This window comes from Euprymna scolopes, chromosome 30 (assembly GCF_053919585.1).
Source record: "Euprymna scolopes isolate OS-2025 chromosome 30, ASM5391958v1, whole genome shotgun sequence".
NCBI lineage: Eukaryota > Metazoa > Mollusca > Cephalopoda > Sepiida > Sepiolidae > Euprymna > Euprymna scolopes.
Genome location: NC_136511.1, coordinates 95,677,107 through 95,821,285, shown reverse-complemented (window position 1 = coordinate 95,821,285; position 144,179 = coordinate 95,677,107).

Below are 144,179 nucleotides of genomic sequence, written 5' to 3'. Positions count from 1 at the left end.
TGAAATTATTTAGGATGATATGTGTTGACAAAATAAGCTGATAACGTGACAAACATTCAATTATTTAGGATGATATGTGTTGACAGAATCAGCTGATAACGTTACAAACATGCAATGATTTAGGATGATATATATTGACAAAATCAGCTGATAACGTTACAAACATGCAATTATTTAGGATTATCTGTGTTGACAAAATAAGCTGATAACGTTAAAAACATGCAATTATTTAGGATGATATGTGTTGACAAAATCAGCTGACACCGTGACAAACATACAATTATTTAGGATGATATATGTTTAGAAATTCATCTGATAACGTGACAAACATGCAATTATTTAGGATGATATGTGTGGACAAAATAAGCTGATAACGTTAAAAACAGGCAATTATTTAGGATGATATGTGTTGACAAAAAAAAGCTGATAACATGTCAAACATGCTATTTTTTAGGATTATCTGTGTTGACAAAATCAGCTGATAACGTTACAAACATGCAATTATTTAGGATGATATATGTGGACGAAATCAGCTGATAACGTTACAAACATGCAATTATTTAGGATTAAATGTTTTGATAAAATCAGCTGATTACGTTACAAACATGCAATTATTTAGGATTATATATGTTGAATCAATCAGCCGATAACGTTACAAACATGCAATTATTTAGGATTATATGTTTTGACAAAATCAGCTGATAACGTTACAAAAATGAAATTATTTAGGATGATATGTGTTGACAAAATAAGCTGATAACGTGACAAACATTCAATTATTTAGGATGATATGTGTTGACAGAATCAGCTGATAACGTTACAAACATGCAATGATTTAGGATGATATATATTGACAAAATCAGCTGATAACGTTACAAACATGCAATTATTTAGGATTATCTGTGTTGACAAAATAAGCTGATAACGTTAAAAACATGCAATTATTTAGGATGATATGTGTTGACAAAATCAGCTGACACCGTGACAAACATACAATTATTTAGGATGATATATGTTTAGAAATTCATCTGATAACGTGACAAACATGCAATTATTTAGGATGATATGTGTGGACAAAATAAGCTGATAACGTTAAAAACAGGCAATTATTTAGGATGATATGTGTTGACAAAAAAAAGCTGATAACATGTCAAACATGCTATTTTTTAGGATTATCTGTGTTGACAAAATCAGCTGATAACGTTACAAACATGCAATTATTTAGGATGATATATGTGGACGAAATCAGCTGATAACGTTACAAACATGCAATTATTTAGGATTAAATGTTTTGATAAAATCAGCTGATTACGTTACAAACATGCAATTATTTAGGATTATATATGTTGAATCAATCAGCCGATAATGTTACAAACATGCAATTATTTAGGATTATATGTTTTGACAAAATCAGCTGATAACGTTACAAAAATGAAATTATTTAGGATGATATGTGTTGACAAAATAAGCTGATAACGTGCCAAACATTCAATTATTTAGGATGATATGTGTTGACAGAATCAGCTGATAACGTTAAAAACATGCAATGATTTAGGATGATATATATTGACAAAATCAGCTGATAACGTTACAAACATGCAATTATTTAGGATTATCTGTGTTGACAAAATAAGCTGATAACGTTAAAAACATGCAATTATTTAGGATGATATGTGTTGACAAAATCAGCTGATAACGTTAAAAACATGCAATTATTTAGGATGACATGTGTTGACAAAATAAGTTGATAACGTGACAAACATGCAATTATTTAGGATGATATGTGTTGACAAAATCAGCTGATACCGTGACAAACATACAATTGTTTAGGATGATATATGTTTAGAAATTCATCTGATAACGTGACAAACATGCAATTATTTAGGATGATATGTGTGGACAAAATAAGCTGATAACGTTAAAAACATGCAATTATTTAGGATGACATGTGTTGACAAAAAAAAGCTGATAACGTGTCAAACATGACATTTTTTAGGATTATCTGTGTTGACAAAATCAGCTGATAACGTTACAAACATGCAATTGTTATGGATTATATGTGATGACAATATCAGCTGATAACGTTACAAACATACAATTATTTAGGATGATATGTGTTGACAAAATCAGCTGATAACGTGACAAACACTCAATTGTTTAGGATGATATGTGTTGATAAATTCAGCTGATAACGTTACAAACATGCAATTATTTAGGATGATATGTGTTGACAAAATCAGCTGATAACGTTACAAACATGCAATTATTTAGGATGACATGTGTTGACATAATCAGCTGATAACGTGACAAACATGCAATTATGTAGGATCATCTGTGTTGACAAAATCAGCTGATAACGTTACAAACATGCAATTATGTAGGATGATCTGTGTTGACAAAATCAGCTGATAACGTTACAAACATGCAATTGTTTAGGATTATATGTGTTGACAAAATCAGCTGATAACGTGACAAACATGGAATTAGGTAGGATGATATGTGTTGACAAAATAAGCTGATAACGTTACAAACATGCACTTATTTAGGATGATATGTTTTAAAACATCAGCTGATAACGTTACAAACATGCAATTGTTTAGGATGATATGTGTTGACAAAATCAGCTGATAACGTTACAAACATGCAATTATTTAGGATGATATGTGGTGACAGAATCAGCTGATAACGTTACAAACATGCAATGATTTAGGATGATATATATTGAAGAAATCAGCTGATAACGTTACACACATGCAATTATTTAGGATGATATGTGTTGGCAGAATCAGCTGATGACATTAAAAACATGCAATTATTTACGATGATATGAGTTGACAAAATCAGCTGATAACGTTACAAACATGCAATTATTTAGGATGATATGTGTTGACAAAATAAGCTGATAACGTGACAAACATGCAATTATTTAGGATGATATGTGTTGACAAAATCAGCTGATAACGTGACAAACATGCAATTATTTAGGATGACATGTGTTGACAAAATCAGCTGATAACGTGACAAACATGCAATTATTTAGGATGATATGTGTTTACAAAATCAGCTGATAACGTGACAAACATGCAATTATTTAGGATGATCTGTGTTGACAAAATCAGCTGATAACGTTACAAACATGCAATTATTTAGGATGATATGTGTAGGCAGAATCAGCCGATAACGTTACAAAAATGCAATTATTTAGGATTATATGTGTTAACAAAATAAGCTGATAACGTCACAAACATGCAATTATTTAGGATTATATGTTTTGACAAAATCAGCTGATAACGTTAAAAACATGCAATTATTTAGGATGACATGTGTTGACAAAATCAGCTAATAACGTGAAAAACATGCAATTATTTAGGATGATATGTTTTGGCAAAATTTGCGAATAACGTTACAAACATGCAATTATTTAGGATGATATATGTTGACGAAATCAGCTGATAACGTTACAAACATGCAATTATTTAGGATGATGCATGTTTAGAAAATCAGCTGATAACGTTACGAACATGCACTTATTTAGGATGATATGTGTTGACAAAATCAGCTTATAACGTGACAAACATGCAATTATTTAGGATGATATGTGTTGACAAAATCAGCTGATTACGTTAAAAACATGCAATTATTTAGGATTATATGTGTTGAAAAAATCAGCTGATAACGTTACAAACATGCAATTATTTAGGATGACATGTTGACAAAATTAGCTGAAAACGTGACAAACATGCAATGATTTAGGATGATATGTTTCGGCAAAATTAGCTAATAACGTGACAAACATGCAATTATTTAGGATGATATGTGTTGACAAAATCAGCTAATAACGTTACAAACATGCAATTTTTTAGGATTATCTGTGTTGACAAAATCAGCTGATAACGTTACAAACATGCAATTATTTAGGATGACATGCTGACAAAATCAGCTGATAACGTGACAAACATGCAATTATTTAGGATGATATGTTTTGGCAAAATTAGCTAATTACGTTACAAACATGCAATTATTTAGGATGATATATGTTGACAAAATCAGCTGATAACGTTACAAAAATGCAATTATTTAGGATTATATACGTTGAGAAAATCAGCTGATAACATTACAAACATGCAATTATTTAGGATGATATGTGTTGACAAAATCAGCTGATAACGCTACAAACATGCAATTATTAAGGATGATATGTGTTGACAAAATCAGCTGATAACGTTTAAAACATGCAATTATTTAGGATGACATGTGTTGACAAAATCAGCTGATAACGTGACAAACATGCATTTATTTAGGATGATATGTGTTGACAAAATCAGCTAATAACGTTACAAACATGCAATTATTTAGGATTACATGTTTTGATAAAATCAACTGATAATGTTACAAACATGCAATTATTTAGGATGATATATATTGAATCAATAAGCCGATAACGTTACAAACATGCAATGTTTTAGGATGACATGTGTTGACAAAATCAGCTTGTAACGTGACAAACATGCAATTATTTAGGTTTATATGTGTTGACAAAATCAGCTGATAACGTGACAAACATGCAATTATTTAGGATGATCTGTGTTGACAAAATCAGCTGATAACGTTACAAACATGCAATTATTTAGGATGATATGTGTTGACAAAATCAGCTGGTAACGTTACAAAAATGCAATTATTTAGGATAATATGTGTTGAAAAATCAGCTGATTACGTTACAAACATTCAATTATTTAGGATGACATTTGTTGAAAAAATCAGCTGATAATGTGACAAACATGCAATTATTTAGGATGATATATGTTTAGAAATTCATCTGATAACGTTACAAACATGCAATTATTTAGGATGATTTGTGTTGACAAAATCAGCTGATAACGTCACAAAGATGCAATTATTAAGGATGACATATGTTGACAAAATAAGCTGATAACGTGACAAACATGCAATTATTTAGGATGATATATGTTGAGATATTCAGCTGAAAACGTTACAAACATGCAATTATTTAGGATGATATGTGTTGACAAAATCAGCTGATAACGTTACAAACATGAAATTATTTAGGATGACATGTGTTGACAAAATCAGCTGATAACGTTACAAACATGCAATTATTTAGGATGATATATGTTGAGAAATTCAGCTGATAACGTTACAAACATGCTATTATTGAGGATGATATGTGTTGACAAAATCAGCTGATAACGTTACAAACATGCAATTATGTAGGATGACATGTGTTGCAAAAATCAGCTGATAACGTGACAAACATGCAATTATTAAGGATGATATATGTTGAGAAATTCAGCTTATTACGTTATAAACATGCAATTATTTAGGATGATATGTGTTGACAAAATCAGCTGATAACGTTACAAACATGCAATGTTTTAGGATGGCATGTGTTGACAAAATCAGCTGATAACGTGACAAACATGCAATTACTTAGGATGATATATGTTGAGAAATTCAGCTAATAACGTGAAAAACATGCAATTATTTAGGATGACCTGTGTTGACAAAATCAGCTGATAACGTGAAAAACATGCAATTATGTAGGATTATCTGTGTTGAAAAAATCAGCTGATAACGTTACAAACATGCACTTATTTAGGATGATATGTTTTGAGAACATCAGCTGATAACGTTACAAACATTCAATTATTTAGGATGATATGTGTTGACAAAATAAGCTGATAACGTTACAAGCATGCAATTATTTAGTATGATATGTGTTGACAAAATCAGCTGATAACGTGACAAACATGCAATTATTTAGGATGATATGTGTTGACAAAATCAGCTGATAACGTTACAAACATGCAATTATGTAGGATTATATATGTTGACGAAATCAGCTGACAACGTTACAAACATGCAATTATGTAGGATGATATATGTTGACGAAATCAGCTGATAACGTTACAAACATGCAATTTTGTAGGATGATATGTGTTGATAAAATCAGCTGATAACGGGTCAAAAATGAAATTATTTAGGATGATATGTGTTGGCAAAATAAGCTGATAAAGTTACAAACATGCAATTATTTAGGATTATATGTGTTGGCCAAATCAGCTGATAACGTTACAAAAATGCAATTATTTAGGATGATATGTGTTGACAAAATCAGCTGATAACGTTACAAACATGCAATTTTTAAGGATTATATGTTTTGGCAAAATCAGCTGATTAAGTTACAAACATTAAATTATTTAGGATGATATGTGTTGACAAAATAAGCTGATAACGTTACAAACATGCAATTATTTAGGATGATATATGTTGACGAACTCAGCTGATAACGTTATAAACATGCAATTATTTAGGATTACATTTGTTGACAAAATAAGCTGATAATGTTACAAAAATAGAATTATTTAGGATGATATGTGTTGACAAAATCAGCTGATAACGTTACAAAAATGCAATTATTTAGGATGATATGTGTTGACAAACTCAGCTGATAACGTTACAAGCATGCAATTATTTAGGAGGATATATGTTGACGAAATCAGCTGATAACGTTACAAACATGCAATTATTTAGGATGATATATGTTGACGAAATCAGCTGATAACGTTACAAACATGCAATTATTTAGGATGATATGTGTTGACAAAATCAGCTGATAACGTTACAAAAATAAAATTATTTAGTATGATATGTGTTGGCAAAATCAGCTGAAAACGTTACAAAAATGCAATTATTTAGGATGATATGTGTTAACAAAATCAGCTGATAACGTTACAAACATACAATTATATAGGATTCTATGTTTTGATAAAATCAGCTTATAACGTTTAAAACATGCAATTATTTAGGATGATATGTGTTGACAAAATCAGCTGATAACGTTACAAACATTCAATTATTTACGATGACATGTGTTTGCAAAATAATCTGATAACGTGACAAACATGCAATTATTTAGGATGATATATGTTGACGAAATCAGCTGATAACGTTACAAAAATGCAATTGTTTAGGATGACATGTGTTGAGAAAATCAGCTGATAACGTGACAAACATGCAATTATTTAGGATGACATAAGTTGAGAAATAAGGCTGATAACGTTACAAACATGCAATTATTTAGGATGATATTAGTTGAAAAATCAGCTGATAACGTTACAAACATGCAATTATAAGGGATGACATGTGTTGACAAAATCAGCTGATAACGTGACAAACATGCAATTATTTAGGATGATATATGTTGGCAAAATCAGCTGGTAACCTTACAAAAATGCAATTATTTAGGATGATATGTGTTTACAAAATAAGCTGATAACGTTACAAACATGCAATTATTTAGGATGACATGTGTTGACAAAATCAGCTGATAACGTTAAAAACATGCAATTATATAGGATGATCTGTGTTGACAAAATCAACTGATAACGTGATTAACATGCAATTATTTAGGATGATATGTGTTGGCAAAATCAGCTGATAACTTTACAAACATTCAATTATTAAGGATGATATGTGGTGACAAAATCAGCTGATAACGTTACAAACATGCACTTATTTAGGATGATATGTTTTGAACACATAAGCTGATAACGTTACAAACATGCTATTATTTAGGATGATATGTGTTGACAAAATCAGCTGATTACGTTACAAACATGCAATTATTTAGGATGACATGTGTTGACAAAATCAGCTGATAACGTGACAAACATGTCATTATTAAGGATGATATGTGTTGACAAAATCAGCTGATAACGTTACAAACATGCAATTATGTACGATGATATCTTGACGAAATCAGCTGACAACGTTACAAACATGCAATTGTGTAGGATGATATATGGTGACGAAATGAGGTTACAACGTTACAAACATGCAATTATTTAGGATGATATGTGTTGACAAAATCAGCTGATAACGTTAAAAACATGCAATTATTAAGGATGACATGTGTTGACAAAATAAGCTGATAACGTGACAAACATGCAATTATTTAGGATTATATGTGTTGACAAAATCAGCTGATAACGTTACAAAAATGAAATTATTTAGGATGATATGTGTTGCCAAATCAGCTGATAACGTTACAAAAACGCAATTTTTTAGGATGATATGTGTTGACAAAATCAGTTGATAACGTGAACAATATGAAATTGTTTAGGACGATGTGTTCGAAAATAAGCTGATGACGTTATAAATATGCAATTATTTAGGATATATGTTGAGAAAATTAGCCGATAACGTGACAAACATGCAATTATTTAGGATTATATGTTTTTACAAAATCAGCTGATAACGTTACAAACATGCAATAATTAAGGATATATGTTGAGAAAATCAGCTGATAACGTTACAAACATGCAATTATTTAGGATGACCTGTCTTGAGAAAATCAGCTGATAACGTTACAAACATGCAATGATTTAGAATGATATATGTTGACGAAATCAGCTGATAACGTTACAAACATTCAATTATTTAGAAATATATGTGTTAACAAAATAAGCTGATAACGTTACAAACATGTAATTATTTAGGATGATATGTGTTGACAAAATCAGCTGATAACGTTACAAACAAGCAATCATGTAGGATGATATATGTTGACGAAATAAGCTGATAACGTTACAAACATGCATTATGGAGGATTATATTTGTCGAGACAATAAGCCGATTACGTTACAAAAATGCAATTATTTAGGATGATATGTCTTGACAAAATCAGCTGATAACGTTGCAAAAATGCAATTATTTAGGATGATATGTGTTGGCAAAATCAGCTGGTAACGTTATAAAAATGCAATTGTTTAGGATGATATGTGTTGAGAAAATCAGCTGATAACGTTACAAACATGCAATTATTTAGGATTATATGTGTTGACAAAATCAGCTGATAATGTGACAACATGCCATTATTTAGGATGATATTTGTTGACAAAATAAGCTGATAACGTTACAAACATACAATTATGTAGGATAATATGTTTTAGCAAAATAAGCTGATAACGTTACAAACATGCAATTATTTAGGACGATGTGTTGAGAAAATCAGGTGATAACGTTACAAACATGCAATTATTTAGGATATATGTTGAGAAAATCAGCTGATAACGTTACAAACATGCAATTATTTCGGATGATATGTGTTGACAAAATCAGCTGATAACATTACAAACCAGCAATCATGTAGCATGATATATGTTGACAAACTAAGCTGATAACTTTAAAACATGCAATTATTTAGGATGATATATGTTGAGACAATCAGCTGATTACGTTACAAACTTGCTATTATTTAGGATGATATGTGTTGACAAAATCAGCTGATAACGTTACAAAAATGAAATTATTTAGGATGATATGTGTTCACAAAATCAGCTGATTACGTTACAAACATGCAATTATTTAGGAGGATATATGTTGACGTAATCAGCTGATAACGTTACAAACATGCAATTATTTTGGATTACACATGTTGACAAAATCAGCTGATAACGTTACAAAAATGCAATGATTTAGGATGATATGTGTGGGCAAAATCCGCTGATAACGTGAAAAAATGCAATTATTTAGGATGATATGTGTTGACAAAATAAGCTTATAACGTTACAAAAATGCAATTATTTAGGATGATATGTGTGGGCAAAATCCGCTGATAACGTGAAAAAATGCAATTATTTAGGATTATATGTGTTGAAAAAATCAGCTGATAACGTGACAAATATGCAATTATTTAGGACGATGTGTTGACAAAATCAGCTGATAACGTTACAAATATGCAATTATTTAGGACGATGTGTTGACAAAATCAGTTGATAACGTTACAAAAATCAAATTATTTCGGATTATATGTTTTGACAAAATTAGCTGATAATTTTACAAACATGCAATTATTAAGGATTATTTGTTGACAAAAACAGCTGATAACGTTACAAACATGCAATTATTTAGGAGGATATAGGTTGACAAAATCAGCTGATAACGTTACAAACATGCAATTTTTTAGGATGATATGTGTTGACAAAATCAGCTGATAACGTTGCAAAAATGCAATTATTTAGGATGATATATGTTGACAAAATCAGCTGATAACGTTACAAAAATGCAATTATTTAGGATGATATGTGTTGACAAAATCAGCTGATAACGTTACAAATCTGCAATTATTTAGGATGATATGTGTTGACAAAATCAGCTGATAACGTTACAAAAATGCAATTATTTAAGATGATATGTGTTGACAAAATCAGCTGATAACGTTGCAAAAATGCAATTTTTTAGGATGATATGTGTTGACAAAATCAGCTGATAACGTTACAAATCTGCAATTATTTAGGATGATATGTGTTGACAAAATCAGCTGATAACGTTACAAAAATGCAATTATTTAGGATATATGTTTACAAAATAAGCAGATAACGTTACTAGCATGCAATTATTTAGGATGATATGTTTTTACAAAATCAGCTGATTACGTTACAAACATGCAATTATTTAGGATATGTGTTGAGAAAATAAGCTGATGACGTTACAAACATGCTATTATTAAGGATGATATGTGTTGACAAAATCAGCTGATAACGTTACAAACATGCAATTATTTAGGATGATATGTGTTGGCAAGATCAGCTGATAACGTTACAAACATGCAATGTTTTAGGATATGTGTTGGCAAAATCAGCTGATAAGGTTACAAACATGCAATTATTTAGGATGATATATGTTGACAAAATCAGCTGATAGCGTTACTAATATGCAATTATTTAGGATGATATGTGTTGAAAAATTAGCTGATGACGTTACAAATATGCAATTATTTAGGACGATATGTGATGACGATATCAGCTTATAACGTTACAAAAATGCAATTATTAAGGATGATATTTGTTGGCAAAATCAGCTTATAACGTCAAAAAAATGCAATTATTGAGGATGATATGTGTTGACAAAATCAGCTGACAACGTTACAAACGTGCAATTATTTAGGATTATATGTTTTGACAAAATCAGCTGATTACGTTACAAACATGCAATTATTTAGGATGATATGTGTTGACAAAATAAGCTGATAACGTTACAAACATGCAATGATTTAGGATGATATATGTTGACGAATCAGCTGATAACGTTACAAACATGCAATTACTTAGGATTACATGTGTTGACAAAATCAGCTGATAACGTTACAAAAATGCAATTATTTAGGATGATATGTGTTGGCAAAATCCGCTGATAACATGAAAAAATGCAATTATTTAGGATGATATGTGTTGACAAAATCAGCTTATAACGTTACAATAATGCAATTATTTAGGATGATACGTTTTGACAAAATCAGCTGATAACGTTACAAACATGCAATTATTTAGGTGAATATGGGCTGACAAAATCAGCTGATAACGTTACAAACATGCAATTATTTGGGATGATATGTGTTGACAAAATCAGGTAATGACGTGACAAATATGCAATTATTCAGGACGATGTGTTGACAAAATCAGCTGATAACGTTACAAATATGCAATTATTTAGGACTATGTGAAGACAAAATCAGCTGATAACGTTAAAAAAATCAAATAGTTTCGGATGATATGTGTTGACAAAATTAGCTGATAATTCTACAAACATGCAATTATTTAGGATTATGTTTTGACAAAAACAGCTGATAACGTTACAACCATGCAATTATTTAGGAGGATATGTGTTGACAAAATCAGCTGATAACGTTACAAACATGCAATTGTTTAGGATTATATGTTTTGACAAAATCAGCTGATTACGTTACAAACATGCGATTATTTAGAATGATATGTGTTGGCAAAATCAGCTGATAACGTTACAAATATGCAATTATGTAGGACGTTGTATTGACAAAATCAGGTGATAACGTTACAAACATGCCATTATTTAGGAGTATGTGTTGAGAAAATCAGCTGATGACGTTACAAACATGCAATTTTTTAGGATTATATGTGTTGACAACATCAGCTGATAATGTGACAAACATGCAATGATTTAGGATGATATGTGTTGACAAAATAAGCTGATAACGTTACAAACATACAATTATTTAGGATAATATGTTTTAGCAAAATCAGCTGATAACGTTACAAACATACAATTATTTAGGATTATATGTGTTGACAAAATCAGCTGATAACGTTACAAACATGCAATTAATTAGGATGATATGTGTTGACAAAATCAGCTGATAACGTTACAAACATGCAATGATTTAGGATGATACGTGTTGACAAAATCAGCTGATAACGTTACAAATATGCAATTATGTAGGATGATATGTGTTGGCAAAATTAGCTGATAACGTTACAAACATGCAATTATTTAGGATGATATGTGTTGACAAAATCAGCTGATAACGTTACCAACATGCAATTATTTAGGATGATATATGTTGACGAAATCAGCTTATAACGTTAAAACAGGAAATTATTTAGGATGATATGTGTTAACAAAATCAGCTGATAACGTTACAAACATAAAGTTTTGGAGGATGATATGTGTTGACAAAATCAGCTGATAACATTACAAACATGCAAATATGTAGGATGATATGTGTTGACGAAATCAGCTGATAACGTTACAAACATGCAATTATTTAGAATGACATGTGTTGGCAAAATCAGCTTATGACGTTACAAAAATGCTATTATTTAGGATGATATGTGTTGACAAAATCAGCTGATTACGTTACAAAAATGCAATTATTTAGGACGATGTGTTGACAGAATCAGCTGATAACGTTACAAAAATCAAATTATTTAGGATGATATGTGTTGACAAAATCAGCTGATGACGTTACGAAAATGCAATTATGAAGGATATGTGTTGAGAAAATCAGCTGATCACGTTACAAACATGAAATTATTTAGGATGAAATGTTTTGACAAAATCAGCTGATTACGTGACAAATATGAAATTATGTAGGATTATATGTGTTGACAAAATCAGCTGATAACGTTACAACATGCAATTATTTAGGATGATATATGTTGACGAAATCAGCTGATAACGTTAAAACAGGCAATTATTTAGGATGATATGTGTTAACAAAATCAGCTGATAACGTTACAAAAATGCAATTATTTAGGACGATGTGTTGACAGACTCAGCTGATAACGTTACAAACATGCAATTATTTAGGATGATATGTGTTGACAAAATCAGCTGATAACGTTACAAATATGCAATTATTTAGGATTATATGTGTTGACAAAATCAGCTGATAACGTTACAAATATGCAATTATTTAGGACGGGTTTATGACTAAATCTGGTGATAACGTTACAAACATGCAATTATTTAGGATGATATATGTTGATGAAATTAGCTGATAACGTTACAAACATGCAATGATTTAGGATTATATATTTTGAGAAAATCAGCTGATAACGTTACAAACAGGCAATTATTTAGGATGATACATGTTGACGCATCAGCTGATAACATTACAAACAGGCGATTATTTAGGATGACATGTGTTGACAAAATCAGCTGATAACGTTACAAACACCCAATTATTAAGGATGATATGTGTTGACAAAATCAGCTGATAACGTTACAAACATGCAATTGTTTAGGATTATATGTTTTGACAAAATCAGCTGATAACGTTACAAACATGCAATTATTTCGGATGATATGTGTTGACAAAATCAGCTGATAACGTTACAAACATGCAATTATTTAGGATGATACATTTTTACGAATCAGCTGATAACATTACAAACAGGCGATTTTTTAGGATGACATGTGTTGACAAAATCAGCTGATAACGTTACAAAAATGCAAATTTTTAGGATGATATGTGTTTGCAAAATCAGCTGATAACGTTACAAAAATGCATTTATTTGGGATGATATCTGTTGACAAAATCAGCTGATAACGTTACAAACATGCAATTATTAAGGATGATATGGGTTGAACACAATCAACTGATAACGTGATAAATATGCAATTATTTAGGACGATGTGTTGACAAAATCAGCCGAAAACGTTACAAATATGCAATTATTTAGGACGATTCGTTGACAAAATCAGCTGATAACGTTACGAAAATACGATTATTTCGGAAATCTTTTGAGAAAATCAGCTGATAACGTAACAAATATGCAATTATTTAGGATGATATATGTTGACAAAATCAGCTGATAACGTTACAAACATGGAATTATTTAGGATGATATGTGTTAACAAAATCAGCTGATAACGTTACAAACATAAAGTTTTGGAGGATGATATGTGTTGACAAAATCAGCTGATAACGTTACAAACATGCAAATATGTAGGATGATATGTGTTGACGAAATCAGCTGATAACGTTACAAACATGCAATTATTTAGAATGACATGTGTTGGCAAAATCAGCTTATGACGTTACAAAAATGCTATTATTTAGGATGATATGTGTTGACAAAATCAGCTGATAACGTTACAAACATGCAATTATTTAGGACGATGTGTTGACAGAATCAGCTGATAACGTTACAAAAATCAAATTATTTAGGATGATATGTGTTGACAAAATCAGCTGATAACGTTACAAATATGCAATTATTTAGGATTATATGTGTTGACAAAATCAGCTGATTACGTTACAAATATGCAATTATTAAGGACGGGTTTCTTACTAAATCTGGTGATAACGTTACAAACATGCAATTATTATGGATGATATATGTTGATGAAATCAGCTGATAACGTTACAAACATGCAATTATTTAGGATTATATATGTTGAGAAAATCAGCTGATAACGTTACAAACATGCAATTATTTAGGATATGTGTGGACAAAATCAGCTGATAACGTTACAAAAATGAAATTGTTTAGGATTATATGTGTTGGCAAAATCAGCTGATAACGTTACAAATATCCAATTATTAAGGATGATATGTGTTACAAAATCAGCTGATAACGTTACAAACATGCAATTATTTCGGATGATATGTGTTGACAAAATCAGCTGATAACGTTACAAACATGCAATTATTTAGGATGATATATGTTGACGAATCAGCTGATAACATTACAAACATGCAATTACTTAGGATGACATGTGTTGACAAAATCAGCTGATAACGTTACAAAAATGCAATTATTTAGGATGATATGTGTTTGATAAATCAGCTTATAACGTTACAAAAATGCAATTATTTAGGATGATATGTGTTGACAAAATCAGCTGATAACGTTACAAACATGCAATTATTAAGGAGTATATGGGTTAAACAAAATCAGCTGATAACGTGAAAAATATGCAATTATGTAGGACGATGTGTTGACAAAATCAGCCGAAAACGTTACAAATATGCAATTATTTAGGACGATGTGTTGACAAAATCAGCTGATAACGTTACCAAAATGCAATTATTTCGGAAATATGTTGAGAAAATCAGCTGATAACCTTACAAACATGGAATTATTTAGGATTATATGTGTTGGCAAAATCAGCTTATAACGTTACAAATATGCAATTATTTAGGACGATGTGTTGACATAATCAGGTGATAACGTTACAAACATGCTATTATTTAGGACGATGTGTTGAGAAAATAAGCTGATTACGTTACAAACATGCAATTATTTAGGATTATATGTGTTGACAAAATCAGCTGATAACGTGACAAACATGCAATTATGTAGGATGATATGTGTTGACAAAATCAGATGATGACGTTACGAAAATGCAATTTTGAAGGATATGTGTTGAGAAAATCAGCTGATTACGTTACAAACATGCAATTATTTAGGATATGTGTTGAGAAAATCAGCTGATTACGTTACAAACATACCATCATTTAGGATTACATGTGTTGACAACATCAGCTGATAACGTTACAAACATGCAATTATTTAGGATGATATGTGTTGACATAATCAGGTGATAACGTTACAAACATGCTGTTATTTAGGATGATATGTGTTGACAAAATCAGCTGATAACGTTACAAACATGCAATTATTTAGGATGACATGTGTTGAAAAAACCAGCTGATAACGTGACAAACATGCAATTATGAAGGATGATTTGTATTGGTAAAACAAACTGATAACGTTACAAACATACAATTATTTAGGATAATATGATTTAGCAAAATCAGCTGATAACGTTACAAACATACAATTATTTAGGATGATATATGTTGACAATATCAGATGAGAACGTTACAAATATGCAATTATTTAGGATAATAGGTGTTGACAAAATCAGCTCATAACTTTTCAAAAATGCAATTATTTATTATATGTGTTGAGAAAATCAGCTGATCACGTTACAAACATGAAATTATTTAGGATGACATGTTTTGACAAAATCAGCTGATAACGTGACAAATATGAAATTATTTAGGATTATATGTGTTGACAAAATCAGCTGATAACGTTACAACATGCAATTATTTAGGATGATATATGTTGACGAAATCAGCTGATAACGTTAAAACAGGCAATTATTTAGGATGATATGTGTTAACAAAATCAGCTGATAACGTTACAAACATACAATTTTGGAGGATGATATGTGTTGACAAAATCAGCTGATAACATTACAAACATGCAAGTATGTAGGATTATATGTGTTGACAAAATCAACTGATAACGTTACAAACATGCAATTATTTAGGATGATATGTGTTGACAAAATCAGCTGATATTGTGAAAAAATGCAATTATTTAGGATGATATGTGTTGACAAAATCAGCTGATAACGTTACAAAAATGCAATTATTTAGGACGATGTTTTGACAGAATCAGCTGATAACGTTACAAAAGTCAAATTATTTAGGATTATATGTGTTGACAAAATCAGCTGATAACGTTACAAATATGCAATTATTTAGGATTATATGTGTTGACAAACTCAGCTGATAATGTTACAAATATGCAATTATTTAGGACGGGTTTATGACTAAATCTGCTGATAACGTTACAAACATGCAATTATTTAGGATTATATATTTTGAGAAAATCAGCTGATAACGTTACAAACAGGCAATTATTTAGGATGATACATGTTGACGAATCAGCTGATAACATTACAAACAGGCGATTTTTTAGGATGACATGTGTTGACAAAATCAGCTGATAACGTTACAAACACCCAATTATTAAGGATGATATGTGTTGACAAAATCAGCTGATAACGTTACAAACATGCAATTGTTTAGGATTATATGTTTTGACAAAATCAGCTGATAACGTTACAACCATGCAATTATTTCGGATGATATGTGTTGACAAAATCAGCTGATAACGTTACAAACATGCAATTATTTAGGATGATACATTTTGACGAATCAGCTGATAACATTACAAACAGGCGATTTTTAAGGATGACATGTGTTGACAAAATCAGCTGATAACGTTACAAAAATGCAATTATTTAGGATGATATGTGTTTGCAAAATCAGCTGATAACGTTACAAAAATGCATTTATTTAGGATGATATCTGTTGACAAAATCAGCTGATAACGTTACAAACATGCAATTATTAAGGATGATATGGGTTGAACAAAATCAACTGATAACGTGATAAATATGCAATTATTTAGGACGATGTGTTGACAAAGTCAGCCGAAAACGTTACAAATATGCAATTATTTAGGACGATTCGTTGACAAAATCAGCTGATAACGTTACGAAAATACAATTATTTCGGAAATCTTTTGAGAAAATCAGCTGATAACGTAACAAATATGCAATTATTTAGGATGATATATGTTGACAAAATCAGCTGATAACGTTACAAACATGGAATTATTTAGGATTATATGTGTTGGCAAAATAAGCTTATAACGTTACAAATATGCAATTATTTAGGACGATGTGTTGACAAAATCAGGTGATAACGTTACAAACATGCAATTATTTAGGACGATGTGTTGAGAAAATCAGCTGATGACGTTACAAACATGCAATTATTTAGGATTATATGTGTTGACAAAATCAGCTGATAACGTGACAAACATGCAATTATTTAGGATGATATGTGTTGACAAAATCAGCTGATAACTTTACAAATAGGCAATTTTTTAGGATGATATGTGTTGACAAAATAAGCTGATGACGTTACGAAAATGCAATTATTAAGGATATGTGTTGAGAAAATCAGCTGATTACGTTACAAACATGCAATTATTTAGGATATGTGTTGACAAAATCAGCTGATAACCTTACAAACATGCAATTATTTAGGATGATATGTGTTGAAAAAATCAGCTAATAACGTGACAAATATGCAATTATTCAGGACGATGTGTTGACAAAATCAGCTTATAACGTTACAAATATGCAATCATTTAGGACTATGTGTTGACAAAATCAGCTGATAACGTTAAAAAAATCAAATTGTTTCGGATGATATGTGTTGACAAAATTAGCTGATAATTCTACAAACATGCAATTATTTAGGATTATGTTTTGAGAAAAACAGCTGATAACGTTACAAATATGCCATTATTTAGGAGGATATGTGTTGACAAAATCAGCTGATAACGTTACAAACATGGAATTGTTTAGGATTATGAGTTTTGACAAAATCAGCTTATAACGTTACAAATATGCAATTATGTAGGACGTTGTGGTGACAAAATCAGGTGATAACGTTACAAACATGCCATTATTTAGGAGTATGTGTTGAGAAAATCAGCTGATGACGTAACAAACATGCCATTATTTAGGATGAGATTTGTTGACAAAATCAGCTGATAACGTTACAAACGTGCAATTATTTAGGATGATATTTTTTTGAAAAATCAGCTGATAACGTTACAAAATGCAATTACTTAGGACGATGTGTTGAGAAAATCAGGTGATAACGTTACAAACATGCAATTATTTAGGATATATGTTGAGAAAATCAGCTGATAACGTTACAAACATGCAATTATTTCGGATGATATGTGTTGATAAAATCAGCTGATTACGTTACAAACATGCAATTATTGAGGATGATATATGTTGACGAAATCAGCTGATAACGTTACAAACATGCAATTATTTTGGATTACACATGTTTACAAAATCAGCTGATAACGTTACAAAAATGCAATTATTTAGGATGATATGTGTGGGCAAAATCCGCTGATAACGTGAAAAAATGAAATTATTTAGGATGATATGTGTGACAAAATCAGCTGATAACGTTACAAAAATGCAATTATTTAGGATGATATGTTTGGGCAAAATCCGCTGATAACGTTACAAAAATGCAATTATTTAGGATTATATGTGTTGAAAAAATCAGCTGATAACGTGACAAATATGCAATTATGTAGGACGATGTGTTGACAAAATCAGCTGATAACGTTACAAATATTCAATTATTTAGGACGATGAGTTGACAAAATCAGTTGATTACATTACAAAAATCAAATGATTTCGGATGATATGTGTTGACAAAATTAGCTGATAATTTTACAAACATGCAATTATTAAGGATTATGTGTTGACAAAAACAGCTGATAACGTTACAAACATGCAATTATTTAGGAGGATATATGTTGACAAAATTATCTGATAACGTTACAAACATGCAATTTTTTAGGATGATATGTGTTGACAAAATCAGCTGATAACGTTGCAAAAATGCAATTATTTAGGATGATATGTGTTGACAAAATCAGCTGATAACGTTACAAAAATGCAATTATTTAGGATATATGTTTACAAAATCAGCAGATAACGTTACTAGCATGCAATTATTTAGGATGATATGTTTTTACAAAATCAGCTGATTACGTTACAAACATGCAATTATTTAGGATATGTGTTTAGAAAATAAGCTGATGACGTTACAAAGATGCTATTATTTAGGATGATATGTGTTGACAAAATCAGCTTATAACGTTACAAACATGCAATTATTAAGGATGATATGTGTTGGCAAAATCAGCTGATAACGTTACAAACATGCAATGTTTTAGGATATGTGTTGGCAAAATCAGCTGATAAGGTTACAAACATGCAATTATTTAGGATGATATATGTTGACAAAATCAGCTGATAGCGTTACAAATATGCAATTATTTAGGATGATATGTGTTGAAAAATCAGCTGATGACGTTACAAATATGCAATTATTTAGGACGATATGTGATGACGATATCAGCTTTTAACGTTACAAAAATGCAATTATTTAGGATGATATTTGTTGGCAAAATCAGCTGATAACGTTACATATATGCAATTATTTAGGATTATATGTGTTGACAAAATCAGCTGATTACGTTACAAATATGCAATTATGTAGGATGATATGTGTTGACAAAATCAGCTGATAACGTTACAACCATGCAATTATTTAGGATTATATGTTTTGACAAAATCAGCTGATAATGTTACAAATATGCAATTATTTAGGATGATATGTGTTGACAAAATCAGCTGATAACGTTACAAACATGCAATTGTTTAGGATTATATGTTTTGACAAAATCAGCTGATAAAGTTACAAACATGCAATTATATCGGATGATATGTTTTGACAAAATCAGCTGATAACGTTACAAACATGCAATTGTTTAGGATTATATGTTTTGACAAAATCAGCTGATTACGTTACAAATATGCAATTATTTAGGATGATATGTGTTGACAAAATCAGCTGATAACGTTACAAACATGCAATTGTTTAGGATTATATGTTTTGACAAAATCAGCTGATAACGTTACAAACATGCAATTATATTGGATGATATGTTTTGACAAAATCAGCTGATAACGTTACAAACAGGCAATTATTTCGGATATGTGTTGACAAAATCAGCTGATAACGTTACAAAAATGAAATTATTTAGGATTATATGTTTTGACAAAATCAGCTGATAACGTTACAAAAATGCAATTATTTAGGATGATATGTGTTTGCAAAATCAGCTGATAACGTTACAAACATGCAATTATTAAGGATGATATGGGTTGAACAAAATCAGCTGATAACGTGATGAATATGCAATTATTTAGGACGATGTGTTGACAAAATCAGCCGAAAACGTTACAAATATGCAATTATTTAGGACGATTTGTTGACAAAATCAGCTGATAACGTTATCAAAATTCAATTATTTCGGAAATATGTTGAGAAAATCAGCTGATAACCTTACAAATATGCAATTATTTAGGATGATATATGTTGACAAAATCAGCTGATAACGTTTCAAACATGGAATTGTTTAGGATTATATGTGTTGGCAAAATCAGCTTATAACGTTACAAATATGCAATTATTTAGGACGATGTGTTGACAAAATCATGTTATAACGTTACAAACATGCAATTATTTAGGACGATGTGTTGAGAAAATCAGCTGATGACGTTACAAACATGCAATTGTTTAGGATTATATGTGTTGACAAAATCAGCTGATAACGTGACAAACATGCAATTATTTAGGATGATATGTGTTGACAAAATCAGCTGATAACTTTACAAATATGTAATTATTTAGGATGATATGTGTTGACAAAATCAGCTGATGACGTTACGAAAATGCAATTATTAAGGATATGTGTTGAGAAAATCAGCTTATTACGTTACAAACATGCAATTATTTAGGATTACATGTGTTGACGAAATCAGCTGATAACGTTACAAACATGCTATTATTTAGGATATGTGTTGACAAAATCAGCTGATAACGTTACAAACATGCAATTATTTAGGATGATATGTGTTGACAAAATCAGCTAATAACGTTACAAACATGCAATTATGTAAGATGATATGAGTTGACAAAATCAGCTGATAACGTTACCAATATGCAATTATTTAGGATGATATATGTTGACAAAATCAGCGGATAACGTTACAAATATGCAATTATTTAGGATGATATGTGGTGATAAAATCAGCTGATAACGTTACAAAAATGCAATTATTTAGGATATGTGTTGAGAAAATCAGCTGATTACGTTACAAACATACAATCATTTAGGATTACATGTGTTGACAAAATCAGCTGATAACGTTACAAACATGCAATTATTAGGGATGATATGTGTTGACAAAATCAGCTGATTACGTTACAAAAATGCTGGTATTTAGGATGATATGTGTTGACAAAATCAGCTGATGACGTTACAAACATGCAATTATTTAGGATGATATGTGTTGGCAAAATCAGCTGATAACGTGACAAACATGCAATTATTAAGGATGATATGTGTTGACAAAATCAGCTGATAACGTTACAAAAATGCAATTATTTAGGATGATATGTGTTGAGAAAATCAGCTGATAACGTTACAAAAATGCAATTATTTAGGATAATATGTTTTTGCAAAATCAGCTGATAACGTTACAAACATGCAATTATGTAGGATGATTTGTGTTTGCAAAATCAGCTGATAACGTTACAAAGATGCAATTTTTTAGGATGATATATTTTGGCAAAATCAGCTGATTACGTTACAAACATGCAATTATTTAGGATGATATGTTTTGGCAAAATCAGCTGATAACTTTACAAAAATGAAATTATTTAGGATGATATGTTTTGGCAAAATCAGCTGATAACGTTACAAACATACAATTATTTCGGATTATATATGTTGACAAAATCATCTGATAACGTTACAAATATGCAATTATTGAGGATTGTATGTTTTTACAAAATTAGCTGATAACGTTACAAACTTGCAATTATTTAGGATGGTATGTTTTGACAAAATCAGCTGATAACGTTACAAACATGCAATTATTTAGGATGACATGTGTTGACAAAATCAGCTGATAAGGTTACAAATATGCAATTATTTCGGATAATATGTGTTGACAAAATCAGCTCATAACTTTTAAAAAATGCAATTATTTTTTATATGTGTTGAGAAAATCAGCTGATCACGTTACAAACATGCAATTATTTAGGATGACATGTGTTGACAAAATAAGCTGATAACGTGACAAATATGCAATTATTTAGGATGATATGTGTTGACAAAATCAGCTGATAACGTGACAAACATGCAATTATGTAGGATTATATGTGTTGACAAAATCAGCTTATAACGGTACAAAAATGCAATGATTTAGGATGATATGTGTTGACAAAATCAGCTGATAACGTGACAAACATGCAATTATTAAGGATGATATGTGTTGACAAAATCAGCTGATAACGTTACAAACATGCAATTATTTAGGATGATATGTGTTGAGAAAATCAGCTGATAACGTTACAAAAATGCAATTATTTAGGATAATATGTTTTTGCAAAATCAGCTGATAACGTTACAAACATGCAATTATGTAGGATGATTTGTGTTTGCAAAATCAGCTGATAACGTTACAAAGATGCAATTTTTTAGGATGATATATTTTGGCAAAATCAGCTGATAACGTTACAAAAATGAAATTATTTAGGATGATATGTTTTGGCAAAATCAGCTGATAACGTTACAAACATACAATTATTTCGGATTATATATGTTGACAAAATCATCTGATAACGTTACAAATATGCAATTATTGAGGATTGTATGTTTTTACAAAATTAGCTGATAACGTTACAAACTTGCAATTATTTAGGATGGTATGTTTTGACAAAATCAGCTGATAACGTTACAAACATGCAATTATTTAGGATGACATGTGTTGACAAAATCAGCTGATAAGGTTACAAATATGCAATTATTTCGGATAATATGTGTTGACAAAATCAGCTCATAACTTTTAAAAAATGCAATTTTTTTTTATATGTGTTGAGAAAATCAGCTGATCACGTTACAAACATGCAATTATTTAGGATGATATGTGTTGACAAAATCAGCTGATAACGTGACAAACATGCAATTATGTAGGATTATATGTGTTGACAAAATCAGCTGATAACGGTACAAAAATGCAATGATTTAGGATGATATGTGTTGACAAAATCAGCTGATAACCTTACAAATATGCAATTATTTAGGATGATATATGTTGACAAAATCAGCTGATAACGTTTCAAACATGGAATTGTTTAGGATTATATGTGTTGGCAAAATCAGCTTATAACGTTACAAATATGCAATTATTTAGGACGATGTGTTGACAAAATCATGTTATAACGTTACAAACATGCAATTATTTAGGACGATGTGTTGAGAAAATCAGCTGATGACGTTACAAACATGCAATTGTTTAGGATTATATGTGTTGACAAAATCAGCTGATAACGTGACAAACATGCAATTATTTAGGATGATATGTGTTGACAAAATCAGCTGATAACTTTACAAATATGTAATTATTTAGGATGATATGTGTTGACAAAATCAGCTGATGACGTTACGAAAATGCAATTATTAAGGATATGTGTTGAGAAAATCAGCTTATTACGTTACAAACATGCAATTATTTAGGATTACATGTGTTGACGAAATCAGCTGATAACGTTACAAACATGCTATTATTTAGGATATGTGTTGACAAAATCAGCTGATAACGTTACAAACATGCAATTATTTAGGATGATATGTGTTGACAAAATCAGCTAATAACGTTACAAACATGCAATTATGTAAGATGATATGAGTTGACAAAATCAGCTGATAACGTTACCAATATGCAATTATTTAGGATGATATATGTTGACAAAATCAGCGGATAACGTTACAAATATGCGATTATTTAGGATGATATGTGGTGATAAAATCAGCTGATAACGTTACAAAAATGCAATTATTTAGGATATGTGTTGAGAAAATCAGCTGATTACGTTACAAACATACAATCATTTAGGATTACATGTGTTGACAAAATCAGCTGATAACGTTACAAACATGCAATTATTAGGGATGATATGTGTTGACAAAATCAGCTGATTACGTTACAAAAATGCTGGTATTTAGGATGATATGTGTTGACAAAATCAGCTGATGACGTTACAAACATGCAATTATTTAGGATGATATGTGTTGAGAAAATCAGCTGATAACGTTACAAAAATGCAATTATTTAGGATAATATGTTTTTGCAAAATCAGCTGATAACGTTACAAACATGCAATTATGTAGGATGATTTGTGTTTGCAAAATCAGCTGATAACGTTACAAAGATGCAATTTTTTAGGATGATATATTTTGGCAAAATCAGCTGATTACGTTACAAACATGCAATTATTTAGGATGATATGTTTTGGCAAAATCAGCTGATAACGTTACAAAAATGAAATTATTTAGGATGATATGTTTTGGCAAAATCAGCTGATAACGTTACAAACATACAATTATTTCGGATTATATATGTTGACAAAATCATCTGATAACGTTACAAATATGCAATTATTGAGGATTGTATGTTTTTACAAAATTAGCTGATAACGTTACAAACTTGCAATTATTTAGGATGGTATGTTTTGACAAAATCAGCTGATAACGTTACAAACATGCAATTATTTAGGATGACATGTGTTGACAAAATCAGCTGATAAGGTTACAAATATGCAATTATTTCGGATAATATGTGTTGACAAAATCAGCTCATAACTTTTAAAAAATGCAATTATTTTTTATATGTGTTGAGAAAATCAGCTGATCACGTTACAAACATGCAATTATTTAGGATGACATGTGTTGACAAAATAAGCTGATAACGTGACAAATATGCAATTATTTAGGATGATATGTGTTGACAAAATCAGCTGATAACGTGACAAACATGCAATTATGTAGGATTATATGTGTTGACAAAATCAGCTTATAACGGTACAAAAATGCAATGATTTAGGATGATATGTGTTGACAAAATCAGCTGATAACGTGACAAACATGCAATTATTAAGGATGATATGTGTTGACAAAATCAGCTGATAACGTTACAAACATGCAATTATTTAGGATGATATGTGTTGAGAAAATCAGCTGATAACGTTACAAAAATGCAATTATTTAGGATAATATGTTTTTGCAAAATCAGCTGATAACGTTACAAACATGCAATTATGTAGGATGATTTGTGTTTGCAAAATCAGCTGATAACGTTACAAAGATGCAATTTTTTAGGATGATATATTTTGGCAAAATCAGCTGATAACGTTACAAAAATGAAATTATTTAGGATGATATGTTTTGGCAAAATCAGCTGATAACGTTACAAACATACAATTATTTGGGATTATATATGTTGACAAAATCATCTGATAACGTTACAAATATGCAATTATTGAGGATTGTATGTTTTTACAAAATTAGCTGATAACGTTACAAACTTGCAATTATTTAGGATGGTATGTTTTGACAAAATCAGCTGATAACGTTACAAACATGCAATTATTTAGGATGACATGTGTTGACAAAATCAGCTGATAAGGTTACAAATATGCAATTATTTCGGATAATATGTGTTGACAAAATCAGCTCATAACTTTTAAAAAATGCAATTATTTTTTATATGTGTTGAGAAAATCAGCTGATCACGTTACAAACATGCAATTATTTAGGATGATATGTGTTGACAAAATCAGCTGATAACGTGACAAACATGCAATTATGTAGGATTATATGTGTTGACAAAATCAGCTGATAACGGTACAAAAATGCAATGATTTAGGATGATATGTGTTGACAAAATCAGCTGATAACGTGACAAACATGCAATTATTTAGGATGATATGTGTTGACGAAATTAGCTTATAACGTTACAAACATGCAATTATTTAGGATTATATATTTTGGCAAAATCAGCTGATAACGTTACAAATATTCAATTATTTAGGACGATGTGTTGACAAAATCAGCTGATAACGTTACAAACATGCAATTATTTAGTATGACATGTGTTGACAAAATCAGCTGATAACGTTACAAACATGCAATTATTTAGGATGATATGTGTTGACAAAATCAGCTGATAACGTTACGAACATGCAATTATTTCGGGGTATATGTGTTGACAAAATCAGTTGATAATGTTACAAACATACAATTATTTAGGATGATATGTGTTGACAAAATCAGCTGATAACGTTACAAACATCCAATTATTTAGGATGATATGTGTTGGCAAAATCAGCTGATAACGTTACAAAAATGCAATTATTTAGGACGATGTGTTGACAAAAGCAGCTGATAACGTTACAAAAATGCAATTATTTAGGATGATATGTATTAACAAAATTAGCTGATAACGTTACAAACATGCAATTATTTAGGATGATATGTGTTGACGAAATCAGCTGATTACGTTACAAACATACATTTTTTTAGGATGATATGTGTTGACAAAATCAGCTGATAACGTTACAAACATACAATTTTGTAGGATTATATGTGTTGACAAAATCAGCTGATAACGTTACAAACATGCAATTATGTAGGATGATATGTGTTGACAAAATCAGATGACAACGTTACAAACATGCAATTATTTAGGATGACATGTGTTGGCAAAATCAGCTTGTAACGTTACAAAAATGCAATTATTTAGGATGATATGTGTTGACGAAATCAGCTGATAACGTTACAAAAATGCAATTATTTAGAATGATATATGTTGACAAAATCAGCTGATAACGTTACAAACATGCAATTATTTAGGATTATATGTGTTGGCAAAATCAGCTGATAACGTTACAAATATGCAATTATTTAGGACGATGTGTTGACAAAATCAGCTGATAACGTTACAATATGCAATTATTTAGGACGATGTAAGTTTTGATTTAAGCACAGATAGGGAGTGGGGAAAATTATTGACGGTGGCTTCAGCTAGTCGGGTGTTTTTTGAGAAAGATTGGCGAGGGCGGACCAGGGAATGGAGTGCAGACGAGCACCTGCCATGGAAATAACGATAGAACAATGACAGGCTCGCTACGTCTCTTCTGTGGGAAAGAGGTTGCAGGGTAGAGAAAAGGGCATCCCCCACCAAGCCACGATCAGGAAGAGAGTTGGGCCCAGTATGGACCCCTGAGGAACTCCAGCATTAATACTGTGGGCCTCTTATTTTTGCATATCAACAACTACTCTTATGAGCCTATCTGAGAGAAATGACTTAATGATAGAGAAAACATTTCCAGTTATACCATAGCTGGAAATCTTGTGTAGTAGGCCTTTATGCCAAATCTTTTCGAAGGCCTTTGATATGTCGAGAGCAATTGCCCTAGAAATGAAGCCTTTGTCGAGAGATTCGCTAATCCTATGAGATATAACCGTTAGCACATCTGCTGTAGATCTAGCTGAGCGGAAACCATATTGCATGTCGCTAAGAATGTTATTTCTGCTGAGGTGGTTGACTACTTCTCTATTTATTGTGGATTCCAGCAACTTACTCATGACACACAGGAGACTTATTGGTCTGTACTGAGAGGGAGATGACTTATCACCTGAATTCTTAAATACAGGACATACTGATGAGGTTTTCCAGGATGTTGGAAAGCACTTGTCCTTAAGGCAACGCTTAAACAGTTTGGAAAGTATGGGGGCAAGTTCTGGTTGTAATTTTTTTAACACTATAATTGGAATACCGTCGGGACCAGTTGCTTTATTGGAGTCAAGGTTCTTGATTAGCTTGGCGACCTCACGCACAGATATTTGTATATTGCATAGCGTGTTGTCTGTTATAGGAGGGAATACAGGGAGTTGATGGCCTTCGTCACACAGGGTAGAATTTGCCGCAAAGTTTTCGCAAATAGTCTTACATGAATATTAAGCATTTAACATTATCCGCGCTAAGTTAAGAAAAGTTAAAATTGTCAGTGTCACGACTGGTGCAAACGTTATCTTTTCTTGTCTTCATACATTTCCACCAATTGTGGAACAGGTCAGTTTTCGGGCTAAATAGTTCTACTAGAAGTTTCAGCAAAACGGTGAGTCGGTAGAATATAATCTCCATGAACTTGTAATCTGCGATTTTCCATAATTTTCAAATGTTTTAGAGTTTTTTTACAATCTGAGTCATATAGACCTTTAAATCTTCTGAAATACGAAGCGAAGGTTTATCCTCACCTGGGAAATAAGTGAAATTATCCATTGTACACCAAAGAGCGTGTTATGTAAAAGCATTTTTAATCTCAGTATTTTCACCATTTTTTGACACCGTTTGTAATAAATATTCTTCAAACTTTTGCTGTTTTTATTCGTTATTTTGTTGTTGTTGTTGTTGTTGTTGTTGTTGTTGTTTCTTTCTTCTGTGTTTTGTTGTCGTACTTCGTTCTATTGCTGATGTTGCAGTAGTCTTTCTTCGTTTTTTTTTTTTTGTTATTGGTCCAATACCTTAAGGAATTTTTCATCATTTCTTTGCTGTTGTTCCATTTGAAGTTCCTGTAATCCTTCTCCATTTTTTTAGTTGTCTCTCTTCGTTTCTTTGTTGCAAATCCATTTGGTATGTAACCAATTCAAGCATACTAAACTTGAAATCTTCTATGTTTTAAAAGTGTCTATATAAATACGGCTTTATGATTTTCAATCTTACGTTGTTAACATAAGAAAATAAGCAAAGTAGAAAACCTTTTCTTTATTTCTTCAAGAAAGTATTTCGCATAAAAAGTTTTTATGGTTGGACTTTAGTCAGCAGTAAAATAAAGTAAATAATTTTGACGCTGATACTTTTCCTTCTATGAGAGAATAAATATGCATTCCTTCCTTGATAAACGTGAACAAACTGTGAGAATAAAATGAAATCACTGATGTTTTCTTTAAGAGAAAAGAGAAATCTAACTTACAGATATTTTTCAAGTCCATCAATAAAGCCAGTTCTTTTTTTTTTTTAATTTTAGCATTTAAGAAATTTTACCATTGTTTGTTCATGCATGCTCTTTTTAAGATCCTCGAATAAATGCTCTTAAATCCTTGTTGCTCATGTTGTGGCGTCCTTGTTAAGGTCTTTGAGTAAAAGGTTCCTTAAGAATTTTTCGTCGCTAGTGTTGTGGGTGACATAAGTTCCGAGTTTCTTAATAATCGCTTGTCACCACTGTTGTTGGTGATAAAGATTCGAGTTCCTTAATTTTCCTTGTTTACAGAATTGTGGTCCTGTAAGGGTCCAAAAAAAAAAAATAAAATAAATAAAATAAAGACACAATTCGTCATTTATATCGGAAAAATATATTGAATACAAAAGCGAATACAACAAATGATGGTCATCATTTCTGACGTTTCTTTTCTGAATAGAGTGGGGCGAAGAGGCTTTTAAGAGATTTTATTACTTTTACTCATTAAATATTTTTCAACCTCCACGCACACACACATATAGGTTTTATTTATGTTTGCATAAACAATTCAATATCGCTACACAATCATGACAATGTTTCGGTCAATTAGTTATGAATAACTAAAGACCTCGTCATACAATGCTTCTTTTAAGATAGTTAAGCCCTTAATGTAATGAAAAGAAAAAGTCATGAAACTTGCAATCTGAAAAAGTCACGTGCTATCGTAATAAGGGAAAAGTAAAATATAAAACAATATAAAAATGAATGAAAGGATGAGAGTTAAAATAAAATATAATATAAAATTAAATTAAAACTTAAACAAAGAAACAAAACACAAGCAATTTCAAAAGACAAAAATAAAAAGGAGAGACAAGGAAATTAAAAGGTGGATGAAGACGGAGAGAGAAGGGAAAAGGGAAATGGATTTTATATGCGGCCACACAAAAGGTTGGTATTAAATTTCCGTTGGTATTGAAACAGAAATCTGGTTAACTCAAAACCGTTCAAGGCTAATGTGACGTTTGACATTCATATTAGTTTTAAGGGAAAGAGGGCAGTACTTAATTTAGACCAATATATTTGCTTTTTAACTTATGAAATGAAGGTAGATCAGAAATAAAATTAATTTAAAATTTAAAATTAATTTAAATTTATATTGAAGAGTAATAAATGTCAAAATTTAATAATTGATATTAATTTTAATTTAACATAATCATCACGAATCTGTATCTCTAAGCATTCTCCATTAATTGAGAGTCCCATACAATATATTAGAAATAATACCATATATTAGAAAAGGTGGTTTGTGCATTTTGCTGATCTAAGACACACAATGAAGATCACGCAATGTACTATCGTTTTCGTCGTAGAATCCTAATCATAAAAAGAGGCACCAAGTATCTATCATAAAAAAACAACTGATTCTCGATAAAAAATTTTAATATAATTTATATCGATTGGTTTTCTTGTTAAAAAAATCCCAGTAAATTTAACATTAAATATCGGCCATCTTTTTGCCTTTTCTTTTCTTTATATGATTCACCATTTTGTATTCTCCGGCGCCAGAAATTTTTGGAAGGAAAAACAGAGGAAATGAATATTTAAGAAAAGGAAAAAGAAACATTATTTGGAGTGATTACTTTTTGTTTTTCAATAAAAAATCACACAGAAAAAAATATTAATCATAAATAAGCTAAAGAAAATCATTTTCATTAACACACACACACACACACACACACACACACACACACACACACACACACACACAATATACAATATAAAAATGAATAAGATAAAAAGTATATATATATATATATATATATATATATATATATATATATATATATATATATATATTCACACACTAGAAGATGTACCCGGCGTTGCTCCGTATTTAACGCAACGTTAAATTCCTTAAAAAAATGAAGTAAAAAAAAAAAACGGAAGGAAACTGAACTAAATAGTTCATTTCTTGTAAATAAAAAAGAAAATACTCGAGCTGCGATCGAAACCCAAACCTATAGACAACGAGTCAACTATGATAACCATAAGGCCGGCTTGATACTATGCTTAAAAAGTGTGTTCAAACATATTTATTCTTAACATAGGTAATCTGTAAAATGAAGGATTCACGCATGCGCTTTCGTGAAACAGTTGACAGATAAAAATTCGAAGACCCCCCCCCCCCGCCACGTTCCAATTTTTTAATGTTGTCAGCTTAGCAGCTCTTTTTTTCGGATAAAACCGATTAAAAACTTTTCCACGTGTTTAAAAACCCTATATACCAAATTTCACGTCTGCATATCAAACATTCGATGAGTATATATCACTAAGAAATGAGAAATAAAAAATCCTCGTCGAAACAACTAAGAAACAGATGCGCGCTCATTGGTTACAATAAATGGGTGTGTGAGTAACTAAGGATCTGATTGTCTGACTAGTAAACCCAGTACCACGGGGATATATAAAACACGAAGCAACTCAATTCAATGCAATTCGGACAAAGATCACAATGTTCTGATGTTACAAAAGTTAATTTACCCTTCGTCAGAGTAGGGAAAACCTTTCTATAATAAAGCAGTTTTTAGTTTTGCCTATTTCCTGAGTGACCTTTTTGGGGAGATGGGTTTCCCCACATTAAAAACGATATTATGTTACATTTTAGTTTCGTGCAGATGCAAATAAATACCAATAGCCTGACTAATCCTCACGTGAATGAAACGCGGAAAATTCTGCATAGCTTAATTACCATATATACTTTCAAAACTTACTACTTAGCTCTACTTACGTTTTGAGCACTGTTGAAGTAAATACCGAAAATATTTACATAAAATGTTATGTTAATAAATATAATAATAATAATAATAATAATAATAATAAAATATACGCACACACACACACACACACACACACACACATATATATATGTATATATATATATATATACGCTATTTCAAATTTAAGCGAGGCAATAGGCATATAGACAGCCGAAAATATATGGCGGTTACCATAGATTTTAACGACGTTTGAAAAAGGGCCACCATTTCGGTCAGTCCCCTTTTTGGGGCACCTCCAAAATTAGAGAGAGAACAACAGTGCTGAAAAAGAACGGTTGTGCAAAAGAAAACATCGGTTATAATTAAGTGCGACGAGACTTTAGGATTGATGATGGTTTCCAAGATATAGGGGTAACAAAGAGGATGGTACATTTCTTTGATGACAGTTTTTACCCAGGGAAACTGGTCCGTCGCGTGTTGATGCTTCTATCGTTTCCGCATGTCTGAGAGAGATTTCTTCTTTGTATCTCCCTCCAGGACAGTCCTCTATTCCAATTGGCTGAAACCTCTGGTGACGTTGAGAGAAGAAAGGAAAGGAAAAGTAGAAGAGTAGAGAGAAAGAGAGAAATAAGGGAAGCATACCATAACAGCATCATAGTAGTAGTTCACTACACGAGTCCCCCTCCAAATTACGGAGTTAAAGCCGTTTCACAAGTAAGTCGGATTCTACCTTTTTAGGCGACTACGTGTGAAAAAATCACACACACACTAAAGTACTCTTAAAGCTGCAGCAGTTCACCGATATGATCACACTGACGTCGATCCTAAAAAAAGACACCCCCATGTTCCAAACACACTCCCTTTATCCTTCCGGCGTTTGTTCTCGGCCAATCAGCAGCCAAAGAACGGTCACGTGGGGCCCAGTGATGATCGCACAATCTACAAGATGAGGACGGCGCCATTTTGGAATTTCTTTCATGTTTTGGCCATGCACGTACGCACACCGTAGGAGCGTTCCAAGGTAAGGCATGACGCCGCGCTGACACGTGGGCGCTTCCTCCCTTCATTTTCTTCGACTCTACACCCCCCCTGGTCTCAAGATCACACATGCGGCATTGCGGCATTGCGGCCGCGGTCGTTTGATGCGGGCGCTCCTACGGAGGGGGATTAGCTGGGCTTTTTCATCTCCACCAGTGCCACCCGGGTCAGTATCCACAGTCCTACCATCCGGTTGCACTTCATCTTCCTCCGAGCTACCTGGGTCAGTGTCCACAGTCCTACCATCCGGCTGCGCTTCATCTTCATCTTCATCCGAGCTCTCAGAAGTGGTGCTGGAGCTATCGCCATCCGTGCTGAGGTTCTCAGCCATAGGCCGGATCCACATTTCATCACTGGATGATTCATTACTTTCACTGTTCACCATTTGGTTTATATCAAGGGCGGGCCGGACATCCCTTACATGGCGTGGGACACCATCAACCAGCACAGCCTGCTCACCGATTATGCCGGTGATCCGTCCCTGTCTGAACCTGGTCGAGCATCGGTTATTGGGAGGCCTTACCCAGACGGTGTCCCCTGACTTGTACCTATATACCGCCTCTGCAATCGTGCATTGCTTCCTTGCTGCTATCCGTTTCACACTTCGGTGGCACTGTTCTGCTATACCGTTGCCACTCGGCACATATGCACACCTGTGTCTAAGCCGGGTCCCCCACTCATCCATGAAACGCCTGTATTCCCCGCTGCAAAAGGCTGTGTCGTTGTCCGTGAGAATCTCTTCGGGTGGCCCCCGCTCGTAAAATATAGACTCTAATTGGCGGATGACACTAGCCGAGTCCTGTCTTGTTAACAGTCGCCAGATCGCAAACCTCGTCGGTCCGCAATCGATTAGTGTGAGGAAGTGCTGACCACCATAGTGGGTTATGTCCATGCCCAGCCGGCTCCAAGTCCCGTCAACTTCCAGCCGACCTTTCTGCCATTTGGTGGGAGCCGGGTCGATTGACTGACATATTTGGCATTCCTTGACCACTGATTCTACTCTGTTTTTGGACACTGACGGGTTGGTTAAGTGTGCGAAATAATATGTCCGTCTCACTCCGGGGTGTCCAGTGTCGTGGTGTACCCTCTTGATTTCATCCGTCTCCTCAATAGAGGCAGCACATAACGATCCTGGTTCGGCTTCTTTCTTCATTGCGTCGAACCACCTCTGGGGCACACGGGTGAGTTTATCTGCAAGATTGCGGGTGGAAGCGACAAGCACCGCGTTCACCGATAGGTTGTACTCTTCCACCAACTTCCTTAGTGTCTCCAACCTTCGTCTGATTAGCATTTCGGTAGCCGCCTTGGTGCGCACTCTCGCTTTGCCTGTTAGTGTGTCAACTATCCAGTGGTACACGCACAGCGAATCTGTGTGTAAGCACAATTCTTTAACCTTCCACTGGAGTGCCATATTTACTCCCTTTATCGCCGCATCCAACTCCGCTAGGTTGATGTGAGCGGCATCATCCAGTGGTCGTAACCAGCAGGCGTCTTCAATCACAGACCCGTTCATCTCCAATAGTGCCCCGATCGCGAGGGAGCTCGCATCCACCCACACATTTAGTCTGTCTCCCTGGACGCACCAATCTCCTTTAGTGGGGTTCTCCTGCTTGACTCTTGTGATGGTTTCTTTTACCATGCGAAGCAACAGATTGTCCACCGTCTCGTCATCCCAGCCTTTGGTAACTGCACTCGCCCTCCTCTTCATGCTGGCTGTTGCGACCCGGGTCCATCCACATACTGGCAAGTGTCCTACCAGTTTTCCACACAGGGAAAATATGGCCCGCCTCGTGAGGATATGGGGAAACGGCTTTAAGCTATTTCGGCGAAATGGGGGAAAAATTGACCTCAAATTAATACCGGAGTTCGATGGATCAACCCCGGTACTTGACTGGGCGGAAAAGTTGGAGTTACATTGTGTTTTGTCTGGCGTAAAGAACTTCGAACGTGTTGTCCCTCTGCGCTTGTCCGGCGGCGCCTTTGCCGTGTATCAACAGCTTAGCCATGAGGGCAAACAGGACTACGAGACAATTAAGGCGGCGCTGTTCAAGGCGTTTGCGATTGACCCCGCCACTGCTTGGGAGCAACTTGAGGCAAGGACCCTACGTCCGGGCGAAACGGTCGATTTATACTTGGCAGAACTGCCCAAGTTAACGGTCTTGTTTGGTGGACTGCCCGAGCGGTCCTTAGCATGCCAATTCCTAGCAGGACTCCCGACAGAAGCAAAGCGACTATTACGAGCCAGCTCAAGTGCGGATTCGTTGCCCCTTAATGACCTAGTGGATCGGGCCAGGACTGTAATGAAGAATTATTCCGAGATGAGGGAACCGGTAATTGCTGCTGCCCGGTTCACGCCGAAATAGCTTAAAGCCGTTCTACAAGTAAGTCGGATTCTACCTTTTTAGGCGACTACGTGTGAAAAGAAAGAAAAGGCTTGAAGTTTTGTTCCAAGTTCTGCAGAAGGGCAGGTCCTGTAGAATCAGCAGAAAAGAAAGTCCTGTAAAGTCAGCAGACGAGCAAGTCCCAAAAAAATCACACACACACTAAAGTACTCTTAAAGCTGCAGCAGTTCACCGATACGATCACACTGACGTCGATCCTAAAAAAAGACACCCCCATGTTCCAAACACACTCCCTTTATCCTTCCGGCGTTCGTCCTCGGCCAATCAGCAGCCAAAGAACGGTCACGTGGGGCCCAGTGATGATCGCACAATCTACAAGATGAGGACGGCGCCATTTTGGAATTTCTTTCATGTTTCGGGCATGCACGTACGCACACCGTAGGAGCGTTCCAAGGTAAGGCATGACGCGCAGACACGTGGGCGCTTCCTCCCTTCATTTTCTTCGACTCTACAGGAGTTAAGTACCCTCCACAGAATTATTAAATATGTGTATTGCCTAAATTTGTTTAAAAATAAAAGTACTCATTTTTCTTTTTCTTCTTTTTCCATGTTACTTTCCTACCAGATCTAGACTCATATGTGTCAGCAATTCAACTTTGTCGGTATCGTCTGTCTTAATAAGTTTATCATTAGTAGTACCGTCATTTGTCTGTGCCTTCTCAGTCGGTCTAGTACTATTTGGTTCTATGTACGGCTTTAATCTATCTATTGATACGTGTGTATGAGTGCCGTTGTTCATATCGATCTGATAATGCTTATCTGATCGAGTCAAAGCTTTATAAGGACCTGAGTACGGTGCTTCTAATGGTTTCCTAACTCGATCAACTCTGAGCCATACTTTTTCACAGGAAGATAAACCTTTAAAATATAAATGTTTTGGGACTGTCATGGATATATACTTCTCCGTTGTTGAGTACATCAATTTGGGATGTTATAATAAATTACTGTAACTCTTTAGGAAATGAATCATAGTTATTTCCCTTGGCCGGAACTAAGGATTCCGCCATATTGATTTTGCCAAACACGTGTATATATTTTAAGCTGATAAAACCTTTACGAAAGGCATTCTTATTCATTCTTCTTTTATCATTTCAATTTTATCAGCTTAAAAAAAAAAAAAAAAAATGGACAAATTACTGCGGCCAGACAGATTTAACACAGAACCAACTGCTCCGAATTCGGAAAAAATATACAAACATTGGAAGTTAACATTCGAATACTATCTACGCACGTTAAATAACGGCCAAATCGAAAACAATGCGCAAAATCTTTTCGCTTTGATCAATTCTGTCTAGGCGACAATTTTCGAAATTATAAGCGACGCCACGGATTACAACGGCGCCATAGAAACGCTAGACGCTATTTATATGAAACCAACAAACATTGTATTTAACAGACATCAACTCCTGACAAGTAAACAGAAACCGACACAAACCATCGACGAGTTCATGCAACAATTGGAAGTATTCGCTAAATCTTGCGAATTTCAAGCGGTAAGTGCCGAGGAAAACAAAAAACAATATATACGGAACGCGTTCATTAGCGGCATCTCGTCTTCGTCTATCCGTCAGCGCCTACTTGAAAAACCTTTCTCGACGCTACAAGAGACATTTACAATGGCTAGGTCCCTAGAACAAGCGGAGAAGCATACGGCCAGCTCCGATTACCACCCGAGCGTAACAGCTACCGTAGTTCAACCAGAAGAAACTCCCTTAGCCGCTGTAAAAGGAAATACATTACAAAAAAGAATTTGTTTCTTCTGTGGGGACACACGGCATGCACGGGCGATGTGTCCTGCGCGTAATGCCGAGTGTAGAAAATGTAAAAAAAATGGCCATTGGGCTAAGGTATGTAGATCATCCTCCTCTCCTGCTGCTGTGTTGTACGACCCGGACTCCCCCCCACCCAATCTCTCCTGACTAGGAACGGGTGCCAAAGACATCACCTACACCAAATGCGAAATAAATGGGCAGGTAGTGAATGCTAGACTCCGGCAGCGTGGGGACGTTCATTAGCAAAAATACAGCAAGAAAACTGAAACTTTTTGTTATCCCCAAACTGAAAACCGTAGCATTGGCGGACCCGAATCATCATGCTAAAATCATCAGCGAAACTGTTGTTGACATCTCTCTAAACGGTAAAAACCAACACGCCATGACGGTGGAAGTAATTAAGGACCTGTTCACGGATATGATTGTCGGAAAAGACCTTCTAAAACAATATAAAACTGTGACGTTGAAATTCGACGGTCCCAGGGAAGAACTTGTTATTGGAGTGATGGGTAAGAGTAACAGTTTTCCATGTATCAAAATTTCTCCTCCTCCCCTCTTCTCTCATCTTTCTACTCGGACGACCCCTATTGCCACCAAATCTCGTCGTCACTCATTCACTGACAACATTTTTATTAAAGAGGAAACTGCCAGAATGCTGAGGGAAGGCATAATAGAGCCCTAAGTTTTAGTGACCTCTAACGAGAATCAAAAAAAAAGAATGGTGGTCGACTACAGCGACACCATAAATAGATTTACAGAACTAGATGCCTATCCCATGCCTAACATTACTAAAATAATTGATGACATAGCTCGATACAACGTTTTTACAACACTTGACCTGAAGTCTGCTTACCATCAAATCCCAATTAGTCACGCCGATCGGAAATACACAGCATTCGAAGTAAATGGAAAACTTTACCAATTTACTCGTATCTCTTTTGGAGTCACTAACGGAGTGAGTGCCTTTCAAAGATGCATCGATGGCATTGTAGAAAGAGAAAAATTAACAGATACTTTTGTGTATGTAGACAATGTCATGATATGCGGAAAGGATCAACAAGAACATGATTACAACCTTCAAAGGTTTTATAATGTAGCAAAAAAATGCAACATCACACTCAACCAAAGTAAGAGCATCATTTCTACTACTTCTATCACACTTCTTGGGTACACAATCCAGAACAACCAAATTACTCCTGATTACCTGAGGCTAAAACCACTCCTTGAAATGCCACCGTCGCAAAAACGAATAATTGGTATGTTCTTGTGGTTAAATACAATGACCCCACAACTCAATCTTCACTCTTCAATCCTGCAGTCCAATGCACTTCTGACTGCAATTGCTTCTGCCAAACAAAAAAGACACCCTCTCTCCCAAATACAGGCTTTTTATAGGACAAAACCGTCCAAAGTTATTTGCATACTCTTCCCATGATCTCTAGTCTATAAATAGACGCAGTGGCCATTCTCTTCTTCTTCTTTCTTCTTTCACTCTCTGAAGCGGGCGTTGCCAGTGGTAAAACGTTTGCACGATTTTTTTTTTTTTTTTACTACACGCCCCCATGATCATTAAAGATCATTCACATCTCATAATCCCGTGTCCAGATCGGCGCATTGCGTTCTCTTTGCGGTCTCTGCATCGGCACCGGTTCATCTTCATCACTCCCTGCCTCAGTACCACCATCCTCATCACCTAAATGGACCACACGCCTTAAATCTAAAACATGTCGTGGCATTCCATTGACACTTAAGTTGTTTGGGGATTGCACTCCTGTTATCACTCCCCTTCCCCACTGCGTTGTGCATCGGGCATTAGGCGGTTTCACCCAAACTTCTTCTCCTATTTGGATTCTGGCTGGTCCTTGATCATTAATTTCCGGTGACATGTCTCTAGGATGTCTCCATTCGTAATTAAAGATTGCTCTATGTGGTACTGTGTCATCTCTTTGCCCGACCTTAGGGGACATGTTGTACCAAAATGTGGCCTCTTCAGGCGATATTCTTCCTCTCTCAGCTATTGCTTTCACGGTCCGATGATGTCGCTCCACAATGCCATTTCCTCCAGGTCTGTAGGCTGCCCTGTAATAACTTTTAATCTTCCATTTTTTTAGCATCGTCTGAAAGATTTCTGAGCGAAAAACAGTGCCGTTGTCCATTATCACCTCCCTTACTAGACCTCGTTCAAGCATCACCTTTTCTAATTCAGTTGCAACTGCAGATGCGGCTTCCACTCGCAGTTCCTTCCATATCGCCAGTCTACTTGGCCCACAATCAATTATTGATAAGTACGCCCCCCCTCGGTAGTGTGCTATGTCAATAGCTAGTCTCGTCCAGTTCGTTAAAACTCCTATTTCCCCAGGATTATGTATATTTGGGGCAGGATCGATCGATTGACACCGAACACAGTTCTTTACTATCATCTGAATTTCTTCCCGTTTTACATTCGGATCCACTTGCCTCACCAAATATAATGTTCTCTCCACTCCCATGTGATGCATGTCATGCAACTCTTTAATTTCTCCAATTCCAAGACAGCATATCGGCGCCTCCTCTTTCTCAATTAACCACTGTTTTTTTTATCCGTGTTAGCGCATCTGCCTTGTTTCTTTCAGAAGGCACAAACACTGCTTTTATTTGCAGTTTCAATTCAGACATCAACTCTCTAAGCATCCCTAATCTCCGCTTTATTATCACTTCTCCGGCACCCTTTGTTCGTATTCTGCCACTCTCCCCCACAGTAGAGTTCACCCAACTGAGTACAGTGGCTGAATCAGTTCTTATTTCAATATTCGTCAGTCTCCATTTGATAGCTAAATTGACACCCTTTAGAACAGCATCTAATTCAGCTATGTTAATGTGATTAAAGTCATCACTTTTCCTCAGCCAAGTTGCATCTTCCGCCACCACACCGCCAATCTCGACAACCACGCCAGTTGCAACATTGCTTGCATCACACCACACGACTCCTGTGCTCACTTCAGGTATGTGCCAAGCGCCATTAACAGGGTCTTCTTTTTTCACCTCAGCTAGAACCTCCTGCATCACTTTCATGGTTCTGCAATCAACTTTTTCTTCCCAATCCATTCCATTTGCTCTTCTTTTCACATAACTGCATGATAATCGCAGCCATCCAGCAATTGGATAGTGCTCCAATAATTTACCACAGATCGAAAATAGCTCCCGCCTACTAATTTCTCCTCCCATCTCTGAGATCTCGTTGCCTCTCCTGAACATTAGTGCACCCATCTTATTTTTCATAAGCTTAAGGCCCAGTGCCGCTCCTCCGTCCAGGGATTCTGGAGATTTTGCTGCTAACCCAAACCCCTTCAAATATTCCACAACTTCCTGTGTCGATATTTTCGTTACGTCTACCATTATATCATCAATGTATGAATCAGTGGCCTCTTTTGTCCTACTTCCTTTCTTTAATACTGTTTTTAAAATGGCTTCCATAATCTTTGGTGCAACATTAAGTCCGAATCCTAATCGTGTTAGGCAATAGGTTTTTCCTTTATAACAGACCAGCTGGTACTGCCATAGTTCCTTTGCCACATGTAGTTGCAGGTAGGCAGACTTAAGGTCCACTAGTGCGGTCCCTCCTACCAACTGTCTCCACTTTCTTATCTTTTCATCACATACATCTATTATGTCGCTCCCTGTATGACACGCCACAAAACGGTTCAACTCACGAAAGTCGAACACTGGCCTAACTTTCCCTTTTGTGGCCTGAAATACTGCCATCAATGGCAACACGCCTTTTCTTTCTCCTTTCCATGGTAACAGAATACCATCCGATATCCATCTTTCCGCCTCTTTCTCGAATTCTAATTTCTTATCGCCTTCCAGAGAGTTATTATAATATTGGACTTTGTTCTGCAATACTGGAGGCTCTCCCTTCCATGTCCATCTTACTGTCCATTTATCTCCATCGAAGTTTGCTTCAAAGTCTTTATCCTCGATTTTGCAAACATTCAGCTGATGGGCAGCCACGGCACATTGTATATCTCCAAACTTCACTTTGGCTTTCTTTATAGTTACACCTCCCAGCTCATTAATCACGTCCATTCCAATTATGACGTCGATCCCATCAACGATGTGATTCATCAAGATTGCCCTCACCTTTACGTGCATTCCACAGACTTTTATCTCCACTTGTCTGGCTCTTTTACATTCTATATTCCTCCCATCAACTGCTTTCACTGTACCGCTCCTTCCATATCCCTTCAAAAGTTTGGAATTGATTAAAGTAGTGGTGCACCCAGTATCGACAAGTGCAGTCATTACAGAATCATTCACCTCTACTTCTATTATAGGAAGAGGCCAGTATCGCGCCTTCATTTCATTGCTAGGGTAGCTTGCGGCGCAGAAGCTCCCCCTTGCCCCTTTCCCTGAATCTGAGGACAATATCTCGCAATGTGGCCAAATTTTCCACAATTGTAGCATGTTGCCCTGGCCCTAGGGATCTCTGTGCAATCTTTTTTAGGTGCGGTCCTTGACATCTAAAGCACTGAAGGCTTGATTCTTTCTTTCCCTTATTAGTCTCATTAGTTTGCGCACTTGCGGCCAATGTCCGAGTTTCTACGACCCTTTTGCTGACTAAAAGCCGTGCAATCGGTATCAGTTTGCTGACATCCATTCTCTCTATGTTCGGTAGCTGCTGTAATGCCACAGATACATCGTCTGGGAATCCAGTTATGAATGCCAGTTTGGCTGTATGTTCCAGCCCTCTTCCCAGATATCCCGCCAGTCCAGCCAATCTTTTGATTTTATTAGCATAAACATCCACCGATTCTCCTGTCCACTTGAATCGTTGCAGTTTTTCGTATGCCTCAAAAGGCCCCTCAGTGAAGGCGATCACGAGTCTCATCTCTATCAGTTCTGCATCCTCTTGTTCTGCATCATTCATCTCAAGATAGAGAGCGAGTTCATCTCCCTGCAAAAAAAGTGGAATAAAACTGGCAAGGTCTGGCACATGTTGAAGCTTAGCCACCAGTTTTACTTTCTTTATCCATCCGACTACATCACCTTCTCCACTAAAAGGTGGTATCACATCTTTTCCCAATCTCAACATCCCAGATTCCATGATCTGTTCTTGGCCGAAATAGCTTGTGGTTAAATACAATGACCCCACAACTCAATCTTCACTCTTCAATCCTGCAGTCCAATGCACTTCTGACAGCAATTGCTTCTGCCAAACAAAAAAGACACCCTCTCTCCCAAATACAGGCTTTTTATAGGACAAAACCGTCCAAAGTTATTTGCATACTCTTCCCATGATCTCTAGTCTATAAATAGACGCAGTGGCCATTCTCTTCTTCTTCTTTCTTCTTTCACTCTCTGAAGCGGGCGTTGCCAGTGGTAAAACGTTTGCACGATTTTTTTTTTTTTTTTTTTACAACAGTTCTCTTACTATAGTAAATTCATTCGAAATTTTTCGGATAAGATACTGCCGCTGAACCATAACAGGGAGTTTCCACTACCCCCGTCTATTCTAAATTCTTTTCAGACGCTGAAGACCGACTTAAGTAATGCCACCCTTATAACTGTTGACCCGGACAAAGAATTTGTAGTGGAAACTGATGCCAGTAAATACTGCATTGCTGCTACGCTGAACCAACAGGGTAGACCCGTTGCATTCTTTTCTCGGACACTAAGCCGAACGAGATTAGACATCACGCGGTCGAAAAAGAAGCTGCTGCGATTGTCGAAGCTCTTCGAAAGTGGCGACACTTCTTACTCGGGAGACATTTCAAAGTTATTACAGATCAAAAGAGCGTCAGTTTTATGTTGGATAATAAGAGAAAATCAAAAATTAAAAATGATAAGATATGTCGTTGGCGGATCGAACTATCACAATTCAAATTCAGCATTACTTACCGCCCAGGAACGGAAAATACAGCTGCTGATACGTTTTCTCGCATCTCTGTATTAACGCACACTTTGCAAGACCTCCGCGACTTGCATGCTACACTATGCCATCCTGGAGTCACGCGACTCAGCCACTTCATCCGGACAAGAAACCTTCCTTTCTCTTTTGAACAAATTAAAAACATAAAAGACTCGTGCCCCTCCTGTCAGTATTTGAAACCTAAATTTGCCAGTTGTAACAAAGGAACACTCATACAGGCTATACTACCTTTCCAGCGACTAAACATCGACTTCAAAGGCCCTTTACCTACTTCTGTACGTGGTAACAAATACTTACTCACCATAATTGATGAATATACTCGCTTTCCCTTTGCCTTCCCCTGTAAGGATATGACTAGTAAAACCGTGATCCATTGCCTAAACCAACTATTTGCTATTTTTGGCATGCCTGATATGATACACACTGACCGGGCTGCCGACTTCCTTGCAGGAGAAATCAAAGATTACTTACGTGGCAAAGGTATCGCCACCTCTAAAACAAGTAGGTATCACCCTGAGGGTAACGGACAAGTTGAGAAGCTCAATGGAACTTTATAGAAGGCCATCCAAACGACCTTACACTCTAGCAACATGGAACTGCCTCATTGGGAAGATATACTACCAAACGCTCTCCATTCAATCAGGTCGTTACTATGCACTGCCACCAATACGACTCCTCATGAGAGAATGTTCAAATATAGTCGTAGATCTTCCTCCGGAACTTCTGTTCCCACTTGGGCGAAACCAGGCCCAGTATATGTCAGAAACCATACTAAGTCTAGTAAGCTCGACCCTCCAGTAACCCCTGCTACCTTATTAGACATTAACCCCTACTATGCTCATGTACGACTACCCTCTGGTGCGGAAACTACTGTCAATGTGCGAGACCTGGCCCCTAACTCCTCAAACCAAGAAGACGAACACGATGAAAACAATACTGCAAGCCCTGAAGCCCGTAAAGAACCGCCACCTGACGAAAACAATATCGATGTGGAGGAGAAGAATCCCTTACCTGATCCTGAACATATCCATACTAGCCACGATGTGGATGCTGAGAACAAAAATCCCCGTGAGTTAGTGCGGAGATCATCCAGAATTCGGCGATTTCCAAGTAAATATAAGGACTTTTTAACCTAGTACTGAACAGACTAAATTTAACTTCTGTAATTCCATACTTAATTATTGTTGAAGGGGAAAATGTTATAATAAATTACTGTAACTCTTCAGGAAATGAATCATAGTTATTCCCCTTGGCCGGAACTAAGGATTCCGCCATATTGATTTTGCCAAACACGTGTATATATTTTAAGCTGATAAAACCTTTACGAAAGGCATTCTTATTCATTCTTCTTTTATCATTTCATGGGACACCCATTCACACAAATTAAGTATGTGCTGATTATTAACTGGAGTTTCTCCTACTCTCTGCTTGTGTATCAACTGCTGAGGAATCAATATCGGAGTTCCAGTAACAGACGTAAAAGGGGAAAAGCCTGATTCATTAGGGGTGCTACGTATACCCAGCAGAATCACCGGTATTGCTTTCATCCATGATTCTTTTCGAGCCATTATTGCCGCTTTAAGGGTACGGTGTGCTCTTTCGATCATCCCGTTACTTTGAGGGTGATACGAAGTTGTCCTCGATCGATAAAAACCTACTACCTTGGCTAATTCTTGGAATAATTCGCTCTCAAACAGACTACCTCTGTCAGTTACAACATGCAGTGAGACTCCAAATTGAGATATTCATGCATTGATAAACACTTATGCTACCGACTGTGCAGTTATCTCAGTCATAGGCTGTACTTCAATCCAGCGAGTTACACGATCGATGCAAGTAAGCAAATATTTGTAAGGGCTCAGGTAAGAGTCGGACTCATTGTGCGTTAAGGTCAGGGGTCCAACGATATCAATATGTACCGTCTGGAAACGTGCAAGTGGTAACTCAAATTCTTGGACTGCAGATTTTGTGTGCCTGTAAATTTTTGATTGTTGACACACTACACATTCTGCACAGAATTTTTTAATCGTTTTATCTAAACTAGGCCAAAAATATCTGGACTTGACTAGTTTTATAGATGCTCCCGTACCAGGATGCGCCAAGCTATGTAAACTGCTGAAAATAGCTTGACAAAGCTCTTTTGGGATAAACAGTCTGGGGTACTTAGTTGAAGTATCGCATAGGACTGAGCCGACTTCGCTTAACACATAGTATTCTTTCAAATTATTGTATGACTTTATTTCGTCATCACCTTTTTGTGCCTGGGCTATTTCAGCCAAGTCGCATGCATTTATCTGACGACCTTCTATGAGGTGGCGGAAATGTATCACTGAAAAATAAGCTGATATTAGCTCTCTGTCAAACGTGGAATACTTGGCTTGGGTTTGAGAAAATTTCTTGGAAAAGAAACCTATAGGTACTGGTTTCTTATCTATCAACTGGTGTAATGCAGCACCAGCGGCGTATTGACTAGCATCTGTAACTAAGTGGTATTCTGTAACTGAAGACTGTGGATGAGCTAACATCGTAATTTCCGATAATTTGCTTGTTATTGTTTTGAAGGCGTTAGTTTCTCCCTCATTAAGCTCGGTCTTTGCTTCAGGATCCAACCTCATCCGTTCGGATAGTGGCAAAATTATGGATACATAATTAGGGACTAATTTGCGGTAAAAACCTGTCATCCCCAGAAATCTACGTAAGCTTTTTGAGTCCTTAGGTATCGGAAAATTGTCAAACTTTTTAATTTTCTTTAAAGTAGGCAACACGCCTTCTTTGCTTACGTGAAAATCTAAGAACCCTAACTCTGCTACTCCGAATACACACTTATTTAAGGAAATCTTTAAATTGTTATCACTAAGGATCCTAAATACTCTATCTAAATCTTCTTTGTGCTGTTGCTCACTTTCGCTAAAAACTAGTATGTCGGCTAAATATATAAATATGCAATTTAATTTAAAAAATATTTTATCCATAAAACGCTGAAATGTAGCCGCAGCATTCTTTAAACCAAATGGCATGTAATTAAACTCAAACAAACCAAAAGGTGTCACTACTGCTGTCTTAGGCACATCTTCAGGGTGTACCTTAATCTGATGATATACTGCAGTTAAATCTATTTTGAAAAATATTGTGTATTAGCTGTGTGCAGAAGGAATTTATATTTGGTACCGGGTAGCGGTCGGTTTTGGTAACGCTATTTAACACACGGAAATCACCGCACGCTCGATATGATCTATCCGGCTTCTTCACCAAGTGCAAAGGGGTTGCCCACTCGCTACTGGAAGGCTAGATAACTCCGGTATTTAGTAACTTTTTAAATTCTGCCTGTGCTGTGTCTAACTTAAGACCGGAAAGTTGTCTGACTTTAGCAAAGACTGGCACGTGGCTGCCTGTATCAATCTTGTGATACACTCCACCATAGTCTTTGTTTGTGTTGCTATATGATGAAAGCACATTATTATATTTACCTATTACTTCTGTAACATAATCTGCTAGGTCTATTTTGTTAATCACTACAGCATCGGTTCCCGTTACTGCATTGACTGTAATTTCATGCTCCGTTACGTTATCACGGATGGATCTATTTTTACAATCCATTATAATGTTAAATTTGTTTAAGAAGTCAAATCCTAAGAAAAGGTTAGTGACATCTGCGATCACGAAACTCCATTGAAAAGATCTTCTCAAACGGGGTATCTTAACATCGAGGTTTGTCTGACCATAGCATTTTATGCTTTCACCGTTAGCGGTAGAGATATGAACAGGAGTTGGCTCCAGATTAATTCCATTTACTACGGAATGTGGTAAAATGGAGACACTGGCTCCTGTATCTATGATAAAATTGACTTTAGACGCTCCTATTTTAGCAGAAACTTCTAATAACGGCGGCACTACTAGAGCAAACGCAGTTCGCCTTTCTAGTTTTCCGAATCACTAGGGGCGGGAGAGGAAGGGCACGAGTTAGGCAGAGTCTGTAAGCTACTCTTTTTCTTTGGCCACTTACACCATGGCTTACATGTACGAGCCTTCTCCGCGAAATATATATGGGCTTTACATATCTTGGGCCGCTGTTTCCTTCTATATGGACATAGGCCGGCTGGAATGGTTCTACTAGACTGTCTGGTGGTAATATAGTCGTTTGTCCGAGCTCGACTCTCAACCGCCTGAAATACTGACGTATTTTCTATTAACAGCATCAAGTTGTCGGATAGTCGACCCAACTCCGTTAATGGCATTTCAGTGTGGGCTGCTATTACTGGGGCAATTTGCTACGGAAGTGCGTGCATGAATTTATGGCGCACTATCTCGTCGCTTACCCCTATTCTATGTGCGACCGTTACTATTTCCTGGAGGTATAATGACGGACGACCAGCTAACGTAGTGATCCTCATCAACTTCTCCAGGTCTGGTCTTTTCATATGCAGACAACACAGACTCCTTTAACTTTGCATAGTTTAGCGATTGCAGAATTGCTGGACTGCTGGAGGTATATTTGTTACCACGTCAGGCGGCAATGTGCTGATAACCGTATAGAACTTAGTATCATCGCTCGTAATGTATCTGAGATGGAATTGAGCCTCTGTTATCGAAAACCATCCCTCGACACTCGTCTCCATAAATTGTGGGGGGTTTACGCTAACCTGTTGTGCGTCCATTATTATTATTATTATTATTATTATTATTATTATTATTATTATTATTATTAATTATTATTATTATTATTATTATTATTATTATTATTATTAGTTACTATTATTATTATTTTATCATCATTATTATTATTATTTATTTATAGCTGCGACTAAAGGAAATGGCTGGGGTGTGATAAGCAAGAAGAGAGAAAAGCGAGTACTCACCAGAGGTTAATTTCAGCAGGTGTTTGGAGAAATAGCGTCTTTTATATATATATATATATATATATATATATATATATATATATATATATATATATATATATATATATATATATATATATAGATTGTGTGTGTGTGTGTGTGTGTGAATATATAGTCAATGTTCTTAAAGATAAAAAATTGAGTTCGTCGATGCACACACATGTTCCAAAATTGGCTTCATACGCGTGCGTCTGGAAGGTTCCTTTTTCTGTGTGCGTGTGTGTGTGTGTGTGTGTGTGTGTGTGTGTGTGTGTGTTTCAGAATTAAATTTGGGATTCTGTATTGATTCTTAAAGTCGCTTTTTTGCTGTTACAGAATAGTTTTTAGACCAGATTTTATTTTAGTCATTTACCTGGTGAGAGTCACGTAAAAAAAAGTTGTTTTTTTTATTGCTTATTTTTCTTGTTTGTTTGTTTGTTTTTGCCTTATTTAGCGTAAACCGTTTCATAAAAATAGCAAATATGTATATATTATCGGAATTTCTTGAAAAGCGGATTTATATATACTTTTTTGTAAGGTTTTACTGTAGTTTTATAAAGGCCTTTTACTCTTTTTCCTTTTCTTTTACTTTGTCACGTTCTCATCGTTTTCGTTTTTTTTTTTTTTTGTTCTTTGAACATTGCGTTCACCAAATTATGGCGGTTACCATAGATTTTAACGACGTTTGAAAAAGGGCCACCATTTCGGTCGGTCCCCTTTTTGGGGCACCTACGAAATTAGAGAGAGAGAGAGAGAACAACAGTGCTGAAAAAGAACGGTTGTGCAAAAGAAAACATCGGTTATAATTAAGTGCGACGAGACTTTAGGATTGATGATGTTTTATAAAGGTTTCCAAGATATAGGGTTACAAAGAGGATGGTACATTTCTTTGATGACAGTTTTTACCCAGAGAAACTGGTCCGTCGCGTGTTGATGCTTCTATCGTTTCCGCATGTCTGAGAGAGATTTCTTCTTTGTATCTCCCTCCAGGACTGTCCTCTATTCCGATTGACTGAAACCTCTGGTGACGTTGAGAGAAGAAAGGAAAGGAAAAGTAGAAGAGTAGAGAGAAAGAGAGAAATAAGGGAAGCATACCATAGCAGCATCATAGTAGTAGTTCACTACAAATACTATTTCAAACTCATGACATACGAGCAGAAACTTAGCATTATCTAAAGTAAAATACATCCATTCAATCTGTGCATTTAGTGATAACCTAATGTTACTACAAACTTAAACGTGACAGACCAACAGACAGCTGCATCTGAAGCAACATTAAGATCAAGAAAGCGTTAAATCGTAGAATTCTGTGTTGCATTTCAGGAAGCATTAATCATTAGCGAAGGTTGGATTACGATAAAGTTTTGTTAAGTCGGTAAGAACATTCGAAGAAGATCGAAATGGATGTTGATTATGAAACAAAGATGGCGGACAAACGAAAGTACAGCCGTGTGTTGTATTCTTCTGCAGTTCGACTGACGAAAGATAAAATTCATTAGACAAAGTAATAATCAATTAATGGATTTCTCTTTACTTTTTTATGTCGACGAGAGAGGGAGGGGGTGAGGGAGGGGAAAGGATAGGGCGGAGGGAAGAGGAGGGGGTATCCAAGTGTATTGGTTTTATTTTTGCTCTTTTGTTTACATTTATTACAAGCCCGGCCTAAATTAAGTATATTGTTATAGTTTAATGGAAGCTACTTTGGGCGAATTTTTTCTTCTTTTATTCCGTACACGAAAGGACGTTAGAATCAAACGTATTTTACGAAGAACACAATCAATTTGAGTTTCTTATTTCTTTGACCCGACAGTCATACTAATAAAACTGTAGCAGAAGGGACATGAGAAAGGGAGGGAGAGACTAATGTTGAATTTTATTTTTAATCTCTTCCCATATATATATATATATATATATATATATATATATGATATTTTGATTGCAGAAATTCCCCTCTGAACTAAATTACCGTAGATTTGCAACAACAGATGCCACATACAAATTTATTATGTCTAGACTACTAACCTGTAGAGTTGAATGTAATAACCAAAGAAGAAAGCGCCCGCGTGTGTGTGTATTATGCGGCTATACAACATACCTTCGGATGGGAACTGAGCAGAAGAGAAATTAAAGATGGCAGCCATGGATTTATAAGGTGTAGTCTCGTGGAATCTCACGAGATCTCATCTTCCACTGCACATGTATGCAAATGGAATGGGGTTAGTTTTTTTTTTTTTTTTAAATAAAATGCCTGTTAGCAGAGGTGGTTGGGATAACACGTGCTGGAAGTTGAGAAAGAAAGTTGACAGTGACGAATTCTAGCTGAACTTTTGCTTATTGTATTTATTTTATTTTGTTTTGCTGTTTACCAGCCCATTTAACTGCATAATAACTATTTTATGTAAATAACACTATTTTATGTAAATAACACTATTTCATGTAAATAACACTATTTTATGTAAATAACACTATTTTATGTAAATAACTTTATTTTATGTAAATAACACTATTTCATGTAAATAACATTATTTTATGTGAATAACACTATTTCATGTAAATAACACTATTTTTGTAAATAACACTATTTTATGTAAATAACACTATTTCATGTAAATAAGAATATTTCATGTAAATAAGAATATTTCATGTAAATAACACTATTTCATGTAAATAACACTATTTTATGTAAATAACACTATTTCATGTAAATAACACTATTTTGTGCAAATAACACTATTTCATGTAAATAACACTATTTTATGTAAATAACACTATTTCATGTAAATAACACTATTTTATGTAAATAACACTATTTCATGTAAATAACACTATTTCATGTAAATAACACTATTTCATGTAAATAACACTATTTTATGAATAGAATAGATAAAGTTAGGACTTTATTTAAGTAGTATACTGAATATATACTATTACTGCAAGCTTGCATGTATTGTAAATATGCTTCTTGCTGGCAAATCAAAACATCTAATATAGTTAGCCTTATGTTCAAGTACATTCGAAATATAATACAGTGCAAAGAAACAGTTACTCATGAAAACGAACCTCCTAAAGTAAAACCTTGAATAATTATCTAAACTCGAATGTAAATTAATATTAAGCCGACTTTACAAATTAATAATAGTTAATTATTGGATATTTATTAATTATAGGATGAAACTCTAATGATTTAAAATCGATAGATAACGACAAACTTCCACCCATTAATATGGGAGGGGAGATTATCATCAAAAGTGTCCTGAATTATTAACTTAGCACCGGACTTACTACTTAGATATAAATAAGTCACTTGTCCCCATCCCCCCCCTTTTTTTTTTTAAATGGAGAGTAGATAATACAGTGGATGTGTTATCGGCAGCTCCAGTAACTCTTGCTTCTCCTATTTTGTCATTCAGTCCTCATTCAATGAGTGATTTTTCTGACAAAGGGTGAAGAAAAAGCTGCTTAAAGGTCGGTAGTACTTGGTGACCAGTAGTCTGAGATGTCGGAAATTTTTCTATCTCTGTCTGTCCTTGTGGCCATGTCACTAGTAAGGGTGCTGGAGGTAAACGTTTGTCTGGGCTGATGTTATCCGCCTGATAGTCAGGGACCCGAACCTTGGATTAACCACTAAGGAGGCTGTCCTATCAGCAGGCGCAAAGTACTGGGACTGCTGTATTGCCATTTGGTGAGTGGATCTGGACCATGCAGTAGTCTCTGGTGGGGCCTCTCGATGCCATACTAGTGGGTAATTGTTACGGCTTTACCTTTTCGTGTGCCACAAAAAAAAAAAAAAAATTTTCCTGTCTTTTTCTCTCTTACTTTCCCTCTCTGTACTGCTCTAACCAAGTATGCCGACCTATTCCACAAATCCCAAAACCTCAACATGAAATATCTCCAGAATAAAAACTCGAATAAACCTAGAACCCCATCTTCCAACGTAGACCCCTACTACCAGGTCTCCTTCTCCAACATCAGGGGTCTATGTTCCAACCTTCCAGAGGTTGAAACACAATTACAGGAGACGAAACCGGACATATTATTTCTAAGTGAAACTGGAATAGGGTCGACCACTTCCCTAGATGAGTTCATAATTAACGGATACTCAAATTTAACAGCTAAATCTGACCCCCAAGATCGCCATGGGCATGGAATATGTGCCTACATTAAGGATGGCTTCCCGTGTGGCAGGGATATCTCTAGAAAAGATCCTAATTTACCCTATATGTGCTTCAGGGTTGCACTTGCTAACACCACTGCATTTATATTTGCCCTCTATAGGCCCCACAACAGCGGAGTTACTATCTTTAAGAGCATATCTGAGAAAATAGACCACATACTGTCTTCACATCCCTCGGCTAACATCCACATATGTGGTGACTTCAACGTCCATAACGTGGAATGGCTGACCCATTCAAATAAGACAGATGATGAGGGGAGGTTTTGTCATGATTTTGCCATTGCTTATGACCTCACTCAGATTGTTCGCGAACCCACCCGTGTGCCCGATACACCCGGTCAATATGCAAGCCTCCTAGACCTTTTTCGCTCAACTTCCCCTGAGCTATGTTCATGTTCTGTTCATTCTCCTCTAGGATCCTCCGACCACTCCGTCGTATCAGTTAAGATAAAAATGAAATGTAAGAAGCCCTCAGACGTACCCCTCCACCGTACTGTATACCGATACTCTATGGCTGACTGGGATAGCTTCCGTACATTCATATTTGATTTACCTCTGCACTCCATGTTTAAAAAGGATATGTCCTCTATAGTATCAGATCTGACCGAATGGTTAATTGTAGGCATAGACCGATTCATACCATCTAAAAAATTCCAACAAAAACCTAACAGCCAGCCATGGTTCTCCCCAGAATGTGCTGCTGCTATCGCGCACAGAAATCACTTTTTCCATAGCTACCAACGTAATAGATGCACTGAGACTAAAGCTGCTTTCAGGTCTGCCAGCAACCACTGTAAAAGAGTAATAAAAAATGCAAGAGAGCTATATGCTCAGTCTGTTAAATCCAAGATAGCTGATCAGCGGCTTGAATCCCACCAGTTTTGGCAAATAACAAATAGGATCCTGAACAGAAGTGTGCGTTCTATCCCACCCATTATCAATGGACCAGAGGTCATCTCGTCAGCGTCAGACAAAGCCAAACTATTTGCAAAGAACTTTGCAGCTAATTCTACTCTATGCGACGAAGGCCATCAACTCCCCATATTTCCTCCTATAACACAGAACAAGCTAGGTAACATACAAATATCCGTGCATGAGGTCGCCAAGCTAATAAAGAACCTAGATTCCAGTAAAGCAACTGGCCCTGATGGCATCCCAATTATAGTGTTAAAAAAGCTTCAACCAGAACTTGCTCCCATACTTACAAAACTATTTAAGCACTGCCTTAAGGAGAAGTGCTTTCCGACTCCCTGGAAGACCTCATCAGTTTGCCCTGTATTTAAGAATTCAGGTGATAAGTCATCTCCCTCTCAATACAGACCTATAAGTTTCCTGTGTGTTATGAGTAAGTTGCTGGAATCCATATTAAATAGAGAAATAGTCAACCACTTCAGCAGGAATAAGCTTCTTAGTGACACAAAATATGGTTTCCGCTCTGCAAGATCTACCGCAGATGTGCTGATGGTTATATCCCACAGGATTAGTGAATCTCTTGACAAAGGTTTCCTTTCTAGGGCAATTGCTCTTGACATATCAAAGGCCTTTGACAAGGTATGGCATGAGGGTCTACTTCACAAGATTTCCAGCTACAGTTTTACTGGAAATGTTTTCTCAATCATTAAATCATTTCTCTCCGATAGGCTCATAAGAGTAGTGGTAGATGGATAAAAATCGGAGGCCTGCAATATAAATGCTGGAGTCCCTCAGGGGTCCATCCTGGGCCCAACTCTCTTCCTGATCTACATCAATGACCTCCCTAAACACATATTTAAATCATTCGTTGACATCTATGCTGATGACACGACCATCTACGGGAACACATTAAAGGCTGTAAATGACAAAGTTCTCTCTGATTCTCTCTCCTCTGATCTCGAGCGCGTGGTTCAGTGGGGGAAGATGTGGCTGGTTACCTTTAATGCATCCAAAACCAAACTCCTATCCTTACATCATCAACGCTCTGATCCCCAGCTGGCATCAATTGTGATGGATGGCTCTCGTCTGGGTGAGGCCCCGTGTTTTGACAAGCTTCTGGGTTTGACCTTTACTCCTGATCTGAAATGGAACACGTACATCAAGTCTGTTGCCAAGGTCGCTGGAAAGATGGTGGGATCCTTCTACCGCGCCAGAAGATATCTCACTGTTGATGCAATTCTCCATCTATATAAAAGCCAAGTACGTCCAAGGATGGAATACTGTTGCCATATCTGGGCAGGAGCTGCCAAAAACAGCCTATCCTGCCTTGACAGAGTACAAAATAGACTTTGTGGCTTAGTGGGGGATGCCCTTTTCTCTACCCTGCAACCTCTCTCCCACAGAAGAGACGTTGCGAGCCTGTCCTTGTTTTATCATTATTTCCATGGCAGGGGCTCGTCTGAACTCCAATCTCTGGTCCCCCCTCGCCAATCTTTCACGAAAAACACCCGTCTAGCTGAATCCACTGTCAAAAATTTCCCCCACTCTATATCTGTGCCTAAATCAAAACGCGGATTCCATGAACAAAGCTTCTTTCTTAGAACTGCACGCCTGTGGAACTTTGTTCCGTCTGCCTGCTTCCCTCCGGACTACAACTTGGATGTCTTCAAGTCCAATGTTACCAAATTCCTAATGAACCGCCCCCTTAAGTAAACACTTCAGCAAATCTCCTCACTAACGTAATGTACTTGCAATAACCCTTATCCCTGAGTGGCTTCCGGGCCTTGATAAGTGGTGATCACTGTGTAAAAAAAAAAAAATAACACTATTTTATATAAATAACACTATTTCATGTAAATAACACTATTTTATGTAAATAACATTATTTCATGTAAATAACACTATTTTATTTAAATAACACTATTTCATGTAAATAACACTATTTTATGTAAATAACAATATTTTATGTAAATAACACTATTTAATGTAAATAACACTATTTTATGTAAATAACACTATTTCATGTAAATAACACTATTTTATGTAAATAACACTAGTTATGATAAAATGCTACATTCCATTCTAGGAGCCACATCATCATCATCATCGCAATCATCTTTAGAGGAAGTAGTTCCTATTTCTCTAAATGACAAATCCTCTTACTGCTCTCAGAAATCTCAGAAATACCTGGAGGTATTCCGCACTTTGGGCAGATATGGGGTTGCACCCTTCGTAACTGGATCGTAAACTCATTGACATAATATAATTTTTGCTCCTTCAGTTACGTGATCAGTTTGGTGATGGACGCAACAGCAAAGACGTCACGTTAGTTTTTTTCACGTTCTTCTCCTCCTTTGTGGTATGCGTTCGAGCCTGCTGCCTGCCTGCTACCACTTTTTTTTTTTGCAGTGCCGGAACCCAGGCTAGTAATTTATACTTTTTTCAAACATTTTTTTAAGGTAATTCATTTATATATACTTTATTTAAAATTGTGCGATCTACTTGATTTTTTCGCTTTATATTTTCTTCCCCCCCCTCTCTCTCTCTCTTTCTCTCGATACTTAATTTTGCCCTATAAGTACATTGCTAGCTCGGTCGTTTCGTACATTGGTTTCAGTAATTAATTATACTAGCATTTCAGCCCGGCGTTGCCCGGGTGTTTGGATGTGTATGTTGAGCAAAAAAAAGTGTTAGTAGGAAGGCAGGCTCGAACCCGTACTGCAAAGGAGGAAAAGAACGGGGCAACTTATGCTGTTACAACCACCACCAAAGCAGAAGCGACATTTTTTTAAATTAAGGCTAGACAATCTAAAGGAGAGGATTACGTTAAAAAATATTGGCAAAGAAAAGTGCCCCCCCCTGTAGAAAAGTACCTAGTTGAAGGGGAAGATATTAATGTCTTTAGCCAATTTTTCGATATTTGTCGTATGAAAGGTCGAACTTTAAAACGATACTGATCTTGGTAAAATCCATCGCCTCTATTGAAAGTTTAAGGCAGACATGAAAACATACATACATACATTTATATATTGGTAACTAAAAATTTTCGACCCAAACCGATGAAAAAGCTTGCCCTATCTCTGAATACCCTTTATGTAAAATTTCAAATATTTAGACCAGAAATTGTCTGAGTAATTTGGAAGAGACCGCAGAGGTCAATTGTTGCAATATTTTCGACGTAGAATGGGGTAAATATTTATTTTATTTTGCAAAATATTTACAAAAATAAAAATGTGGCACAAGGCCGAAAAAAAAGGGGTGGGGGCTAATGTCGACCTTACTAACATAACTTTAACTTAACTAGACTCTTTCACCAAAATACCAGAATCACTCCGTGGACATCCTACTTAAAAACCCGAAAATTACAACTATATATACATGATGTGGGGGGGTTGGGGATAAAAATCTTATTTACAATAATCGAATGAGATATATACAATGACAAAAAGTGGTTAGTAAAAAGAACCCCCTCACTAATAATTGTGGCAGATAAAAAAGTTTTGTCAGTCGAAAAGATGTAGGTCCCTCGAAAAGTGACTTTTATTGAAAACACCACAAAAATGGCCTACATCACTGACAAAACAGTCTAACCGTCACCTAATGGGGGCGGGAGTGGGGATTATCGAACCAAAAAGCGGGGGGGGGGGGAAGACAAAAAACAAAAAACAAAAAAACGGCGGGACGATGGGACCGGGGCAAACTAAAAAGGGGAATGGGACGATGACAACGTGCATACTCTAGCTAAGTTAAAAAAACGAACCAAAATGACTAACTATTCTAGGTGGTCCGATGCATGTCTAAGTTCGTTCAGGTAACCCAAAATCCTCAAAACCTAAGCAAACTCAAATAAGGAACTCGAGATTAGCTCCATTCACTCTACATAGTCGCGAAACTTTCACCCACCTGTCGTTGAAATCTGCCGAAGTGAGTTTCACCTTCTCCAGCTTAATTCGCATTTTCAATCAATATTTGAAAATGAGAACAAGCTGAGGAGCGGTGAAGATCTCATCTCCGTAAACCTACTTCTGTCATGTTGTCCAAATCACGCCTCTCATAACTGCTAGCAAACACAGAAAACTTCTTTCTTCATGGTCGGTGTCCAGTTGCAGCATGGGGAAACCGAATCCAGCATAAAAAAACCGCCCACTCAGCATGCAAACCGTGAAGCCTTCAACTAACTCACAAAATGGTCGAACGATGGTGCAGTGGAAGAAAGCATGATAAAGGTCTTCCTCTCAATCTCCACATCAGACACAATTAGGTGTCTCCGTAAACCCCACTGCATAAAATCTTTTGCCTACCCAGAGGGTATTTCGTATTACCAGCCAGGTGAGTGATGCCTCGTAATTGTCAAAGCAGCTCGACCCAGGCGCCCAAGGCTATATTAAGCGGCGCTCCTCCTCCGTAAAACCAAACTCCTCAATCTTTTCGTCTTGAACGGATCCCCTCACTAAGGCCCGATATAGTGCCTTGCGAGACAACAGCTGGGTGTCAGAGAGGCTTTCTTTCACCCATAAAAGAAATCTCAAGGCCTGCCGACACTCGCGATAGAAAGGGCACTCATTTCGAGGCAACTTGTGTGCCTCCCCCTAAGCCGAATGCACACTCTCCAAAGCCTGAAAGGCTTTCTTAGTGTCTTCCATCCAGAAGACACCGTTTCCCTCACTTGGTATACACATTCGATCCAGGTATATCAGCCTAAGAGGTTGTCTACGTATTTCCACACTAGGCATACCCAGACCGCCTGCAGACGGATGCAGGTAACAGACCTCACGGGTAACCATGGCTTGCTTTCCACGCCATAAGAATGTGAAAAGAGCACACACCAGATCAACTAGTGTGGTCTCCGGGAGTGGAAGTACTGATAGACGGTAAAGGATCTGGGGGTAGATATGAGAATTGCATACCTCCGCCCGACCCTTCAAAGACAGGTTTCTCAAGGCCCACAAATGAGATGCAACCTTGACCGCTTCCAATACTTCTGGCCAATTTTTCTCCAGCTGGAGGCCGAGGCCAAACCAGATGCTGAGTAGCTTGCATGGCCCATCGGTTCAACCAAAGGGTCCCTGAAGGGGCATACCCCTCCAGGCACCGATACGTAAGCCAATAGGCTTGACATAGTTAATTATGGCCCCTGTAACCTTAGCATACCGACTTGTTTCTATGTTGATGACTCTAATCTCGGCACTGCTCGTTACAAACACGGTCACGTTGTCAGCATAGGTGGTATACTTTACCAGGGTAGAGCCACCTGGCAAAGTAATCCCGCAAAGGACCGGATTCACCCGAAGCTGGCTCAAATATGGCTCAAGCGCCAGTACATACAGCATTGGGGATGACGGAAAACCTTGACGGATCGATCTTGTTAACATGAATGGCTTCGACCTCACCCCATTCACTTCTACCATAGCACCGAGGTTGGCAATACAAGAGGCGAATCCAAGAGCGAAACTGGGGACCAAACCCAGCCGAGCCAAGAACAGCCTCTAGGTAACGATGGTCAACTCTGTCGAATGCTTTGGACTGATCTAAATTGATCAGTGCGGCTTCTGTGTCGACTTTTTCTACGATCAAGCGTATCATGTGCAAATTATTTTGAATCGTCTGGCCCTTAACAGCACAAGTCTGTTCGGGACCTATTAGATGGTGTAAGACAATCTGCAGATGATTTGCTAAGATCTTGGCCAAAATCTTTAACTCTGTGTTTAACATCATTAAGGGCCGGAAATTACCTATCCCATTCCCTCCATTTTTATGTTTGCGTAACAATTTAATGATCCCCCTGCTGAAGTACTGAGGTATGCACCCGTTCCTAAACCAGAAGTTAAAAAGTACAGCCAACAAAGGAATAAAAATAGGCAACAGCCTCAAATACACCTCGTAGGGCAGACCATCAATCCCAGGGGTTCTGTCTAACTGTTTCAAGGCCTCAATGACTTCTTCCTCTTTTATGCTACCTTCACACCTAGCCGCTTTGGACGCCTCAAGGCAAGAAAAGTCGGCTAAATAGGTGTCAAACTATTCAATAGTCAGATCGGGCTCCTTGGTAAAAAGATCCTAAAAATGAGTTCGAAAACCCTCCAAGTTTCCGTCATGCAAAGTTACGATTCGGCCGGCCGGCAATGTGACACTGGCGATGTGTCAATCCCCTCAAAGTTGAAACTCCTCCGCACACAATGACGCACCCGTTTGACACTCTTTTTAACCTAGCCCTAACTAGTAATCCCTGGTCCTCCCTGTTATCCAAGGAGTCCAGTTCAGTCTTAACTATAGTATAGCTAGTACTATCCCCTCCTCCACCGCCCTTTCAAATCTATCTTCTAGTGCCGCTTTTGCTGCTCTAGAACTAAGGTCGAGCCGGTGACTAAAATCAGCAGCGAAGGACCTAATGACTTTTTTTAGGTTACCCCACCACTTATTCCCGATAATAGCCCCCGTCCATTCCCTCTGTATTGTTAGTAGAAGCTATTCCCGGAAGTCTTTCACGCCGAACAATGATGTGTTGAACTTCCAGTAACTAGCCATCCTAGGTTTAACACTATCTAAGTTTACTCAAACCCGGACAAGCCTATGGTCCGAATAAACTATACTATGAAAACTTGGACAGTCTAGAACCCTAGGTCGACTCTCCTAACTAAGAACTGATCGATGTAACTCGAAAGTTGCACCGGATCGGAGCTGCGTCTACCTGTCCAAGTCCATGCTAAATCCCCGGGTTTTTCATTTCGAAATTTATTGACAAAGTCTCGAAACGCTTTAACATCCCTCTTCTGGTTAGTGCCCCTGGTGGTATTAACCCCGCGATCTAACTCGGGATCCAGGATCACGTTCCAGTCTCCCGCTAAAACTAACTGGCGAGACGAATTTATGAAGGGCTCGATTCGCTGAAAAAAGGAAACTAGCTCAGTACGGTTATTGGGCGCATAAACCCCAATAAAACGAAATGCCACATCCTTTACGGTAACATCCAAAACGAGCAATCTTCCCTCCGGATCTGCATAAATAGGGTCACACGATGCATCAGGAGTGCGCTTAACTAGCCAGGTAACCCCCCTTGCGTGGGTATCATAATGTGCTGAATAGAGCTGAAAGTCTCTAAGGAGCACACCCTGATAGTCACTTGGAATGAAGTGAGTTTCCTGTAAGCAACATATATCCACACCGAGGCGTTGAAGGTCGCGTGCAACTCGAAGTTTACAAGAGGCATCCCTCAACCCTTGGATATTTAAACTAGCTAATCTTAAAGCCATTCTGAGTCACTTAGGGTTGGGAATCTTGATCGAACATAGACGGTGTCAAGACACCAATAGCCGTCCCCAAAGATCCAGTGGTCATCTTAGTAGTGATAGACCCGTCTGGGGACAGACCGCCGATGTCTTGGGGAAAAGTTAGTTTAACTGCACTATAAAGTGAAGGATGGAGTTTGATGGGGACCCGTCCAACACATCGTTTTCTAATTTCAGCAAGGTCGTTATCATTAAAATAAGCTGCTGGAGGATAAAGGTTAAACACAGAGTTTGCTTCCTCCAGCATAGTCCAGAGTCCTTTGGCCTCCTCGCATTTCCTGACGACTGTTAGTATTCTTTTAGCTTTAAAGTTCTCAGGGTTAGTAATGCCTTTTTTCTGAAAGGATTTAAATGCGAGGAGGTTTCTATAGTCCTTTCTGTTGTGGGATTTCATCACATTCTCTACTTCTGACGAGATTTTGCATACATCCTTTTTATTGTAAAGGGTTGTTTTTTTTTTCCAGATTCGGTCTCAACCGAGGGGCTTCTTTGCCTTTTCTTGTCTGAAGGGGGAGGAGGGGGCATGTCTGTTTTCATTGGGGAGAGGGGAGGTGTATTTTTGAACGTGTTATTTGGTGAGCAAAACGGTAAAGGTTTGGGGGTCTTTTTGGAGGGAGATCCGAGGGATGTCAGTTTAGTGTCTCTATGGGGCAGAGAAGGTTTAGTGAGACAAGGAGCTTTGAGTGGGGATCGCTTTTCTTTTGAGGGGAGGACGGGTTTCTCGGGGAATAAGGATTCAGGGAAATCTTTTTCTTTTTGTGTTTCCTCCGATTTTTTTTTTCTTCAAACGAATCTTTAAGTCTTAGTAGGGCCTTGAACTTGTTGCCCCCTGGGTCCTTACTCGTGTGTATTTCTAATTTTTCCTCTTTTGTAAGCGACTTAGCTTAAGACTTGGGTGGGGATATTTTTTTTGGGGGGGACGAGTATCCAATTGTCTTTTTGGGGGGATTGTTTCTCCGTGTTAAATTTATTTTCAAAATCTTCTGGTGAGATCTCGGTATCTTTTGCTGGTGATTCAGTATCTGTTGGTATCTGTGGCTTTCCTTTGGTTCCGCATATCCTATCTTGCGATTATTAGCATTTGTTGGGTTGGTCTTAGCAGCTGGATTTCTTTCAGGGCATGTGTAAGTAAGATGGCCGACTTCCCCGCATATCCAGCATGCTGGTCTTCATCCTGTGACCACAGTTGGCAACATTTCCACTCCAGCCTCTAGATAGTAAGGAATATGAAGAAATGCTTCCTCATTAAGGAGAATGTTGAAGGACCATACTCCATTATAGTGGTCCTCTTCTATCCCCGTTATGTCCCCAAACTTGAGCAAGTAGGCGGCTAGATACTTACCGGGGACAGCGCCTGGAACCTCAAATATGGAAACTGTGGTTCTCCGTCTTCCAAGGTATTTCATTCTTAGAATGCGCTCGGTAGTTATGATTTCCTTTTTGGTCATTGGGATGCATTCCTCTTCTGTGTTAAAAAGGGCTGCCTTTGCATTTTGTTATGCGTTCTGTTCTTAAACCTGCAGATGCAATCAGCTTAGTCACCGTCTCTTTGGTTGAACGTATCAGTTTTTTGCTTTTCCGGTCAAATAGCGAAATCGTCCTCTTGGCAAATTCCTTGATCCGGGGCTGTTCTAGTTTTATCCCTGTTTCTGCAGTAAACTCGACGCATTTCTTGGCTTCAGCAATAAATTTTTCTACATCAATTTTAACTTTGGGCGGTTTTGTCCATCCAGCAAGTTCCTCATCTTTCTTCACCTCAACCGTTGGCACATAGCTGGCAGATGCCATGGCCGGTGGATAAATGGAGGTGAAAAAAAGCAATCAAAAAGAGTCCGGTATTTTAACCAGTAGCGACGGAGGGAGAAGAAGGAGAAGAAGCAAATAACAACAAATTTAACAAATTAATAACGGGAATAAATAACAATAACAGTATCGGTAAGGCGCACAGAATAATGAGTCCGACATAGAATGGGGTATATATTTATTTTCAAAAAATACAAAATTTTCAGAAAAATTTGGCACAAGGGCGAACATGGAGAGGGGGGAAGGACGGTCTTCTCTGTCTAAAGTTAACTAATCTAACCTAACTAGTTCGTACTGTCACTCTACTTTCACCACAATACCACATTCATACTATACATCCATCAGCGTATAAATCCTTCGTCAGTCACCATAAGAACATCATACCATGATAAACTAATTAAAACCCATAAGAAAAAATGGGGGTTTGGAATATAAAAATTTTATAATACAAAAATAAAATGAAGTGTTTACAATGTTAGTAACAAAAGACCCCCCTGTTGCTAAACTGTGGCAGGTGTGCTGATTCGCCAGTCGAAAAAGTGATGCGGGTCTGAATGCTTTATTTAAACACCTCTTATGAAAACTTCAAAAGGGAACCCGCATCTCTGGCGAATCAAGCAATCAGTCACCTAATTTGGGGAGAGGAATGGGGAAAAAAAACAAAAAAAAAACGGGACAAACTTAAAAGGGGCCTAATGATCTCTCTCACACACTAGTTAGGTTATGAACACAGGAGCCTAAAAAATGGTCCTATCTTTCCTAAATCGTGACCTACTCTGGACTTAAAACGAGTCAGAGCTGACGTTGGTTTCTGCTACCCAAAATTCTTTTCCTAAGAAACATCCAAGAACCAGTCAAGACTTGCTTTTCTCACCCGACACACACACAACTGACACCCACCTTTCAACAAAGTCTGACAAAGAGAGTCTAACTCTCTCGGCCTTGATACTACTCTTCAAATGATAATGGAAGATCCATATAAGGTCTAGGGGAGTGAAGTCCTCAGATCTGTAGACCACTCTCATGCGTGTGTTCCAGAAAACACCCCTCATCACTGCTAGCATGGTCAAACACAATTCTTTTCTAAGCCTATCCGTCATTGGAGCCCAATTGCTACATACATTGATAGGAACCAAAGTTAACAACGATATGTTCAGTATGCGGACCATGAGACCTGTAACAGACTCAATCAGCGGCACCACGTTGCGACAATAGACGAAGGCGTGACATAAAGTCTCAACCTCATTGCCACACCGTTTACAAATAGGTGAAACTGCCAAGCCAGTTGAGTGAAGTCTCTTATCGACCCAGAGAGCATCCCGAATTACCAGCCAGGTCAAGGATGCCTCGTCGTTAGTGAGGCATCCCGACCCAGGCGCCCAAGGCCAGATTGAGCAGAGCTGCCCCTTCGTCAAAGGGAGCGTCTCACCAATAACATCCGTTACGGATCCCCTCACTAATACCCGATATAATGCATTTCAGGACAACAGCAGAGCGTTGGAGAGGCTTTCCTTAACTCTTAAGAGAAACTTCAGTGCTCGCTGGCACTCGCGGTAGAAGGGGCATTCACCTTGGGGCAACCTGTGTGCCTCTCCCTCGGACTGGTGCACCTCTCTCAAAGCCGGAAAGGCTTTCTTGGTGTCCTCCATGCAGAGGCCACCGTCTTCCCTGTCTTGTGTGCACATTCGATCTAAGTAGTAGAGCTGTAGTGTGTGGAGCCAAATCTCCATGTTTGGCATACCTAGACCACCTTTAGAAGGATGTAGATAGCAGACATCGCGGCAGACTATAGGGGCCCTTCCAGGCCATAAAAAGTTGAAAAGAGCCCTCTGCAGATAAAGCAGTGTATCTGACGGGATTGGAAGCACTGATAGATGATAAATAAAGATTGGATAGATGTGGGTATTACACACCTTCGCTCTTCCCTTTAATGAAAGGTTTCTATTGATCCACAGCGCAGCTGCGGATCGAACCGCTTTCAGAACCTCCGACCAATTTTTCTCCAGCTGGAGGTCAGGACCAAACCAGACGCCGAGTATCTTGCAAGGCCCGTCACTCCAACTAAAGGGCCCCTAAAGGGGCATACCCCTCCAGGCACTGATGCGCAAACCCGAAGACTTGTCGCAGTTAATTTTGGCCCCTGTTACCATTTCATACAATCTGATTTCTACACCGACGACACTAATCTCAGCACTGCTCGTTGCAAGCACAGTTACGTCGTCGGCATAGGCAGAATACTTTACCTGGGCATCCGCATCTGGCATAGTGATTCCACGTAGGACCGGAATCACCCTTAGCCTGCACAAAAATGGCTCTATCGCAAGCACGTATAGCATTGGTGATAACGGGCACCCTTGACGAATTGATCGTGACAAACTGAAGGGTCTCGACCTCTTCCCATTCACTTCTACTATCACTGGCCGCCGACAAAAGAGCCCCCAAGTACCGATGATCAACCCTATTGAAGGCTTTGGATTGATCTAAATTGACCAGCGCTGCCTCAGTGTCGACTTTTTCTATCATCAGGCGTATCGTGTGCAAGTTATCCTGGATTCTCCTTCCCTTCATGGCACACGTTTGCTCGGGGCTAATAAGACGAGCCAGGACAAGCTGCAGATGATTTGCGAGAATCTTGGCCAAAATCTTTAACTCTGCGTTAAGCATCGTTAAGGGCCGGAAATTACCTAACCCATCCCCACCATCTTTGCTTTTATGAACAAGCTTTATCACACCATGGTAAAGTACTTGGGGATTGAGCCGTTCCTAAACCATGAGTTAAATAAAATCGTCAGCAAAGGGACAAAGATGTGCGACAACCTTAAATACACTTCGTAGGCAGACCATCGATCCCCAGTGACCTATTAAGGCCGACCCGCTTAAGGCTTCAATGACTTCATCCTCCGTTATGCCACCTTCGCACCTAGCCGCTTCGGTCGTCGAAAGACGAGAAAAGTCAGCCAAATAGGTGTCGAACTGTTCTAATGACAGACTGGGTTCCATGGAAAAAAGCTCCTGGAAATGAGATCTATCTAAACGCCTCCAGCACACCCTGGTTTGTGGTCATGGTATGCCCGTCCAGCAATGTGATACAAGTGATGTGCCTATCAGCCGCTTGCCTAAGCTCCTCTGCATGCAGTTCAGCGGCCATGTTTGTTGCTTCCTGGGGCATTCTTTTTAACCTAGCCCTAATCGCTAAAGCTTGGTGCTCCTTTTCAGTAAGGGAGGCAAGCTGAGCCTTAATTACATTAACGCTAGCACTATCCTTCTCCTCCATCGCCCGATCTAGTCTAGACTCTAGTGTCACTTTAGCTGCCCTAGAATCTAGGTTGAGTCTTTTGCTAAAGTTGGCAGAAAAGGACCTAATGGCTTCCTTAATTTTTACCCACCACTTATTCCCAATAATTGCCCCCATCAATTCCCGCTGTAGGGTTAGTAATAGCCCTTCACGGAAGCCCTCCATATCGAACAACGACATGTTGAGCTTCCAGTAACCAGCTAATCTAGGCTTAGGTCTATCTAAGTTTACCCATACATGGACAAGTCTGTGATCCGAGTAAACTATGTTGTGGAAACTTGGACAATTCAATACTCCTACATCGACTCTCCTAACTAAGAACCGGTCGATATAGCTCGAGAGCTGTACCAGACCAGAGCCACATCTACCTGTCCAAGTCCACACTAAATCATGGGGCATTTCATTTGGGAATTTGTCAATAAGATCAAACTTATCCACAAATTCATGAAATAAAACAGCATCCCGATCTCTGTTAGTTTCCCTAGAAGGTAACCCAAATCGATCTAACTCGGGATCCAGGACCACGTTCCAGTCTCCCACTAAGATAACTGTTCGAGAAGTATCCATGAACTGCTCGATTCACCGAAAAAAGGCAGCCAGCTCAACGTGGCTATTAGGTGCATAAACCCCAATAAAACGAAACGCCCTGCCCTTTATGGTAACATCCAAAACACATAGTCTTCCCTCGGGATCCATGTAGCACGGGTCACACGACGCATCTAGGGACCTTTTAACTAGCCAGGAAACCCCTCTTAAGTGAGAATTAAAGTACACTGAGTAATCCCTAAAGGTCTTAGACAGTGCACGTAAATGGTCACCAGGAATAAAATGGGTTTCCTGCACACAACAAATATCTACTCCGAGGTGCTGCAGGTCCAAACTCAAGCGCCATTTTCGCGAGTCGGGCCTTAGCCCTCGGACATTCATGCTAGCAAGCTTGAGATCCATGATTGTACCTTAGGGCTGAGAATCAGAAACGAACATCGTGGTCGTGAGCGTGCCTGCGGCTCTCATGAGGGAATAGGTACCCATCGCAGTATCGATGAGTATATCACGAGAGATACCGCCGACATGCAAAGGATAGGTTAGTTTTGCTATCCTATACAGGGAGGGGTGCATTTTTACCGGGACCCTCCCAACACAACATTTTTTTAGGTATTTGATGTCTGTATCTTTAAAAACAGCTAGGGGTGGGGAAACATTAAAGGCTTTATTTGCCTCTTCCAGCATTTGCCACAAGTCCTTAGCCTCTTCTCGTTTTCGTATAACTGTAAGTACTCTTTTAGCTTTGGGGAAATTGGTGGGGATGTCTATTAGCTTCTTCCCTACCTCCTTAAACTCAATTAGTTTGGTGAGGTCAGCACCTTTAAGGTTTTTATGGTTATTGACTGCTGCTGAGTTAATGATACAGATGTCTTTTCCAGGGAGGTAGAGGGTTTTTGTCCATGTTCATATCAGTGTGTGTGTCTGCAGGGATCTTAGTAGGGGATGCAGGAGGAGTATTGTGAGGGGACACAGAAGTGGCTGGAACAGGAGAGGCGGATTTATGTTTTTAAGGGGGCTTAGAGGTATCAATTTTGGCATTTTGTGAGTGATAGCATTTGTGACTGGCGGAAGCATTTTGAAAGAGGAGGGAGTTTGGGATTTTGTGGGGGACTGGCTGATAGGGTTAGTGATAAGTTTGGAGCTTTGTTTCGGTGAAGGTGACTTGCCTGGAGATTGGGGTGTTTGCCGTTTTAAGTCCAATTTCTTTTTCAGGTTTACAATCTCGATATACTTATCTCTGCCGAGGTCGTTTTGGAGCATCGCTTCCTCTCTCATTTGGTCGACGGTCATGCGTCCAGGGTTTTTTTTTTTTTTTTTACACAGTGGTCACCACTTATCAAGGCCCGGAAGCCACTCAGGGATAAGGATTATTGCAAGTACATTACGTTAGTGTGGAGATTTGATGAAGTGTTTACTTAAGGAGGCGGTTCATTAGGAATTTGTTAACGTTGGACTTGAAGACATCCAAGTTGTAGTCAGGTGAGAAGAAGGCAGACGGAACAAAGTTCCACAGGCACGCAATTCTAAGAAAGAAGCTTTGTTCATGGAATCCACGTTTTGATTTAGGCTAGATGGGTGTTTTTCGTGAAAGATTGGCGAGGGGGGACCAGAGATTGGAGTTCAGGCGAACACCTGCCATGGAAATAATGATAAAACAAGGATAGGCTCGCAACGTCTCTTCTGTGGGAGAGAGGTTGCAAGGTAGAGAAAAGGGCATCCCCCACTAAGCCACGAAGTCTATTTTGTACTCTGTCAAGGCAGGATAGGCTGTTTTTAGCAGCTCCTGCCCAGATATGGCAGCAGTATTCCATCCTTGGACGTACTTGGCTTTTATATAGATAGAGAATTGCATCAGTAGTGAGATATCTTCTGGAGCGGTAGAAGGATCCCACCATCTTTCCAGTGACCTTGGCAACAGACTTGATGTACGTGTTCCATTTCAGATCAGGAGTAAAGGTCAAACCCAGAAGCTTGTCAAAACACAGGGCCTCTCCCAGACGAGAGCCATCCATCCCAGTTAATGCCAGATGGGGATCAGAGCGTTGATGATGTAAGGATAGGAGTTTGGTTTAAAATGCATTAAAGGTAACCAGCCATGTCTTCCCCCACTGAACCACGCGCTCGAGATCAGAGGAGAGAGAATCAGAGAGAACTTTGTCATTTACAGCCTTTAATGTGTTGCCGTAGATGGTCGTGTCATCAGCATAGATGTCAACGAATGATTTAAATATGTGTTTAGGGAGGTCATTGATGTAGATCAGGAAGAGAGTTGGGCCCAGGATTGACCCGAGGGACTCCAGCATTAATACTGCAGGCCTCTGATTTTTGTCCATCGACCACTACTCTTATGAGCCTATCGGAGAGAAATGATTTAATGATTGAGAAAACATTTCCAGTTATACCATAGCTGGAAATCTTGTGAAGTAGACCCTTATGCCATACCTTGTTGAAGGCTTTTGATATATCAAAAGCAATTGCCCTAGAAAGGAAGCCTTTGTCAAGAGATTCACTAATCCTGTGAGATATAACCGTCAGCACATCTGCGGTAGATCTTGCAGAGCGGAAACCATATTTTGTGTCACTAAGAAGGTTGTTTCTGCTGAGGTGGTTGACTATTTCTCTATTTAATATGGATTCCAGCAACTTACTCATAACACACAGGAGACTTATTGGTCTGTACTGAGAGGGAGATGACTTATCACCTGAATTCTTAAATACAGGGCAAACTGATGAGGTCTTCCAGGGAGTCGGAAAGCACTTCTCTTTAAGGCAGTGCTTAAACAGTTTCGTAAGTATGGGAGCAAGTTCTGGTTGAAGCTTTTTTAACACTATAATTGGGATGCCGTCAGGGCCAGTTGCTTTACTGGAATCAAGGTTCTTGATTAGCTTGGCGACCTCATGCACGGATATTTGTATGTTACCTAGCGTATTCTGTGTTATAGGAGGAAATATGGAGAGTTGATGGCCTTCGTTGCATAGAGTAGAATTAGCTGCAAAGTTCTTGGCAAATAGTTTGGCCTTGTCTGATGCTGACGAGATGACCTCTGGTCCATTGATAATGGTTGGGATATGATGCACACTTTTGTTCAGGATCCTATTTGTTATTTGCCAAAACTGGTGGGAACCAAGCCGCTGATCAGCTACCTTGGATTTAACAGACTGGGCATATAGTTCTCTAGCATTTTTTATTACTCTTTTATGTGGTTGCTGGCAGTCCTGAAAGCAGCTTTAGTCTCAGTGCATCTATTACGTGATTTCTGTGCGCGATAGAAGCAGCACATTCTGGGGAGAACCATGGCTGGCTGTTAGGTTTTTGTTGGAATTTTTTGGATGGTATGAATTGGTCTATGCCTACAATTAACCATTCGGTCAGATCTGATATTATTGAGGACACTTCCTTTTTAAACATGGAGTGCAGAGGTAAATCAAATATGAATGTACGGAAGCTATCCCAGTCAGCCATAGAGTATCGGTATACAGTACGGTGGAGGGGTACGTCTGGGGACTTATTGCATTTCGTTTTTATCTTAACTGATACGACGGAGTGGTCGGAGGATCCTAGAGGAGAATGAACAGAACATGGGCATAGCACAGGGGAAGTTGAGAGAAAAAGGTCTAGGAGGGTTGCATATTGACCGGGTGTATCGGGCACACGGGTGGGTTCGCGAACAATCTGAGTGAGGTCATAAGCAATGGCAAAATCATGACAAAACCTCCCCTCATCGTCTGTCATTTGAATGGGTCAGCCATTCCACGTTATAGACGTTGAAGTCACCACAGATGTGGATGTTAGCCGAGGGATGTGCAGACAGGATGTAATCTATTTTCTCAGATATGCTCTTAAAGATAGTAACTCCGCTGTTGTGGGGCCGATCGAGGGCAAATATAAATGCAGTGGTGTTAGCAAGTGCAACCTGGAAGCACATATAGGGTAAGTTAGGATCTTCTCTAGAGATATCCCTGCCACACGGGAAGCCATCTTTAATGTAGGCACATATTCCATGCCCATGGCGATCTTGGGGGGTCAGATTTAGCTGTTAAATTAGAGTATCCGTTAATTATGAACTCATCTAGGGAAGTGGTCGGCCCTATTCCAGTTTCGCTTAGAAATAATATGTTCGGTTTCGTCTCCTGTAATTGGGTTTCAACCTCTGGAAGGTTGGAATGTAGACCCCTGATGTTGGAGAAGGAGACCTGGTAGTAGGGGCCTACGTTGGAAGATGGGGTTCTAGGTTTATTCGAGTTTTTTTTCTGGAGTCTTTTTTCCAGGGGCGATCTGCCACGGTTCACCTCTGAGGATCTTATCTGCGTTGGTTAGGAACACTTGGTGGTGTTTTGGTTCTCAGATGCTGACCGGTTATTTTTTTCGGGTTTGGTGGAGGTTTTTTCAGGGTGCACTCGGACGTAAGGTGCCCAATTTCACTGCAATTCCAGCAGGTTGGTCGCCTGCCGGCCACTATGATAGGCAGTTTTTCTTCGCCTACCTCAAGAAAAAAGGGGATGTTTGTGAAATCTTCCTTGTTTAAAAGGATGTCGAATGACCACACACCGTGAAACTCGTCGACCTCTATGTGGACCATTTCTCCAAACTTTAGGAAAAAAGCGCCGAGGTGTTTGCCATCAATGCATCAGTGTAGTGTGGTATGTGGAAGACTGAGACTGTAGTGCGACGTTTCTCCAAATATTATATATTATAATCAGGATATATTGTTGTGTGATTATTTCCTTTTGAGAAATAGAAAGGCACTCGTGTGTTGAGTTGTAAAGTGCGCTCCAAGTGTTATAACCATTACACTTTATGACGCATAAGGGTCTGAGGCCAGCAGTTGCCAAAGGGTTGATTATGATCTCTACTGTTGCTCTGATAACCTTTTTAGTCTTCCGGTCTACCACAAATAGTGTTAGGCACCTTTTCTGAATCTTTTCCAGCTTCAGGATGTTGACAATAAGTCCTGTACTTGGCCCAGGCATTGTTTTGCCTTTTCGACGAATTCTGTAACATTAATGTTGACTTTCGGAGGTTTGGTGCAGGGGTTTGGCATAGAAGGTGTGACGTTTTCCGTCTCCATCGTGACGACAATAGGCGTCTGGCTCACAGAAGCCGCCATAGCCGGACCGTTAAGAAAACGGTTAATAAAAAATGTCCACGAGACTGTCAGAAATAACAGTAAAAAAGCAGGAAAAAAAGGCGTCGTGTACAAAAAAAAAAAAAAAAAAATCGACAGTAATAGAAATAAAAGTAAAAAAGGACAGAAAGGAGAGAAATCGCTTATGAAATAATGCACGGCAGAAGTCAATAGACGTAGAATAGGGTAGTTATTTAAATGCTGCCCACCTCAGCATTATTTGGCACAAGGCCTGGAAAGTGGGAACCCCGCAGGCTCCCCTAAAGGAGGGGCACTCCTGCAATTTTAAAAATTGCCTGAGTAACCCCATCGGCATTCCCCGGTCGGGGCGCCTCAGGCAGCAAGCAATAAACCTGCCCCACCGGAAAGCCCGGTGGCAAGGCCTGGGAGGGTGGACCTCCTAGGTATTACCCAGGCGGTGTACCTCAGTCCAACAGGTAAATATAAAATATAAATATAAAAATATATATTTATTTTTGAGCAGAACAAACACAAGGGACTTCCCCATTATAAAAAATAGGGAGGATGTTGCAATATTTTGGACTGGTGATGGGTGGGGTATGATCCCACACAGTCGGACGATTCTATTTATAAACGATGCTGCTAGGAACTGACGAATCGAATTAATTCACGTTCTGCTACCAACCAATCAGAAACCAGAATTGCTCCATGAATATTAAACCTTTTCTGTAGCAATTTCACATGTTTTTTCCATCCCGACACGGTAAGAATATTTTGCTCTGTGGAACTGTCTACTGCAAACCAGTCGCCTCTCAGGACTTGTGTGTAACAACGAACCATCGGAAACTGTTCTGTCTACTGCAAACCAGTCACCTCTCAAGACTTGTTTAGAACAACGAACCATCTGAAACTGTTCTTAAACTAAACATGGGGTACACTTCTAGAGGTTATGCGCCCAGCGTGCGTCTTTATTTCGATGGATCCGAATCAAAATTTGAATTGTGGCAAGTTAAATTTCTAGGATATCTACGAATCCAAAAGCTACACAAAGTACTACAAACACAACCTGAAGACAGAAACGACCCCGACTTCATTGAAAAGAACGCAACTGTCTTTGCGGAATTAATACAGTGTTTAGATGACCGAAGTCTATCACTGGTAATGAGAGAAGCCCTGGACGATGGCTGCAAAGCATTAAACATATTGAGAGAGCATTATTTATCGACAGGAAAACCCAAAATTATTTATTTATACACTGAACTGACCTCTCTAAAACGAATGGAAGCCGAAACTATTACTGATTATATTATAAGAGCCGAAACGACTGCAAATTCTTTAAAAATGTCTGGTAAAGTTATAAGTGACAGTCTGTTAATTTCCATCGTCCTTAAGGGATTACCGAGTGATGTCAAGCCATTTACCATCGTGATAACCCAGAAAGAAAAACTCATGACTTTTAGCCAATTCAAGAAGTTACGAAGAAACTGAAAACTCATGACTTTTAGCCAATTACGAAGGTACGAAGAAACTGAAAACTCGTGACTTTTAGCGAATTCAGAAGTTACGAAGAAACTGAAAAAATGATCACAGAAAAAAACGAATCCACAAATATGAAATTTAAAAATACACACATAAAAACACCAAAATTGAAGTATACCCATGCCAGGAATAAAAACCGCAACTTTGCCAAAAACAATTTTTCTCCTAAGAAAAGTACAAAAATTATTTGCTATAATTGTGGACAACCTAATCACAAGAGTTTTCAATGTAGATACAGGACTCAAAATGGCGACTCCATTAAAAATGTAGATAGCTCTGTTAGCGAACATACATTTTTATTTTCGTGTAGGTTAAATGCTTCAACAAACAGTAATAATTTTCTTGTCGATTGTGAGGCCACGGCACATGTGATTACAATGGAATCTGATTTTATCAATTTTGATCCCAACTTTAAGCCACAAAATCATTTTGTAGAACTAGCTGACGGGAGTCGAGTAAATGATATCGTTTTGAAAAGAGGCAACGCTAAAATCTCGCTAAAGAACAATAAAGGTGAACTGTGTTTCTGTATTCTAGAAAACGCTCTTCTAATCCCAAAATTTAAACAAAATATATTTTCTGTACAAGCTGCCACAAAACAAGGTGCAAATATAAACTTTAGCCCCAATAAATCAAAACTGGTATACCCGAATGGAACTGTAGTCGACATTAAAGAAAATGGAAGACTATATCATTTAAATAGCGTAGTCCCATCGAAAACCGCCTGCCATGATCTACAGACATGGCATAAAATTCTTGGACATTGCAATATTCCTGATATCAAAAAGTTGCCGACTGTAGTTGATAGAATGAAAATACAAACATCAAAAAACTTCAACTGCGACGTCTGTACGCAAGGGAAAATGACAAACTATCAAAACAAGATACCAGACAAGAAGGCCAAAAAAATCCTATCAATGGTGCATTGTGACTTGAACGGTTCTGTGGAACGGATGGCCAGAGAACATTATAGGTATGTGTTGAATTTCGTAGATGACCATTCAGGTTTAATAATGGTTTACTTTTTAAAGAACAAATCTGATACCCTGCTAGCAACTAAAAAATATCTAGCCGACATGGCTCCCTACAGTGAAGTCAAGTGTATTCGCTCTGACAACGGTACGGAATTCACCAATAAAGACTTTGAACTTTTACTAATTAACCATCATATCAGGCATGAAACATCAGCTCCTAGGTCGCCACACCAAAACGGGACTGCTGAATGTGCGTGGCGACACCTTTTGAAATGGCAAAATGTCTACTCATTGAATCAAAACTCCCTAAAAACCTCTGGACGTACGCACTTATGGCGGCAGCCTATATACGCAACAGGTGCTTTAACAAAACCCTATCTAAAACTCCATATGAATCTTTCTGTGGTAAAAAAAAAACAAATTTGAGCAGAATGCATATATTTGGTTCAACTTGCTTCGCATATATAGATAAAAAGAGTAAATTGAATATTAATGCCGACAGAGGTATATTTCTTGGATACGATAAAAACAGTCCAGCCAATTTAGTATTTTTTCCAGAAAAAATAAAATAAAAAGAATCCGATGTGTAAAATTCACAGACACGTTTAATTATACAGACGAAAACCCGTCATATGAAGAAGATTATATTCCCTCAAATAATTAAAACAAACGAAGACAATAAAAATGCCGGAGACAAGAGTATCCATGATGATGATGATGATAAAGTCGAAAGATATCTCAAAAGAAATAGAAGGCGACCCGATTTTTTTCTGGTCGACAATATAAAAGATTATCAAATCGACTCTTGCTATTCAATGGAAAATGCGCCAAAAAGCTTTAACGAAGCAATTAATTCAGAACATTGTGATGAATGGAAAATTGCCATGAAAAAAGAAATAGATGCCTTAACCGAAAATGATACCTATACGGTAGTGTCTCTCCCAAAAGATAAACATGTTATTTCTACAAGATGGGTCTTTACAAAAATCAGGCGTAGAATAGTACAAAGCTAGATTTGTTGCTAAAGGCTACTCTCAGATTTACGGTATAGAATATTTTTCTACGTTTTCACCGACCACAAACATAACGACAATCAGAATTTTACTGCAAAACGCATCACAATATGACCTAAACATCCATCAAATGGACGTAAAAATGCTTATTTGAATGCCCCCAATAGACTGTGAAATTTATATTACTCCTCCAGAGGGATTTATAATGAAAAATAAAAATAGCGTGTGGCGACTTAACAAGTCATTATATGGTCTAAAGCACAGTGCTCAGTGTTGGAATACAGTATTTCATGATTATATTATTAAACAACAATTTAGACAATGCGCTGTAGACCCCTGTTTATATACCCAACACAAAGACGATAAACTACTGATTTTGGTTTTGTGGATCGATGATATTTTAATCGCACAAATTGTGACATAATGTTCACCGATGTTAAGAACAAATTAAGTAAAAGATTCAAAATGACCGATCTTAGCAAAATATCCTGGTTTCTGGGGATAGAATTTACTCAAAGCAAAGGACTTGTTACGATGAATCAATCGAGATACATCGACAAAATACTATTAAAATTTGGAATGGGAGAGTGCAAGAAACGCTCTACACCGGTCGAAAATGATATTAATAAAATATACACACACAATCTGAAATAATAAATGACAAACAGTACCGCGAAATTATAGGTAGTCTTATATATTTAATGACTGCAACCAGGCCAGACATATGCTATACAGTAACAAAACTATCATAATAATTATCACAACCGACAATGAAGGATTTAAACAGAGCTAAACAAGTCCTACGTTATTTAAAAGGAACTAAAGAACAGAAGTTAGTGTTTAGAAAATCAAGAAATCCCCTAAAATTAGAAGGGTTTTCGGATTCAGACTGGGGAAACGACGAAGATCGCAAGAGTATATCTGGATATTGTTTCAGACTCTCAGAAAATGGGCCTATTATTTCATGGAAATCTAAAAAGCAACAGATTGTATCTCTCTCTACGTGGGAAGCAGAATTTATCGCGATCACACACACGACCCAGAAAGCACTCTACCTTAAAAATATCCTAAAGACTATTTTAGAGCCAGAATTAACTAAAAGCCCCGTAGTAATTAATTGTGATAATCAAGCCAGTATAGTCTTAGCACATAACACGATAATCAATCAAAGATCTAAGCATATAGATATAAAATACCATTTCATAAAAAACGAGGTGAAAAAGGAATCCATTATTTTGAATTACATATCTGTAGAGTCGAAGAAAATGAAGGGAGGAAGCGCCCACGTGTCTGCGCGGCGTCATGCCTTACCTTGGAACGCTCCTACGGTGTGCGTACGTGCATGACCGAAACATGAAAGAAATTCCAAAATGGCGCCGTCCTCATCTTGTAGATTGTGCGATCATCACTGGGCCCCACGTGACCGTTCTTTGGTTGCTGATTGGCCGAGGACGAACGCCGGAAGGATAAAGGGAATGTGTTTGGAACATGGGGGTGTCTTTTCTAGGATCGACGTCAGTGTGATCGTATCGGTGAACTGCTGCAGCTTTAAGAGTACTTTAGTGTGTGTGTGTGTGTGTGTGTGATTTTTTGGGACTTGCTCGTCTGCTGACTTTACAGGACTTTCTTTTCTGCTGATTCTACAGGACCTGCCCTTCTGCAGAACTTGGAACAAAACTTCAAGCCTTTTCTTTCTTTTCACACGTAGTCGCCTAAAAAGGTAGAATCCGACTTACTTGTGAAACGGCTTTATCACAACAAAGTATCGCTGATGTATTCACGAAACATGCAACAAGAATAAAGTTACAGCGTTTTTTTCTCAAAACTTGTTGGGGGATTCGACTGAATAATTTTTTTTTCACGGCCCAGTATGTATATAAATTTTTTTTTCACGGCCCAGTATGTATATAAATTTCTATATATCAAAAAAAAAAAAAAAAAAATAGCCCTGACAAGACGTTAAACTGTATCCATTTTATTTGTATTTACACTTTAACCTATTAATGCGTAACTAATACTTTTCGACAAAATACTTTTTGCATGCTTATTTTAAGGCGTGTAGAAATTACAATTGACTTTTATTTTTTTGTGCACATTAGTTTTCTTTCTTATTTTTTAAAAATGTCCTATCTTTTTTTTCCATTGTTTTAATCAACAAAAAAAACAAAAAAAAAAAAACAAAACAAAAAACAAAAAAAAAACTCTTTAAACGGGTACATATTGCATGTATGTTTATTTTTATATATTTATGTATATTTATTTATATGTATGCGTTTTTCTTTTCTTTTCTTTTATTTTTACAAAACTGCATAATCAAATTTAAAAAATGGCTTCTTTTTCACATACCCTCCCCTTTTTAAAGTAAAAATACCTTCCATTTCTTTTATTTCTCTTCTCTGTACACATATATCTGTTTTGACATTTGAACATAATTAAAAATGGCGTCTTTTTACATGCTAAAATTCTAAGATCCAAATGATTTCTAATTTTTGTTATGTATAATTGAATATAAAAATATATATTTATTTTTGAGAAGAACGAACACAAGGGACTTCCCCATTATAAAAAATAGGGAGGATGTTGCAATATTTTGGATGTATAATGGGGTAGCTATTTATTTGGTGTCCACCACACCAAAATGTTGCACAAGGCCAGAAGATGGAAATAGGCAAGCTCCCCTAAAGGAGGGGCACTCTTGCCTCATCAAAAATTGCCTGCCCCCCCCCCGTCGGCATTCCCCGGGTGGGGCGCCTTAGTCGACAAGCAATTAACTTGCCCCACCAGAAAGCCCGGTGGCAAAGCCTGGGAGGGTGGACCTCCTAGGTAGTACCCAGGGGGCGTATATCAGTCCGACAGGTGCTGGGCTGGTTCCTGTCGGGCTGAGTGTCAAGAACGAATCCTTGACGGGTACTACTACCCTGTCTCCCTGAAGCCGAAGCCGCTAGGAGACACATCCCTGGACGTATAATGGGGTAGTTATTTAAATGCTGCCCACCTCAGCATTATTTGGCACAAGGCCGGAAAGTGGGAACCCCGCAGGCTCCCCTAAAGGAGGGGCACTCCTGCAATTTTAAAAATTGCCTGAGTAACCCCGTCGGCATTCCCCGGTCGGGGCGCCTCAGACAGCAAGCAATAAACTTGCCCCACCGGAAAGCCCGGTGGCAAGGCCTAGGAGAGTGGACCTCCTAGGTATTACCCAGGCGATGTACCTCAGTCCAACAGGTGCTGGGCCGGTTCCCGGCCCCTCACCTGTTGGGCTGAGTGTCAAGTGACGAATCCTTGACTTGTACTACCCTGTCTCCCTGCAGCCGAAGCCGCTAGGAGACACATACCATCATAAGAGGCTTATAATGGGGTATGATCCCACACAGTCGGACGATTCTATTTATAAACGATGCTGCAAGGAACTGACGAATCGAATTAATTCACATTCTGCTACCATCAGAAACCAGAATTGCTTCATAAATATTAAACCTTTTCTGTAGCAATTTCACATGTTTTTTCCATCTCGCCACAGTAAGAATATTTTGCTCCGTGGAACTGTCTACTGCAAACAAGTCACCTCTCAGGACTTGTGTGTAACAACGAACCATCTGAAACTGTTTTGAAGCTAAACATGGCTTACACTTTTTTTTTAACTTTGACCCCTTAACATTTATTCTTTTGGGCTCAAATCAAGTTATTAAGTTAGATCCATGTCCAAGGAACCTATATCTAAAATTTCACGTGTTTAGACCGAAAATTGTAGGAGGAGTTTGTAGGGGTAGTGGGAGGGAAAGGGGGGGACCAGCTCCGAGAGGTGGGAAATGGGAGCTGGATAAGTAACTGTTGGTATGAAGGGTTGCCCCTACAGTGACCAAGGTCAGATATGTTGGGTTACCCCCACATATGGTCTTTGCTAGTCATAGCTTGCAGCATCTGTTGGAACAGATACTACACTTTGAAGGGGTTTCGGGCTGTTATTAGAGTCGAGTTTCGCTTTTTTTTTTATACTGAAAACCGAATGTAACGCATGCCGATGCGGGAAATGTCAAATAATTAACGTTTGAAAGTCAATAAAATTAAATAGACAGGCGAGCTCCGTGGGTAACTCTGAGATATTACAATTTCTAGATGATATAAAAAGTTTTAAGAAGTTGTGAACCGAGCAAGCGCTTCTCTGAAAGAAGCCTTTTGTGGACATCGAGGAAAAGTGTACATACATACATACATTTTCGCTTTTATATATATAGACTAGCGGGGTACCCGGCGATGCCCGGGTGTCTTGAGGTAAATCAAAACTCCGGGAGGGGGGGTTAAATAAAAAAAAAATGTTTTGGTAGGTAAGTATGAGAATCGAACCCGTACCCTTGAGTGGAAATTAATGCGTGAAAAAAAAAAAAAAACGTGTGACGTTACCCATTAGGCCACCGCAACATAATACAACATACCCAGGTTTGAATTTATTTACTGAACTATAAAAACAGGCGTGCGCAATAAAAGTTAACTCTGCTGCTTCCATTTGACCTAATTAAGAAGGTCAAATAGAAGTCACGCACCCAAGTTTGACTGTTTTTGTTTTTTTTTCCCCAACAGATGTTGGGGGGAGGGGAACCAGCTCCCAATTGTCCAGATTGAATAACAATTTTCTGATGTACAACATCAAAGCTGATTGCTTCTGGACATTTCCCGGTGCAATGCCGAGAACGTTGTTCGTTGTTAACTTTGAATTAGTTTCACTTTTTATACGAAAAAGCCTCATCAACACGCGAGGAGCCAAAATAGCAATAATTTTGTAAAAGTCGACGTAAATAAATCTAGATGCGACGCACTTTCCCAAATCGTACATATTATTATTTAGGACCCATATAAACAGTTGTAAGCGATCGTAACGACCTCGGAACCGTGCGTGAGAAAAGCCTTTTGAAGACATACACGAAATGCTCACACACATTTTGCCTTTTATGTATATAGATAGAAGATAGATTTTTTTTCAACCATAGTTACGTTTTTTTTTTTTTGTTTTTTTTTCACATAATTCATTTATATATACTTTATTTAAACCTGCAATATATACTGGATTCTCTCGTTGTATACAATTTTCCCATCTCTCTCCCCCCTCTCTCTCTCTCTCTCTCTCTCTCTCTCTCGCTTCGAACACAAAACAACAAACATTTATTTCATCTCTCGCTATATATATATTCTTCCCATTTTAAACCTGTTAAACTATTTTTTATACTTAACTATGCTTATTTTCTTTTTACGACCATTATAATAAGAAAAATATATAGAAACACGTAACCTTTCTTTATCAATTTATTTATTTATTTTTTATCGCATATCTTTTCAAATAGGTTTATTTAAGTTGATATCTTGTATCTTTCATCAAACTGTTAAGATATTTACCATTTTTTTCTTTCATACCTCAATTAACAGACCTGCATGCGTGTTTGAAAGTTAGGGTCTGGTTTTAATCACAATTGCCGCTTTTTTACACCGATTACCTACGCTACATTTTAAAGGTAAATTTCATTACATAGCGAATTGAATTCGGTATTTTACTTAAATTTCTTTTCTGGACTGATTCTCGATATTGGATTAAGTCTTTTTTTGGGTACGAGGTCCATCTTCACAATTTTCTTTAGAATGACTACTTTTAAAGGTTTTCTACTAAGCTAATTAAGAAAATATGATGCAAATTTTGTAGAGACAAGTACTTATAGAGATATAAAGACCTATATTATGCACTGTAATTCACTGCTTGCCAGTTTTGTAAGCACGCGCGATAAACAAATCTACTTCTCTCCTACCGACACTGCCATCCCACAATTTTTTTTTTTTTTTCTTTAGCATTTGCAAGTGGGTACGCTAACATCGATTATCATGGTTAAATTTGGGGGGAATTTTTTTTCCACATCTCCCCTACCAATAAGAAGAGGGTTGTCTACTCCAAAAGCCGTTCTTTACATGGGGATGTTGGGGCTGTCTATTCCGAAAGCTGTTCTGAATATGGGGAGTTTGGGATATCTATTCCAAATGACAATACTCAAAGAAGTGAAGTGAAAAAAGTTGTAATTATTTTGTTTTACACGTTAAAAAAAGACGACATAAAAATGAAATTTACTTTAATACTGGAAGTTGAAAAGAAGAGGAAGACTTGAACAACAAACGGAAAGAGCTAGGACTGCTACCAATGATTTGGATCACTTTAAACAGTCCAATACAGTGAGAATCCCTAACCTCTAAAACTTCTGTTTTTACTTTCCATTATTATTCTAATGGGCCCTTTTCCGTACTTTTTATTAATTCATACTGATTTACACATTCCCTTGTTTTTTTTTTTTTTTAATTCAAACAGCATCTGCATATTATCGCCTCAAACCATCCCTAATCGCCAGTGAAAGCCAGATTATTTCATTTCGGCCTCGACCGCCAGTGTCCACAATTGTTCAGGGGTGGCAGTGGCCACCAACAACAACCATTAGTTTTTTTTTTTTGTGAGAGGTGGGGGGGGGGGGCAGGCTTCCACCAAGCAACACCGGTTAACTAGACCTGCTAGTTTTCAAATATTTAACTAGTTCAAACATAACTTAAAAAAAGAAGCTTTGTTATTCCTTTCGTGTGATGAACGTTACTTACAAATAATAATGTAAGAGTTGGCCATTCTCTGCTTCTCTACAGGTTCTTTGTCATACAGTTGCAGGAAAATCAAATTAGATTTTAGGAATTTGGAGAAGAGCTTGTATGCAAATTATATGGCAAAGAAAATAGTTTTTTTTACGTTTGGAACATTTGCTAATTCATAATTTGTAGAACTTTTCCATTGAAAATTAGACTTCAGCACATGAGATATGTTTGGAGAAGCAATGGCATAAATGTTGATTTTACTTGTCTGCTCTTAAGTGGACAACATCTCCAATCAGCAGTTTATTTATTTTTTTTTATTCAATTTTCACCCCAAACAAGGCACAGTGCCACTTTGAAGCAGGGGGCTACTATCAGGGACATAATTTGCAGGGGCATTATGAAGGGAGATGAGTAGAAAGATGTTTGTTCACATTACACTTGAACTTCTGCATATTAGTACAGTTGGGAAAGCAGAATCCCGGACGGGAGTTCCAAAGACTTGCAGTTCAGAGGAAGAAACTATTAGAGTAAAAGGCTTTCTTGCACCTAGGGATCTCTACTATAAAGGGGTGGGACTTAGTTGCTTGTCGGGTTTGTCGGGGGTAGTTATGTCGAAGAGGTACAAGTGGTTGCAGTTCGTCAGAGCATTCACCATTAAAGTATTTGTAGATCAGGCAGAGTGATGCAACATCTCGTCGATGGGACAGACCTATCAAGTTGGCAACTCTCTTTTGAACCCTGTCCAGGAGTGAGAGACAAGCAGCAGATGTACCAGCCCAAATGTAACAACAGTACTCCATACATGGGCGAATGATGGCCTTATAGAGATACAGGATACTTTCAGGCGTAAGTAATTTTCTAGCATGGTAGAGAGAGTCCACCTTCTTTGCTGAGTTAGATTGGCAATGCTCTCAATGTATCTATTCCAGTTCATATTCCCTGTAAACGTTAGGCCGAGGAGTTTAAAAGAAGTACTTCCAGGCAATGTGTTCTTGGCCATTGCTATTGGTGGTAGAGAAGGTTTCTTGTAGTTATTGGAGGAAACAAATTTAGTCTTGGCAGCATTGAATGTGACCATTCATTTTTGTCCTTATTCCATTACAGATTGGAGGTCATCCTCTAGTGTTTCTGCCATTTCTTTAGATATGTGTTCATTTGTTTTCCCCTCATATCTATTATAGAGAGTGGTGGCATTGGCAAATATACCCATCTCCGAAACAATTTTATCAGGGAGATCATTTATGAATATCAGGAATAATAAGGTACTCCGGCATTTATGTCATATTGTTTAGATGTATGATTGTTGAGGAGAACTTGTATTTTTCTCTTACTTAAGAAGGATTTAATTACATTATGTATTCTTCCAGTGATACCATATGATCTAATTTTCCTTAGAAGACCATTGTGCCATAGCCTGTCAAAAGTCTTAGATATATCAAGGGCTACTGCTCTACCCGCCCCTATTATATATGTTCAGAGACTACAGTTAAGATATCTGCTGTTGAACAGGCTTGCCTGAATCCATATTGTTTGTCAGTCAGGAGTTTAGCAGGTGTTAGGTGCTGGACTAGAGCTTGATTAATGAAGACTCAAATATTTTGGCGAAAAGCGGGAGGAGGCTAATGGGGCGATAATTTAGTGGGTCAGTTCTTTCACCAGAATTCTTGAAGACAGAAGTGGTTTTCCAGTAGTCAGGAAAACAAGATTCGTTAAGGCATTTATTGTAAAGTTTGGAGAGAACTGGAGCAACCTCGGCAGAGCATTTTTTTAATAGCACAGCCGGGATGAGATCTGGTCCACATGCTTTTGAGGTGTCTAGGTTTTTTATAATACCATGTACCTGAGAAGGGATGATTTTCAAATCATCTAGTGTGGCATCTGTCCGCAAAGGAAAGTCAGGGAGAGAGTGGTGTGCCGGGTCCAGTGTGGAGTTTGAGGCAAACCGACTGACAAGCAAATTAGCCTTGTCGGTTGCCATGCAAGCAAATTCATGATTTTTTGATAGTGGGGGAATCGTTGACTACCCATTATTTACTATGCTGTTGTAGATTTTCCAAAGTTCACGGGTTCCTAGTTTCTGGGCTTCAATGCATTTTTTGGTGGTTTCAGAGTAATCTGTCTTAGCTGTCGCTATTACTCTCTTACAATTACTTCTAGCTTCTATATACTTCTGTCTGTTTGAACTGGACTTTTGTCGGTTGAATCTGCGGACCGCATGCTGCCTTTGAGTAATGGCAGATGCACAAGCAGAAGTAAACCATTTGGGAGAGTGGGGCTTGCTATAGAATTTCCATGTGGGAACATGTGCTTCAATTGCAGTTTTGGACCATTCAGTGGTCTCATTTGCGCAATGTTCAGCAGGAAGAGAAAAGATATTTTGCCATGGGGCATCTCTGATGAGTTCCCTAATGGTTTCCCAGTCAGCCTTTTTGTAATACCTCGTTGTTTTGAGTAGTGGGTCTTCAGTTTTAGGGTGAGAATTTAGGGTGATTTCTACTATTATCACAGCGTGATCAGCATTCCCGAGTGGGCTGTGGGCATTTGTTGTACAATCATCGGGAACCGTTGTTAGAAAGAGATCTAGAAGTGAGGCATGTTGATCTTGTTGGTCTGGGAAATGTGTTGGAAATGTAACCAACTGAGATAGGGAATGGGATATAGAGAAGCTATGTGTTGTGCTACCAGCTACGTCTGTGTAATTAGAGAATCCTAGCCAGTTACTGTGGTTGACATTGAAGTCACCAAATACATGTACTTGTGCGCTAGTATCGAGGGAGAGTGCTATATCCATGCTGTCAGAAACTTTGTTTGTTAGGGTACAGTCCTGGGTTGAGGGAGAGCGGTAGAGAAAATACATGTAGCTAATATTATGTTGCATATTTAGTCTGTAGCACATAAAGGCCTGGTCGTCTGATTCTAGTTTTATTTCTCTAGTCAACCAATCAAAGAAACCAGAAAGTAACGCACACTATTAAACCCCAAACACACAGTTTTCATCCTCTTTTTTTCTTTTATTTCATAGACCACACACATGCTTATGTAAAATTATAGCATTGGTTACTCGAAATCCTCTCAGCATAAATTATGATGAGAAACATTCATGAACTACCAGCGAACACACATGTGCATAAGTTCATAGACGTACACATTTTCTCAATAACAAAATAAAAGCATGCTAATAAACACTCACACACACACACACACACACATATGCATACACACATATGCATACACACATATCTTCAGGTGCCTCTTGTTTAACTTGGGAATTAGTATGGCGGTTTGAATAAAATTCTTTATCTAATCCATGTGGTAGCTTGTTCTCATTCCATCAGCCATAACCATATAGAAGTAATTTATATTATTTGGCTTATTTGGACTACTGTTCTCATCTTGAGCATTATTCTCACAACGTTTCGGCTGATATAACCTTCGACTTTCTTCGGGTATATTTTGCCAAACTCAAAAATTCAGAAAGATAATATAATTTGTAATTTATTTTTAGTATTACCCATACTGAAGCTTGAACTTTCAACTTCCTGAAAATTGATTATTACTTAGCAGTACTTTTCCATTGCATTGCTTAAGAAAAGATTAATTCCAATCTAAAACAGAAAATGAGAACAGTGTAGAAAATGCTTAGTAATGAAAGAAAAAAAATGGTTAAAAACTAGAGAAAGAAGAAAAATAGAAATATAAAGTAAGAGAAAAGATGATAGTACATTTTTTCTTTATTTTTATGTTTTTTTTGTGTGTATTATTTGAATTAATATGACTAATGGAAGCCAAATGATGCTGAATATAAGTGGCTATCCTGTAAGATTTTTCTCAGCCTTGAAACTAGAATGCTGGAACGTCCAGACAATGATGACTGGTCTTTCAGAAAATATTCAGGATATTAGTGACTTCAGGTGCCATAACTGTCATAAATGGGTTTGGTACATTTTCTTAAAAAAAATTTTTTTTTTATTACATTTTCACCCCAAACAAGGCACATTGCCACTTTGTTGTCGGAGGCTACTATCAGAGACATAAGCATCAGGGGTACTGTGTAGGAAGTTGGGCAGCAAGATGTCGGTTCACGTTGCACTTGAACTTCTGCATGTCAGTACAGTCGGGGAAGCAGGGACCCGGAAGGGAATTCCAAAATCTAGTTGTTCTGGGGAAGAAACTACTGGAGTAGAAGCTCTCTTGCATCTAGGGATCTCTACTGTGAATGGATGGGATTTAGCTGCTTGTTGTGTTTGTCGGGGGTATTTATGTCGAGGGGGCACAAGTGCTTGCAGTTCGTCAGAGCATTCACCGTTAAAGTACTTGTAGAACAGGTAGAGGGATGCAACATTCGTTGATGTGACAGAGGCTGAAATTTAGCTGCCAGTTCAGGACCTATCAGATTGGCGACTCTCTTTTGAACCTTGTCTAGGAGCGAGAGACTAGTGGCAGATGCACCAGCCCAAATATGACAACAATACTCCATACATGGGCGAATGGTGGCCTTATAGAGGTATAGGATACTTTCAGGCGTTAATAGCTTTCTAGCACAGTAGAGAGAACCCACCTTCTTCGCAGCAGTCCTGGCAATGTTCTCAATGTAATTGTTCCAACTCATGTTTCCTGTGAAGGTTAAGACAAGGAGTTTAAAAGACGTACTTTCAGATAAAGAGTCTTTGGCCATTGCTATTAGTGGTAGGGAAGGTTTCTTGGAATTATTGAAGGAAACAAGTTTAGTCTTGGCAGCATTGAAGGTGACCATCAATTTTTGTCCCCCATTCCACTATGGATCGGAGGTCTTCCTCTAGTGTTTCTGCCATTTCTTTAGATATGTGTTCATTTGTTTTCCTGTCATGTCTGTTATAGAGCATGGTGTCGTCAGCATACATACCCATCTCACAGACAATTTTGTCAGGGAAGTCATTTATGAATATTAGGAATAACAGAGGTCCAAGGATAGACCCCTGAGGCACTCCCACATTTATATCATATTGTTTGGATGTACGACTGTTAAGGGCAACCTGAATTTTTCTCTTATCTAAGAAGGATCTAATTATGTTATGTATTCTTCCAGTGATGCTACATGATCTGATTTTCTTGAGAAGATCCTCATGCCATACCCTTTCAAAAGCCTTAGATATATCTAGAGCTACCGCTCTACCCTCCCCTGCTTTGTCCAGTGACTGTTATATATGCTCTGAGATTACAGTTAGGATGTCTGCTGTGGAATGGGCTTGCCTAAATCCATATTGTTGGGCAGTCAGAAGTTTAGCATCTGTAAGGTGATGGACTAGAGCTTGGTTAATTATGGTCTGAAATATTTTGGCGAAAAGTGGGAGGAGGCTAATGGAGCGGTAATTTACTTAGTCAGTTCTTTCGCCAGAATTCTTGAAAACTGGCACCACAGAAGCAGTTTTCCAGCAGGCAGGAAAGCAAAATTGATTAAGGCATTTGTTGTAAAGTTTGGAGAGAACTGGAGCTACGTCAGCGGCACACTTTTTTAATAGCACAGCCAGGATGATATCAGGTCCACCTGCTTTTGCAGTGTCAAGCTTTCTTATGATAGCATGCACCTGAGCAGGGGTGATTTTCAGATCGTCTAGTGTGGCGTCTGTTTGCAAAGGAAAGTAATGTAGGGGGTGGTTAGCAGGGTCCAGTGTGGAGTTGGAGGCAAACCGTCTGGCAAGCACGTTAGTCTTCTCAATTGAAGAGCAAACAGCCTCATGATTGTTGGTTAGTGGGGGAATTGTTGATTGCCCATTATTTACTACACTACTGTATATTTTCAAGAATTCTCGGGTTCCTAATTGCTGTGCTTCGATGCGTTTTTTTGTGGTTTCAGAGTAATCTGTCTTAGCTGTCGCTATTTCTTTCTTACAGTTATTTCTGGCTTCTATTTACTTCTGTCTGTTTGAACTAGACATATGTCATTTAAATTTGCGGTACACATGCTGCCTTTGGTCTATGGCAGCTGCACAATTTGAAGTGAACCATTTGGGAGAGTGGGGCTTGCTATAGAATTTGTGTGTGGGAACATGTGCTTCAATTGCCGCTTTGGACCATTCAGTGGTCTCATTTGCGCAATGTTCAGCAGGAAGTGAAAAGATATTTTGCCATGATGAGGTCCCTGATGGCTTCCCAGTAAGCCTTTTTATAATATCTCGTTGTTTTGAGCAGTGGCTCTTCAGTTTTGGCTCTAGAGTTTAGGGCGATTTCAACCATTACCACTGCATGATCAGCGTTCCCAAGAGGGCTGTGGGCATTCGTTACACAGTCATCGGGAACTGTGGTCAGAAACAGATCTAGAAGTGATGCATGTTATTTTGCTGGTCTGGGAAACGGGTTGGAAACGTAACCATCTGTGATAGGGAAAGTTATGTGATTGCGGTACCAGCTGCGTTTCTCTCTTTTTTTTTTTTATTTTTCTTAAACTTTTTCTTCTAGGGGATGGGACATCCAACCAGATGTCTGACATTTACCCTTATTTTAGTGAGTCCAACCAAGAGATCTTTTCAGGATTCTAGCCGTCCCTTTCAGTGCAATCGTTTGTATTTCACTTGCACTTGGTTCACCGGGTATGCTTGCTATGTACTTTTTAAAGTTCTTTTTCATAAGCCCAGTTGCTCCTATGATGACTGGTATAATTGAAACGTCTTTTAATTTCCAATTTCGTTTCATATCATACATAAGTCCTTGATACTTTGTTATCTTTTCCCTCTCAACTCTGTTAAGCCCTGTATCATTGGGTACACTGACCTCTATTACGGTCGCTTTTTTGTTTGCTCTGTCCCAAATCACTATATCTGGTTTAACAGCTGTGTTTTCAAGATATGTAGCAATAGGGATTATGTAGTCATAGTGAATAGTGTAGTTGTCATTCCCAACTGTTCGTTTGGGTATATGTTCCCAGGAGTTTTTACTACACTGAATGTTGAGTTTCTTACATATCTTCCAGTGAAGGTATTTGCAAACTCCCCTATGGCGATCTGTATAATAACCGTCTCCAAGTAGGACTTTGCAACCAGAAATCAGGTGGCCCACACTCTCAACCTCAGTGCTGCGTCTGTGTACATTTCCGTGTGTGGCATCCAACCAGTGCTCCGTTGTTATAGTCAAAGTTTTGTTTACAATTAATTCAGTAAATGAAGATACTTTTTCTTTGAATAAAATTGAAATAAAAATTATTTTTAAAAAATGTCCGAATTAAAAAATGAGGTTATAATACGGTAATTTTGAAAATGTTTTAAAATTTACACTCTGGTTAAATTGTTTAAAGAAAGGACTTGTTAAATAAAATATTTTCTAAAAATATTTTATTTAATTTATCATTGATATTTTATTTATTAAAAAATAACAAGTTAAAAATATTTTAATTTATCATTGATATCTTATTTATTAAAAAAAGAAGTAAAAGATATTTGAATTAATTCATCATTGATATTTTATTTATAAAAAAAAGGAAGTTAAAAATATTTAAATTAATTTATCATCGATATTTTATTTATTAAAAGAAAAAGTTAAAGATATTTAAATTAATTTCTCATTGATATTTTATTTATTAAAAAAAGAAGTTAAAAATATTTTAATTAATTTACCATTGATATTTTATTTATTAAAAAAAAGAAGTTAAAAATATTTTAATTTATCATTGATATTTCATTTATTAAAAAGAGAAATTAAAAAAATTTAAATGAATTTATCAATTGATATTTTATTTATTTAAAAAGTTAAAAATATTTGAATTAATTTATCATTGATATTTTATTTACTAAAAACACAAGTTATAAATATTTAAATTAATTAATTATTGATATTTTATTTATTAAAAAAAAAGAAGTTAAAAACATTTAAATTAATTTATCATTGATATTTTATTTATTAAAGAAAGAACGTAAAAATATTTAAATTTATCATTGATATTTTATTTATAAAAAAGAGAAGTTAAAATATTTTAATGTTTCATTCATATTTTATTTATTAAAAAAAGAACTTAAAAATATTTAAATTAATTTATCATTGAAATTTTATTTTTTAAGTTCAACCCTCAAATTTTATTTTTTAAGTTCAACCCTGGAATCCCTCAGTGTTTCATCCTGAGCCCAATTTTCTTCCTAATCTTCAACAATGATTTCTCAAATCGCATTCTTAGATCATTTATAGACATTTATGCAGACAAGACTACCATCTATGACAACACTTCAAAGGCCAAGTGATCAAGATCTGATTCTCTCTTTTCTGACCTGACGCATGTAATGCAATGGGGAAAAAGGTGGCTGGTTAATATTAATGCATCGAAAACCAAACTTCTCTCTTTCCATTATCAGATTGATGGAAAAATGGTTGGATCATTCTACCACTCAAGTAGATATCGAAAAGGTCCAGGCATTGCCGATGCAATCCTCTTCTAGGATGGAGTACTGGTGGGTGATGTCCTCATCTTTTCTCTCATAAAAAGACGTTGCAAGCTTCTCTCTGCTGTACGATTATTTTCATAACAGGTGCTCGACTGAGCTTCACTCTATGATGCTCCCTGTAAGTCATTCGTGGCAAACACCTTCTCTCATTGGACCAGTCCCCCCCCCCAACCTGAACCTGCTGAACTATTTCGTTTGATTATATGCAGAGAACATCACAAACATGACCTCTCACAACACCAAAGCCAGCCTGATCATTGCCATCTGCCTAATATTCGCCATGCTCCTGCGGGCACTTGTGAAAAAGGCATGCTCCTAGTTCTGGGCCTATATTGAGGCGGTGATTGAGGCTGAAGGTGGCTACATAGTATAGATGTCAGCTCTCTTACATAATCAAGTTACCTGAATTGATTTTTTCAATAAAATTTTAAAATAAAGCTGTAGTGTTGTTTTCTTTAGGGTGACAATTTTATCGTTCGACTCTAGTTCAATGGCGAAGAGAGATAGATAAAGGGACAGAGAAAGCATTCAGTCATTTTATCATCCCAAAATCATCTTTGAATTCCTAACTGTCGTCATTACAGAAGCCTATTCGCATTATGCGTTTTTTTTTTGTTCTCAAAAATGCAGTCACCTACAGACTACAAAAATATCAAAATGTGAAAGTATACATCCGGAGAGTATGTAGAAGACTAGGATATATATACCCTAAACTCGCTACAAGAAAAAATAATGAAACGAATTGAATGAAGGAAACAAAGAACTCAAATGCTGGAATAAAATAAACATGTCGTTTATTTTCTGTTGAGAAATGAAAGTCTTGGGTGTACACGTGTTCATTCGGCCGTTGACGACTACGCACGTGGAAGGAAAAAGGAATGCAATAGAGAAACGTGAAGTGGCAAGCCAGCTTGTAGAAAGAGAGGGTTAAGCTCAGTAGAGAGTCACGCACATGTCTATGTTGATGGACCAAAACGAAAGAGAGATAGAGTGAGAAAGTCAATCCAGTTCATGGAGATAGAAAGCGTATAAAGTGTACGTACTGTCTGTTGGCTTTTTGTCCCACATAGTGGCAAGTGGTGTGAGGCACGCGCGTGCGCGCATGCCAAAAAGGCACGCTGTCGGTCTGTAGACCGCTCAGCTAGGAAGCTGGTCTGAAAAGGGTTGGAAACAGCTTGTCTCTTCCTTTTATAGGTGTTTCCGCTGGTCTTTTGCGCATGTGTGGATTTCCTTTGAAAGGGGAAGTGACGTTGTCCATGTGTGTGTACATGTGCGTACATCAGCGTGTGTGTATACACGTGAATGTGAGTGTATGTACGCAAACGTGAATATATGTACGTATGTGGACGTGGGCACGTATGCCTGTGTGTGCGTATGTATATGACAAGTAATATAGCTTGAGATGTGAACGCATGCTTTTGTGTGAGACTAGAAAAGGCTAGCGCAAGTAAAACATCAACAAGTGTACAATTTATCAAAATTGTAAAATTTCTCAAAAATTGAATCCATTTTTTTTAAAATTGTACTTCTCCCTGAGGTCATTACCATCATGCTCTGATTGTTTGGAAGTATAAAACAACAATTTATGCAAATTCTGTCCTCTACTCTGTTGTGGTATCTATTCGGAGAGGCATGCATTTCATAAGGAACTGCGTTGAAAGTTTTCCTCACAGGTAAATGCTTTTTGTTTTAAATCTCTGGTCAGCAGGGAAAGCAGGCGTCTGTTTGATAGAAGTTTTCTTCTTCCTCTTCTTCTTCTTCATCAACACAAATCAACCTTTTCCAATTATTTCGCTCGCGGTGTACAAATACGAAATACAAGAAATGTCTACATGCAATCGTGTTCATTTCTAATTTTGCTTCTAGCACAGCAATTGGCAGTGAAATCCGTTCTGCATTTTCTCAATCTGTGGATCACGATCCCATTTAGATCGCTTTAAGGATATTCTTGTTTTTTTTCTTTTTGTTTAACTTTTTTCGGGATTTTTAACAAATTAAATCTAGATCTTATATGAAATTTAGATCAGTCAAATATGAATCCAATCTTTGATTCAAGTAAAATATTCAAACATTTAATGCTTTATAAATTAAGAGATGGCGGTAGTGATATGGATATTTATAGGCTGACAACTCGGCATGTTCAAGTCATGTTGGCTGCATGCTACTATTTTCATTATAGTTACTGTTAACCTTAATGTGGTCTTTCTGTGAGTACTAAAAGTAACAAGAAACCAATGCTAACGAAAGGATCCAAACATCTTGCAATAATGATTGATATGATCCAGAACTTCCAAACAAAGCTGCTACTGCATAAGCAAAAAGCATTCCACTGAGTCATCTACCAATAAATTAGCTACAAATTAACAAAAATGCACTGAGTCACAGAAATTAGGAACTCGTGGTTTCTGGAAAATCAACAAATCCAACCAACATGATTTTGCTTGTATGGCAACGGATAAGGTTAAACTGTATGTCCTGTCCTTAAACTCCACTTTTGACCCCAGAAACCACCCCTTCCCTAATTTCCCACAAAGGACAGAGGTCTCACATGATGATTTTCCCATGTTCTGGATAAAAAAAAAAACTTAACATAGGGATGATTTTTATCCCTGCTATAATACTAAAATATAGCTCTGCTGAGCTCCTGTCATTTCCAAACTCTACAACAAAATGCTATGCCGAATCTTGCGTCACTCAGTGTTAGAAAATTGCCTCTGTGGTATCAGTGTTCAAGAATTCTGGTGAAAGAACAGACCTGCAAAATTATACCCTCATCATTCACCTCCTGTTCTTTGCTAAAATCTTTGGATCATTAATCAATTCAGAAATAATCCACCAACTTGCATACTTTCTGGCAAACAGCAAATGGATTTAGGCAAACCAGTTCTTACGTCCATCTCTGAATGCCTATACACATAATAAGGCAAGTAAAGGGCGATAGTGCTTGATAAATCTAAAGCCTTTGACGAAAATTAATTAGTCTGCATTATTGATCTTTTTTTAACGAAATGAAAATCCAGATCGTCACCAATGGCCGTACATGACATTAATGTGGATGTGCGTACAGAGTCGATCCTTCAACATTTATTATTCCTGATTTTATAAAGGACTTTCTTAGAGCAATTGTGTCCAAGATGCTCTAATCTCAAGATGTGGAAAAAACTAATGCCCACAGGTAATGACTGAATCCTTAGACAATGATCTTCAATCTATAATGGAATGAGTCTATAAATGGATGCTTACATTTTACGTTAAAACAAAACTCCTTTCCTTGAACAATTATAAGATTTTGCATAATAGCAATCTACCTAAGACTCCAACATTCAAACTTCTTGGCTTAACATTCATAGGCAACATGAATTGGAACAAATACATAGAAGATATTGTCAAAAGTGGGTTCCCTTTACCAGGTTAGAAAACTTCTCTCACCTGCCTGTATCATATATCTCTACAAAGCCACCATTTGCCAAAACATGGAATATTATTCCTACATCTGGGTTGGTGGACGAACAACTTTCCCTCTTAAATAAAAAAAAGCCAATAATTTAATCGCTTCAACACAGTCAACCAAACGCCAACCCCTGTTGCATTCCTATGCTTGTTTTTATAAGTACTCAAATGGAATATGCTCTAACCAACTTGCTGAACTTGTGTTCGTTCAAGCAACCTGACAATCAGCAAAATTCCACACCTTCACTGTAGAGTTTGAGGAGAGACCTCCCCAAACTTTTTGCTTTTGGAATTATATCCCTGTTTCCAAAATGAATCTTCATATAATTTATGGACCACAACATTAAATTTTTAACTTGTATCATTAATTGTATTTTATTCAATTTATACAATATATTTATTCATCATTGACCTTGAAGACTTTTCCATGGAGGGTACATGGTTAGGGTTAGGGTTAGGGTTAGGGTTGTTATATGCAGACAGCCTTGTAATCATATAGTATTGTGGCAGATAAAATAACAAAAGGAATTGAAACTGTGGTAAAACAACATGAAAGCCAAAGGAATAAGACTAAACCTGTCAAAGACAAAGATGATGATCAGTAGCCGAGAACAGTTGAAAGATTCTAGCCAATATAGATGTACTGTGTGCAAGTAAAGAATGGGATGCCATAAATGCAGTCGGAACTGTGAACGCAACTACAAGTGTAGAAGATGTCATAAAGGCAGTCGGAACTGTGGACGAAACTACAAGTGTAGAAGATGCCATAATGCAGTCGGAACTGTGGACGACACTACAAGTGTAGAAGATGTCATAAATGCAGTAGGAACTGTGGACGCAACTACAAGTGTAGAAGATGCCATAATGCAGTCGGAACTGTGGACGAAACTACAAGTGTAGAAGAGGCCATAAATGCAGTCGGAACTGTGGACGAAAATAAAGTGTAGAAGACGTCATAAATGCAGTCGGAACTGTGGACGTAACTACACGTGTAGAAGATGTCATAAATGCAGTCGGAACTATGGACGCAACTACAAGTGTAGAAGAGGCCATAAATGTAGTCGGAACTGTGGACGCAACTACAAGTGTAGAAGATGTCATAAATGCAGTCGGACCTGTGGACGCAACTACGAGTGTAGAAGATGTCATAAATGCAGTCGGAACTGTGGACGCAACTACAAGTGAAGAAGATGTCATAAATGCAGTCGGAACTGTTGACGAAACTTATATTATAAAAGATGCAAGAAATGCAGTCGGAACTGTGGACGCAACTACAAGTGTAGAAGATGTCATAAATGCAGTCGGAACTGTGGACGCAACTACAAGTGTAGAAGATGTCATAAATGCAGTCGGAACTGTGGACGAAACTACAAGTGTAGAAGATGTCATAAATGCAGTCGGAACTGTGGACGAACCTACAAGTGTAGAAGATATCATAAATGCAGTCGGAACCGTGGACGCAACTACAAGTGTAGAAGATGCCATAAATGCAGTCGGAACTGTGGACGAAACTACAAGTGTAGAAGATGTCATCAATGCAGTCGGAACTGTGGACGCAACTACAAGTGTAGAAGATGTCATAAATGCAGTGTGAACTGTGGACGCAACAACAAGTGTAGAAGATGTCATAAATTCAGTCGGAACTGTGGACGAAACTACAAGTTTAGAAGATGTCATAAATGCAGTCGGAACTGTGGACGCAACTACAAGTGTAGAAGTTGTCATAAATGCAGTCGGAACTGTGGACGCAACTACAACTGTATAAGATGTCATAAAGTCAGTCGGAAATGTGGATTAAACTACAAGTGTAGAAGATGTCATAAATGCAGTCGGAACTGTGGACGCAACTACAAGTATAGAAGATGCCATAAATGCAGTCGGAACTGTGGACGAAACTACAAGTGTAGAAGATGTCATAAATGCAGTCGGAACTGTGGACGCAACTACAAGTGTAGAAGATGCCATAAATGCAGTCGGAAATGTGGACGCAACTACAAGTGTAGAAGATGTCATAAATGCAGTCGGAACTGTTGACGAAACTACTATTATAAAAGATGCCATAAATGCAGTGTGAACTGTGGACGCAACTACAAGTGTAGAAGATGTCATAAAGGCAGTCGGAACTGTGGACGAAACTACCAGTGTAGAAGATGTCATAAATTCAGTCGGAATTGTGGAAAAAACTACCAGTGTAGAAGATGTCATAAATGAAGTCGGAACTGTGGACGAAACTACAAGTGTAGAAGATATCATAAATGCAGTCGGAACTGTGGACGCAACTACAAGTGTAGAAGATGTCATAAATGCAGTCGGAACCGTGGACACAACTACAAGTGTAGAAGATGTCATAAATGCAGTCGGAACTGTGGACGAAACTACAAGTGTAGAAGATGTCATAAATGCAGTCGGAACTGTGGACGCAACTACAAGTGTAGAAGATGTCATAAATACAGTTGGAACTCTGGACGCAACTACAAATGTAGAAAATTCCGTAAGGCAGTCGGAACTGTGGACGCAAGTACAAGTGTAGAAGATGTCATAAATTCAGTTCGACCTGTGGACGAAACTACAAGTTTAGAAGATGTCATAAATGCAGTCGGAACTGTGGACGCAACTACAAGTGTAGAAGATGTCATAAATGCAGTCGGAACTGTGGACGAAACTTCAAGTGTAGAAGATGTCATAAATGCAGTCGGAACTGTGGACGCAACTACAAGTGTAGAAGATGTCATAAATGCAGTCGGAACTCTGGACGCAACTACAAATGTAGAAAATTCCGTAAGGCAGTCGGAACTGTGGACGCAAGTACAAGTGTAGAAGGTGTCATAAATGCAGTAGGAACTGTGGACGACACTACAAGTGTAGAAGATGCCATAAATGCAGTCGGAACTGTGGATGGAACTACAAGTGTAGAAGATGTCATAAATGCAGTCGGAACTGTGGACGCAACTACAAGTGTAGAAGATGTCATAAATGCAGTCGGAACTGTTGTCGAAACTACTATTATAAAAGATGCCATAAATGCAGTCGGAACTGTGGACGCAACTACAAGTGTAGAAGATGTCATAAAGGCAGTCGGAACTGTGGACGAAACTACCAGTGTAGAAGATGTCATAAATGCAGTCGGAACTGTGGACAAAACTACCAGTGTAGAAGATGTCATAAATGCAGTCGGAACTGTGGACGAAACTACAAGTGTAGAAGATGTCATAAATGCAGTCGGACCTGTGGACGTAACTACAAGTGTAGAAGATGCCATAAATGCAGTCGGAACTGTGGAGGAAACTACAAGTGTAGAAGATGTCATAAATGCAGTCGGAACTGTGGACGCAACTACAAGTGTAGAAGATGTCATAAATGCAGTCGGAACTGTGGACGACACTACAAATGTAGAAGATATCATAAATGCAGTCGGAACTGTGGACGCAACTACAAGTGTAGAAGATGTCATAAATGCAATCGGAACTGTGGACGAAACTACAAGTGTAGAAGATGTCATAAATGCAGTCGGAACTGTGGACGAAACTACAAGTGTAGAAGATATCATAAATGCAGTCGGAACTGTGGACGAAACTACAAGTGTAGAATATGTCATAAATGCAGTCGGAACTGTGGACGCAACTACAAGTGTAGAAGATGTCATAAATGCAATCGGAACTGTGGACGAAACTACAAGTGTAGAAGATATCATAAATGCAGTCGGAACTGTGGACGCAACTACAAATGTAGAAGATGCCATAAATCCAGTCGGAAATGTGGACGCAACTAAAAGTGTAGAAGATGTCATAAATGCAGTCAGAACAGTTGATGAAACTACCAGTGTAGAAGATGTCATAAATGCAGTGTTAACTGTGGACGCAACTACAATTGTAGAAGATGTCATAAATGCAGTCGGAACTATGGACGCAACTACAAGTGTAGAAGATGTCATCAATGTAGTCGGAACTCTGGACGCAACTACAAGTGTAGAAGATGTCATAAATGCAGTCGGAACTGTGGACGCAACTACAAGTGTAGAAGATGCCATAAATGCAGTCGGAACTGTGGACGCAACTTCAAGTGTAGAAGATATCATAGATGCAGTCGGAACTGTGGACGAAACTACAAGTGTAGAAGATGTCATAAAAGCAGTCGGAACTGTGGACGAAACTACAAGTGTAGAAGATGTCATAAAGGCAGTCGGAACTGTGGACGCAACTACAAGTGTAGAAGATATCATAAATGCAGTCGGAACCGTGGACGCAACTACAAGTGTAGAAGATGCCATAAATGCAGTCGGAACTGTGGACGAAACTACAAGTGTAGAAGATGTCATAAATGCAGTCGGAACTGTGGACGCAAATACAAGTGTAGAAGATGTCATAAATGCAGTCGGAACTGTGGACGCAACAACGAGTGTAGAAGATGTCATAAATTCAGTCGGAACTGTGGACGAAACTACAAGTTTAGAAGATGTCATAAATGCAGTCGGGACTGTGGACGCAACTACAAGTGTAGAAGTTGTCATAAATGCAGTCGGAACTGTGGACGCAACTACAAGTGTATTAGATGTCATAAAGTCAGTCGGAAATGGGGATTAAACTACAAGTGTAGAAGATGTCATAAATGCAGTCGGAACTGTGGACGCAAGTACAAGTGTAGAAGATGTCATAAATGCAGTCGGACCTGTGGACGAAACTACAAGTGTAAAAGATGTCATAAATGCAGTCGGAACTGTGGACGCAACTACAAGTGTAGAAGATGTCATAAATGCAGTCGGAACTGTGGACGAAACTACAAATGTAGAAGATATCATAAATGCAGTCGGAACTGTGGACGCAACTACAAGTGTAGAAGATGTCATAAATGCAGTCGGAACTGTGGACGAAACTACAAGTGTAGAAGATGTCATAAATGCAGTCGGAACTGTGGACGAAACTACAAGTGTAGAAGATATCATAAATGCAGTCGGAACTGTGGACGAAACTACAAGTGTAGAATATGTCATAAATGCAGTCGGAACTGTGGACGAAACTACAAGTGTAGAATATGTCATAAATGCAGTCGGAACTGTGGACGAAACTACAAATGTAGAAGATGCCATAAATCCAGTCGGAAATGTGGACGCAACTAAAAGTGTAGAAGATGTCATAAATGCAGTCAGAACAGTTGATGAAACTACCAGTGTAGAAGATGTCATAAATGCAGTGTGAACTGTGGACGCAACTACAATTGTAGAAGATGTCATAAATGCAGTCGGAACTATGGACGCAACTACAAGTGTAGAAGATGTCATCAATGTAGTCGGAACTCTGGACGCAACTACAAGTGTAGAAGATGAACTAAATGCAGTCGGAACCGTGGACGCAACTACAAGTGTAGAAGATGCCATAAATGCAGTCAGAACTGTGGACGAAACTACAAGTGTAGAAGATGTCATAAATGCAGTCGGAACTGTGGACGCAACTACAAGTGTAGAAGATGTCATAAAGGCAGTCGGAACTGTGAACGCAACAACGAGTGTAGAAGATGTCATAAATTCAGTCGGAACTGTGGACGAAACTACAAGTTTAGAAGATGTCATAAATGCAGTCGGGACTGTGGACGCAACTACAAGTGTAGAAGTTGTCATAAATGCAGTCGGAACTGTGGACGCAACTACAAGTGTATTAGATGTCATAAAGTCAGTCGGAAATGGGGATTCAACTACAAGTGTAGAAGATGTCATAAATGCAGTCGGAACTGTGGACGCAACTACAAGTGTAGAAGATGTCATAAATGCAGTCGGACCTGTGGACGAAACTACAAGTGTAGAAGATGTCAAAAATGCAGTCGGAACTGTGGACAAAACTACAAGTGTAGAAGATGTCATAAATGCAGTCGGAACTGCGGACGCAACTACAAGTGTAGAAAATGCCGTAAAGGCAGTCGGAACTGGACGCAAGTACAAGTGTAGAAGGTGTCATAAATGCAGTAGGAACTGTGGACTAAACTACAAGTGTAGAAGATGCCATAAATGCAGTCGGAACTGTGGACGCAACTACAAGTGTAGAAGATGTCATAAATGCAGTCGGAACTCTGGACGCAACTACAAGTGTAGAAGATGCCATAAATGCAGTCGGAACTGTGGACGAAACTACAAGTGTCGAAGATGTCATAAATGCAGTCGGAACTGTTGACGAAACTACTATTATAAAAGATGCCATAAATGCAGTCGGAACTGTGGACGCAACTAAAAGTGTAGAAGATGTCATAAATGCAGTCGGTACTCTTGTCGAAACTACTATTATAAAAGATGCCATAAATGCAGTCGGAACTGTGGACGCAACTACAAGTGTAGAAGATGTCATAAAGGCAGTCGGAACTGTGGACGAAACTACAAGTGTAGAAGATATCATAAATGCAGTCGGAACTGTGGACGCAACTACAAGTGTAGAAGATGTCATAAATGCAGTCGGAACTGTGGACGAAACTACAAGTGCAGAAGATATCATAAATGCAGTCGGAACTGTGGACGCAACTAAAAGTGTAGAAGATGTCATAAATGCAGTCAGAACAGTTGATGAAACTACCAGTGTAGAAGATGTCATAAATGCAGTGTGAACTGTGGACGCAACTACAATTGTAGAAGATGTCATAAATGCAGTCGGAACTATGGACGCAACTAAAAGTGTAGAAGATGTCATAAATGTAGTCGGAACTCTGGACGCAACTACAAGTGTAGAAGATGTAATAAATGCAGTCGGAACTGTGGACGCAACTACAAGTGTAGAAGATATCATAAATGCAGTCGGAACTGTGGACGCAACTTCAAGTGTAGAAGATATCATAGATGCAGTCGGAACTGTGGACGAAACTACAAGTGTAGAAGATGTCATAAAAGCAGTCGGAACTGTGGACGAAACTACAAGTGTTAAAGATGTCATAAATGCAGTCGGAACTGTGGACGAAACTACAAGTGTAGAAGATGCCATAAATGCAGTCGGAACCGTGGACGCAACTACAAGTGTAGAAGATGCCATAAATGCAGTCGGAACTGTGGACGAAACTACAAGTGTTAAAGATGTCATAAATGCAGTCGGAACTGTGGACGCAACAACAAGTGTAGAAGATGTCATAAATGCAGTCGGAACTGTGGACGCAACAACCAGTGTAGAAGATGTCATAAATTCAGTCGGAACTGTGGACGAAACTACAAGTTTAGAAGATGTCATAAATGCAGTCGGAACTGTGGACGCAACTACAAGTGTAGAAGTTGTCATAAATGCAGTCGGAACTGTGGACGCAACTACAAGTGTATTAGATGTCATAAAGTCAGTCGGAAATGGGGATTAAACTACAAGTGTAGAAGATGTCATAAATGCAGTCGGAACTGTGGACGCAACTACAAGTGTAGAAGATGCCATAAATGCAGTCGGAACTCTGGACGAAACTACAAGTGTAGAAGATGTCATAAATGCAGTCGGAACTGTGGACGCAACTACAAGTGTAGAAAATTCCGTAAAGGCAGTCGGAACTGTGGACGCAAGTACAAGTGTAGAAGATGTCATAAAATCAGTGGAAACTGTGGACTAAACTACAAGTGTATAAGATGCCATACATGCAGTCGGAACTGTGGACGCAACTACAAGTGTAGAAGATGTCATAAATGCAGTCGGAACTGTGGACGCAACTACAAGTGTAGAAGATGCCATAAATACAGTCGGAACTGTGGACGCAACTACAAGTGTAGAAGATGTCATAAATGCAGTCAGAACTGTTGACGAAACTACTATTATAAAAGATGCCATAAATGCAGTCGGAACTGTGGACGAAACTACAAGTGTAGAAGATGTCATAAATGCAGTCGGAACTGTTGTCAAAACTACTATTATAAAAGATGCCATAAATGCAGTCGGAACTGTGGACGCAACTACAAGTGTAGAAGATGTCATAAAGACAGTCGGAACTGTGGACAAAACTACAAGTGTAGAAGATGTCATAAATGCAGTCGGAACTGTGGACAAAACTACAAGTGTAGAAGATGTCATAAATGCAGTCGGAACTGTGGACGCAACTACAAGTGTAGAAGATATCATAAATGCAGTCGGAACTGTGGACGCAACTACAAGTGTAGAAGATGTCATACATGCAGTCGGAACTGTGAACGCAACTACAAGTGTAGAAGATGTCATAAATGCAGTCGGAACTGTGGACGCAACAAAAAGTGTAGAAGATGTGATAAATTCAGTTCGAACTGCGGACGAAACTATAAGTTTAGAAGATGTCATAAATGCAGTCGGAACTGTGGACGCAACTACAAGAGTAGAAGATGTCATAAATTCAGTCGGAACTGTGGACGAAACTACAAGTGTAGAAGATGTCATAAATGCAGTCGGAACTGTGGACGCAACTACACGTGTAGATGTAATAAATGAATTTGGAACTGTGGACGCAACTACAAGTGTAGAAGATTCCATAAATGCAGTCGGAACTGTGGACGCAACTACAAGTGTAGAAGATGTCATAAATGCAGTCGGAACTGTGGACGAAACTACAAATGTAGAAGATATCATAAATGCAGTCGGAACTGTGGACGCAACTACAAGTGTAGAAGATGTCATAAATGAAGTCGGAACTGTGGACGAATCTACAAGTGTAGAAGATGTAATAAATGCAGTCGGAACTGTGGACGAAACTACAAGTGTAGAAGATGCCATAAATGCAGTCGGAACTGTGGACGCAACTACAAGTGAAGAAGATGTCATAAATGCAGTCGGAACAGTGGACGAAACTACAAATGTAGAAGATATCATAAATGCAGTCGGAACTGTGGACGCAACTACAAGTGTAGAAGATGTCATAAATGCAGTCGGAACTGTGGACGCAACTACAAGTGTAGAAAATGCCGTAAAAGCAGTCGGAACTTTGGACGCAAGTACAAGTGTAGAAGGTGTCATAAATGCAGTAGGAACTGTGGACGAAACTACAAGTGTAGAAGATGCCATAAATGCAGTCGGAACTGTGGACAAAACTACAAGTGTAGAAGATGTCATAAAGTCAGTCGGAACTGGTGTCGAAACTACTATTATAAAAGATGCCATAAATGCAGTCGGAACTGTGGACGCAACTACAAGTGTAGAAGATGTTATAAAGGCAGTCGGAACTGTGGACGAAACTACCAGTGTAGAAGATGTCATAAATGCAGTCGGAACTGTGGACAAAACTACAAGTGTAGAAGATGTCATAAATGCAGTCGGAACTTTGGTCGAAACTACAAGTGTAGAAGGTGCCATAAATGCAGTCGGCACTGTGGACGCAACTACAAGTGTAGAAGATGTCATAAATTCAGTCGGAACTGTGGACGCAAGTACAAGTGTAGAAGATGTCATAAATGCAGTCGGAACATTGGACGAAACTACAAGTGTAGATGTAATAAATGCAGTCGGAACTGTGGACGCAACTACAAGTGTAGAAGATGCCATACATGCAGTCGGAACTGTGGACGCAACTACAAGTGTAGAAGATGTCATAAATGCAGTCGGAACTGTGGACGCAACTACAAGTGTAGAAGATGTCATAAATGCAGTCGGAACTGTGGACGCAACTACAAGTGTAGAAAATGCCGTAAAGGAGTCGGAACTGTGGACGCAAGTACAAGTGTAAAAGGTGTCATAAATGCAGTAGGAACTGTGGACGAAACGACAAGTGTAGAAGATGTCATAAATGCAGTCGGAACTGTGGACGCAACTACAAGTGTAGAAGATGTCATAAATGCAGTCGGAACTGTTGTCGAAACTACTATTATAAAAGATGCCATAAATGCAGTCGGAACTGTGGACGCAACTACAAGTGTAGAAGATGTCATAAAGGCAGTCGGAACTGTGGACGAAACTACAAGTGTAGAAGATGTCATAAATGCAGTCGGAACTGTGGACAAAACTACAAGTGTAGAAGATGTCATAAATGCAGTCGGACCTGTGGTCGAAACTACAATGGTAGAAGATATCACAAATGCAGTCGGAACTGTGGACGCAACTACAAGGATAGAAGATGTCATAAATGCAGTCGGAACTGTGGACGCAACTACAAGTGTAGAAGATGTCATAAATGCAGTCGGAACTGTGGACGAAACTACAAGTGTAGAAGATTCCATAAATGCAGTCGGAACTGTGGACGAAACTACAAGTGTAGAAGATGTCATAAATGCAGTCGGAACTGTGGACGTAACTACAAGTGCAGAAGATGCAATAAATGCAGTCGGAACTGTGGACGAAACTACAAGTGTAGAAGATGCCATTAATGCAGTCGGAACTGTGGACGCAACTACAAGTGTAGAAGATGTCATAAATGAAGTCGGAACTGTGGACGAAACTACAAATGTAGAAGATATCATAAATGCAGTCGGAACTGTGGACGCAACTACAAGTGTAGAAGATGTCATAAATGCAGTCGGAACTGTGGACGAAACTACAAGTGCAGAAGATGTCATAAATGCAGTCGGAACTGTGGACGCAACTACAAGTGTAGAAGATATCATAAATGCAGTCGGAACTGTGGACGAAACTACAAGTGTAGAATATGTCATAAATGCAGTCGGAACTGTGGACGAAACTACAAGTGTAGAACATGTCATAAATGCAATCGGAACTGTGGACGCAACTACAAATGTAGAAGATGCCATAAATCCAGTCGGAAATGTGGACGCAACTAGAAGTGTAGAAGATGTCATAAATGCAGCCAGAACAGTTGATCAAACTACAAGTGTAGAAGATGTCATAAATGCAGTGTGAACTGTGGACGCAACTACAAGTCTAGAAGATGTCATAAATGCAGTCGGAACTACGGACGCAACTACAAGTGTAGAAGATGTCATAAATGTAGTCGGAACTCTGGACGCCACTACAAGTGTAGAAGATGTCATAAATGCAGTCGGAACTGTGGACGCAACTACAAGTGTAGAAGATATCATAAATGCAGTCGGAACTGTGGACGCAACTTCAAGTGTAGAAGATGTCATAAATTCAGTCGGAACTGTGGACGCAACTACAAGTGTAGGAAATGCCGTAAAGGCAGTCGGAACTGTGGACGCAACTACAAGTGTAGAAGATGTCATAAATGCAGTCGGAACTGTGGACGCAACAACAAGTGTAGAAGATGTCATAAATGCAGTCGGAACTGTGGACGCAACTACAAGTGTATTAGATGTCATAAAGTCAGTCGGAAATGTGGATTAAACTACAAGTGTAGAAGATGTCATAAATGCAGTCGGAACTGTGGACGCAACTACAAGTGTAGAAGATGTCATAAATGCAGTCGGAACTGTGGACGAAACTACAAGTGTAGAAGATGTCATAAATGCAGTCGGAACTGTGGACGAAACTACAAGTGTAGAAAATGCCGTAAAGGCAGTCGGAACTGTGGACGCAAGTACAAGTGTAGAAGGTGTCATAAATGCAGTAGGAACTGTGGATGAAACTACAAGTGTAGAAGATGCCATAAATGCAGTCGGAACTGTGGACGAAACTACCAGTGTAGAAGATGCCATAAATGCAGTCGGAACTGTGGACGCAACTACAAGTGTAGAAGATGTCATAAATGCAGTCGGAACTGTGGACGATACTACAAATGTAGAAGATATCATAAATGCAGTCGGAACTGTGGACGCAACTACAAATGTAGAAGATGCTATAAATCCAGTCGGAAATGTGGACGCAACTAAAAGGTTAGAAAATGTCATAAATGCAGTCAGAACTGTTGATGAAACTACAAGTGTAGAAGATGTCATAAATGCAGTCGGAACTGTGGTCGAAACTAAAAGTGTAGAAGATATCATAAATGCAGTCGGAACTGTGGACGCAACTACAAGTGTAGAAGATGTCATAAATGCAGTCGGAACTGTGGACGCAACTACAAGTGTTGAAGATATCATACATGCAGTCGGAATTGTGGACGAAACTACAAGTGTAGAAGATGTCATAAATGCAGTCGGAACTGTGGACGTAACTACAAGTGTAGAAGATGCCATAAATTCAGTCGGAACTGTGGACGCAACTACAAGTGTAGAAGATGCCATAAATGCAGTCGGAACTGTGGACGCAACTACAAGTGTAGAAGATGTCATAAATGCAGTCGGAACTGTGGACGAAACTACAAATGTAGAAGATATCATAAATGCAGTCGGAACTGTGGACGCAACTACAAGTGTAGAAGATGTCATAAATGCAGTCGGAACTGTGGACGAAACTACAAGTGTAGAAGATGTAATAAATGCAGTCGGAACTGTGGACGAAACTACAAGTGTAGAAGATATCATAAACGCAGTCGGAACTGTGGACGAAACTACAAGTGTTGAAGATATCATAAATGCAGTGGGAACTGTGGACGAAACTACAAGTGTAGATGTAATAAATGCAGTCGGAACTGTGGACGCAACTACAAGTGTAGAAGATTCCATAAATGCAGTGTGAACTGTGGACGAAACTACAAGTGTAGAAGATGTCATAAATGCAGTCGGAACTGTGGACGTAACTACAAGTGTACAAGATGCCATAAATGCAGTCGGAACTGTGGACGCAACTACAAGTGTAGAAGATGCCATAAATGCAGTCGGAACTGTGGACGCAACTACAAGTGTAGAAGATGTCATAAATGCAGTCGGAACTGTGGACGAAACTACAAATGTAGAAGATATCATAAATGCAGTCGGAACTGTGGACGCAACTACAAGTGTAGAAGATGTCATAAATGCAGTCGGAACTGTGGACGAAACTACAAGTGTAGAAGATGTAATAAATGCAGTCGGAACTGTGGACGAAACTACAAGTGTAGAAGATATCATAAATGCAGTCGGAACTGTGGACGAAACTACAAGTGTAGAAGATGTCATAAATGCAATCGGTACTGTGGACGCAACTACAAGTGTAGAAGATGCCATAAATCCAGTCGGAAATGTGGACGCAACTAAAAGTGTAGAAGATGTCATAAATGCAGTAAGAACAGTTGATCAAACTACAAGTGTAGAAGATATCATAAATGCAGTGTGAACTGTGGACGACACTACAAGTGTAGAAGATGTCATAAATGCAGTCGGAACTATGGACGCAACTACAAGTGTAGAAGATGTCATAAATGTAGTCGGAACTGTGGACGCAAGTACGAGTGTAGAAGATTCCATAAATGCAGTCGGAACTGTGGACGCAACTTCAAGTGTAGAAGATATCATAAATGCAGTTGGAACTGTGGACGAAACTACAAGTGTAGAAGATGTCATAAAAGCAGTCGGAACTGTGGACGAAACTACAAGTGTAGAAGATGTCATAAAAGCAGTCGGAACTGTTGACGAAACTACAAGTGTTAAAGATGTCATAAATGCAGTCGGAACTGTGGACGAAACTACAAGTGTAGAAGATATCATAAATGCAGTCGGAACTGTGGACGAAACTACAAGTGTAGAAGATGTCATAAATGCAGTCGGAACTGTGGACGAAACGACAAGTGTAGAAGATATCATAAATGCAGTCGGAACCGTGGACGCAACTACAAGTGTAGAAGATGCCATAAATGTAGTCGGAACTGTGGACGAAACTACAAGTGTAGAAGATGTCATAAATGCAGTCGGAACTGTGAACGCAACTACAAGTGTATTAGATGTCATAAAGTCAGTCGGAAATTTTGATTAAACTACAAGTGTAGAAGATGTCATAAATGCAGTCGGAACTGTGGACGAATCTACAAGTGTAGAAGATGTCATAAATGCACTCGGAACTCTGGACGAAACTACAAGTGTAGAAGATGTCATAAATGCAGTCGGAATGTGGACGCAACTACAAGTGTAGAAAATGCCGTAAAGGCAGTCGGAACTGTGGACGCAAGTACAAGTGTAGAAGGTGTCATAAATGCAGTAGGTACTGTGGACGAAACTACAAGTGTAGAAGATGCCATAAATGCAGCCGGAACTGTGGACGAAACTACCAGTGTAGAAGATGCCATAAATGCAGTCGGAACTGTGGACGTAACTACAAGTGTACAAGATGCCATAAATGCAGTCGGAACTGTGGACGCAACTACAAGTGTAGAAGATGCCATAAATGCAGTCGGAACTGTGGACGCAACTACAAGTGTAGAAGATGTCATAAATGCAGTCGGAACTGTGGACGAAACTACAAATGTAGAAGATATCATAAATGCAGTCGGAACTGTGGACGCAACTACAAGTGTAGAAGATGTCATAAATGCAGTCGGAACTGTGGACGAAACTACAAGTGTAGAAGATATTATAAATGCAGTCGGAACTGTGGACGCAACTACAAGTGTAGAAGATGCCATAAATGCAGTCGGAACTGTGGACGAAACTACAAGTGTAGAAGATGTCATAAATGCAGTCGGAACTGTGGACGAAACTACAAATGTAGAAGATATCATAAATGCAGTCGGAACTGTGGACGCAACTACAAGTGTAGAAGATGTCATAAATGCAGTCGGAACTGTGGACGAAACTACAAGTGTAGAAAATGTCATAAATGCAGTCGGAACTGTGGACGAAACTACAAGTGTAGAAGATATCATAAACGCAGTCGGAACTGTGGACGAAACTACAAGTGTTGAAGATATCATAAATGCAGTCGGAACTGTGGACGAAACTACAAGTGTAGATGTAATAAATGCAGTCGGAACTGTGGACGCAACTACAAGTGTAGAAGATTCCATAAATGCAGTCGGAACTGTGGACGAAACTACAAGTGTAGAAGATGTCATAAATGCAGTCGGAACTGTGGACGTAACTACAAGTGTACAAGATGCCAGAAATGCAGTCGGAACTGTGGACGCAACTACAAGTGTAGAAGATGCCATAAATGCAGTCGGAACTGTGGACGCAACTACAAGTGTAGAAGATGTCATAAATGCAGTCGGAACTGTGGACGAAACTACAAATGTAGAAGATATCATAAATGCAGTCGGGACTGTGGACGCAACTACAAATGTAGAAGATGCCATAAATCCAGTCGGAAATGTGGACGCAACTAAAAGTGTAGAAGATGTCATAAATGCAGTCAGAACAGTTGATCAAACTACAAGTGTAGAAGATGTCATAAATGCAGTGTGAACTGTGGACGCAACTACAAGTGTAGAAGATGTCATAAATGTAGTCGGAACTATGGACGCAACTACAAGTGTAGAAGATGTCATAAATGTAGTCGGAACTGTGGACGCAACTACAAGTGTAGAAGATGTCATAAATGCAGTCGGAACTGTGGACGCACCTACAAGTGTAGAAGATGTCATAAATGCAGTCGGAACTGTGGACGCAACTACAAGTGTAGAAGATGTCATAAATGTAGTCGGAACTATGGACGAAACTACAAGTGTAGATGTAATAAAGGCAGTCGGAACTATGGACGCAACTACAAGTGTAGAAGATGTCATAAATGCAATCGGTACTGTGGACGCAACTACAAATGTAGAAGATGCCATAAATCCAGTCGGAAATGTGGACGCAACTAAAAGTGTAGAAGATATCATAAATGCAGTCGGAACTGTGGACGAAACTACAAGTGTAGAAGATGTCAGAAAAGCAGTCAGAACTGTGGACGAAACTACAAGTGTTAAAGATGTCATAAATGCAGTCGGAACTGTGGACGAAACTACAAGTGTAGAAGATATCATAAATGCAGTCGGAACTGTGGACGAAACTACAAGTGTAGAAGATGTCATAAATGCAGTCGGAACTGTGGACGAAACGACAAGTGTAGAAGATATCATAAATGCAGTCGGAACCGTGGACGCAACTACAAGTGTAGAAGATGCCATAAATGTAGTCGGAACTGTGGACGAAACTACAAGTGTAGAAGATGTCATAAATGCAGTCGGAACTGTGAACGCAACTACAAGTGTATTAGATGTCATAAAGTCAGTCGGAAATGTGGATTAAACTACAAGTGTAGAAGATGTCATAAATGCAGTCGGAACTGTGGACGCAACTACAAGTGTAGAAGATGTCATAAATGCACTCGGAACTCTGGACGAAACTACAAGTGTAGAAGATGTCATAAATGCAGTCGGAATGTGGACGAAACTACAAGTGTAGAAAATGCCGTAAAGGCAGTCGGAACTGTGGACGCAAGTACAAGTGTAGAAGGTGTCATAAATGCAGTAGGAACTGTGGACGAAACTACAAGTGTAGAAGATGCCATAAATGCCGACGGAACTGTGGACGAAACTACCAGTGTAGAAGATGCCATAAATGCAGTCGGAACTGTGGACGCAACTACAAGTGTAGAAGATGTCATAAATGCAGTCGGAACTGTGGACGAAACTACAAATGTAGAAGATATCATAAATGCAGTCGGAACTGTGGACGCAACTACAAGTGTAGAAGATGCCATAAATCCAGTCGGAAATGTGGACGCAACTACAAGTGTAGAAGATGTCATAAATGCAGTCGGAACTGTGGACGAAACTACAAGTGTAGAAGAGATAATAAATGCAGTCGGAACTGTGGACGAAACTACAAGTGTAGAAGATATCATAAATGCAGTCGGAACTTTGGACGCAACTACAAGTGTAGAAGATGCCATAAATGCAGTCGGAACTGTGGACGAAACTACAAGTGTAGAAGATGTCATAAATGCAGTCGGAACTGTGGACGAAACTACAAATGTAGAAGATATCATAAATGCAGTCGGAACTGTGGACGCAACTACAAGTGTAGAAGATGTCATAAATGCAGTCGGAACTGTGGACGAAACTACAAGTGTAGAAGATTTAATAAATGCAGTCGGAACTGTGGACGAAACTACAAGTGTAGAAGATATCATAAACGCAGTCGGAACTGTGGACGAAACTACAAGTGTTGAAGATATCATAAATGCAGTCGGAACTGTGGACGAAACTACAAGTGTAGATGTAATAAATGCAGTCGGAACTGTGGACGCAACTACAAGTGTAGAAGATGCCATAAATGCAGTCGGAACTGTGGACGCAACTACAAGTGTAGAAGATGTCATAAATGCAGTCGGAACTGTGGACGAAACTACAAATGTAGAAGATATCATAAATGCAGTCGGGACTGTGGACGAAACTACAAGTGTAGAAGATGTCATAAATGCAGTCGGAACTGTGGACGAAACTACAAGTGTAGAAGATGTAATAAATGCAGTCGGAACTGTGGACGAAACTACAAGTGTAGAAGATATCATAAATGCAGTCGGAACTGTGGACGAAACTACAAGTGTAGAAGATGTCATAAATGCAATCGGTACTGTGGACGCAACTACAAATGTAGAAGATGCCATAAATCCAGTCGGAAATGTGGACGCAACTAAAAGTGTAGAAGATGTCATAAATGCAGTCAGAACAGTTGATCAAACTACAAGTGTAGAAGATGTCATAAATGCAGTGTGAACTGTGGACGCAACTACAAGTGTAGAAGATGTCATAAATGTAGTCGGAACTATGGACGCAACTACAAGTGTAGAAGATGTCATAAATGTAGTCGGAACTGTGGACGCAACTACAAGTGTAGAAGATGTCATAAATGCAGTCGGAACTGTGGACGCACCTACAAGTGTAGAAGATGTCATAAATGCAGTCGGAACTGTGGACGCAACTACAAGTGTAGAAGATGTCATAAATGTAGTCGGAACTATGGACGAAACTACAAGTGTAGATGTAATAAATGCAGTCGGAACTATGGACGCAACTACAAGTGTAGAAGATGTCATAAATGCAGTGTGAACTGTGGACGCAACTACAAATGTAGAAGATGCCATAAATCCAGTCGGAAATGTGGACGCAACTACAAGTGTAGAAGATATCATAAATGCAGTCGGAACTGTGGACGAAACTACAAGTGTAGAAGATGTCATAAAAGCAGTCGGAACTGTGGACGAAACTACAAGTGTTAAAGATGTCATAAATGCAGTCGGAACTGTGGACGAAACTACAAGTGTAGAAGATATCATAAATGCAGTCGGAACTGTGGACGAAACGACAAGTGTAGAAGATGTCATAAATGCAGTCGGAACCGTGGACGCAACTACAAGTGTAGAAGATGCCATAAATGTAGTCGGAACTGTGGACGAAACTACAAGTGTAGAAGATGTCATAAATGCAGTCGGAACTGTGGACGAAACGACAAGTGTAGAAGATATCATAAATGCAGTCGGAACCGTGGACGCAACTACAAGTGTAGAAGATGCCATAAATGTAGTCGGAACTGTGGACGAAACTACAAGTGTAGAAGATGTCATAAATGCAGTCGGAACTGTGGACGAAACGACAAGTGTAGAAGATATCATAAATGCAGTCGGAACCGTGGACGCAACTACAAGTGTAGAAGATGCCATAAATGTAGTCGGAACTGTGGACGAAACTACAAGTGTAGAAGATGTCATAAATGCAGTCGGAACTGTGAACGCAACTACAAGTTTATTAGATGTCATAAATTCAGTCGGAAATGTGGATTAAACTAGAAGTGTAGAAGATGTCATAAATGCAGTCGGAACTGTGGACGCAACTACAAGTGTAGAAGATGTCATAAATGCACTCGGAACTCTGGACGAAACTACAAGTGTAGAAGATGTCATAAATGCAGTCGGAATGTGGACGCAACTACAAGTGTAGAAAATGCCGTAAAGGCAGTCGGAACTGTGGACGCAAGTACAAGTGTAGAAGGTGTCATAAATGCAGTAGGAACTGTGGACGAAACTACAAGTGTAGAAGATGCCATAAATGCAGCCGGAACTGTGGACGAAACTACTAGTGTAGAAGATGCCATAAATTCAGTCGGAACTGTGGACGCAACTACAAGTGTCGAAGATGTCATAAATGCAGTCGGAACTGTGGACGAAACTACAAATGTAGAAGATATCATAAATGCAGTCGGAACTGTGGACGCAACTACAAATGTAGAAGATGCCATAAATCCAGTCGGAAATGTGGACGCAACTAATAGTGTAGAAAATGTCATAAATGCAGTCAGAACTGTTGATGAAACTACAAGTGTAGAAGATGTCATAAATGCAGTCGGAACTGTGGTCGAAACTACAAGTGTAGAAGATATCATAAATGCAGTCGGAACTGTGGACGCAACTACAAGTGTAGAAGATGTCATAAATGCAGTCGGAACTGTGGACGCAACTACAAGTGTTGAAGATATCATAAATGCAGTCGGAACTGTGGACGAAACTACAAGTGTAGATGTAATAAATGCAGTCGGAACTGTGGACGCAACTACAAGTGTAGAAGATTCCATAAATGCAGTCGGAACTGTGGACGAAACTACAAGTGTAGAAGATGTCATAAATGCAGTCGGAACTGTGGACGTAACTACAAGTGTAGAAGATGCATTAATGCAGTCGGAACTGTGGACGCAACTACAAGTGTAGAAGATGCCATAAATGCAGTCGGAACTGTGGACGCAACTACAAGTGTAGAAGATGTCATAAATGCAGTCGGAACTGTGGACGAAACTACAAATGTAGAAGATATCATAAATGCAGTCGGAACTGTGGACGCAACTACAAGTGTAGAAGATGTAATAAATGCAGTCGGAACTGTGGACGCAACTACAAGTGTAGAAGATGTAATAAATGCAGTCGGAACTGTGGACGCAACTCCAAGTGTAGAAGATGTCATAAATGCAATCGGTACTGTGGACGCAACTACAAATGTAGAAGATGCCATAAATCCAGTCGGAACTGTGGACGCAACTAAAAGTGTAGAAGATGTCATAAATGCAGTCAGAACAGTTGATCAAACTACAAGTGTAGAAGATGTCATAAATGCAGTGTGAACTGTGGACGCAACTACAAGTGTAGAAGATGTCATAAATGCAGTCGGAACTATGGACGCAACTACAAGTGTAGAAGATGTCATAAATGCAGTCGGAACTGTGGACGAAACTACAAGTGTAGAAGATGTCATAAAAGCAGTCGGAACTGTGGACGAAACTACAAGTGTTAAAGATGTCATAAATGCAGTCGGAACTGTGGACGAAACTACAAGTGTAGAAGATATCATAAATGCAGTCGGAACTGTGGACGAAACTACAAGTGTAGAAGATGTCATAAATGCAGTCGGAACTGTGGACGCAACTACAAGTGTAGAAGATATCATAAATGCAGTCGGAACTGTGGACGAAACTACAAGTGTAGAAGATGTCATAAATGCAGTCGGAACTGTGGACGAAACTACAAGTGTTAAAGATGTCATAAATGCAGTCGGAACTGTGGACGAAACTACAAGTGTAGAAGATATCATAAATGCAGTCGGAACTGTGGACGAAACTACAAGTGTAGAAGATGTCATAAATGCAGTCGGAACTGTGGACGAAACTACAAGTGTAGAAGATGTCATAAATGCAGTCGGAACTGTGGACGAAACTACAAGTGTAGAAGATATCATAAATGCAGTCGGAACTGTGGACGAAACTACAAGTGTAGAAGATGTCATAAATGCAGTCGGAACTGTGGACGCAACTACAAGTGTAGAAGATGCCATAAATGCAGTCGGAACTGTGGACGCAACTACAAGTGTAGAAGATGTCATAAATGCAGTCGGAACTGTGGACGAAACTACAAATGTAGAAGATATCATAAATGCAGTCGGAACTGTGGACGCAACTACAAGTGTAGAAGATGTAATAAATGCAGTCGGAACTGTGGACGCAACTACAAGTGTAGAAGATGTAATAAATGCAGTCGGAACTGTGGACGCAACTCCAAGTGTAGAAGATGTCATAAATGCAATCGGTACTGTGGACGCAACTACAAATGTAGAAGATGCCATAAATCCAGTCGGAACTGTGGACGCAACTAAAAGTGTAGAAGATGTCATAAATGCAGTCAGAACAGTTGATCAAACTACAAGTGTAGAAGATGTCATAAATGCAGTGTGAACTGTGGACGCAACTACAAGTGTAGAAGATGTCATAAATGCAGTCGGAACTATGGACGCAACTACAAGTGTAGAAGATGTCATAAATGCAGTCGGAACTGTGGACGAAACTACAAGTGTAGAAGATGTCATAAAAGCAGTCGGAACTGTGGACGAAACTACAAGTGTTAAAGATGTCATAAATGCAGTCGGAACTGTGGACGAAACTACAAGTGTAGAAGATATCATAAATGCAGTCGGAACTGTGGACGAAACTACAAGTGTAGAAGATGTCATAAATGCAGTCGGAACTGTGGACGAAACGACAAGTGTAGAAGATATCATAAATGCAGTCGGAACCGTGGACGCAAATACAAGTGTAGAAGATGCCATAAATGTAGTCGGAATTGTGGATGAAACTACAAGTGTAGAAGATGTCATAAATGCAGTCGGAACTATGGACGCAACTACAAGTGTAGAAGATATCATAAATGCAGTCGGAACTGTGGACGCAACTACAAGTGTAGAAGATGTTATAAATGCAGTCGGAACGCTGGACGAAACTACAAGTGTAGAAGATGTCATAAATGCAGTCGGAACTGTGGACGCAACTACAAGTGTAGAAGATATCATAAATGCAGTCGGAACTGTGGACGCAACTACAAGTGTAGAAGATGTTATAAATGCAGTCGGAACTGTGGACGCAACTACAAGTGTAGAAGATATCATAAATGCAGTCGGAACTGTGGACGAAACTACAAGTGTAGAAGATGTCATAAATGCAGTCGGAACTGTTGACGAAACTACTATTATAAAAGATGCCATAAATGCAGTTTGAACTGTGGACGCAACTACAAGTGTAGAAGATGTCATAAAGGCAGTCGGAACTGTGGACGAAACTACCAGTGTAGAAGATGTCATAAATGCAGTGTGAACTGTGGACGCAACTACAAGTGTAGAAGATGTCATAAATGCAGTCGGAACTGTGGACGAAACTACAAGTGTAGAAGATATCATAAATGCAGTCGGAACTGTGGACGAAACTACAAGTGTAGAAGATGTCATAAATGCAGTCGGAACCGTGGACGCAACTACAAGTGTAGAAGATGCCATAAATGCAGTAAGAACTGTGGACGAAACTACAAGTGTAGAAGATGTCATAAATGCAGTCGGAACTGTGGACGCAACTACAAGTGTAGAAGATATCATAAATGCAGTCGGAACTGTGGACGCAACTACAAGTGTTGAAGATATCATAAATGCAGTCGGAACTGTGGACGAAACTACAAGTGTAGATGTAATAAATGCAGTCGGAACTGTGGACGCAACTACAAGTGTAGAAGATTCCATAAATGCAGTCGGAACTGTGGACGAAACTACAAGTGTAGAAGATGTCATAAATGCAGTCGGAACTGTGGACGTAACTACAAGTGTAGAAGATGCCATAAATGCAGTCGGAACTGTGGACGCAACTACAAGTGTAGAAGATGCCATAAATGCAGTCGGAACTGTGGACGCAACTACAAGTGTAGAAGATGTCATAAATGCAGTCGGAACTGTGGACGAAACTACAAATGTAGAAGATATCATAAATGCAGTCGGAACTGTGGACGCAACTACAAGTGTAGAAGATGTAATAAATGCAGTCGGAACTGTGGACGCAACTACAAGTGTAGAAGATGTAATAAATGCAGTCGGAACTGTGGACGCAACTCCAAGTGTAGAAGATGTCATAAATGCAATCGGTACTGTGGACGCAACTACAAATGTAGAAGATGCCATAAATCCAGTCGGAACTGTGGACGCAACTAAAAGTGTAGAAGATGTCATAAATGCAGTCAGAACAGTTGATCAAACTACAAGTGTAGAAGATGTCATAAATGCAGTGTGAACTGTGGACGCAACTACAAGTGTAGAAGATGTCATAAATGCAGTCGGAACTATGGACGCAACTACAAGTGTAGAAGATGTCATAAATGCAGTCGGAACTGTGGACGAAACTACAAGTGTAGAAGATGTCATAAAAGCAGTCGGAACTGTGGACGAAACTACAAGTGTTAAAGATGTCATAAATGCAGTCGGAACTTTGGACGAAACTACAAGTGTAGAAGATATCATAAATGCAGTCGGAACTGTGGACGAAACTACAAGTGTAGAAGATGTCATAAATGCAGTCGGAACTGTGGACGCAACTACAAGTGTAGAAGATATCATAAATGCAGTCGGAACTGTGGACGAAACTACAAGTGTAGAAGATGTCATAAATGCAGTCGGAACTGTGGACGAAACTACAAGTGTTAAAGATGTCATAAATGCAGTCGGAACTGTGGACGAAACTACAAGTGTAGAAGATATCATAAATGCAGTCGGAACTGTGGACGAAACTACAAGTGTAGAAGATGTCATAAATGCAGTCGGAACTGTGGACGAAACTACAAGTGTAGAAGATGTCATAAATGCAGTCGGAACTGTGGACGAAACTACAAGTGTAGAAGATATCATAAATGCAGTCGGAACTGTGGACGAAACTACAAGTGTAGAAGATGTCATAAATGCAGTCGGAACTGTGGACGCAACTACAAGTGTAGAAGATGCCATAAATGCAGTCGGAACTGTGGACGCAACTACAAGTGTAGAAGATGTCATAAATGCAGTCGGAACTGTGGACGAAACTACAAATGTAGAAGATATCATAAATGCAGTCGGAACTGTGGACGCAACTACAAGTGTAGAAGATGTAATAAATGCAGTCGGAACTGTGGACGCAACTACAAGTGTAGAAGATGTAGTAAATGCAGTCGGAACTGTGGACGCAACTCCAAGTGTAGAAGATGTCATAAATGCAATCGGTACTGTGGACGCAACTACAAATGTAGAAGATGCCATAAATCCAGTCGGAACTGTGGACGCAACTAAAAGTGTAGAAGATGTCATAAATGCAGTCAGAACAGTTGATCAAACTACAAGTGTAGAAGATGTCATAAATGCAGTGTGAACTGTGGACGCAACTACAAGTGTAGAAGATGTCATAAATGCAGTCGGAACTATGGACGCAACTACAAGTGTAGAAGATGTCATAAATGCAGTCGGAACTGTGGACGAAACTACAAGTGTAGAAGATGTCATAAAAGCAGTCGGAACTGTGGACGAAACTACAAGTGTTAAAGATGTCATAAATGCAGTCGGAACTGTGGACGAAACTACCAGTGTAGAAGATATCATAAATGCAGTCGGAACTGTGGACGAAACTACAAGTGTAGAAGATGTCATAAATGCAGTCGGAACTGTGGACGAAACGACAAGTGTAGAAGATATCATAAATGCAGTCGGAACCGTGGACGCAAATACAAGTGTAGAAGATGCCATAAATGTAGTCGGAATTGTGGATGAAACTACAAGTGTAGAAGATGTCATAAATGCAGTCGGAACTATGGACGCAACTACAAGTGTAGAAGATATCATAAATGCAGTCGGAACTGTGGACGCAACTACAAGTGTAGAAGATGTTATAAATGCAGTCGGAACGCTGGACGAAACTACAAGTGTAGAAGATGTCATAAATGCAGTCGGAACTGTGGACGCAACTACAAGTGTAGAAGATATCATAAATGCAGTCGGAACTGTGGACGCAACTACAAGTGTAGAAGATGTTATAAATGCAGTCGGAACTGTGGACGCAACTACAAGTGTAGAAGATGCCATAAATGCAGTCGGAACTGTGGACGAAACTAAAGTGTAGAAGATGTCATAAATGCAGTCGGAACTGTTGACGAAACTACTATTATAAAAGATGCCATAAATGCAGTTTGAACTGTGGACGCAACTACAAGTGTAGAAGATGTCATAAAGGCAGTCGGAACTGTGGACGAAACTACCAGTGTAGAAGATGTCATAAATGCAGTGTGAACTGTGGACGCAACTACAAGTGTAGAAGATGTCATAAATGCAGTCGGAACTGTGGACGAAACTACAAGTGTAGAAGATATCATAAATGCAGTCGGAACTGTGGACGAAACTACAAGTGTAGAAGATGTCATAAATGCAGTCGGAACCGTGGACGCAACAACAAGTGTAGAAGATGCCATAAATGCAGTAAGAACTGTGGACGAAACTACAAGTGTAGAAGATGTCATAAATGCAGTCGGAACTGTGGACGCAACTACAAGTGTAGAAGATATCATAAATGCAGTCGGAACTGTGGACGCAACAACAAGTGTAGAAGATGTGATAAATTCAGTTCGAACTGTGGACGAAACTAAGAGGTTAGAAGATGTCATAAACGCAGTCGGAACTGTGGACGCAACTACAAGTGTAGAAGATGTCATAAATTCAGTCGGAAGTGTGGACGCAACTTCGAGTTTAGATGATGTAATAAATGCAGTCGGAACTGTGGACGAAACTACAAGTTTAGAAGATATCATAAATGCAGTCGGAACTGTGGACGACACTACAAGTGTAGAATATGTCATAAATGTAGTCGGAACTGTGGACGAAACTACAAGTGTAGAAGATGTCATAAATGCAATCGGTACTGTGGACGCAACTACAAATGTAGAAGATGCCATAAATCCAGTCGGAAATGTGGACGCAACTAAAAGTGTAGAAGATGTCATAAATGCAGTCAGAACAGTTGATCAAACTACAAGTGTAGAAGATGTCATAAATGCAGTGTGAACTGTGGACGCAACTACAAGTGTAGAAGATGTCATAAATGCAGTCGGAACTATGGACGCAACTACAAGTGTAGAAGATGTCATAAATGTAGTCGGAACTGTGGACGCAAGTACAAGTGTAGAAGATGCCATCAATGCAGTCGGAACTGTGGACGCAACTACAAGTTTAGAAGATGTCATAAATGCAATCGGTACTGTGGACGCAACTACAAATGTAGAAGATGCCATAAATCCAGTCGGAAATGTGGACGCAACTAAAAGTGTAGAAGATGTCATAAATGCAGTCAGAACGGTTGATCAAACTACAAGTGTAGAAGATGTCATAAATGCAGTGTGAACTGTGGACGCAACTACAAGTGTAGAAGATGTCATAAATGTAGTCGGAACTATGGACGCAACTACAAGTGTAGAAGATGTCATAAATGTAGTCGGAACTGTGGACGCAACTACAAGTGTAGAAGATGTCATAAATGCAGTCGGAACTGTGGACGCAACTACAAGTGTAGAAGATGTCATAAATGCAGTCAGAACTGTGGACGCAACTACAAGTGTTGAAGATATCATAAATGTAGTCGGAACTATGGACGAAACTACAAGTGTAGATGTAATAAATGCAGTCGGAACTGTGGACGCAACTCCAAGTTTAGAAGATGTCATAAATGCAATCGGTACTGTGGATGCAACTACAAATGTAGAAGATACCATAAATCCAGTCGGAACTGTGGACGCAACTAAAAGTGTAGAAGATGTCATAAATGCAGTCAGAACAGTTGATCAAACTACAAGTGTAGAAGATGTCATAAATGCAGTGTGAACTGTGGACGCAACTACAAGTGTAGAAGATGTCATAAATGCAGTCGGAACTATGGACGCAACTACAAGTGTAGAAGATGTCATAAATGCAGTCGGAACTGTGGACGAAACTACAAGTGTAGAAGATGTCATAAAAGCAGTCGGAACTGTGGACGAAACTACAAGTGTTAAAGATGTCATAAATGCAGTCGGAACTGTGGACGAAACTACAAGTGTAGAAGATATCATAAATGCAGTCGGAACTGTTGACGAAACTACAAGTGTAGAAGATGTCATAAATGCAGTCGGAACTGTGGACGAAACGACAAGTGTAGAAGATATCATAAATGCAGTCGGAACCGTGGACGCAAATACAAGTGTAGAAGATGCCATAAATGTAGTCGGAATTGTGGATGAAACTACAAGTGTAGAAGATGTCATAAATGCAGTCGGAACTATGGACGCAACTACAAGTGTAGAAGATATCATAAATGCAGTCGGAACTGTGGACGCAACTACAAGTGTAGAAGATGTTATAAATGCAGTCGGAACGCTGGACGAAACTACAAGTGTAGAAGATGTCATAAATGCAGTCGGAACTGTGGACGCAACTACAAGTGTAGAAGATGTCATAAATTCAGTCGGAACTGTGGACGCAACTACAAGTGTAGAAAATGCCGTAAAGGCAGTCGGAACTGTGGACGCAAGTACAAGTGTAGTAGGTGTCATAAATGAAGTAGGAACTGTGGACGAAACTACAAGTGTAGAAGATGCCATAAATGCAGTCGGAACTGTGGACGAAACTACAAGTGTAGAAGATGTCATAAATGCAGTCGGAACTGTTGACGAAACTACTATTATAAAAGATGCCATAAATGCAGTTTGAACTGTGGACGAAACTACAAGTGTAGAAGATGTCATAAATGCAGTCGGAACCGTGGACGCAACTACAAGTGTAGAAGATGCCATAAATGCAGTAAGAACTGTGGACGAAACTACAAGTGTAGAAGATGTCATAAATGCAGTCGGAACTGTGGACGCAACTACAAGTGTAGAAGATATCATAAATGCAGTCGGAACTGTGGACGCAACAACAAGTGTAGAAGATGTGATAAATTCAGTTCGAACTGTGGACGAAACTAAGAGGTTAGAAGATGTCATAAACGCAGTCGGAACTGTGGACGCAACTACAAGTGTAGAAGATGTCATAAATTCAGTCGGAAGTGTGGACGCAACTTCGAGTTTAGATGATGTCATAAATGCAGTCGGAACTGTGGACGAAACTACAAGTGTAGAAGATGTAATAAATGCAGTCGGAACTGTGGACGAAACTACAAGTTTAGAAGATATCATAAATGCAGTCGGAACTGTGGACGAAACTACAAGTGTAGAATATGTCATAAATGTAGTCGGAACTGTGGACGAAACTACAAGTGTAGAAGATGTCATAAATGCAATCGGTACTGTGGACGCAACTACAAATGTAGAAGATGCCATAAATCCAGTCGGAAATGTGGACGCAACTAAAAGTGTAGAAGATGTCATAAATGCAGTCAGAACAGTTGATCAAACTACAAGTGTAGAAGATGTCATAAATGCAGTGTGAACTGTGGACGCAACTACAAGTGTAGAAGATGTCATAAATGCAGTCGGAACTATGGACGCAACTACAAGTGTAGAAGATGTCATAAATGTAGTCGGAACTGTGGACGCAAGTACAAGTGTAGAAGATGCCATCAATGCAGTCGGAACTGTGGACGCAACTTCAAGTGTAGAAGATATCATAAATGCAGTCGGAACTGTGGACGAAACTACAAGTGTAGAAGATGTCATAAAAGCAGTCGGAACTGTGGACGAAACTACAAGTGGTAAAGATGTCATAAATGCAGTCGGAACTGTGGACGAAACTACAAGTGTAGAAGATATCATAAATGCAGTCGGAACTGTGGACGAAACGACAAGTGTAGAAGATATCATAAATGCAGTCGGAACCGTGGACGCAACTACAAGTGTAGAAGATTCCATAAATGTAGTCGGAACTGTGGACGCAACTACAAGTGTAGAAGATGTCATAAATGCAGTCGGAACTGTGGACGCAACTACAAGTGTAGAAGATGCCATAAATGCAGTTGGAACTGTGGACACAACTACAAGTGTAGAAGATGTCATAAATGCAGTAGGAACTGTTGACGAAACTACTATTATAAAAGATGCCATAAATGCAGTCGGAACTGTGGACGCAACTACAAATGTAGAAGATGTCATAAAGGCAGTCGGAACTGTGGACGCAACTACAAATGTAGAAGATGTTATAAAGGCAGTAGGAACTGTGGACGAAACTACCAGTGTAGAAGATGTCATAAATGCAGTCGGAACTGTGGACGAAACTACAAGTGTAGAAGATATAATAAATGCAGTCGGAACTGTGGACGAAACTACAAATGTAGAAGATGTCATAAATGCAGTCGGAACTGTGGACGCAACTACAAGTGTAGAAGATTTCATAAATGCAGTCTGGACCGTCGACGCAACTACAAGTGTAGAAGATGCCATAAATGCAGTCGGAAATGTGGACGAAACTACAAATGTAGAAGATGTCATAAATGCAGTCGGAACTGTGGACGCAACTACAAGTGTAGAAGATGTCATAAATGCAGTCGGAACTGTGGACGCAACAACAAGTGTAGAAGATGTGATAAATTCAGTTCGAACTGTGGACGAAACTACAAGTGTAGAAGATGTCATAAATTCAGTCGGAACTGTGCACGCAACTACAAGTGTAGAAGATGTCATAAATGCAGTCGGAACTGTGGACGAAACTACAAGTGTAGATGTAATAAATGCAGTCGGAACTGTGGACGCAACTACAAGTGTAGAAGATTCCATAGATGCAGTCGGAACTGTGGACGAAATTACAAGTGTAGAAGATGTCATAAATGCAGTCGGAACTGTGGACGCAACTACAAGTGTAGAAGATGTCATAAATGCAGTCGGAACTGTGGACGAAACTACCAGTGTAGAAGATGTCATGAATGCAGTCGGAACTGTGGACAAAACTACAAGTGTAGAAGATGTGATAAATGCAGTCGGAACTGTGGACGAAACTACAAGTGTAGAAGATATCATAAATGCAGTCAGAACAGTTGATCAAACTACAAGTGTAGAAGATGTCATAAATGCAGTGTGAACTGTGGACGCAACTACAAGTGTAGAAGATGTCATAAATGCAGTCGGAACTGTGGACGCAACTACAAGTGTAGAAGATGCCATAAATGCAGTCGGAACTGTGGACGCAACTTCAAGTGTAGAAGATATCATAAATGCAGTCGGAACTGTGGACGAAACTACAAGTGTAGAAGATGTCATAAAAGCAGTCGGAACTGTGGACGAAACTACAAGTGTTAAAGGTGTTATAAATGCAGTCGGAAATGTGGACGCAACTAAAAGTGTAGAAGATGTAAAAATAAATGCAGTCAGAACTGTTGATGAAACTACAAGTGTAGAAGATGTCATAAATGCAGTGTGAACTGTGGACGCAACTACAAGTGTAGAAGATGTCATAAATGCAGTCGGAACTATGGACGCAACTACAAGTGTAGAAGATATCATAAATGTAGTCGGAACTGTGGACGCAACTACAAGTGTAGAAGATGTCATGAATGCAGTCGGAACAGTGGACGCAACTACAAGTGTAGAAGATGCCATAAATACAGTCGGAACTGTGGACGCAACTTCAAGTGTAGAAGATATCATAAATGTACTCGGAACTGTGGACGCAACTACAAGTGTATTAGATGTCATAAAGTCAGTCGGAAATGTGGATTAAACTACAAGTGTAGAAGATGTCATAAATGCAGTCGGAACTGTGGACGCAACTACAAGTGTAGAAGATGTCATAAATGCAGTCGGAACTGTGGACGAAACTACAAGTGTAGAAGATATCATAAATGCAGTCGGAACTGTGGACGAAACTACAAGTGTAGAAGATGTCATAAATGCAGTCGGAACAGTGGACGCAACTACAAGTGTAGAAGATGTCATAAATGCAGTCGGAACTGTGGACGAAACTACAAGTGTAGAAGATGTCATAAATGCAGTCGGAACTGTGGACGAAACTACAAGTGTAGAAGATGTCATAAATGCAGTCGGAACTGTGGACGAAACTACAAGTGTAGAAGATGTAATAAATGCAGTCGGAACTGTGGACGCAACTACAAGTGTAGAATATGTCATAAATGCAGTCGGAACTGTTGACGCAACAACAAGTGTAGAAGATATGATAAATTCAGTTCGAACTGTGGACGAAACTACAAGTTTAGAAGATGTCATAAATGCAGTCGGAACTGTGGAGGCAACTACAAGTGTAGAAGATGTCATAAATGCAGTCGGAACTGTGGACGCAACTACAAGTGTAGAAGATGTCATAAATGCAGTCTGAACTGTGGACGAAACTACAAGTGTAGATGTAATAAATGCAGTCGGAACTGTGGACGCAACTACAAGTGTAGAAGATTCCATAAATGCAGTCGGAACTGTGGACGAAACTACAAGTGTAGAAGATGTCATAAATTCAGTCGGAACTGTGGACGCAACTACAAGTGTAGAAGATGCCATAAATGCAGTCGGAACTGTGGACGCAACTACAAGTGTAGAAGATGTCATAAATGCAGTCGGAACTGTGGACGAAACGACAAGTGTAGAAGATATCATAAATGCAGTCGGAACTGTGGACGCAACTACAAGTGTACAAGATGTCATAAATGCAGTCGGAACTGTGGACGAAACTACAAGTGTAGAAGATGTCATAAATGCAGTCGGAACTGTGGACGCAACTACAAGTGTAGAAGATGCCATAAATGCAGTCGGAACTGTGGACACAACTACAAGTGTAGAAGATGTCATAAATGCAGTCGGAACTGTTGACGAAACTACTATTATAAAAGATGCCATAAATGCAGTCGGAACTGTGGACGGAACTACAAATGTAGAAGATGTCATAAATGCAGTCGGAACTGTGGACGAAACTACAAGTGTAGAAGATATCATAAATGCAGTCGGAACTGTGGACGCAACAACAAGTGTAGAAGATGTGATAAATTCAGTTCGAACTGTGGACGAAACTAAGAGGTTAGAAGATGTCATAAACGCAGTCGGAACTGTGGACGCAACTACAAGTGTAGAAGATGTCATAAATTCAGTCGGAAGTGTGGACGCAACTTCGAGTTTAGATGATGTAATAAATGCAGTCGGAACTGTGGACGAAACTACAAGTTTAGAAGATATCATAAATGCAGTCGGAACTGTGGACGACACTACAAGTGTAGAATATGTCATAAATGTAGTCGGAACTGTGGACGAAACTACAAGTGTAGAAGATGTCATAAATGCAATCGGTACTGTGGACGCAACTACAAATGTAGAAGATGCCATAAATCCAGTCGGAAATGTGGACGCAACTAAAAGTGTAGAAGATGTCATAAATGCAGTCAGAACAGTTGATCAAACTACAAGTGTAGAAGATGTCATAAATGCAGTGTGAACTGTGGACGTAACTACAAGTGTAGAAGATGTCATAAATGCAGTCGGAACTATGGACGCAACTACAAGTGTAGAAGATGTCATAAATGTAGTCGGAACTGTGGACGCAAGTACAAGTGTAGAAGATGCCATCAATGCAGTCGGAACTGTGGACGCAACTACAAGTTTAGAAGATGTCATAAATGCAATCGGTACTGTGGACGCAACTACAAATGTAGAAGATGCCATAAATCCAGTCGGAAATGTGGACGCAACTAAAAGTGTAGAAGATGTCATAAATGCAGTCAGAACGGTTGATCAAACTACAAGTGTAGAAGATGTCATAAATGCAGTGTGAACTGTGGACGCAACTACAAGTGTAGAAGATGTCATAAATGTAGTCGGAACTATGGACGCAACTACAAGTGTAGAAGATGTCATAAATGTAGTCGGAACTGTGGACGCAACTACAAGTGTAGAAGATGTCATAAATGCAGTCGGAACTGTGGACGCAACTACAAGTGTAGAAGATGTCATAAATGCAGTCAGAACTGTGGACGCAACTACAAGTGTTGAAGATATCATAAATGTAGTCGGAACTATGGACGAAACTACAAGTGTAGATGTAATAAATGCAGTCGGAACTGTGGACGCAACTCCAAGTGTAGAAGATGTCATAAATGCAATCGGTACTGTGGACGCAACTACAAATGTAGAAGATACCATAAATCCAGTCGGAACTGTGGACGCAACTAAAAGTGTAGAAGATGTCATAAATGCAGTCAGAACAGTTGATCAAACTACAAGTGTAGAAGATGTCATAAATGCAGTGTGAACTGTGGACGCAACTACAAGTGTAGAAGATGTCATAAATGCAGTCGGAACTATGGACGCAACTACAAGTGTAGAAGATGTCATAAATGCAGTCGGAACTGTGGACGAAACTACAAGTGTAGAAGATGTCATAAAAGCAGTCGGAACTGTGGACGAAACTACAAGTGTTAAAGATGTCATAAATGCAGTCGGAACTGTGGACGAAACTACAAGTGTAGAAGATATCATAAATGCAGTCGGAACTGTGGACGAAACTACAAGTGTAGAAGATGTCATAAATGCAGTCGGAACTGTGGACGAAACGACAAGTGTAGAAGATATCATAAATGCAGTCGGAACCGTGGACGCAAATACAAGTGTAGAAGATGCCATAAATGTAGTCGGAATTGTGGATGAAACTACAAGTGTAGAAGATGTCATAAATGCAGTCGGAACTATGGACGCAACTACAAGTGTAGAAGATATCATAAATGCAGTCGGAACTGTGGACGCAACTACAAGTGTAGAAGATGTTATAAATGCAGTCGGAACGCTGGACGAAACTACAAGTGTAGAAGATGTCATAAATGCAGTCGGAACTGTGGACGCAACTACAAGTGTAGAAGATGTCATAAATTCAGTCGGAACTGTGGACGCAACTACAAGTGTAGAAAATGCCGTAAAGGCAGTCGGAACTGTGGACGCAAGTACAAGTGTAGTAGGTGTCATAAATGAAGTAGGAACTGTGGACGAAACTACAAGTGTAGAAGATGCCATAAATGCAGTCGGAACTGTGGACGAAACTACAAGTGTAGAAGATGTCATAAATGCAGTCGGAACTGTTGACGAAACTACTATTATAAAAGATGCCATAAATGCAGTTTGAACTGTGGACGAAACTACAAGTGTAGAAGATGTCATAAATGCAGTCGGAACCGTGGACGCAACTACAAGTGTAGAAGATGCCATAAATGCAGTAAGAACTGTGGACGAAACTACAAGTGTAGAAGATGTCATAAATGCAGTCGGAACTGTGGACGCAACTACAAGTGTAGAAGATATCATAAATGCAGTCGGAACTGTGGACGCAACAACAAGTGTAGAAGATGTGATAAATTCAGTTCGAACTGTGGACGAAACTAAGAGGTTAGAAGATGTCATAAACGCAGTCGGAACTGTGGACGCAACTACAAGTGTAGAAGATGTCATAAATTCAGTCGGAAGTGTGGACGCAACTTCGAGTTTAGATGATGTCATAAATGCAGTCGGAACTGTGGACGAAACTACAAGTGTAGAAGATGTAATAAATGCAGTCGGAACTGTGGACGAAACTACAAGTTTAGAAGATATCATAAATGCAGTCGGAACTGTGGACGAAACTACAAGTGTAGAATATGTCATAAATGTAGTCGGAACTGTGGACGAAACTACAAGTGTAGAAGATGTCATAAATGCAATCGGTACTGTGGACGCAACTACAAATGTAGAAGATGCCATAAATCCAGTCGGAAATGTGGACGCAACTAAAAGTGTAGAAGATGTCATAAATGCAGTCAGAACAGTTGATCAAACTACAAGTGTAGAAGATGTCATAAATGCAGTGTGAACTGTGGACGCAACTACAAGTGTAGAAGATGTCATAAATGCAGTCGGAACTATGGACGCAACTACAAGTGTAGAAGATGTCATAAATGTAGTCGGAACTGTGGACGCAAGTACAAGTGTAGAAGATGCCATCAATGCAGTCGGAACTGTGGACGCAACTTCAAGTGTAGAAGATATCATAAATGCAGTCGGAACTGTGGACGAAACTACAAGTGTAGAAGATGTCATAAAAGCAGTCGGAACTGTGGACGAAACTACAAGTGGTAAAGATGTCATAAATGCAGTCGGAACTGTGGACGAAACTACAAGTGTAGAAGATATCATAAATGCAGTCGGAACTGTGGACGAAACGACAAGTGTAGAAGATATCATAAATGCAGTCGGAACCGTGGACGCAACTACAAGTGTAGAAGATTCCATAAATGTAGTCGGAACTGTGGACGCAACTACAAGTGTAGAAGATGTCATAAATGCAGTCGGAACTGTGGACGCAACTACAAGTGTAGAAGATGCCATAAATGCAGTTGGAACTGTGGACACAACTACAAGTGTAGAAGATGTCATAAATGCAGTAGGAACTGTTGACGAAACTACTATTATAAAAGATGCCATAAATGCAGTCGGAACTGTGGACGCAACTACAAATGTAGAAGATGTCATAAAGGCAGTCGGAACTGTGGACGCAACTACAAATGTAGAAGATGTTATAAAGGCAGTAGGAACTGTGGACGAAACTACCAGTGTAGAAGATGTCATAAATGCAGTCGGAACTGTGGACGAAACTACAAGTGTAGAAGATATAATAAATGCAGTCGGAACTGTGGACGAAACTACAAATGTAGAAGATGTCATAAATGCAGTCGGAACTGTGGACGCAACTACAAGTGTAGAAGATTTCATAAATGCAGTCTGGACCGTCGACGCAACTACAAGTGTAGAAGATGCCATAAATGCAGTCGGAAATGTGGACGAAACTACAAATGTAGAAGATGTCATAAATGCAGTCGGAACTGTGGACGCAACTACAAGTGTAGAAGATGTCATAAATGCAGTCGGAACTGTGGACGCAACAACAAGTGTAGAAGATGTGATAAATTCAGTTCGAACTGTGGACGAAACTACAAGTGTAGAAGATGTCATAAATTCAGTCGGAACTGTGCACGCAACTACAAGTGTAGAAGATGTCATAAATGCAGTCGGAACTGTGGACGAAACTACAAGTGTAGATGTAATAAATGCAGTCGGAACTGTGGACGCAACTACAAGTGTAGAAGATTCCATAGATGCAGTCGGAACTGTGGACGAAATTACAAGTGTAGAAGATGTCATAAATGCAGTCGGAACTGTGGACGCAACTACAAGTGTAGAAGATGTCATAAATGCAGTCGGAACTGTGGACGAAACTACCAGTGTAGAAGATGTCATGAATGCAGTCGGAACTGTGGACAAAACTACAAGTGTAGAAGATGTGATAAATGCAGTCGGAACTGTGGACGAAACTACAAGTGTAGAAGATATCATAAATGCAGTCAGAACAGTTGATCAAACTACAAGTGTAGAAGATGTCATAAATGCAGTGTGAACTGTGGACGCAACTACAAGTGTAGAAGATGTCATAAATGCAGTCGGAACTGTGGACGCAACTACAAGTGTAGAAGATGCCATAAATGCAGTCGGAACTGTGGACGCAACTTCAAGTGTAGAAGATATCATAAATGCAGTCGGAACTGTGGACGAAACTACAAGTGTAGAAGATGTCATAAAAGCAGTCGGAACTGTGGACGAAACTACAAGTGTTAAAGGTGTTATAAATGCAGTCGGAAATGTGGACGCAACTAAAAGTGTAGAAGATGTAAAAATAAATGCAGTCAGAACTGTTGATGAAACTACAAGTGTAGAAGATGTCATAAATGCAGTGTGAACTGTGGACGCAACTACAAGTGTAGAAGATGTCATAAATGCAGTCGGAACTATGGACGCAACTACAAGTGTAGAAGATATCATAAATGTAGTCGGAACTGTGGACGCAACTACAAGTGTAGAAGATGTCATGAATGCAGTCGGAACAGTGGACGCAACTACAAGTGTAGAAGATGCCATAAATACAGTCGGAACTGTGGACGCAACTTCAAGTGTAGAAGATATCATAAATGCACTCGGAACTGTGGACGCAACTACAAGTGTATTAGATGTCATAAAGTCAGTCGGAAATGTGGATTAAACTACAAGTGTAGAAGATGTCATAAATGCAGTCGGAACTGTGGACGCAACTACAAGTGTAGAAGATGTCATAAATGCAGTCGGAACTGTGGACGAAACTACAAGTGTAGAAGATATCATAAATGCAGTCGGAACTGTGGACGAAACTACAAGTGTAGAAGATGTCATAAATGCAGTCGGAACAGTGGACGCAACTACAAGTGTAGAAGATGTCATAAATGCAGTCGGAACTGTGGACGAAACTACAAGTGTAGAAGATGTCATAAATGCAGTCGGAACTGTGGACGAAACTACAAGTGTAGAAGATGTCATAAATGCAGTCGGAACTGTGGACGAAACTACAAGTGTAGAAGATGTAATAAATGCAGTCGGAACTGTGGACGCAACTACAAGTGTAGAATATGTCATAAATGCAGTCGGAACTGTTGACGCAACAACAAGTGTAGAAGATATGATAAATTCAGTTCGAACTGTGGACGAAACTACAAGTTTAGAAGATGTCATAAATGCAGTCGGAACTGTGGAGGCAACTACAAGTGTAGAAGATGTCATAAATGCAGTCGGAACTGTGGACGCAACTACAAGTGTAGAAGATGTCATAAATGCAGTCTGAACTGTGGACGAAACTACAAGTGTAGATGTAATAAATGCAGTCGGAACTGTGGACGCAACTACAAGTGTAGAAGATTCCATAAATGCAGTCGGAACTGTGGACGAAACTACAAGTGTAGAAGATGTCATAAATTCAGTCGGAACTGTGGACGCAACTACAAGTGTAGAAGATGCCATAAATGCAGTCGGAACTGTGGACGCAACTACAAGTGTAGAAGATGTCATAAATGCAGTCGGAACTGTGGACGAAACGACAAGTGTAGAAGATATCATAAATGCAGTCGGAACTGTGGACGCAACTACAAGTGTACAAGATGTCATAAATGCAGTCGGAACTGTGGACGAAACTACAAGTGTAGAAGATGTCATAAATGCAGTCGGAACTGTGGACGCAACTACAAGTGTAGAAGATGCCATAAATGCAGTCGGAACTGTGGACACAACTACAAGTGTAGAAGATGTCATAAATGCAGTCGGAACTGTTGACGAAACTACTATTATAAAAGATGCCATAAATGCAGTCGGAACTGTGGACGGAACTACAAATGTAGAAGATGTCATAAATGCAGTCGGAACTGTGGACGAAACTACAAGTGTAGAAGATGTCATAAATGCAGTCGGAACTGTGGACGCAACAACAAGTGTAGAAGATGTGATAAATTCAGTTCGAACTGTGGACGAAACTACAAGTGTAGAAGATGTCATAAATTCAGTCGGAACTGTGCACGCAACTACAAGTGTAGAAGATGTCATAAATGCAGTAGAAACTGTGGACGAAACTACAAGTGTAGATGTAATAAATGCAGTCGGAACTGTGGACGCAACTACAAGTGTAGAAGATTCCATAAATGCAGTCGGAACTGTGGACGAAATTACAAGTGTAGAAGATGTCATAAATTCAGTCGGAACTGTGGACGCAACTACAAGTGTAGAAGATGTCATAAATGCAGTCGGAACTGTGGACGAAACTACCAGTGTAGAAGATGTCATGAATGCAGTCGGAACTGTGGACGAAACTACAAGTGTAGAAGATATCATAAATGCAGTCAGAACAGTTGATCAAACTACAAGTGTAGAAGATGTCATACATGCAGTGTGAACTGTGGACGCAACTACAAGTGTAGAAGATGTCATAAATGCAATCGGAACTGTGGACGCAACTACAAGTGTAGAAGATGCCATAAATGCAGTCGGAACTGTGGACGCAACTTCAAGTGTAGAAGATATCATAAATGCAGTCGGAACTGTGGACGAAACTACAAGTGTAGAAGATGTCATAAAAGCAGTCGGAACTGTGGACGAAACTACAAGTGTTTAAGGTGTTATAAATGCAGTCGGAAATGTGGACGCAACTAAAAGTGTAGAAGATGTCATAAATGCAGTCAGAACTGTTGATGAAACTACAAGTGTAGAAGATGTCATAAATGCAGTGTGAACTGTGGACGCAACTACAAGTGTAGAAGATGTCATAAATGCAGTCGGAACTATGGACGCAACTACAAGTGTAGAAGATATCATAAATGTAGTCGGAACTGTGGACGCAACTACAAGTGTAGAAGATGTCATGAATGCAGTCGGAACAGTGGACGCAACTACAAGTGTAGAAGATGCCATAAATACAGTCGGAACTGTGGACGCAACTTCAAGTGTAGAAGATATCATAAATTCACTCGGAACTGTGGACGCAACTACAAGTGTATTAGATGTCATAAAGTCAGTCGGAAATGTGGATTAAACTACAAGTGTAGAAGATGTCATAAATGCAGTCGGAACTGTGGACGCAACTACAAGTGTAGAAGATGTCATAAATGCAGTCGGAACTGTGGACGAAACTACAAGTGTAGAAGATATCATAAATGCAGTCGGAACTGTGGACGAAACTACAAGTGTAGAAGATGTCATAAATACAGTCGGAACCGTGGACGCAACTACAAGTGTAGAAGATGTCATAAATGCAGTCGGAACTGTGGACGAAACTACAAGTGTAGAAGATGTCATAAATGCAGTCGGAACTGTGGACGAAACTACAAGTGTAGAAGATATCATAAATGCAGTCGGAACTGTGGACGAAACTACAAGTGTAGAAGATGTCATAAATGCAGTCGGAACCGTGGACGCAACTACAAGTGTAGAAGATGTCATAAATGCAGTCGGAACTGTGGACGAAACTACAAGTGTAGAAGATGTAATAAATGCAGTCGGAACTGTGGACGCAACTACAAGTGTAGAAGATGTCATAAATGCAGTCGGAACTGTGGACGCAACAACAAGTGTAGAAGATATGATAAATTCAGTTCGAACTGTGGACGAAACTACAAGTTTAGAAGATGTCATAAATGCAGTCGGAACTGTGGAGGCAACTACAAGTGTAGAAGATGTCATAAATGCAGTCGGAACTGTGGACGCAACTACAAGTGTAGAAGATGTCATAAATGCAGTCGGAACTGTGGACGAAACTACAAGTGTAGATGTAATAAATGCAGTCGGAACTGTGGACGCAACTACAAGTGTAGAAGATTCCATAAATGCAGTCGGAACTGTGGACGAAACTACAAGTGTAGAAGATGTCATAAATTCAGTCGGAACTGTGGACGCAACTACAAGTGTAGAAGATGCCATAAATGCAGTCGGAACTGTGGACGCAACTACAAGTGTAGAAGATGTCATAAATGCAGTCGGAACTGTGGACGAAACTACAAATGTAGAAGATATCATAAATGCAGTCGGAACTGTGGACGCAACTACAAGTGTAGAAGATGTCATAAATGCAGTCGGAACTGTGGACGAAACTACAAGTGTAGAAGATGTCATAAATGCAGTCCGAACTGTGGACGCAACTACAAGTGTAGAAGATATCATAAATGCAGTCGGAACTGTGGACGAAACTACAATTGTAGAATATATCATAAATGCAGTCGGAACTGACGACGAAACTACAAGTGTAGAAGATATCATAAATTCAGTCGGAACTGTGGACGCCACTACAAATGTAGAAGATTCCATAAATCCAGTCGGAAATGTGGACGCAACTAAAAGTGTAGAAGATGTCATAAATGCAGTCAGAACTGTTGATGAAACTACAAGTGTAGAAGATGTCATAAATGCAGTGTTAACTGTGGACGCAACTACAAGTGTAGAAGATGTCATAAATGCAGTCGGAACTATGGACGCAACTACAAGTGTAGAAGATATCATAAATGTAGTCGGAACTGTGGACGAAACTACAAGTGTAGAAGATGTCATAAATGCAGTCGGAACTGTGGACGAAACTACAAGTGTAGAAGATATCATAAATGTAGTCGGAACTGTGGACGCAACTACAAGTGTAGAAGATGTCATAAATGTAGTCGGAACTGTGGACGCAACTACAAGGTTAGAAGATGTCATGAATGCAGTCGGAACAGTGGACGCAACTACAAGTGTAGAAGATGCCATAAATACAGTCGGAACTGTGGACGCAACTACAAGTGTAGAAGATGTCATGAATGCAGTCGGAACAGTGGACGCAACTACAAGTGTAGAAGATGCCATAAATACAGTCGGAACTGTGGACGCAACTTCAAGTGTAGAAGATATCATAAATGCACTCGGAACTGTGGACGCAACTACAAGTGTAGAAGATATCATAAATGCAGTCGGAACTGTGGACGAAACTACAAGTGTAGAAGATGTCATAAAGGCAGTCGGAACTGTGGACGAAACTACAAGTGTAGAAGATTTCATAAATGCAGTCGGAACCGTGGACGCAACTACAAGTGTAGAAGATGTCATAAATGCAGTCGGAACTGTGGACGAAACTACAAGTGTAGGAGATATCATAAATGCAGTCGGAACTGTGGACGAAACTACAAGTGTAGAAGATTTCATAAATGCAGTCGGAACTGTGGACGAAACTACAAGTGTAGGAGATATCATAAATGCAGTCGGAACTGTGGACGCAACTACAAGTGTAGAAGATGTCATAAATGCAGTCGGAACTGTGGACGCAACTACAAGTGTAGAAGATGTCATAAATGCAGTCGGAACTGTGGACGCAACTAAAAGTGTAGAAGATGCCATAAATTCAGTCGGAACTGTGGACGCAACTACAAGTGTAGAAGATGTCATAAAGGCAGTCGGAACTGTGGACGAAACTACAAGTGTAGAAGATTTCATAAATGCAGTCGGAACTGTGGACGAAACTACAAGTGTAGAAGATATCATAAATGCAGTCGGAACTGTGGACGCAACTACAAGTGTAGAAGATGTCATAAATGCAGTCGGAACTGTGGACGCAACTACAAGTGTAGAAGATGTCATAAATGCAGTCGGAACGTGGACGAAACTACAAGTGTAGAATATGCCATACATGCAGTCGGAACTGTGGACGCAACTACAAGTCTAGAAGATGTCATAAATGCAGTCGGAACTGTGGACGAAACTACAAGTGTAGAAGATGTCATAAATGCAGTCGGAACGTGGACGCAACTACAAGTGTAGAAGATTTCATAAATGCAGTCGGAACTGTGGACGCAACTACAAGTGTAGAAGATGTCATAAATTCAGTCGGAACTGTGGACGCAACTACAAGTGTAGAAGATGTCATAAATGCAGTCGGAACTGTGGACGCAACTAAAAGTGTAGAAGATGCCATAAATTCAGTCGGAACTGTGGACGCAACTACAAGTGTAGAAGATGCCATACATGCAGTCGGAACTGTGGACGCAACTACAAGTGTAGAAGATGTCTGGGATAGCAACGTCCACTTGACACTCGATTTTGCACTGAGCTAAAGTCGAATAACGGCTCTTTTAAAGTGGTAGATTCCTTTTCTTATCTTAGTACCAGAAGCGATTATGAGTTTAGTTCTACCATTTGGATAAAATCGACATGGGATGAGTTTTGATTTGATGCCAGTCCTGACATCGTAAGGTACCTCTCTCATTACCATTATTTAGCAACTCTTTTATGAGTGTGATACAGTATGAAGGTAAGTGTTGGTGTTCTCACTCAGTTCTCACTCGATCATCTTCAGTATAATTGCAAAGCAATGATCAGTTCTGATATCGTGAGGTTGATAAACTCTTGACAATCAGATGGCTATATTAGTTTGGCTGTGTTGAGAAAAGCAACTCTTTGATAAGAAAATACAAAGACTTTGAGGTGAATGTCCCAAGATGCAAATCATCAACAAGGATCTTATATGATAGAATTTGAATTAAATCAATCCCTAAACCGACAAACTTGGAGATTGAGATTGTAAGCTACCAGAAAATGTCTGACTTTTGACCAAAGGAAATAAAATGAATGAATGAATGAATGGAGGAGGAGGAGGAGGAGGAGGAGGAGGTGTATGATGATGATGATAATGATGGTGATTCAACCTGTATGCACAGACATGACAAATGTAAATAGATATTAATAACAAAAACTACAGTCAAAAGGTCTTGATGGACCGAAGTAAGATACCAATGGTTATTTTCCTCACTCTAGTGAATTGGATAATCGTTTGCTTGTCAACTGGAGTCCCAAGGTTTATGGCCATTTGATATCGATTAAGTCCACATTTAGTTTGGCCTATAGTATAATTTCTCTGAAACTCTGACGATTCTAATTATTTTTTATTCAATGAATAAATGATGAAATATTAATAGGTGAAATTGTCAATAAGTATGAAATTTTGCAAACTTGTACTGCTGCTTTGCATGGCTTCCTGCTCTGACCATCAAGGAAAGAAGCATAAACGTTAAACATGTCCGAATTACTTTTGTTGTTTATTTACTTCGGTTATGTCTGTTCATATAAATGTGGAAAATATAAAAATTACTAAATCCCCATTAAGTGCATTTCAAACAAAGTTTTCAAAGCAACTGAAATAATGGAAATTGTTTTTTTTCGAATAGTGCAGTAGTCCAGTGGGATCGAGAAATAAAAAGTACAGAAAAACATGCCATCTTTCATTGCTGACTTAATTAGAAAAGGTGATTTCAGACTAATTTTTAAAATATTAAGATCAAGCTAAGAAAAAAAAAAAAGAAGTCAGCACGTGAAAGTTTGTATTAGTTTAACCGAATATTGTCTAGACAGACGGAAACAATTCTTTCTGCAAAGTGTTGCAATTCGATGTCAATATTAAAAGGGTGAGGAGTGTTGCAAGGCTATAGAAAGCATGTTCACGACTTAGCAATAAAGAAAACCATTATACCAGTATATATATAAAATTACATTATTTATTTAAAACAAAACAAAGTTCATACATTCGTGCAATAATTGGGTAGTCACGTAAGGACGTGTGATTGTGGCTTGTACATGTTGACCTCTGTGGAAGTGTGCACAAATAGAGGTTATAGATCATATTTTACACGAGCGATATATAGCTTAATTATAAGTCTTGGATTGTTCATAATGTATTAGCTCTATGTGTAAGCATCTTACAGGTAACAATGTTTATATGAAAAATATGCAAGCCTATCTCATGTTTCTGTTGTCGCTCTCCGAGTGCATGCTTATGAAGTGTGTGGTTTATACGTGTGCACGGCTTGGTGCCAAGCGAAAAAGAGAAAGAAAAAAGGGGACAGAAGCCTAATGTCAAAGGTCACTGGAAGTCGTTTGATGGCTTCACGCGCTCCGCTCCATGTGTGTGTGCTGCTGTACACAGCTTGTTCTGTGTCTGTGTCTGTGTGTTTGATGCAGACAAAGCAAGTTCCAAACGGCTCACTATAGGAGTAAGGATTAGAAAGTTTTAAGCATGGCAAAATCTTAGCTTATTAGTGTTAACATATTACCCGAGTTATGTGCCCTTGATAAGAACTCGGCTACTTTGGCATTGGGGGCAACTTCCCTGGCAGAGGTAACGGAAAACTGTCATGGCGACCTGAATAAAGGCACGTCCTTCCATGCTAAGTTCTTACTGAATGAAGTGTCCTGTTATTATTCCCTCACATAAAAGATCAAGGGTTTTCCTAAGGATGTTGGTGATACCTACAAAAGCAGAGGTCTGAAGGCCGCCTAAAGCATCGAGGATTCATAGTTTTTTCAATTGTCCTTCCAGACGACTTGATACTACTACTAGTGTACCAACTACGACCGGGATTATTTGTGTTTAAACCCTGTGTATACGCCTTATCTCCAAGGCCAATGGAGCATAACTGCTCCACTTCTCGTTCTCCTTCCCTCTCACATTCCTGTCTCAGGGTACTGAGAAGTCTACAATCTGACAGTTTTTTGTGACCTTGTCAATGACGACCAAATCCGGACGATTATGTTCCAATTGCTTGGTCGTTATGACACTTTCATCCCACCATACCCCTACCTTGCCATCTTCACTTGTTCTCACTTCATCAGGCACCTCCTCAAACCACTTTCCAGCACACTTCACCCCAACCTTCTTACAGACCTCCCAATATATCTTGAGTCCCATGCGATCATGTCTTTTGCAGTACTCTCTCTGGGCCAATCCACTACACCCTGCTGCAAGGTGTGCAATTGACTATGGGGTCTTACCACAACCGGCATTCTGCAGTAACTTCCTCTCCTAGAATCACTTTTTTGAACAGTCATGTTTCTAATGCCTACTCTTGTGCTGCACAAATAAAAACTTCTGTACTCTTAGCCAGATACCCAGCTCTAAGCCATTGCCATGATCTTTCATCAGCCACTTCTGCTGTATCCTGGAAGAACTTTCCATGCATTTTCTACATAGCCAGTTCCTCTGTCATTTCTCTATCCATATGTTTCACATAATCAGCCTTGGTCTCACATACCTCCACTTCAGTGGCCACAACCTTAAGCATTCACTCCTCACTTCTAACCACATGCTCCTTCAACAACATCTCCTCAGTTCTAACACAATCTTTTACACTTTTCAATCCTCGCCCACCACCTTTCCTCTTTTGATACAGCCTTGCTACACTACTTCGAATGCAGAATATACCAAACATTGCTAAAACTTTTCTTGTTTTAATATCCATGGCATACAAATCCTTGTCAAACCATTCTAAAATTCCCACACTGTACCTCAAAACACTGACTGCCCATGCATTCACCGCTTTCATTAGATTTCCTCCATACAATTTCGACCTTGCAATTAGTTTCACTCTTCTAAGATACTCCTTCCTGACTTTCTCTTTCCGAATTATTTTTGTTGTTTATTTCTGTTCATATAAATTTGGAAAATATAAACATGACTAAATCCTCATTATTTAAGATCTGTTCATGATGCCTACACCCTCCAACACTCCCAAATACTTATACCCTGTATCTTCTATTTCTTTCATGATTTCTCAATTTGGCAGCACTATTCCATTCGAATGAACCTTTACTCCCCTTTTAATCACCAGTATCGCACATTGACTAATCCCAAACTCCATCCCAATGTCTTCAGAGTATGTCCCTACGAGCTCTATAAGTCTCCCTATTTCTTTCTCATTTCTACCGAATATCTTGAAATCATCCATAAACAGTTGAGGCGTCTTGCCACCAGATCCAAAGTTATACATTATTATTACTATTTTTAACATTACATTTATTATTGTTATTATTATTACAGGAAAAAGGGCTGTCCACTTTCCATGAAAATAAGAAGAACATTAGATAAGTGAAAATGAGATTAGGATAAGCCGAGACTCGAACCTTGTAAGCAAGGTTCAGAAATAGAATGTTTGAAATCGGAATGTTAAAAAGGTCTATTGTTAAATTATATTATAAATAGTTAGATATTGTTTATATCGTAAAAAGAATTGATTGTTCATTCTTTTATAAAAAATGAATATTAAAAATGTCAGCTAAAAAGAATGAACAATACAAATTAAAAATACATTGTTAAAAAATAGGTTAGAGTATATGTTGAGAATTCTTTTGTTGTCAAAAGCGTGTTTGGAAAAACGTGTGCATAGCCACATGAATTGGTCACGTTTGGGAAACACACTTCTGACGTCATAGCAAAAGGAGGATTCTCAATATAGGAGCTAGAGTTAGTCAGATGAGTAGAGTTGCAGAGTCGGGAGTTGAAGAGTTGAGAGCAGTTGAGTTGGGTTGAGTTTGGGTCAGAGTTCTTTGGAACCGAAGGAAAGAACATTAAAATATGTAGATCCCAAATTTGAATTCCTGACGTCATCATCATTCGACCGGTCCAATGAATAAAGAATCATCTTTGCGTTTTCGTAAAACTTTTGTCGTATGTCATCTTTCAACACTCAAAAGCTAATGTGTTAATCATCTTGTAATGAACATTGTGTAACCCTTACAAGATTATGTATCTCCCCTCCCCTGTGTTAAGAACTTTTATACATCGCCATTCAGTATCTATATGACTTCCCAAGCATCCCAGAACTGTTTATTTATAAATGTCTTCTCCCTCTCACCACTATCGTTATATGTATTGTTCCAATATGAACCCTCCGTTTCTATTCAATTTGAATTCCCTGTCATATCTCTTTAATATGAAACCCCACTATACAACATCTATGTAATTTGATGCTCGTTCCAGTGCACTCAGACAAGGGTGTGGGAAAAAAACTAAACCTTGCGTAATTCCACGGAAACAACTAAGGTCCTTAGCTAGTCGAAATACACACATACACAATGAAAAAAAGTAAAGCATACACTCTCACTCGAAAAAAAAATGTCGATATGCCGCAATGAAAAAAAAACAAAACAATAACAATAACACCCACACACAAATATCTATTTAGAAAAATAAAGAAAAATGCTAAATGATTTACCATAAATGCACATATGAAAGAAAAAATGTATTATAAAAAAGAGACGATCTGCTCAAAGAAAAAAAAGAATAATAGAATAAAAAACAAACACACACCAAAACGTAAATACGACGGTCACTTTTGAGTAAAACGTGATCAAATACTATGATTTCGATTAATAATTTTCATTAATAAATGAATTGTTTTGTTTTAAAAATACACACATACACACAAGTAAAGAAATTGGAGTGATTTATTATTGTTGTGAAATTTTGGAAAAAAAAGGACAATCTTTTTTGACACACTTTGTTGTAATTGTTGTTGTTACAGAAAAAAAAATTTGTTGAAAAAAAACAACTTATAACTGCACGTTAAATGTGTAATCATAGTTAAATGTAATAATGTATTTTTTTTTAAATTTGAACAAATATTGTAAAAATTGTTTTAAATGTATGAATAACCATGATGATTTGTTCGTCAGGAATTCAAATCATAATTAAGTAAATAAATTAAAATAGGAAAAATAAAATGAAACAATAATTGCAACAAATGGTTGGCCTAGAAATAAGTTAGAATTTTAGAGAGGGGACAATAGAAAATTACGTAAACGGGTATTTTGAGAGTTTTTCGGATGTATAAGCCAAAATAGAGAATTTTACTTTTTGATTTTTGCTTTTTTTTTTTTTTGATGCCTATAAACATTTTTCGCAAGAAGTGTAGCTTGCCAGGGGACGGCATTAGAATGCCCCTGTTAGGAAAATATTGATGGGAACCTGCTATACTGGGTGCTTATAAAGCATGCTGCAAATAACAGCACTGAGCAGAATTATAAGTCTCAGCACAATAAATTAAAAAGGCAGGCGTTGAAGGATACAAGAATTCCTTAGGGTACCAAAGGACTATAAGAGTCAGTACCACGAGAAAATCATAAACAGCAATAAGAAGGAAGAAAAAAGTAAAATATATAACATCAGAAGAAAAGATATAACCTTTTTTTTATATAGATGTATGAATTTAGGATATCTCTGTTGGGATCTTGGACGCTCTGATGAAGAAAAAAAAATCACAGAAATGTGGGTCATAGTAAGAATTCAGTGCGCAAATAGAAATTTTGGCGCAAGGGATGGGTTTATTTAATTGAGGGTGATTTTTTCTAAGTCTTCATCAAGTTCCAAGTGTCCAAGCAAGGAAATCCGAGTGAATCAGTGTGATGAAAAAGTATATCTTAATAATTAGAAGTCAACCACAAAGATGTAAGTAAATAAGTTTGAATATGCCCCAAAAGAAATAAAATAGTTACAAAATGATTCAAAGCTCTAATTAGTAGAACACCCAGGCGAAAGAAAAGATCAGGACACATTTGGATGAAAGACTCGTCGATTTCATGAAGAGGTAAAATGAAACCTTGGTTTATGGGTGGCTGGATGAAGCAGCTGATATGAATCATAGGAGGTATACCCTACACCCAAAAAGGAAATGCCAGGAAGATCAGAGAGATTTTGATCTAAATAATATAATTATGAATCAGTTAGAAAAGTGCTGACTAAAGAAGTTTTTATGGTGTCTGATCTTTCTTAGCCAAGTGATTGTATAGAGAAATAATGTATTAGAATTTAAAAATACGTATATTTCTTTGAAGAATGGGAAGAATAGGAATGTTACAGGAAAAAGGTTGTTTATCTATAAATGTCTACTCTTCCTCTCATCACTATTGTTATATCCGTTATATGTATTGTTACAATACGAATCTCCGTCATCTCTTCAATATGAAGCACGGGAGGATGTGCCTTTATTCAGGTTGCCATGCCAATTTTTCGTTACCTCTTCCAGGGGAGTTTCCCTCAATGCTAAGGTAGCCGAGTTCCTATCAAGGGAATATAACTCGGGTAATATGTTAACATGTATCTTTCCTTTTTTTTTATTTAAAAAAAAAGGAAAAATTTCATTCGAGTTGGAAGTCCTTAAATCTAGCCGGCAGTCGTTTGTTGTGGACGGGTCTAGATCTAGTTTCTAGGTCTTTGTCTTGTATTGTCTCTGTTGGTTGCAGACGTTTCTTCCCTACTGGTGTTCCTAGTGTGGTAGGGGGTGTTCCAGAATGATTACAGTTCCCAAATGTGCTTGACAGCTGCCTCAGCTCTGTCATTGCTTTGAGGATAATCAGTTGACGATACTCGCAAGGATATGCCCCATGTCTTTAGAAATGTCCTCGACTCACCATTGTACAGGGGTCCATCATTGCAAGCAGTCTCCTCCAGCACACCATAACTCACAAAGTATCTGCGTAAGATATTGCATACTGTGGAGGCACCGGCATCCCGGTGCACTGAAGCTATCTCTGTCCAACCTAAATATCTATCAGCATATATTATGTATTTTCGTCCAACCATGGTGAAGATATCTGTGCTGTTGACTGGGTAGATAGGTGGGAGTATGGGTTCTTTATGATTTGATGGGGCAATATTGTTGCAGAGTTTGCATTGGTTACATCTTTCCTGCAATTGTACACCCATATCTGGCTAAAAAACATTGTTTAGCATTGCTTCTCATGCTATTGACCACTTGGTGGCCAATATGAAGCTGGTCAGTGAGTTCACAACGTAATGTCTTGGGGATTAATACACAGCCTTCCTTGAACACTAGGGATTGAACAGTGTACAAGTCATTCCGCATATTCCAGAACTCTTTAAGGTTTTGATCCAGATGATCCTTATGTTCAGGGAACCAATTTTCTACTGTATGTACGAGGCTCAAGTATTGGTTATCTACATTAGCCTCTTGCTGTATACGTGCCATTTTGATGGGTGATGTTTTCTGGTTGTACTGAGACTCTATTCCAGCTTGTAATGCTTCATCAATGTTGTCCGATTCAACTTCTATGACTTTGATAATAGGTGCAAGGATGTGAGACATAGCATTTGCTCCACCATTAGCATTGCCTGGTATGGACACTGCCTTGAATCTGTACTCCAGTGTCTGCTCTCTGATGTCCAATATCCTGTTTTTTTTTTTTATTTCGTCCAGGTCACGATCATTGAATGTGGCACAAAGGGTTTGTGGTCAATGGCAAGTGTCAGGTGAGGGCAGCCCAGAACAAACATTTTGCAGCTTTCCAAACCAAACTTTATGGCTAAAGCTTCAATTGGTGCGTAACAACTCTCAGCGGGCCTAGTGAATCGGGAACCAGCATATACAACATTCCAGTGTCCTAACCCATAAAGGTGGTCCACTGTGGATGCACACCCACAATGTTTTTGGAGTAGAGTAAATGCTATCCCCATTCGACTCTAGTCTGTAGTCAGGCATGTTGGGCGATTTATTTTGAATGTTTGAACACTATCTCGGATGCTTTCTTTATGCTTAGACTGTTGAAAGAGTTTTTCCTACATATCATTTGAGTAAAACCTGCTGTTATGCTTAAGTAGCTCCCTGAAAAGTGACATGACAGGTGACAAAAGGGCAAAAGCATACGAAACCTGGTTAATCAGAAAAAAGATCTGACTCCTGTTATATTTTGGGGGCGGGGAAGTTTCGATTACCCTCAACCAGTTTTTGAGATTGTTTATATCCTGTCAGGCTCCACATTGTCTTTTGCAAAATGGAATTTATCTAGGTTGAACATGATCCCGTTTTTGACGCAAAGCATGATGTATCAAATAGTGTGTCAAAAGGATGTTGCTATATCATCATCCCATAAAATTGAATCGTCCACACAACTGATCACATGAGGGAAACCTCTTGTAATGGCGTCGAATCTCTTTGTGTAGCCATCATTTGATGCTTGAAAACCTTGGGGAGCTTGCAAATATCGGTGTCTGCTCCATTCTGTTATAAAGGTGGTGGCGTCCCATGTTTCCGCAGCAAGAGGAACACTGTGATATCCATTTTATATATCGAGGATGGTTTTCTTTTTTCCTGAGGGTATTGTATTGATAAGGTTGAATG